At 41.3% G+C, this 139,706-nt stretch overlaps 2 protein-coding genes and 1 long non-coding RNA gene across 9 annotated transcripts; all 3 read left to right on the top strand.

The window, feature by feature from the left end:
- The first annotated feature begins 10,896 nt into the window (after positions 1 to 10,896).
- Positions 10,897 to 12,751, top strand: LOC134222262 (solute carrier family 25 member 45). 2 transcript variants are annotated; one of them, XM_062701430.1, is made up of 6 exons: positions 10,897 to 11,084; positions 11,201 to 11,313; positions 11,665 to 11,771; positions 11,842 to 11,975; positions 12,030 to 12,403; positions 12,482 to 12,751. In XM_062701430.1, the coding sequence occupies exons 1-6, from the start codon at positions 11,042 to 11,044 to the stop codon at positions 12,632 to 12,634; spliced, it is 924 nt and encodes a 307-aa protein (XP_062557414.1). In that variant the 5' UTR covers positions 10,897 to 11,041; the 3' UTR covers positions 12,635 to 12,751. The 2 variants fall into 2 exon arrangements, with proteins under 2 accessions (XP_062557414.1, XP_062557464.1); XM_062701480.1 differs by having other exon boundaries at positions 10,944 to 11,102.
- A 3,692-nt stretch (positions 12,752 to 16,443) lies between these two features.
- Positions 16,444 to 21,862, top strand: LOC134222203 (uncharacterized). Of its 2 annotated transcripts, none has more exons than XR_009982408.1 (3): positions 16,444 to 16,757; positions 16,910 to 17,259; positions 21,157 to 21,862. It is a non-coding gene; the product is annotated as an uncharacterized LOC134222203 (long non-coding RNA). The 2 variants fall into 2 exon arrangements; XR_009982407.1 differs by lacking the exon at positions 21,157 to 21,862 and adding an exon at positions 17,331 to 18,081.
- A 7,520-nt stretch (positions 21,863 to 29,382) lies between these two features.
- On the top strand, positions 29,383 to 116,571 carry LOC134202185 (kinesin-like protein Klp98A). Of its 5 annotated transcripts, none has more exons than XM_062677242.1 (10): positions 29,384 to 29,568; positions 29,648 to 30,663; positions 79,187 to 79,440; positions 97,964 to 99,756; positions 102,856 to 102,978; positions 103,116 to 103,238; positions 103,299 to 103,477; positions 103,543 to 104,645; positions 104,708 to 104,880; positions 114,951 to 116,571. In XM_062677242.1, the coding sequence occupies exons 2-10, from the start codon at positions 30,617 to 30,619 to the stop codon at positions 115,194 to 115,196; spliced, it is 4,041 nt and encodes a 1,346-aa protein (XP_062533226.1). In that variant the 5' UTR covers positions 29,384 to 29,568; positions 29,648 to 30,616; the 3' UTR covers positions 115,197 to 116,571. The 5 variants fall into 5 exon arrangements, with proteins under 5 accessions (XP_062533246.1, XP_062533226.1, XP_062533232.1 ...); XM_062677248.1 differs by having other exon boundaries at positions 29,384 to 29,659; positions 29,777 to 30,663; XM_062677255.1 differs by having other exon boundaries at positions 29,406 to 29,427.
- Positions 116,572 to 139,706: the final 23,135 nt, after the last annotated feature.

Genomic DNA, 139,706 nt, shown 5'->3' with positions numbered 1-139,706 from the left:
TATTCATGAAAGCTATGAAACAGTCACGTAGTCTTTATATGACACGCTAGTGACAGCCGATCGAGTGAATCTGAGTGCCTTCACCGTTGAATCACTTATTTGTTACGTGAAAAGTGCTGTGGAAAAAAACCACGTCCTTTTTCACGTAAATATGATGGGAAGATTATTTTGGGTGTAGTCTTTATATGACACGCTAGTGACAGCCGATCGAGTGAATCTGAGTGCCTTCACCGTTGAATCACTTATTTGTTACGTGAAAAGTGCTGTGGAAAAAAAACCACGTCCTTTTTCACGTAAATATGATGGGAAGATTATTTTGGGTGTATGTAGCATTAAAGAACTGAAGAGCTGATCCAAGGAGCTGACTCTTTTCAATGAGCTGAACGGATCAGATCCGCTCACTGCAATGAGCTGTTTTGCCCATCTCTAGTAGCAACTACGAAATGCATAATGCACGGTCATCATGCTCATAATCAACCAAATCAAATGTGAATCTGGTAGCAATATATTAAATTTGGAAAATATGCACCCAAGAAGTTCCAAGTGTGTTGTGAAAATCGTGAAGTTATTTTCGATTCATGTCAACTATGTTTTTTCCCGAATTGAATTTGTTAAAATGCAAAAGGCGTACCTCAAGTAAAGTGTACATAATTTAGGAGTAATGTGAACTAGAAATACTAGAATAAGAGATCGGCGAAGACGCCATCTTGTTTCCAATCGAACCGTCAAAAGCGGTTCCATTTCGACTTGTTTACTTTTTGCATCCGTAAGAACCAAGCAAAAAGTTCAAGTGCTGCCAGTATAATTTTCACGATTTCATGCATATTCATACGTTGCCAATTCGACAGTTTTTCACTTCGCCGGTCTCTGGTTATAGGGTTGCTAATGTGAACCACGTCTGCTAGTGAGCGTTAATACCCTCCGGTGACAAAGATAGTGAACAGCATTAGTTTCATCACATAACAATGATGTTTGATGTTTCTCAACGTCAGGGAGAATAATGACCGATCAGAGCGTCGATAACATCCGAATATCATCCTCAATATCCAACTCCGTGGTACTTATGAGAGTGTCGCAGTCCCTGGCCTCTTTCTTCCATCCTCTCCCTCCTTACGAAAAAGATGAGCGTGACCAGTAAAGATTAGAAATACTAGAATAAGAGATCGGCAAAGACGCCATCTTGTTTCCAATCGAACCGTCAAAAGCGGTTCCATTTCGACTTGTTTACTTTTTGCATCCATAAGAAGCAAGCAAAAAGTTCAAGTGCTGCCAGTATCATTTTCGTGATTTCATGCATTTTCATACGTTGCCATTTCGACAGTTTTTCACTCCGCCGGTCTCTGGTTATAGGGTTGCTAGTAAAGATTTCTAAAATAAAACACTATTTTGCAATGCTAATGCAACTTTTCTATTTATAAAAATCAGTTTAAAATTTCATACAAAAGTCACTATTTGATCACTTTTTCTGCAATTGAAAGTCACTATTTGGTCACTTTTTCGTCATCGTTGGTCACTAAAGTCACTATTTTGAAAGGCATTCATTGCTATCAGCCCTGCAATATGGCATATTGCGAATCTTAAAGTCTTGGGAAAATCGTGGGCGTTTCAGGTGTACGACATAGGACGATACATGTTTCGACAATAACCTATTAGAAGGGAGTGCCACAGGGTTCTGTCCTATCCCTGACGTTGTTTTTTGCTGCGATGCGATACAATGGATCTTCCTTGTGCTGCCAGACGAAGTTAAACTTCCTTCTTCTGTACGAAGACTGAGAGGAGGATTCTCAGTACAAAGGTCAAAACGGGAAGGTGTGTGTGTGTCAATGAAACAACACTTACTCTCTACTTTATAAACCAAATATTCAATTGCTTCAAAACCATTGAAGTCCGCCTAATACGAAACAAATCAAAGGAATCGGGAAATTTATCGTCAGTCACTCGTAGTGAACCATCATCGACATAAGGTGTCTCAAGAGGCTCCCGCTTGCCTACAGTCAGAATAAACTCCACAAAAGGTTTACACCGTAAACTGCAAGCCGCCAAGCCAAGACAGGTGGATAAGTGGGCAAAGACTGTAGTATTCGCCATATCAGTAACGAACTCACAGACCTTCTATTGTACTCCAAATGCACATCGAGAGCCAAAACAGAAGATCGCCATAGCTCGATCCCCGTCAGATCAATTGCTAGGTATCATTCAGGACCAAACTCTTACGTCCAAACTGCACTGTGAGGTGAGATGGTCAAAAAAGTCTGTGATTTGCGAGTACGGATCCTGCAGATGATCGGAGCGGAACTTCTGCGTGGCAATCGTGCGACTCTTCTGAAGTTGGGGAAGTTGAAGTTCCTTCCTTTTCAATACTGAGGTACGAAGTTCCAGCCTGGGGAGCTGCTCTCAAGAGGAAACTTAATCGTAGGAAGTTGAACAGCGTATTTCGTTTGATGACCGAGTCGCTAATGCGTACAGGAGCATTTCGTCGGAGGCAGTTTGCGTTATCACCGGGATGATTCCAATCTGCATAACCGTAGCAGAGGATATCGAGTGCTACCAACGGAGAGGAACCAGCAATCCCAACTAACATTTAATGTCAATGTAAATGTTATTTCAACTCATCTATACGGCTTCAAGCTGAATATGTGTGCTATACATATGATCAAGAACTTCTATTCAATGCTTTTACCAGCAAATCTGGCGAATCTATTCAGCTGTTTTTGTCGTGTCTGCACAACTACTTTACAGCATGTTACACATTTTTTTCTCAATCTTTAATAAACCATTTAGTAATATAATTCGCTTCAATAGCGCTTATTCAGATTTTTTGAATCTGTTAAATAAGTTTTATACAGCCACTGAATTCAATTTGATTAAATATTATTGGAGAGGAGAGTAAGTTTTAGAGTTTATTCAATGTGTTTTTTGTGGAAACTCAAATATCAATTTTGTTGCTACCTAGATTCGAACTCCTGATCTCCTGATTCAATGGCCGCTGCTCTGTCATCACCGTCACTTAGACATATGTAAATAACAAAGAAAATTATGAATGTGCTTCTTCGCATACCCTATAAGTTGTTTTACTAACGCTATTTTCAGATTCATGCTGTTGCTGTATAAACGTTAGAAAGAGGCCTACATGCTGCTTTCAGCACATAAGCTTAAAAATTATGCTTTCAGCATTATTTCAACCATTATTCAAACATCTATCAGCATGTTCTGTTGGCTAACTTTTATGCATCATGAATCGCTGAAATTGTTTTTAGGCAACCTTTTCCCACCTGTATAGATGCTACTCTGCTGCTAATCGTTTAACAGTAGCCGTCAACAGAAATATCGCTTCTAAATGGCTTGTTTTCTTACGCTATCTGCTAGCATTAATGACAGCGCTTTGTCAGTTGCTATAAGAGTAGGTAAATACCTTTGTAGCTGCATTACAGACACCAATAGCTCATACACAGCTCCGGCAACAAAAATCAAATGTAAACATTGCGGTTTTGACATTCCAAACTGATAAGCTATTAAAAGAAGCAGTATAAGGTTTACTTAAACGTTGTGTAGTCTTCAAAGATACAGAAGTAGCCTGAAAGCTTCGTTAGTTCATTTATAGCGCCATTACGCTATATTGTTAGTGCTATAACAACAGCGAAAACGTTTTCATTGTTAATGCTACCCACCGTAATATAGAATAAACGACAAGCAGAAGAAAGGAGACTGCATCTACACTACGAAAACACAACCAAAACATCAGACCCCCGCTAACAAGCAACTCAGTTACATACATGAGCTCTTAACCGATAAGCTTTGTTGCTAATTCAGACAGAGCTGTTTTATAACTATATGAAAGCTGCATAAACGATAAAAGATTAAATATATTCAGCACACTGACTAGCTGATAGATATTTGGATAATAGTCGAGTTGAAGTTTAAGGGATTATTTGCGGAGGCTTTTCTTTTATTCAGCATTGGCTGCTTTTATTCAAATATTATACAGCCAAAGGCTAGAAGTTGAAGCTTTTAGCACCAAAATTGTTAGTTGGGATGTGAGGAATACGATGAGACTTGACTCTATGATCAAGTGGCAGCAGGAGTGGGACAATCCGGAGAATGGGGTCGATGCGGGTAAACAAGAAGCATGGAGAGGCGAACTTTTATCTCGTTTCTGCTCGGACACTACTGTTTTCGCCAATATCTGCATCGCTGCTGTGACCATGTGTCGTCACTCTTCTTTCCGGCGTGTGTGATCGTAGAGGAGACTCCAGAGCACGTGGTTATTGCTATTCCTGCAGCAAAGTTACTTCTTACTTGATGAGCTACAGCTTCTCGATAAACCTACGCCAAATGAATCATCCTCCACTGAACTCGACCCTGGGCCAATCGCTTCCAGTCGCCCTGAACGTTTAGCGCCCTCAGGTTCTCTTCTACTGCAAAAAGCCATCGTGTACGCGGCCTTACACGAAGCCTACAGTCTCTTTCGGGTTTCGGGCTGAAGTTTGATACCAATATTGCCAAAGTTTGTGATTTTGAAATTGGCCGTTTTTGGTGCCTGAGGCTTCCACAAGAGCCTTGGAATTGGGCCCAGGGTGGCCAATATCATATCTGGATGTTATAATTCCATTCGTCTTCCAAAATACTGAAGTTTGATACCCATTTTGCAGACTATGACAAGGATGTTAACAATCATTCAGTAATTTGCGTTCGATCAATTAGTAGTTCCAGAAGCTGAATTTCAAATCATGTTGTATGGTGGACTTCTAGTGCGAAGGTTTTCCTACAACTTTGCCTAATGGTTCGTTATTAGAATTCAACTAATAACGGAGTTAGAGTTAGTTGCAGTAACTTAAACTAAATGATTGGCATTTTGTTATTATTTAGTCTAAGTTACTGAAACTATAGCTATAACTCCGTTACTAGTGGAATTCAAACGAAGGTAGCCAATATCATATTTGGGTGTCATAATCTCACTCGTCTTGCAAAATGCTGAAGTTTGATACCAATATTGCCAAAGTTTGTGATGCAGGTCGGACTCGATTATCCGGAGTATCGATTTTTTTTTCACTCCGGATAATCGAATCACTAGAAAAAAATCAAATCTTCAATTAAATGACGAAACAATTATGTTTTATTGTATTTGCAGTGGTGTAGTCAGAAATTATTTTGAAAAAACCCTGATTAATCCGCCTAACGGTATCGGTGATTTTCTGGTATACAATGGAAAATAGTATTTTTGCCATAGCCTTTGAGTCTATAGTACGATCCAGCCAATTTTCAATATGAAATGATGAGACAGGATTCCCATTTGAATCGAACTTGATGGTTGAGAATAGGTGCCAAAAAAATAACTAGACTATTTACGCACTTTTTGTACAAAAAATAGTATTTTGGTCATTATTTCTGAACCCAAAGTTTGATCTAGTCAATTTTCAACAAAAAGCTATCAAACTTTTGAGTCAATTGTCCGATCTATCCATTTTTCAATAGGAAACAATATAAAGGCTCCCCCAGACCTGAGTGATTTCATCGCCTCAACGGCAAAAACTAGTCGCCGCGATTTTATCGTTGGGTCGCTGTAAGCAATGTTCCAGTTACTCTTCCACTCCAACGGCGACAGAATCGCATTCGCCAAGCGTTAGAATCGCGTCGCAATTTTTCGGTCAAGTCACGTGTGTTAGGGGGAACTTAATAAGATTTCCCGTTAAATGCAGCCAGTCGCAAGCAAATTGGTTAAGGATAATCTTGTAATCTTGTAATCTTGTAATATCAACGCACCCTCTGACCATAGCCTATCTGCGTTGTATTTAAATACCGCTGAGCGATACGTCTACTGGGCAACACGTCCGGTGTGCACTGCACTAAGATCTCCTTAGATGCAACCGGACCGAGATCTTACTTAAGGCTCCCAAGGGTCCGTTTCGCTGTGATATGTTGCCATAAAATAGAAATATATGCACTTGCTTTTCTAATCTACGGGAATATTTAAATTTACTAATGATATTGATTAGTGACAAGTAAATTCATTCATCGATCAGATTAGAACGAGCTCAGTGCAATTAAAATATAAACGCAATACTTATCTGCAATTCACAGAAGATGTTGGGATTGTCCTTGAAGTAATCACGTTGTGAACACAGACTTCCTGTATTGACGGTGGTTGTTATGAATATGAATACCACTGATGATACCGGAACAATAAGATTTTCTTCATCACTGGTCGTCTGGAAAGAGGTAGATAAAAGAATTGGGCCGCTTTCACTCGCCGGCCCGCAAAACATTAGTAAGTAATTAATTATACTACAAAGACAAAAATACAGTTCTAATAATTCTGTCTTATTAATGGATATCACACATGCCCATCTGATACTCAACTTAACCAAAAACATATCCTCAATACTTAATAAATTGATAACTGTATATAGTTTCTATTATTGTCCATATATACCTACTATTCAATCTAGGATTCCAAATCGGATAAATTAATTCAGTTGCTAACTAAAAGCTTATCCTCAACGCTTTGGCTGTCAATAGTCTCCACAATATGAACCTTAAAGGTTATAACTTTGTTCAATCCTACATCTGTTTATATTAAAACTCAATCCTAACTGCCCCGTTACCGCTTTCAACACATAACTGCCCCGAGCACAGCCACTACATGCGACCCACAGGACCCCAATCGAGGACGGCCTATACTATACCGTTGTGAGCTTACACCCTCTCCTGGGCTGTGCGACGCTGAAAACATGCTCCTAACGTTTGATGCCTAAAAATAAAAATAATTAAACTAATTACACTAAATCTTACACTTTTGATCGAACCCGGCTGACATTCGCGTTAAACAATGTGTTCCATGAGTGCTGATCACTCATGATAACGCCCCGAATCGGCGAATAAAATTCAGTTTAACGCAGAGTTTAAACCCTCTCTTGCGCTAAGTAATGCTGATAAACCTAACTTCTAGGAATTTGATTCGTAGAAACAAATTATACTGAAATTGGTGCGTGGCAAAATAAGTTATACTATTAGCTAATTTAGTTAAACCCTGACTACCCCACATTATACTGGCCCGTTTGGAGTCATCCAGTGGCACTTGGTCTTTGCATTCGTTTTCTTTTTAAATTCTATAACAATTGACCACGCTTACCCCCATATTAGTAATATGTAGAACGAATGCTTGACTATTACTATACTAAGTATAGTAAAAGACCGGAAGTAATAATTGGGCCAGCCACCACCAAGCAAATTGGTTAAGGATAAGTGCCAAAAATGGGCCCCAATTCGCCGACCATAGATGATCGGTATATAATACTATGAAGCTCCGAGACATCTAAAATATGTTTGTTTTTGGAGAAAACAAATAGTCTTTCGGTATACTTTGTGTCCGAGGGAGACAAAAAGGGGTCTTTTGAATCAAATATTAGGCAATGATCCGCGCATCAAATAACCATTTACAGGTCCTTGCAATCTCTTCTTGGTAACGTGTTTCCGTTTGTTGCTGAAGATTTTCTCCTGGAAATTCGCGATTTTTGCGTTACGTAATTAATGGATTATTCCTTAAAGGGTGATATTCTGCAAGATAAATTCCTGGCTCGTCTCCGACCACGGAAAAGTTCCTGAAGCGAGAAGTTTGTGGACATGTTCTGAAGAAAATAATTGATTCATCCAAATAAAATAAATATGTAGAATAACCCTATTTCAGTCCCTCCCATACAAGCTACGTTCATATTTCTTCATATAATCCTATTTTGTATGAATATAATGAATTGAAAAAAATTGAGGAAAAAAAATACTCCGGATAATCGAGTCTAAAATTCCGGATAATCGAGCCCCGGATAATCGAGTCCCCGGATAATCGAGTCCGACCTGTACTTTGAAATTGGCCGATTTTGGTGCCCCCGGAGGCTTCCCCAAGAGCCTTGGAATTGGGCCCAGGGTGGCCAATATCAAATCTTGATGTTATAATTCCACTCGTATTCCAAAATGCTGAAGTTTGATACCCATATTGCTAGTATGGAGCAAAAATATTGAACTGTCCATTTTGGGCCGATTCCCGAAGCGTCAGTTCGAAAAAAAACCCGTTGTTGGCCATTTCTGGAACAGGTGTCACCGTGATGGCACGGCAAATGCTGGGTAAAGCGTACCATTGGTACTTCGCGTACCCGAAGGAATAAAATAGATCCCATCTTGCGGTCCTTAGCCTCTTACCCAGCAACTCCTATCCCTACCTCCCGTGATGCTGGCCGGGATACGAGCAACCTTAGGGAAGATCGGGTCACCAACCCCGGTGGGAACTATGGTCGTATGCTGACAGGGAAGAGGGGTTTGCTCATCTTCGGAGGTGCAAATCTTACTGAGCGTCTTTTCTCCATGTCAGGATCGGCTCACAATAGCGTCTGTTCTCCATGTTAGGGGCGGCTGATCATCGTCCAAGTGCCAGCGAGGGACTCTAAGTGAATATGTGCACCATGATCCACCGAGAATAAGGAGGAATGGCCCTCCGGAAATTTAGGGTGTTTGATGTCAGGCCCTGCATGCCAGACTTTAAAAAACATACGCAACGAACAATCAACAAAAGAGTACGGACCGGAACCACCGGCAAAGACCACTGCGACGAAAAGGGACTAGCGATTGGAAACTCGGTTCGTTGAACTGCAAATCTCTCAACTTCATCGGGAGCACACGCATACTCACTGATGTGCTCAAGGACCGTGAATTCGGCATCGTAGTGGCTAACATCGACTCTGACCACTATCTGGTGATGATTAAACTGCGCCCAAAACTATCCGTCATCAACAATGTTCGGTACCGACGACCGCCGCGGTACGACCTAGAGCGACTGAAGCAACCTGATGTCGCCACTGCATACGCGCAGAATCTCGAGGCAGCGTTGCCGGAAGAGGGTGAGCACGATGGGACCCCTCTTGAAGACTGCTGGAATACAGTCAAAGCATTAACGACGCAACGGAGAACAACGTCGGGTATATGGGACGAAGTCGACTAAAGCTAAAGACCAATAAAGCAGCTGGTAAGGATGGTATCGGAGCTGAGCTAAGTTCGTTTGAATCGCGCCGGGGGCTAAGACAAGGTGATGGACTTTCGTGCCTGTTGTTCAACATTGTGCAGATTCAGTTCAACAGATCCAGTCAATTTATTTGTTTCGCGGATGACATGCACATTGTCAGCCGAACTTTTGCAAAGGTGGCAGAACTGTACACCCGCCTGAAACGTGAAGCAACAAAAGTTGTACTGGTGGTGAATGCGTCAAAGACAAAGTACATGCTTGTGGGCGGAATCGAGCGCGACAGGGCCCGCCTGGGAAGCAGAGTTACGATAGACGGGGATACCTTCGAGGTGGTCGAGGAATTCGTCTTGTTTCCTTGTTTCCTTGCTAACGGCTGATAACAATGTTAGTCGTGAAATACGAAGGCGCATCATCTGTGGAAGTCGGGCCTACTACGGGCTTCAGAAGAAACTGCGGTCAAAAAAAAATCGCCCCCGCACCAAATGTGTCATGTACAAAACGCTAATAAGACCGGTTGTCCTCACGGACATGAAACATTGACAATGCTCGAGGAGGACTTGCAAGCATTCGGAGTATTCGAGAGACGGCTGCTTAGGACCATCTTTGGCGGTGTGCAAGAAGACGGTGTGTGGCGGTGAAAAATGAACCACTCAGTTCGATAGGAGAAGAATATATTTTCAATGTTAAAATTAGAAGGAATATCTAAAGACTTCAGCTTTCTTCTATTTTTCCGCACTTTGGAATGACGGTCTTGAAACTTTGTTTCTTAGAAGGAAGTGGAGAATTCGGCGACTCCCCCTTCCTCTTTTTTATTAATGCTCATTGCTGAGCGTGGAGACGTGACCTTCTAAGAGGGGTTTTTTTTCCTAGAACGGTGTCCCTGCAGGATTACCACCGTTTGCTGGAATTTCACTTCCCCAAACGGGTCCAACGTAAAACGAAGGCACAGCTCCAAGCAAAGATTGTGACGGGATCAGTAGGTACAAATCCTACTGAGAAGCATTGTGGAAATTAAAATAACTTCGGGTAGTATTAAAAACTTCCTTCAGCAAAGAGAAAAGACAATCGTACAGCACTAGAGTACAATGCGGTCTGAGAACGGACCGATCAATTGGTTGGATCATTCAACGCTAATTACCTACCTTGCGCTTAGGCTTCTAGTAAACAAACAAATCACATGCTAAAATTGCACCGCGTGGACCACGTGATAACTATCCAAGCCAAGTGCTGCACGCTTTCTTTCGTGCTCCTTCAGCACCTTCGTCCGTCGCCGTAGGAGAATTCTTTACCTTATAGATCTGGAATCAGATGTGAACCAATGTACATTTTCCTCCAGTTCTTTGAGCGATAACTGAAGTTGGGGATTTCCACTCCCACATTTACTAACGACTACCGACCGTTCGCTTCAATTTCGAAAGTTTTACTAACCGAAATAATTTGAACTGCGTCGAGCAGCTTTGTAGGTAGGTACTGTGTGAGAAGAAAACGCGATTGCAGGATTCACCCGAATGGATGCAAATATGTGTAGATGAGCCTTCCTTAGCCGTGCGGTAAGATAAGGGGCTACAAAGCAAAACCATGCTGAAGGTGGCTGGGTTCGATTTCCGGTTCGGTCTAGAAATTTTTTGGATTGGAAATTGTCTCGACTTCCCTGGACATAAAAGTATCGTCGTTTTTTCCTCATGATATACAAATGCACAAATGGTCACTTGGCTTAGATACCTCGCAGTTAACAAATGCGGAAGTGCTTGATGAATACTAAGTTGCGAGGCGGCAATGTCCCAGTGGTGGATATAATGCCCACAAGAGGAAAATGTGTAGAGATGTTTTCACGGCCCTTGCCCTTGGCGACGAAACAAACGGCGACATCACGAGCGGAGATCGCATTTGTTTTGATTTTGATAGCATTACAGCCTAGTAGTATTACAGCTAAGTGTTTAGTGTTTTTGCATTCGTTCAAGTGAGTGGATCTAACCGCGAGAGGAATACACCGCAGTTGTGGCATATTTTCATCAGCAGTCTGCTGCTTCCGCAATGCAGCTCATCACCTACGATTTCATTTCCGGCTGTTTCGGCGGTAACGTGTTGCGTTTGTGTGCGTGTTTTGAATTGTTCTTTCGTTGACCGTTTCGGATATTCCTGTGTGCAGCCAAAGAATTACATTTCAATCGGAGTATGGTCTTCTTTTCGCAGGAGCATGCGGGGTTCTGGTGGGACATCCGCTGGACACGATCAAAACCTGGCAGCAGTTTTCCAATCATAAAATTCGGGCATCGGTCTACAATATAATCGTGCGTCATAATGGAGTAAGTAAGCCCATGTGTAGCTGCGCGTCACCTGATCTACGGCGTAACACAGTCCCTGTTGGCGCCCAGGTGGGGCTATCGAGACAGCGCATGTTGTTGCGGCTGAATTAAAGCACTGGCTATTTTTAGATTGTTTGGGGATGCATCTGCCAAGCAGGAACTATAGCCGCATACAATTGAAAGTGAATTAGGTCACAGGCTTCCACCTGTTGTCGCCGTTGCGGATTAGTTTTTATAGCCACAGTTGCGCGGCGTAAAAAACATGTCGCTCGCACGCAAGAGTGCAGCGACATGTTTGGAACATTTCAACGATTGGTTAACATAGAAATCATTTGCTTGGTTTCGTTTCAGCTTGCGGGATTCTACAAAGGAATGTTCTTCCCATTGATGACGAGTGGAGCGTTGAACTCGGTTGTGTTTGCAGTGTATGGAGAGTACATGCGACAGCTTCAATCCCAGTAAGTTATTTCCATAGAGTGATGAATGCCGTATCGTATTCCGTTAATTGAGATGGTTGTTTCTTTTCAGGTGCCTAACAAATCGCGAACGGCAGCAGAATTGGCCAAAACACGTCCTTCTGGCGGGATCGGTGGCCGGCGTTACTCAAGTTTTCCTGGGCTGCCCCATTGAGGTCGTCAAAGTTCGACTCCAAACATTGCGATGTAAGTTACGTATGAATTTTCGCCAGGTCTCCATAACTTCCAATTGTTTTACAGATATCGGTCGGCCGTGGCGTTGCCTGAGGGACATTCACCGCATAGAAGGTCTGTCGGGCATCTACCGTGGCATTACGCCGATGATGTTCCGCGACGTGCTACCGTACGGAATCTACATGCTGGTGTACGAGTACATGCTGGGCATCGAGGAACGGATGCACCGGATGAAGCGCGATCGACTGTCCAGTGGTTCGGGCGGTGTGGTGATCGGCAGTCCGTACGACGCTTCGTTGATCGCAATGGCGGGTGCCGCGGCTGGGATCATTTCGTGGATGTTTATCGTGCCGTTCGATGTGATCAAAACGGTGATGCAATCGGAGACGGATCCAACGGTGCACAAAAATATGCTGCACTGCTGCCAGACGTTGATGGAGGTTAGTATCGTCGTTGGATAAATTTTGCATGGTCACGATTCAAGTTTAATGCGTTTTTATGTTGCCTAAAAACTGTAGAGGCATGGTTGGAGGTCGCTGTTCAGAGGAAGCTTTATGGTGATTGCCAGGGCAGCTCCAGTCAACTCTATTACATTTCTGGGCTACGAATGGTGCTTAGGACAGTGTCACAAGTATTTCGGAAATGGAGATAAGAGAAGCTTCTGGTCATAATATGATCAGTTATTTTAAAGTTATTTTAGGAAGTAAGATAAATCTCTGTAAAGGTATAAAGTCTAATTGAAATTTTATTTTTATTATTTTAAAAATATTTTTAATGAGTTTTATTACCGTGCACGCACCCAACTTTGCGCAGCTCCTAACTTTGCGCATTTTGCGGTTATTTTTGTAATAGAATGCGTTTAAATTGAATTTCGAAATATAATTATAACTTGTCAGCACAACATACATGTTATCATAACAGTACCTGCATTTTTTCGCTGTTAAATGACACATTTTTCATTTTAATAGTCGAAACTTGTACTGAAAACAGTGAAAATGACCAGAATGGCGTGTTCTTAGCATAAATGACAAGTGACGGTCCACCCGAAAAACTGTATTTTTTGTAATTTTTTACATTCGCTGACAACTGATTACACATGGACCCAATCATTATAATATTGTTGAGGCCATCTCATGGGAATTTGGTTTGTTATTTACATTTTTCGTTAAAATATATTATGCGCAATGTTAGGAACAATTTTTCAATACAGTGTACCTAATTTTGCGCACAACTCGTATTTCTTCGATATTTTCAACATTTATGATATACCTCGTCGGAATAGGGTTTACGCAAAAAAGAACTTTTATTAGCTGTGGCTAATGTACATGAATGAGGCTGTACATACACCAAAAGACGTGAAAACATACTAAGTATGTCAAATCATAAGAAAATAATGCTGGGCATCCTCATATTCTCAAATATGCTCAAATATGCCTACAAATGAAATGAACATGAATTGTAATAGTAGTATTAGCAGAAAAAATGAAATTTGGATGAAAAATTGTATGATAGACGCTTGCTTCGTGTTAGAAATTTTCCAAGTTATGTGCGCAAAGTTAGGCATATAATAAGGGGTCTGCTTTGAAGTTCAATTTACTACTTATTTCAAATTTTTGTACCAAATTTAGTTCTCAATAATAATTTCTCAATAATAATATGATAATAATACTACAGCACTGAAAAAATTTCAGGCAGATAGCTACTTGCTGTAAGTTGTGCGAGTTGATTCAATTTTGCATTTCCTTAACTGCGCAAAGTATGGTGCGTACACGGTACGAAAAAATATTTTTCAAATTATTTTCTGTTTGAAATTTTAGAGAACTCCCTTTTTGACATTAAACTATCTATCAATTTATCTATGGGATGGGATTTGGATTGGATATGGATTGAATTTCGATGGGATTGGGATGGGATTGGATTTAAATTGGATTTTAATGGGATTTGGATTGGATTTTGATAGAATTTGGATGGGATTTTGATAGGATTTGGATGGGATTTGAATTGGATTTGGGTAAGATTCGGATGTGACTTGGATTGGATTTGGGTAAGATTCGGATGTGACTTGGATTGGATTTGGATTTGATATGGATAGGATTTGGGTAGAATTTGTATTGGATTTGGATGGGATTTGAGTTGGATGAGATTTGGTTGGAATTTGGATGGTCTTCGGATTGCATATGGATGGGATTTGGATGGAATTTGGATTGGATGAGATTTTGATGGGCTTTGGATGGAATTCGGATGTGATTTGGATTATATTTGGATGAGATTTGTATGTGACTTGGATTGAATTTGGATTCGATATGGATGTGATTTGTATTGGATATGGATGACATTTGGATATAATTTGTATTGGATTTGGATGGGATTTGCTTGTGATTAGGATTGGATTTGGATTGGATTTGGGTTGAATATGGATTGAATTTCGATGTGATTTGGATGGGATTTGGATTGGATTTTGATGGGATTTGGATTGGATTCGGATGGAGTGTCGATTGGATTAGGATTTGTATTGGATTTGGATTGGATTTGGATGGAATTTAAATTGGATTTGGACGGGATTTAATTTGGATTTGGATGGGAATTGGATGGAATTTGGTTGGGATTCGGATTGGATTTGAATTTGGATTGGATTTGGGATGGAATTTGGTTGGGATTCGAATTGGATTTGAATTTGGATTGGATTTGGGTTGGATATGGATTGGATTTCGATGGGATTTGGATAGGATTTGGATGGGGTTTGGATTGGATTAGGATTTGGATTGGATTTGGATGGAATAATTATTGGATTTGGATTGAACATGGATGAGATCCGAATTGGATATGGATTGGATTTTGATAGAATTTGTATTGGATTTGGATGGAATTTAATTTGGATTTGGATGAGATGAACAATTGAACAAATTAAAGAAATGCTAATACTGTTGTGTGGAAGTTGCATAGGTCACATCCCTTTCCATGGTGAATCCCGATCTATGTTACTGATTACCCCACCCAACTAACTCAACTTTCTTCCCATAGTAATTGTGGAGATGCAGAGGTATTCTCGGGGTCTAGTAGCAACAATAACTACACACCAACATTCCCTATTTGGATTTGGATTTGATTTGGGTGCGATTTTAATTGGATTCGGATTGGATTTAAATGGAATTTGGATGTGATTTGAATGTGACTTGGATTGGTATTGGATGGGATTTGGATTGGATTTGGATGTGATTCGGATTGGATTTCTATGGGATTTGGATTGAATTTGAAGGGGATTTGAATTGGATTAGGATGGGATTTGGATTAGGTTTGGATGGGTTTTGAATTGGATTTATTTTGTATTGGATTTAGATTGGATTTGGATGGGATTTTGATTTGATTTGGACAAGATTTGGATGGAATTTGGATTGGATTTGGGTGAGATTTGGATAGGAATTTATTTTAATGGGATTTAAATTTTATTTGGATTGGATTTAAATTGGATTTGGATTGGATTTTGATATGATGTGGATGGGACTTGAATTGGATTTGGGTTGGTTTTGAGTAAGATTTTTATATGATTAGGATGCGATTAGGATTGGATTTAGATCGGATTGATCGGACTGCATTTGGTTTGGATTTGGATGGGATTTGGATAATATTTGAATGGGATTTGAATTTTATTTGGATATGGGTTGGATTGTGATGGGATTTGGATTTGAATTAGATTTGGTTTTGAATTGGATTTGGATTTGAATTAGAAATTGATTCAAATAGGAATTGGATTCGAATTGGAATTGGATTTGAGTTGGAATTGAATTTGAATTGGAATTGGATTTGAATTGGATTAAGATTTGAACTAGATTTGGATTTGAATTAGAAATAGATTCAAATTGGATTTGGATTGAAATTGGATTTGAGTTGGCATTGGATTTGAGTTGGAATTGGATTTGAGTTGGAATTGGATTTGAGTTGGAATTGGATTTGAGTTGGAATTGGATTTGAGTTGGAATTGGATTTGAGTTGGAATTGGATTTGAGTTGGAATTGGATTTGAGTTGGAATTGGATTTGAGTTGGAATTGGATTTGAGTTGGAATTGGATTTAAGTTGGAATTGAGTTGGAATTTTCTTGGTTTAAACCGTGTATTTCCCTTCGAACTGCCTCAAACCTGGAGCATTCAAAGATCACGTGCTCCGCCGTCTCCTTGATGTTCTCACACTCCGGGCAAAATGGCGAAGCAGCATGCCCAAACCGATGTAAATACTTCCTGGAGCAGCCGTGGCCTGACAGCAACTGTGTCAGGTGAAAGTTTACTTCGCCATGCTTCCTGTTCATCCACGTTGACAGGTTTGGAATGAGTCGGTGGGTCCACCTCCCATTATCTGTACTGTCCCATTCATGCTGCCACCTCTCCATTGAACGGATTCTCTGCATCTTTCTCACATTTCTCGTGTCTTTCCGATGATAGTGTCATATACTCAAGAAAGAATAAATAATGTTTAGCGTGTTCAGATTCCAATCCCTAGTTCAGATAATTGACAGATAAGAACTGTCATAGTCCTGATAAATAAATCTAGGTATATAAGAAACACTTGTACATAAACATGAGAAGTTTGCTGTTGGGTAAAATAAATATAGATGCTCTCTTCTGTAGCAACTGTTGACCAGACCAGTGCGTTTTCCTTGAACTTTACAGTGGCGACGAGATAAAAAAATTAGTAATTCGCGTGTGAAAGTAGTAAAAAATAGTAGAATAAGTGGCCGTTTCGGATTAGCTTGTGTCGGACGGAGCTAAGGTTGGCTGGTTGAGGAATTAATCGGATGAAAGGTAATTAGTGGACATTGTGCTTTGGGATGTTGTAGGTTGTGATTTGAATTGAAAAGCTATTGAAAGAAGTCAATTGTTTGGGTGGTTGTTTTGTTAACAAAAGAAAGTGAGCTAAGTGTAAAAGATATTATTCTTTTTCTTCTCGTTCATAGCCGGTCAAAAGTGACGCTAGTTCCTTGGCTTAGGGTGGACCCTATTATCCACAGGTCGAGTTAATTTCCTGGTGGCGTCTGAAATTGAAGTTTACCGAAGAGCTTTTGAGCAGGAAAGCTAGGCCAGTTGACCGATAATCCGGATAAGGCTGTACGAAAAAGGATGATTACCGGTGTTGTTGCTGAGTGAATACGTGATATCGTTGCAAAAACTTAATCGTTTGAAAGGCGGAATTATCGACGCACACACGAACTTTTCGGGATTGGGACAATTGGCGTTCAGCAGTACAATAACCACTAGTTTCGGAGGAGACGGGAACTGGAATTCAGCGAGTGAGAACGGTACAAAGGTATGTGAATATATTGTTCCTTTATTTTTGAAGAATATAAGTGATTGCTAGATTTCATTTTGAATTTCAAGTTGTGAACTAATTAGACACAATGGGGCTAATCGGTTCAATTGATCCATATGTTCAAGGTACCTCGTTCTCTCATTATGTCGAACAAATGGAATACATCTTCTCTAGTAACGACATTGTAGAGGGTAAGAAAAAAGATATTTTCCTTAGCTTGTGCGGGATAACGGTGTTCCAGGAATTGAAACGTCTTTATCCTGCGACGGACTTACGAACCGTATCCTACGCGGATATTATAAAAAAATTAAAGGAGAGATATGATAAGGTAGAATCAGACATAGTGATGCGGTATAAGTTTAGATGCAGGGTACAAGGACCAGGTGAAACGAACGAAAATTTTCTTCTAGATGTGAAACTATTGGCTGAAACGTGTGACTTTGGTGAATTTAGAGACTCGGCCATTAGGGATCAATTGGTTTACGGTGTGCATGATAAGGATTTGCAACAGAAGCTTTTAGGTGAGGAGAATTTGACGTTGAAAGTGGCGGAGCGGATTTTAAAAACAAAAGAAGTTACAGCAAATAGCTCGCAGGCAATCAATAGGAGCAGCGGAGTGAATTCGGTAAAGCATAGGTTAGGATGGAAGGAAATCAAGGATGAAAGAAAGAATTATGGCGAAAGAGATTTTGAAAGAAGGAGCAGAGAAAAGTATCGAAATGATGATAGAAGATCCCAATACCAAAATGGCGGATATCGTTCTCGATCTAGGTCACAGACAAAGGGACGGTATGCTAACTTTATTTGTCATTTTTGTAAAGCCAGAGGACATATACAAAAAAATTGTTATAAATTCATCAACCAGCAAAACATCCAGTTAAATTTGTAGGAGACACTGCAAGTGTGGAGGATCCGCATGAGTATTTCAAAAGATTAAGAATGGACTACGATAGCGACGTGGACTCAGGTGATTACTACCCTTGCATGATGATAAAATCAATTAGTAGAGTTAGTGAACCTTGTCTGGTGGAAGTTAACGTTGAGGGTAGACATTTGAAAATGGAGGTTGACAGTGGTTCCTCAGTTTCAGTATTGAGCAAAGCTGATTATTTTCGAAATTTTGACAATATTTATGTAAGAAGCAACCAAAAACGGTTGGTGGTTGTGAATGGGTCAACTTTAAAGGTGCATGGATCGATGATGGTTAATGTGGTGTTAAATTCGAAAAGAGCTAAACTGGAACTAATTGTGATTGATACTGAACATAGTTTTATACCTTTGATTGGGCGGGATTGGTTGGACGTATTTTGTAGTGATTGGAGAAAGATGTTTGCTCGGACTTTATTAGTAAATAATGTTACATTTGTAAATAATTTTGACAAAATTGTGGATGGCTTGAGAACAAAATATGACGTTGTTTTTAACAAAGATTTTACTATGCCGATTAAAGGGTATGAAGCAGACTTGGTACTTCGGGAACAAAATCCTATTTTTAAAAAAGCATATAATGTACCGTACAGACTGCGCGATAAAGTGTTGGGTCTATTGCAAGAATTAGAAAAGGATGGAATTATAACCCCTATCAAAACAAGTTTATGGGCTTCCCCTGTTGTGATTGTACCTAAAAAAGACAACGAAATTAGGTTTGTTATAGACTGTAAAGTATCATTGAACAAGGTACTGATACCAAACACATACCCCCTTCCTACAGCGCAAGATGTGTTTGCATCGTTAGCCGGATGCAGTGTATTTTGTGCGTTGGATTTGACTACAGCATACACACAATTAAAGCTTTCAAAAAAATCGAGAAAAATTGTCGTTATTAATACTATTAGGGGTTTGTTCACTTATAACAGACTTCCCCAAGGGGCATCATCGAGCGCCGCAATTTTCCAACAGATCATGGAAGACATTTTAAAGGGAATTGATTTTGTATTTATTTATCTAGATGACGTGTTGATTGCAGGAAGAACTCCAGAGGAATGCTTGAGTAAACTAGAAGAAGTTTTAAAACGGCTTTCAGAGGCCAACATCAAAGTCAATTATAAAAAATGCAAGTTTTTTGTAAAGGAATTACCATTCTTGGGACACATAATTTCAAACAAAGGCCTTCTACCAAATCCTGAAAAAGTTTCCACAATAAAAGCTGCAAAACAACCTGAAAATGTAAATGAACTTAAAGCTTATTTGGGGCTTCTAAATTATTATAACAAATTTCTTCCAAACCTTTCTAGGACGTTGTACCCCCTGTATGGACTATTGAAAAAAAATGTTAGGTATGAATGGGGTTCCAAATGTGAAACATCATTCCAGGAATCTAAAGATAAATTACTGGCTGCAAATATACTCACTTACTATGACCCTAAGAAACCTATAGTCGTTAGCACGGATGCTTCCTCTTATGGGTTGGGGGGAGTTATTTCGCATATTATCGATGGAAAAGAGCAGCCGATTTGGTTTACTTCGTTCTCATTGAACAGTGCCCAAAAAGTTTATCCCATATTACACTTGGAAGCTTTGGCAGTGGTGTCAACGGTCAAGAAGTTTCATAAATTTTTGTATGGCCAGAGATTCACAATTTATACGGATCACAAGCCGCTTTTAGATATATTGGGGAAATCGAGAAAAAAAAATCAATTTATGTAACGCGGCTCCAGAGATGTCATGGATTTGGCTATTTATGATTACGTCATTGAATATAGGCCAGCGGAGAAACAAGGAAATGCTGACTTCTGTTCAAGGTTTCCATTGAAAAATGAGGTTTCGTGTGATCCAGAGTGCAACTATGTAAAATCATTGAATTTGACTGACGGGTGTCCAGTAGATTATGTGCTAGTAGCGAAAGAAACCAAAACTGACTCATTTTTGCAACAGATTCTCTCTTACATAAAAAATGGTTGGCCGAAAAGACTCCAGATTTGCTACCGGAACGTTTATGCACAAAAGCAGGATTTAGATGAAGTAGAGGGATGTTTATTATTTCAAGATCGAGTTGTGGTACCCGCTAATCTTCAGAGGAAAGTTTTAGAACTTCTACATGTCAACCATAACGGCATTATTAAAATGAAGCAGATGGCCAGAAAGACTGTTTATTGGTTTGGGATCAATAAAGATGTAGAAGACTTCGTAAATCACTGTGAGACGTGTTTGAAGATGACTAATGTTCCAGGAGCTAAAGAAACACACAAGTGGATTCCTACCTTAAAGCCATTTAGCAGAATTCACGCTGATTTTTTCTTCTTCAAGGGACATACTTTGTTGTTGATAGTTGACAGTTGTTCCAAATGGTTGGAAATTGAAATAATGGATTCAGGTACAAGCGCAGATAGAGTTCTGAGGAAAATGGCTGGAATATTTGCCAGGTATGGGTTACCTGACATGGTGGTGACCGATAATGGGCCGCCTTTCAATTCCAACGCTTTTAATTCATATATGGAGAAACAAGGTATAAGAGTTCTTAAAAGCCCGCCCTATCACCCTCAAAGTAATGGGCAGGCGGAAAGGCTGGTGGGAGTTACAAAAGAAGTTTTGAAAAAGTTTTTGATCGATCCTAAAATGCTGTCATTGAATCTACAGGACAAAATTGATTATTTTCTTATCAATTATAGGAATACTTGCCTAGAGTCTGGGGTGACACCTTCTGACAAAGTATTAGGTTATAAACCAAAACTATTGTTAGATTTGTTAAACCCCAATAAATCATTTAAAAAACAATTGGAATATCCGCCATTTGAAAATACTGTAATGGGGAAAAATATTAATGGTACTCAGAAAGATCCTTTTGGAAAATTAGTACCAGGCGACAAGGTTTACTATAGGAATCCGAATATTTCTGAAACTCAAAGATGGGTGGAAGCTAAATTTACTAAAAGAGTTTCCACGAATGTTTTACAGATTGCCATCGGAGCCCATCTCCTAACGGCCCACAGGGGGCAGATAAAGCTTGTCAAAACGAATGAACGGAGGCGAAATGTTTCGCTTCAAGCTGGAGGAGAAGAAGCGCCCGTACGGACACATAAGAGGAAGTTTGTCGATTCCGATGAAGATGAGCCGTTTCACGGTTTCGATGCTGAGGCTCCACCACCCGCCAGAAATGAATTACATCCGGGAGCGTTACAAGAAAGTGTTGATGTTTTTCCATCAGGAAGTTCGAAGCCTTCAGTTACATTAAGGCGTTCGAATAGAAAGAAACAGAAGTCAAATGATCATGAATTTGTGTACTATTAAGTAGTTAGGTGTTACTAAAGAAAGTATTAAGTATCAAATTTAGTTAACAAGTGCCATCATGAATTACAGTTATAAAACTCACGATCTAAATATAAAGTTACATATATGGACACCGTCGAATTTTGCGAAAATATTGTTCAGAGAAAGAGTGGTATAATAATTAACTAAATAAGGGAGGAGTTGTCATATACTCAAGAAAGAATAAATAATGTTTAGCGTGTTCAGATTCCAATCCCTAGTTCAGATAATTGACAGATAAGAACTGTCATAGTCCTGATAAATAAATCTAGGTATATAAGAAACACTTGTACATAAACATGAGAAGTTTGCTGTTGGGTAAAATAAATATAGATGCTCTCTTCTGTAGCAACTGTTGACCAGACCAGTGCGTTTTCCTTGAACTTTACAGATAGCACTCAATATCTTCCGCTAGGCTGATGCAGATAGGGACCATCCCGGCAAAAACGCATACTGCCTCCGACGAGATCGTTCTGTAGGCGCTCGCGACTCGTATGGCCATCAGCTGGAACGCACTTTGTAGCCTTCTACGGTTCCGCTTGGTTTCCAGCGCATTACCCCAAGCGGGGACTCCATACCGCAGTATCGATGACGAGACACTAGCTAGTAGACGCCTGATGCTACTTCTTGGACCGCCAAAGTTTGGCATGATCCTTGCTATTGCGCTCATAGCCTTCGCCGACTTTTCGCAGACGTAATCGACGTGGCTATTGAAGTTTAGCCGGTCATCGATCATCACTCCCAGATGTTTCAGTGATCGCTTCGATGCAATCGTATGATCACCAACGACGATCTCCATCCGCTGAATCGCCTTACAGTTGCTGACTAGTAGCACCTCCGTCTTATGGTGAGCTATTTGCAGCTTCACTCCGTTCATCCAGCTCTCGATCATTGCTATCGCCTCCGTCGCCAACACCTCTACTTCTTCAAGTGTCTCGCCCATCACCGTTAGTGACACGTCGTCCGCAAAACCCACGATTTTAACTTTTCTAGGCAACCGCAGACTCAGGACTCCATCGTACATCCCATTCCAAAGAGTTGGACCGAGAATGGAGCCTTGAAGAACGCCCGCTGTAACCCGCATCGACTTACGCCCTTCGTTAGTGTCGTACACCAACACTCTGCACTGAAAGTAGCTCTTCAGGATATGGCACAGGTAACCAGGGACCCGCATTCTATGCAGCGCTGATGCGATGGCTTCGAAGCTGGCACTATTGAACGCATTTTTACGTGTATTGTTACCACTGCACAATATCGATCTCCTCTTCGCTTCTGTTTGGACGCCTTCTCAGCGTTCTCGAGTACTGTCCGAATAGCATCCACCGTCGATACTCCTTTGTGGAACCCAAACTGCATCTTCGACAGTCCGCGCTCGCCCTCCGTACATTTCGCAAGCCTATTCAGGATAATCCTCTCCAGGAGCTTCCCGAGTGTGTCCAACAGACATATAGGTCTGTACGAAGTCGGAATACCCGGAGGCTTTCCTGGCTTCGGCAGCAACACCAGCTTCTGAATCTTCCACATTTCTGGGAAGTTGCCTTCGTCCAGGCACTTTTGCAGCACTGTTCTGAACATATCCGGACATGCCACGAGCGCAGCTTTCAGCGCCACGTTCGGTATTCCATCCGGACCGGGGGCTTTCTTCGCCTGCAGGCGCTTCGCCGCTTCTGCAAGCTCCTCATTGGACTGGACACTTGTTGGTACTCAGCGTTTGTTTCTTGTTCTTCACCGTACGGTATTGGTGGCCACGTGGTCGGGTCGTGTTGCGGGAAAAGACCCTCTACGATCTCCTTCAACTTGATCGGACACTTTTCGGCCGGCGTCGACGGACCCTTCATCTTCGCCATCACGACTCTATAAGCATCCCCCCATGGGTTGGCGTCTGCTTCTCGACACAACTCCTTGTAGCAGTCTGACTTGTTAACTTTGATGGCCTTTTTTAAAGCGGTCCTAGCAACCCGGAACGCCGCCTTGCGCTCCTCTTTCTCTGGTTCCGTCCTCGCTCTCTGTGCCCGCCTCCTGGCTCTGAGATAGCACATAGCATAGCACGAAGCGTACTGAGTCCATCGTTCCACCAGTAAGATGGACGCCGATTGCTCCTCGGCTCCAGTTTACGTGGCATTGCTGCATCACAAGCCGTTACCATTCTCCTTGTTAGCTCGACTGCATTTACGATCTCGGTACCACTGTCCGATCGAAGTGCCTCGACGAAGAGGTCTTTATTGAAGGCTTTCGTCTTCCACTTCCTCTCGCTGGTCATCCTTCCTCGCGTTTCACCATTGTTTCGTTGGCCGATACGGTAACGTATCGCCTGATGGTCGCTATGGGTGTAGTCTTCACTTACTTTCCAGTCCATGTTTGTCGTCAGTGAACGGCTACAGAACGTGATGTCAATTATAGACTCCCTCCCGTCTCTCCGAAATGTGCTCATGTGAACTATTTGTCAACCAGTTACCGTTATCAGGAGGAATACGGCTCTGCAATTATCGCGACATCGCACCTCTGTTCCGTTGTTGACTGCCACAACAGTTGCTGTGCGGTTTTGCAGTGATTCAGATTATTTTGAATTATCTCCACTACTGTTGACCTGCGATCGCCCTCTTGTAGGCAGGGCATTTGTAGCCACCCGTCTGATGGTCATATCCATCCTCTGGAGTGCAAAGCATGCACGCTGGTCTATCTATCTATCTATCTATCTATCTATCTATCTATCTATCTATCTATCTATCTATCTATCTATCTATCTATCTATCTATCTATCTTTTTTTTTTTTTCTTTTTTTTTTATAAGGGTTAAAGGCCATCAAAAATTTGCGCGACAGACACCTCGAGCATCCACACTATGCTCGAAGGCGAACAGGGATGGGCTCCTCCCGACCTGCTAAAAATGTGCCTCCCGGATAAACCGGGTCCCTTATCCTCCTTGCCTCGATCCCCCCGGGACCACGGGATGCTGCGACTACTTCGGGGGGGCTGTGCTCTTGCACTTCTTCTAAAATTCCGGCCCCTAGCTTAGGCTAGTTCGCCGACTGGCTTGCTGAGATCCACTGCTACGTTGTCTCGATCCCTCGGCGGTCGTACCGCAAACTTCCTCACTCGAATCCTCCTGACTTCCCCGGCGTCGAGGGTGGTCCACCAGTTCCGGTGAAGGAAACTTCCGCACTGATGGTGCCCCGACTACCGGCGGCTATCGCAGGGGACGCTTTCGCGCATTGCGCCGTCTTCGTCTTCGGGTTGCAGAGGTGGTCCGACAGTTCCGGTGGTGGATGACGTCCGCACCGGCGGTGCCCTACATACCCGAAGCACTTCCTTCTTCTTTCTTCTTTCTTCAGCAGGTTGGCAATTCAAGTGCCGAGGTCGGTCCAACGATTCCGGTTGGCAGAAGACTTCCGGTTCACTGGCGCCCCGACGACTCGAGACCAAACACTGCTCACTGTGCTGGATTTTGCTCCAAACCGGCGCTTACTTGCTGGTCCCTTCTCCATCGGCGCTGCAGCTCTGACATTATTTGTGTCACGACTCTGGTTACCGCATGCCACGTACCTTCATCGCGACACATTCGCTCTGCGATGTTGTCCGCCCTTATGGCAGGCATTCTCCTACGTGCCTCCGCAAACCTCGGGCAGTCGAATATCACGTGCTCTGAAGTCTCCTCTACGTTGATACACGCCGGGCAGAATGGCGATGACGCATGGCCACACCGGTGCAAATATTGGCGGAAACAACCGTGTCCGGACAGGAACTGCGTGAGGTAAAAGTTCACCTCACCATGCTCCCTGTTCACCCACGTCGACACATTGGGGATGAGCCGATGGGTCCACCTGCCATTATTCGCATTGTCCCACTCCTGCTGCCACTTCACCATAGAGTCCAGTCTCATCGTCTCCCTCACATTTCTGGTACCTCTCCGTTGATAGCACTCGATATCCTCTGCTAAGGTTATGCAGATTGGAATCATCCCTGCGATAACGCAAACTGCCTCTGACGAAATGGTTCGGTACGCACTCGCCACTCGAATGGCCATTAGACGAAACACGCTATTCAACTTCCTGCGATTACGTTTCGTCTTGAGCGCAGCTCCCCAGGCTGGAACGCCATACCTAAGTATTGAGGATGATACTGACGCCAGAAGACGCCTACAGCTGCCTCTCGGTCCGCCAACGTTCGGCATGATCCTAGCAAGCGCACTGACTATCTTAGCCGCCTTCTCGCAGGAATAGTCCACATGGGTGTTGAAATTCAAACGGTCGTCGATCATCACTCCTAGGTGTCTCAAAGCCCGCACGGACGGTATGTCGTGCTCTCCGACGATAATCTGCATTCGCTGTATGATTCGGCAGTTGCTGACCAGCATCACTTCTGTTTTGTGGTGAGCAAGCTGCAGCTTGACCCCATTCATTAAGTTTTCAACTGCGTCGGTCGTCTCCGCCATCAGCATATCTACCTCTTCCAGCGACTCTCCGGTTATCGTTAGAACGACATCATCCGCGAATCCGAAGATCTGCACGCCTTTGGGCAACTTCAGCTTTAGCACTCCGTTGTACATAACGTTCCACAGCATTGGGCCAAGTATGGAGCCTTGCGGAACACCCGCCGTAACCCTAATCGACTTCTGCCCCGAGTTCGTATCGTAGACCAGAATCCGGTTTTCGAAGTAGCTCTTAAGGATTCTACACAAATAGCCAGGAACCCGCATTCCATGCAGCGCTACGGCGATGGCCCCCAGCTGGCACTGTTGAACGCGTTTTTGACGTCAATTGTTACTACGGCGCAGAACCGATTGCCGCACCTCTTTTTCTTGGATGCTTTCTCTGCAACTTCAACGACCGCCTTAATTGCATCCACCGTCGATCTGCCTTTTCGGAATCCAAACTGCTTCTCCGACAAGCCGATCTCGCCCTCCGTGAACTGCGTCAGCCTGTTAAGGATAATCCTTTCCAGAAGCTTCCCCAGTGTATCCAGCAGGCATATGGGCCTATACGAAGCTGGACTCCCCAACGGTTTTCCTGGTTTCGGCAGTAACACCAGTTTCTGAATCTTCCACTTATTCGGAAAGTAACCATCTGCTAGGCATTTCTGCAGCACCATCCTGAACAAATCTGGAAACGCCAGTATCGCAGTTTTTAAAGCCACGTTTGGAATTCCATCCGGACCCGGAGCTTTCTTCTTCTTCAGACCATTCGCCACTGATGACAGCTCGTCGTTGGAGACTTGCATACCTGCAATGGTGACACGGTCTTCATCTTCGTACGGTGCAGGCGGCCACATCGTAGAATCATGCTGCGGGAAAAGACCGTCCACGATGATCTTCAGCTTGTCCGGACACATCTCCGCTGGCGTCGCTGGACCCTTGATTTTCGTTATTTCCACCCGATAAGCATTGCCCCAAGGATCAGCGTCAGCTTCTTGACACAACTGCTTGAAGCAGTTGGACTTGCTGACTTTAATCTCCCGTTTGAAAGCCGCTCTAGCTTCCCGGAAAACTATCTTACGTTCTTCTCTTACCGTTTCAGACCTTGCCCTCTGAAAACGTCTCCTGGCCCTGAGACAGGCAGCACGAAGATTGGCAAGAGATTCGTTCCACCAGTAATTTGGGCGTCGGCTGTCCAATAGCTCCAGTTTCCGTCAGTTCATCTGCTTCCAGATTTGTTGCGCCGCTGTCAACTCGAAGTGCTTCGATGAAAAGCTCCTTGTCAAAGTCCTTCGTTTTCCATCTTCGCCCGGTAGTCCTTATCCCTCTCCGCGTCGTCGGTAGCCGTGTTCCAACACTATACCGGATAGCTTGGTGATCACTATGAGTGTAGTCCTCACAAACTCTCCAGTTCATGTTTCTCACCAGCGACGGGCTGCAAAACGTCACGTCAATGATGGACTCCCTGCTGTCTCTGCGAAATGTACTAACGGTACCTTCGTTGCACAGTCTGACTTCCAGCTTTGCAAGCGCCTCCAGCAAACTGTAACCTCTGGCGTTGGTCAGCCTGCTCCCCCAATCCACTGCCCAAGCATTGAAGTCGCCTCCGATGATTGCGGGTTTAAGGCCGATCAGCTTCTCCGTGAGTGCATCCAGCATCCGGTTATACTGCTCTAAAGTCCACCGTAGCAGCTACACACGAAGATCCCGTTGATTTTGGCGACAACAAAACCTTCGTTAGAGCTGTCTACCACCTCTTGGATAGGGAATCTGCCCATCACTTGGATAGCCGCAATCCCCGTAGCATCCGCCACCCAGTTGCCGTTGTCAGAAGGGATCCGGTACGGCTCAGCAATAATTGCCACGTCGCACATTGCTTCTGTTGTCGACTGCCACAACAGTTGCTGTGCGGTGTCGCAATGATTGAGATTCAACTGGATGATCTCCATTAATCCCGGCCCGCCATCGCCTTCTTGTATGCAGGGCATTGGAAGCCACCCGTCGTATGGTCGTTTCCATCCTCCGGTTTGCAGAGCAGGCATCGCGGTTGCTTTGTACAGTCCCTAGCAACGTGTCCTTCTTCGCCACATTTTCTACATAGACCGGATCTATCCGGACCTTTGCAGTTTCGCGCCTGGTGTCCAAACGCCATGCATTTGAAGCATCTCTCCATCTCTTTGGTGACCCGCGGAGTGAGTCTCAACGGGCACACCGACCATCCGACTTTCACCTTGCCCACCTCCACCATTTTGTTGGCAGCAACTGCTGGTAATCGTATCGCTGCTACTTGTGTGCCACCGTACGCTTTCCTCAGCCGAATCGTCATCTGCACCTCACTCAGCATACATTGTGAGACAAGAGCCTCCCTCAGTTCGTCTTCCGACGTAATCTCGTCCAGGTCTCTGCACTCCACTACTGCCTCCTGTGTAAGAGCTCTTACGTTTGCTTCACTACCCAAGGAATTGGCAACGAGCTCCCGGAAGGCCGAGCTTTTGATTGTTGGATCTTTCTTCAGCTCGAACAGCAACTCCCCCATTCTGGGTACGCCTAGTCCTCACTACTTTCTCTCCTAAGTCCTTGAGATCCGGGTTTTCTCTCACTTTCCTTAGGATTGCTGCATACGTCGTCCTGTCACTCGCTTCGATGATCAGGGCGTCGCCCTTGACCCTCTCCTGAGGAGATCGGCGTTTTTCTTTCTTCTTCTGTTCCTTCTTCTTTTCCACAGACACCTTCTGCTTCTTCCTCTTCTCTCGCTGGCTTTCTACGGTTTGCCATTCACCGTTCTTGGCGCCATCCTTCAGTACGCTAGCACAATCGTGCACGTTCCGCTGCTTCTTCGGGACTTCCTGCTCCCCTGGCGAGTCCCTGCTTCGCTTCTCCGTGCGAGTATTTTGGATGCTCATTGGTGTCTGCTGTGTGTCTGCTGTATGCTCCGCTCCCTCTCTCAGCGTTTTTTCAGCTGCCTCAGCTCTTTTTTTGAGCGCGTTCTGTTCGTGCTCGGCAGCTTTAACGGCGGATTTGATGCTCGTCACTAGAACCTTTATCTTAGTGTGGACATTGTGTTTGTCCTTCACGAAGTCATAAAGCTCATCTATCTATCTATCTATCTATCTATCTATCTATCTATCTATCTATCTATCTATCTATCTATCTATCTATCTATCGATCTGTAAACTTTTTTAGTTTTTAGTATGATTCAGCCGTATCTACCCACAGTGGCAAGAAAGTAGTCACATGAAAAGCAATCCCCTACAGTCAGGAAATATTTCAGCGAAAATCTACCTTTCCTTTTCCCGCCGCCGGCTTCATCCATCCTCGGCGAGCGAGATGCAACGAATACAGTGTACTGACAGCAAGCCATAATGCTGTCACTTCTTTCCGCTTGTGACTGTCAAAAGTGTTCTTTGTGTTCGCTTTCAACCTTCATTCGGACGGTTCGGAGGTGGGCGGCCAGCCGATTTCTCATACTCACTTTACGGAGAGAATTCGGTTCGATCGGTCGCGTTGGTGGTGCGCTTCTTTTATTAGATGAATAGTGCGAATAATTGGCTTTTTCGTTTCAATTGTCCATCGTACATTTTCCAAGTGCTTTATATCTTCATATTGGCTGCATGAATTGTTTGTGGCTTCGTGCTGGGCGTGAAATACGATGTAAAATTTGACGGGGATTGGTGAAATATCAACGCAAATATGGTGTTCTATGTTTGTTATTGTTTTTGTTCTCACACAGGAAGCTATTTTGGTATGAGGGGTTGAATAACCAAATTGTTCGATTCAGAGTTGTGTTTTTGGGTGGTGCAAATTCCGATGGCTGCTAAGATGAGTTTTGGGATTGGTTCTTTGCCTACTACAATTGTAGGTACGTTTCGTTTGCCCGTGCATATGGTTCTCTAGAAAATGCGATGCATGAATGAAGAATAGGTAGGAGAAGTGCCCTAGAAATTTTTTCCCTCCGACCATAACGTTTGCGTGGAAAATTTATGGAGTGAAAATAGATGATTGTCGTGCTATGGCTTAGTTTAACAGTGCCGACCCAAAATATAAGGAAAGTGGATATTTATCAAGCCCTGTGTATGTGGCTGGAGCAAATAGTGGAGCAGAATGACACGAAGCGTTGATCCCACTACCCTCACGAAGCAAGAATAATTGTGTTGTGCAAAGTTTCGTGAAGAAAAACGTCTTCTACCTTAACTGTCTGCCTGAAAAATTATGGTGCGGGTAAAAAAATAAATAAAAGTGAAGAAGAGGCTCGAGTGAAAATAAAATGCTAATTGGTGTTACTTGTGCAGCTGGAGAAGAAGCAAAAATAATAATATACGTATGTGCGAAATCGACAACTACGCAGACCAAATCAACGAAGGTGCAATAGCAGAAATCTACACGAAGTTGATCGATTAAGTCTTTGGTATAGAGAAATGGAATGGTATAGTTGGAGCAGTGTGCCAATTAGCAGATGATAGCCGGCCTAGATCACTATCCTCCAGTTTCAACTAATGACAACTGTCGCTGTCAACTCATTTATTCGGCTGGAGATCGAGGTACTGTTCGGTTTCGATTTCGACTGCTACATCTGATGCGGAATTAAGGAAGCGTGACCATCTGTTGCAATTATTGATGAGTAATAGTGTGCTGCTGCGCGAACGCCGTTTCAGCTGAGAAGACATCCATCAAGGACGATAGGCACGAACGCTTCATCAGGATGGCATCGTTGAAAGTGGCGGTACGAGTGCGACCCTTCAATCAAAGGTGAGTTATGATGGCACGAAGTGGGGCATTCGTGGATTGTGCTGCGGTAAACTGTTGAATCTGACGGACTTATTTGTTTGTGAGCAATAGATTTTTTGTAGCAGTTTATGAAAAATGTAAAAAGAATTTATTTTGGTATTTTGGACTTTTTTCTAGGCAATGTTTATTTGGTATGTACTGCCGTCATACGCATATTTGTCCCATGTTTGCTGGGATTCCCTATATACATGGGACAGTTATGCGTATAACGGCAGTGTAGTAGCACGTGCAGTCTATAATTAGGACAGTTTTGGTTTATTGAAGCCCAAATTTGGAGAGATCATTCCAATAATATTATTTAATATTAGTATTTGGATAAACCACCGCAAGTCGGACATTTCTATGCATGATTTCCAATTCAGAAAAGGCTGACTGTCGAAACGCTACCTTCTGAATAGATTTTTTATAATCAAGATCCTTGATTGGTGGAAAATTGAACTCTGAATCTGCACTTGGCTTACCACAAGGGCTAACTGTAGACCTTGCCAGAATATGTTTTCTACATGCTTCAAGTGCTTAACATAAGCCTCAACTGTCGGAATGGTTTGCAAGTGTACCAACATACCTAGAAACGTGCGATACATACCTTCTTCTCGTACTTCACCACATTTTTTGCGATGACTCTACCTTAGCCCCGTGCTCATCATAACAAACAGCGACTACACATCGGATGTTGTTGCTGCATGTAAGCCGGCCACATAAGCCAAAGAGTAGCAGACATAGTTTCCATCGTTTGGATGTTTTCAAATATATTTGCCAAGCCAACGCAATCGGCTTTCTTTCAATCAGTGCAGCAGTGCTCGCTTCTACGCCCCACTGGCCAAGTAGATGGCGGGCGCGGTAGCCGTTTAAATACTAACTTCGTTTTGCCTGTCGCCTTCGAGGGGGTTATTTAGAATATATGATAAGACAGGTGGCGGTTTTAGTTTGCCTAGTCAGCAACATCCTTGAAATATCAATCTGAAGGCAGTGCGTTTGATTTAGTTCGGCCCGGTAACCGTTGCGTTGCTAAACTCAATATCTGCTGTAGGTGGACTCATGATGTTGAAACTACGGGAAATCAATTGAGCTCAAGCTCATCTAACCTGTGTTCAGGAACAAATCCAAATTCTCTCAATTCTGAGAACCGAAAACAGCTCGAACGCAAATAAAATACCATGACAAATTGGTGCTCTACTGGTGGGTAAATAACGTCCTGATTATTTTGGCTGCATGTATTTCCTCCAAATACAATCACTTGTGTTCAATAAATAGAAACCAGACGAGCAAAACGCAAGACCGCACGTACCTACCCCGCAAGCGAAGTCAATAAAGCGGAAAAACCACACAAACGGAAAATGCTCTACATTGACCGCAAACATTGCATCAAATCGCAACAGCTATCAAAGCCAGCCTCTGTACTACGGTGCTGAGAATGAGATATGCCGCCGTACACAAGGTGGGTGGCCAAGGCGATGCCGCGCTCAAACGAGTGTGACGGATACAAAGATCTGGCGACGAGGGAGGCCGAATAGATTTCCCGCTGCTGACCAATGCAATGGCGAACACTGTGGCTCGTATGTCTTGCTTAGTACGACCCACGGTCGCTTTTGGTATCGATATTTTTATGACCTAGAAACATTGAATTGACTATTGCTGGTTATGATTGGAATTGATTTGAAGCGGTTTCATACACTGGTGTGATTTGAAGTTAGTAGCTAAAATAATTAACAACGGTGTACGGATGTCGTAAAATGTCGTACCTATTGAAATAGTGGTCGGAATACGCTTACAGCTCTGAAATGGAAATGTCTTTAAAATACGAGAAAGACAAAAAGGCATTTTAATAATTGGACCTATCGTTTGTGACCATTGATGTCTACTTCTGACTTAATTCAGATACATGAATATAGAAAATGAAAATCGCAATAAAATGAAAATTTTGTCTCGTCAAATTCTATCGGTTACACCAAAGCGAAAATTAAATATGTTTTTGACATCAAATGTAATTGGGTGGTCCCCAATTAAAAAGCAGTCAAATGCATACTCCCAACTGCAGAACACCCAATTAGCCAACGCTCGCTGTATTGCCAGATCTACTATCATTACTTTATGAAATGAAATCCTTCCCGGATTGCAGCAGACAATGGCATATGGCATACAATTGTGAAAAAGTTTCCTATTTACCGCAGTCTCCATCTCCGTATCCGTTCCGAATGTTCATTATCGTCTGTGAGAGTACATGGCGGAAGCACCCAGCGGAAATAGTTCGGGGTTGGCATTATGGAACTACGTTCCCACTGGATGATTGCCCGATGCTTAAATTTGTATTTATAGGAGCTCTTCGGAATATTAGGTATAGCTTATAGCTCATTTAAGGTTTCAGAAGTATATGAGAGTACGTTGATTCACTGTTATGCAGAAGTAAGTTGGTCGAGAATCGAACCCGTTGTACTCGAATTGGCAATCTTAAGCCTACACTCGTTCTGCTAGTTTGAAATAGGGCTGGGTTTTCATTCCCTTCACACAAAGTGTTTCATATACTCTCAAATGTATCCAAATGATTGTCTGTCCCGCAGTAATTGGGAAAATGACTTCCCCTTAGTTCATGATAGGAACGAGCAATGCGATGAAGTATTAAATTTGCATACAAACTTAACTTAAACAACATGTAATCTCATCCTTTCACTTATGTTCATCTCACTCTATAACAGGGCTGCCCAACGTACGGCCCGCGGGCCGGATGTGGCCCTTGGCTCCTTTTTTTGTGGCCCGAGGCGTGTAAGAAAAAATACCTCATAAACGGCCCGAAAGCTTTCCCATCTGGCTCGAGAAGCTCCTGTTCATTATTTATCAACAGATACTAGGTTATTAGTATTTAATAGAATTCAGTATGGGGAAGCACGGAGTCGAATAATGTAGCACGGGTCAATTTTGCTGTTGATGAGATTTTGGCAACATTCTCTTCTGCCGGTCAAATTCATAGCTTATCTATTATTTTTTGCTGTTTTTGCTTCTTTGAGGCTTATCATTTTCTTTTGCCTCATATATTAATGGCTTACCTTTCTTTTTTTGCCATTTTTTTTTCGCCTATCCATCTAGTCAGTTGGTGATTTTTCTTACCTATAAGGGAGCAACGACTGCGCCATTGTCGCAGCCTTACAAATCCTCGCTCTTCAATCAGCGGAAAATTTGTCTTCAACTCCGAAAATTGGAAAGCGTGCTTACGCTCCAAGAAAGGAACACTGAATGATCATCGTTTATTTATCCATCAATGTAACCAAAAATACGAATGCTTTTTTCCGACTAACTTTATTCCCCACATGGATGAAACCTTTCCAGGGCGGAGAATTTGTTAGGGAATACATATCGGCTGCTGTTAACATGGTGTGCTCTAAAGAAAAGCCTCCTTCAGTAGTATTAGTTTACGTCGTAAAGCACGGTGAAGAATTAGAGTTCTCACAGTAGACTTGGAAACTACATTGTGCGAAAAGCCCCCTGCTTCTGAATCGGGACGGGGAATAACACGGGCGTTGTGTCACTTAAAAATTAAAGCAATCAACAATCAGCCACAAAAGTCAATTTGTGATATTTCTCAGTAAAAGTGTAAGTTTTTACCAAAAAAAGATCTATGTGCGAAAACGGTCAATATTCGTGATGTAGCGAAGCTCGCTAATAAAAAAAATCAACTTTACCTACGCGAGGAAACTTAACCACCACTAATTTCAAATTATGTTGGTAGAAATGGAAGCAGAATACGGAGATTTTCTGAGTTAATGCGACGTTCGTAGCCTAACCCGTGGTTCCTTGCTTGAGAGATTTTATTCTCTTCGAAAGGATGCTTGATCATGAATGAATGAGCCTTCACAGAAGATGTCATCAAACATCTCAATGCCTTAAATATAAGCCTTCAAATCAGGGATCAAGACGTCGAACTTTTATTATCCAAAATGCAAACTATTGAAACATAATTGAAACAATTTGGCACAATTGCTTGTCGGAAACTGATACATTTCTCAAATTCTGGTAGAAAACAGTCGAAGCCTTTCAACAGATATTTTCAAGCTCTTTCGGTAATTTTTGAGAACACAGTTCCTCAACACCGTTTACTGATGTAAATAATGTACTTGGAATGTTTCAAATGGAGACCTTGACCAAATGGAGACCTTGACCTCCAATGCAGCAACGTGCTCGAATCCAAATTTCAGAAAGACACATCTTTCGTAAGACATTTTCTCTCTCCAGAAGTACACAACTGTTTATCAAGAATGAAAGCAGTAAAAAGTAATTGTTTGCTCGCAAAATTCGATCACTAATTGTGAAATCAATATGCGCCGAGTATTGGGAAGAAGCCAACAATTCCATGTCCTGTTACGTAAAAACAAAACAAAATAAGCACATGAGAAGGTCGTTCAAACGCAATTAAATCGTGTTTAGTTTTTTAATTTTAGCCATTCTGTAAAACTTAATGCCATTTCGAAAAAAAATGTATTTTACTTTAATTATTTAAAAAGACAGGGCCACCGTCTTCGACCAGAGGTCGCACAGACTGAACCCTTAAACATCTAGCATGAGACAACGGACAAGACATTTACACAAACACCCAGTGGAACAGTGTAGAACATTTTCGCTTTACGAAAAGTTTTCTCCTTACCGGGGCGGGAATCGAACCCCCGCTCCATAGCACATGCGGCTAGACGATTGACGTCGCTAACCTCACGGCCACGATGCCCACAGGTTATTTTGAAAATGTATAAAAAATATGTACCGAATATTTTCTGGCCCGCCAGCAAGTGACCATTCTGAAAATCGGCCCGTGGCTTGAAAAGGTTGGGCAGGCCTGCTCTATAATCAATATGGTGTGTTAACATAGCAATGTTTAAAAGAATTTTGTTCGTGTAAGATGCAAAACGATTGGGAAATAATGGTTTTAAATAGCGTATACAATGATGCTATTCTTTTATTTCTATAATTGCATTCCCCCATATGCCCTACGATGCATCACGATGGTGGTTCACTGAGTAATGAAAAAAAAAAAAACACAACAACGGTCACTTATCTGACCAACAAACGACAATAAATGAGTCATATCGAAAAGAAGTACACATACCTAAACGGGAATAATCTTTGAATGTTTTCTTTCCTCAATGAAGCTGACTCTGTGGACCGTGTAAGTATCCATTGGGCATTGGCAGTGGAAGACCGAAAGTGAAAACAAGCACACATAAGCACTATCGCCGTAGTTGGTCGTGACGTGATGACAAAAATAATCACGCGAAGCAGGGAACTATTTATGGAGATGAAGTTCATAAAACGATTGAATTCAAATGGGGCAGAACTTAATCTTTCCGGATTGGTTTGTGTGATCTAGATGTAGGTACATAGGCCTAGACTAGCCATGAATAATCATTTATGAATGAGTGAGAATTGATAATGGTTTCCTTAATGAGCATTAATTCAGAATTTCTTTATGACCCCTCAACTAGTAACGCACGGTGGACGTATTAAGCTTCCTAATGCATTAGAAAAAAGTTACACATTGTGCATTGGGGTCCATTTGGACCCAAGATTTCATCACGATCACAAAAACTCAAATTTCAACCGATTTTCGATCTTTAGTCATCAAACGAAAGCTGTGGGTTTCTAGAATAAGACCATGTGGTGATTCATCCAAATTGACATCTTTAGTCCCCACCTTTACTAAAGTGGTACTGTTTGAGATTAGATTAGGCACCTAATTTTCGAGTTTCGTGTTATGATACATTAAATTGCTTGCAAATATGTGCTCTAATGATGAATTGTATTTGCTATGTTGTATACACAATTTCTTGGCTTTTGTATCCCTCGAGCGGTCATCGGAAAACTCTCTGGAAGATCCGGAACAACCGTAAAAGTGGGCAGTTCTAAAAGCTCATCCCAGAGCTTCTCATTTTTTTCGTAACCATTCATTCTGGCGAATTGTGAGTGCAATCAATAGTGAAACTTTTCCGTGACCCCAAAAGGCTCCCGAAACGGTCCTCCGAAAGATCTCCCACAGTTTCGCGATTTCTTCATAACCTATCATACCGATGAAATGTCTGTGCGATCAATTGTGAATGTCATTTGCGATCCGCAAATGCTCCTAAAACGGTCCTCTGGAAGATTCGGAACATCCATAAAATTTATTCCAGAGCTTCGCTATTATATTCGTAACCATCCATACGGGCGAATTGTGTGCGCAATAAATTTTGTAAATCATCCGAAACATCCGTTAAAGTGGCCAATTCCAAAAGTTGTTTATGCAATCAATAGTGAAAGTATTTTGTGACCCGAAATGACCACAATACGGTCCTCAGAGAATCCGGAATATCCGTAAAATAGGTTAATCCTAAAAGTTCATCCCAAATCTGCGCATTTTTGCTAGCATGCATAACGGTGAATTATGAGTGTAATCAATATTGAAAGTCCTCAGTGATCTATCAAAAGTTAATCACAATCAATTTTTTTTTGGAAAACATTGTTAACGGCATGCTACATTTATAGTCGACAACACTAAAGTCCTCTTTTATCGAGAATGATTAAAAACGGTTCTCCGGGAAATTTGCACATCCGTAACATGATTAATTCCAGAAGTTTATCCCAGAGCTCCTCATTTTATTTCGAAACCATCCATAGCGGGGCAGTAATTGTACAATCAATAGTGGGAATTTTCTGTCTGAATGTCCACTAATCGGTCCTCCGGGAGATCAGGAATATCAGTTAAAATGGTCAGTTCCAAAAGTTTATCCCACAGCTTCGCTAATTTTTGCTTTCATTCATATGGGTGAATCCGGGAATTCCTCCAAAAGTTCCTCCGGGAATTCCATCGGAAGTCATCCGTTCCGGATCTTCTGCAGTACCATTTCGGGTGTATTAATGGGTCACGGAAGACTTGCATTTTTGATTGCATGCTAAATTTGACAGAACGGGTGGTTACGAAAAAGTTGCGATGCTCTGAGATAAACTGTTGGAATTAGCCACTTTTAAGGATGTTCCGTATCTTCCGAAGGACCGTTTCTGGGTTATTTGGAGGTCACAGTAGACTTTCACTACAGTCAAACCTCCATAAAATGATATTAAAGAGATCATCGACTCATGGATATATCGAGATGTGGAAGAGAATCTCTTTGGAAAGCTGTTTCAAGGGACCATCACAGTAACCCAAAAAATATTATAATATGGCATAAGGTACACCGGGGCAAGTTGAAATGCGGGGTAAGTTGAAACGGAAGCTGTAATTTGGATCGGAAATGACCCAATGCCCTGATTATTTTTTACAACAAACTACTCCCCTGAACGCACCTTCTGACTGCCATTCCCAGAAGATTGCAGCTACAAAAACGCAATTCCTGCCTATGTTTTTTTTTTCGCCCTTCGCAAAATTTTAACCAACTTTTTGACGTGCCAATAAAACCGGTCTCAAAATGATGGTTGGAAGAGTGTTTTCATCAAATTTTTACGGTAGGTAATCATTCAATGTTGAACAAGCATAATGATTATGAAAAATCGATGGGAGATCCGTTTTGATTTTTGTATTTCGGTCGTTTGAAATTGCTTCGCAATTTAAACCCATCGGGGCAAATAGAAATGTGTGGTGCGGGGCAAGTTGAAACAACGATTCAAAACGTCTCCCACGCAATTTTTTTTTTTCTAAAATTCAGATACTTGATAGAAAGCTTTTAGGGCACTGAAATGGAAAGTAGGCTTTGAAATTAAAACAACAAAAATCAAAACCAAGTCGCCACCCACCAAACGCGAAGTTTCTGCCGCCATTGTTCTACGGATAGAGCATAATAGCACCAGAAGTAACTGTGTTTTTATTGCTAATTGCGAATAATTACATAAGATAAGCGGACTACAAATCGAAGAGATCGCTTTTCAAAGTGCGTATTGAACTATTTTCAATGTTAGTTTGTTAAGGTGAATCGCGTTGGAGTCCAATTAAAATTCTACATAGCGCTTTGAAGGGCACATAACTCGAAAAGTAAACGACAGACATAAACGGAAAGTAGTTTTTCACCTTTGCTCACTTGCAGCATACACGAAAAAATGGTTTCCAGATGTGCTAACCGCCTAAATATTCACATTTGTGCGAGCAAAAACGCGAGGTGAGGGATAGCACGGCCATTGTGGCTGCCATTTTTGGACGCCGCCGTAACTCACCTTAAATCAGTCTGCTTCAATTTAAATATTTAGTTTGAAAATAGTTGTACGGATTATCATCATTTGATTCAAAATTAGTGTGCGGTGGACGGATTTCGATTCAGGAGTAGTTGATTTAATTCATAATTTTCTCATGTTTTTCGTAGTTTTTATGTGTAAATGTGAAACACATCAAAAGTAGAAGCCTTCATGTTCCCTTGTCAATGACAAGCGTTTCATTTGCATTCGATTTCTATAGCCTAGTCTAGAGTACGGATTTCGATGTCCCACGGTATGTATTGATATGAGACAATTGAATGGACCATATTTAAGTTTATTTTTTGAATAAAAGAATATCAATATCTGGAATGTTACTTTTATGCGAGTAAATATCAAGATGAGGCAACACAATTTGGGATTTGGTTTTAAAATTTTTAGAACAAAGCCTACTATGTTATCAGGTTTTCTTAAACAGGAGACAATTTTAAGCTAGTTTCTAGAAAGAAAATCAAAATCATCAAAAAATTACATGGGACTCTTATGCGAATTTAGTTACCTTTACAACCACGTGCGTCTTGAGTCTCACTGAGTACATATATTGTGATTTTAATACGGAAAAATAGCTTATCTCTGTATGTAGCGCAGTGTTTCAACTTGCCCCGATACGCGGGGCAAGTTGAAACGATGCACATAAAAAAGTAATTTCAATATACACAATATTTATAAAAAAGTTCGTTGAGGTTGCTTATTTTTTATGTATAACCTTTGGCCCGAACTAGCAAACACCGCAAACGGATTAAAAATTCATTAAAAAGCGATTTTTTTATAGCACTTTAAAGTTCAACTTTGAAAAAACCGTTTCAACTTGCCCCGGTGTACCTTAATTTGCTTCCATGAGTCGATATCGAGTAATAGAACATCGACTCATGAAGCCTCCTTTCAAGAGGTCCGGAAGCCTCATTTCAAGACGCCTGGAAGCCTCCTTCCAAGAGGCTCGGAAGCCTCCTTCCAAGAGGCTCGGAAGCCTCCTTCCAAGAGGCTCGGAAGCCTCTTTCCAAGAGGCTCGGAAGCCTCCTTCCAAGAGGCTCGGAAGCCTCCTTCCAAGAGGCTCGGAAGCCTCCTTCCAAGAGGCTCGGAAGCCTCCTTCCAAGAGGCTCGGAAGCCTCCTTCCAAGAGGCTCGGAAGCCTCCTTCCAAGAGGCTCGGAAGCCTCTTTCAAGAGGCTCAGGCCCTCCTTCCAAGAGGCTCAGGAAGCCTCCTTCCAAGAGGCCTCGGAAGCCTGCTTCCCAGAGGGTCGGAAGCCTGCTTCCAAGAGGCTCGGAAGCCTCCTTCCAAGAGGCTCGGAAGCCTCCTTCCAAGAGGCTCGGAAGCCTCCTTCCAAGAGGCTCGGAAGCCTCCTTCCAAGAGGCTCGGAAGCCTCCTTCCAAGAGGCTCAGGAAGCCTCCTTCCAAGAGGCTCAGCCTCCTTCCAAGAGGCTCAGAAGCCTCCTTCCAAGAGGCCTGGAAGCCTCCTTCCAAGAGGCTCAGAGCCTCCTTCCAAGAGGCTGGAAGCCTCCTTCCAAGAGGCCCGGAAGCCTCCTTCAAGAGGCTCAGAGCCTCCTTTCAAGAGGCTCAGAAGCCTCCTTTCAAGAGGCCTGGAAGCCTCCTTTCAAGAGGCTCAGGAAGCCTTCTTTCAAGAGGCTCGGAAGCCTCCTTTCAAGAGGCTCGGAAGCCTCCTTTCAAGAGGCTGGGAAGCCTCCTTTCAAGAGGCTAGGAAGTCACCTTTCACGAGGCTGGAAGCCTCCTTTCAAGAGGCTCAGAAGCCTCCTTTCAAGAGGCCCGGAAGCCTCCTTTCAAGAGGCTCAAAGCCTCCTTTCAAGAGGCTGGAAGCCTCCTTTCAAGGCTCAGCCTCCTTTCAAGAGGCTCGGAAGCCTCCTTTCAAGAGGCTCGGAAGCCTCCTTTCAAGAGGCTCAAGCCTCCTTTCAAGAGGCTCAGAGCCTCCTTTCAAGAAGCTCGGAAGCCTCCTTACAAGAGGCTCGGAAGCCCTCCTTTCAAGAGGCTAGGAAGCCCTCCTTTCGAGAGGCTAGGAAGCCCTCCTTTCAAGAGGCTCGGAAGCCCCCCTTTCAAGAGGCTCGGAAGCCTCCTTTCAAGAGGCTCGGAAGCCTCCTTTCAAGAGGCTCGGAAGCCTCCTTTCAAGAGGCTCGGAAGCCTCCTTTCAAGAGGCTCGGAAGCCTCCTTTCAAGAGGCTCGGAAGCCTCCTTTCAAGAGGCTCGCCCAAGTAACATTTTAAGTTTTATAACGCTCTTGTAGACCATAATTTACTCTTCAAGAGAATTATGAAACCAGCATAAAACCAAAATGTTACTAGGGCGGAAGCCTCCTTTCAAGAGGCTCGGAAGCCTCCTTTCAAGAGGCTCGGAGGCCTCCTTTCAAGAGGCTCGGAAGCCTCCTTTCAAGAGGCTCGGAAGCCTCCTTTCAAGAGGCTCGGAAGCCTCCTTTCAAGAGGCTCGGAAGCCTCCTTTCAAGAGGCTCGGAAGCCTCCTTTCAAGAGGCTCGGAAGCCTCCTTTCAAGAGGCTCGGAAGCCTCCTTTCAAGAGGTTAGGAAGCCTCCTTTCAAGAGGCTCGGAAGCCTATTTTCAAGAGGCTCAGAAGCCTCCTTTCAAGAGGCTCGGAGGCCTCCTTTCAAGAGGCTCGGAGGCCTCCTTTCAAGAGGCTCGGAGGCCTCCTTTCAAGAGGCTCGGAGGCCTCCTTTCAAGAGGCTCGGAGGCCTCCTTTCAAGAGGCTAGGAGGCCTCCTTTCAAGAGGCTCGGAGGCCTCCTTTCAAGAGGCTCGGAAGCCTCCTCTCAAGAGGCTCAGCGCACAAGGTCAGAAACCCGAACAACACCTCAAAATTTGTTTCGTTCGTTTCGCAAAGCTCATCCAAATCCATTCCAAATTCCATCCAACTCCAATCCATATCCAATCCAAGTCACATCCAAATCTCATTCAAATTCAATCCAAATCCCATCAAAATCCATTTTAAATCCAATCCGAATCCCATCCAAATTCACTCCAAATCCCATTCAAATCCAATCCAAATCCCATCTAAATCCAATCCAAATCCCATGAAAATCTAACCTAAATCCGATCCAAATCCAATCCGAATTCCGTTCAAATCCAATCCAAATCCCATCGAATACTAATCCAAGTCACATCCAAATCTCATCCAAATCCAATTCAAAACCCATTCAAATCTAATCCAAATCCCATCTTAATTCAATCTAAATCCCATCAAAATCTAACCCAAAAACTATTCAAATGTCACCCAAATTTCATCTAAATCCTATCCAAATTCAACCCAAATTCCATCTAAATCCCATCCAAATCCAATACAAATACTATTCAAGTCCCATCCAAATCCAATCCGGATCCCATCCAGACTCAATCCAAATCCAATCCAAATACAATCGAAATCCAATCTCAATGCTATCCAAATTCAATCCAAATCTAATCCAAATCCCATCCAAATCTCATACAAATTCAATCCAAATCCCACTCAAATTCAATCCAAATCCAAATCCAATTCAAAATCAATCTAAATTCAATACAAATCCTATTCAAATCCAATCCAAATCCCATCTAAATCTTATCCAAATCCAATCCAAATCCGATCCAAGTCTCTTCCGAATCTCATCCAAATCTCATTCAAATCCTATCCAAATCCCATCAAAATCCAATCCGAATCCCATCCAAATCTCATTCAAATTCAATACAAATCATATTCAAGTCCCATCCAAATCCAATCCAAATCCCATCCAAATCCAATCCAAATCCCATTCAAATCCCATCCAAATCATCCAAATTCAATCCAAATCCAATACAAATCCTATCCGAATCCAATCCAAATCTCATCCAAATTCAATTCAAGTCTTATCCAAGTCCCATCCAAATCCAATCCAAATCCCTTTCAAATCCAATCCAAATCCCATTCAAATCCAATCCAAATCCCATCCAAATCTCATCCAAATTCAATCCAAATCCAATACAAATCCTATCCAAATCCCATTTAAATCCAATCTTAATCCCATCCAAATCTCATCCAAATTTAATTCAAATCCAATACAAATCTTATCCAAGTCCCATCCAAATCCAATCCAAATCCCATCCAAATACAATCCAAATGCCATTCAAATCCAATCCAAATCCCATCCTAATCTCATCCAATCCAATCTCATCCGATCCAAGTCTTTTCCGAATCTTATCCAAATCTCATTCAAATCCTATCCAAATCCCATCCAAATCCAATCCAAATCTCATTCATATCCAATCCAAATCTTATTCAGATTCAATCCAATTCCAATACAAATCCTGTCCAAATCCCATCAAAATCCAATCCGAATCCCATCCCAATCTTATCCAAATTCAATTCAAATTCAATACAAATCATATTCAAGTCACATCCAAATTAAATCCAAATCCCATCCAAATCCAATCTAAATCCCACTCAATTCCAATCCAAATCCCATCCAAATTCAATCCAAATCCAATCTAAATCCCATTCAAATCCCATCTAAATCTCATCCAAATTCGTCCTATCAAGATGCTCAGAAGCCTCCTTTTAAGTGACTCGAAAGCCGCTATTCAAGGGGATCGGAAGCCTTAATCTAAGAGGCTCGGAAGCCTTGTTTGAAGATATGTGGAAGGATCCAATAGTCATGAAAGTCCTGTAGGAAGCTCGAGTCATCAACTTACGTAGCAATAAAAATTTTAGCCAAAATTATGGAGAGCGATACATCACGTTAATTTTCAGTTCCAGGGGTACCTCTCAAGAAAAAGGTTGAGAACCACTAATTTACGATGCAGAACTATGATACTCGTTCAGTTTCGTGCATCATAAATCGTGCCATCTAGCTCCAAACTACTGTTTTTAGATGTTTTCCAATACATTTTTCGATACAAACTTCCACTGAGTGTGGAGTGTGGACCGCCCAAACATTGACCGATTTGGCTGAGATTTTTTCAAGGTCATCAAAAGGAATGAAATCAGCGGGCGGCTCATCAAGAATTTTCAAATAAGGTTTGTTTCATACTAATTTGTTCGAGTTCGTAGTTCCACATTCAAGAATAAGCAGGAGATCGCCGAGTCATTTCGGTAGGGTCAGTCAGATGTCCATCTGTGTCCAGAAGGTTCGTTATTTGTAGCCACGTCGTCATATTTTGTCAAACAGACTGAAACCCTTGATGAAGTTGATTGTCTTCCTCTCGTCAACCGGGTTGTTGCAGAGGACGGTTGAGGCTTTTGAGATATTCCAATGAGCGAGTTGAAGTCGCTCGAATCTATTCACATCCCGCTCACGAGTAGAGAGGAACGAGTGACTTCATCCTGCTCGAAAATGGAAATTGAAAAGGTGGTTTACGAAAATTTTAAATGCTGTACAATTAAATTCTAAAATGAATTTACTAAAATTATTTGACCGTTTGAGGATCGATCATGATACGATACTTCCATTTCATTTTTGTTATAAGCTGACTAATTTTTAGAAATATTTTTTTGATCATGTGTTGAAACGTGACATGTTGACGTGAGCGATGACCATATTTCGATTGGTCGAATCACATTGCAGCTGAAGAGACACATCGAAAAAAGTGCATCGAAACACGATTGAAAGTATATAATTTATTGTTGCCACAATATTAGAGGCCATATTTAGGTACATAACGAACTGTTTACCATACTATACTTACGCTGTCCGAGTTTCATCGAAATGCACTGCTCCCGGACCATCAGCAGCGTCTGCTGGCGGCATTCGGTTTGGTGTTTGGCGGACTGACTGAGTTTGCTCATTCATCATCATATCCAACCGATAATCGCAAAATCGCCAACGGCTGCTACACAACAGCAGCAGCAACAACAACAACACGTGCGGCTTACCTCTATAATTGCATAATTTCCTCTTCAGGAGTGCAGTTATGTACTCAGCAGCAATGGTGCTTCGCTCGTAGTCAGTAGCTCTGTATCCAGCGCGCACCATTTTGCTCCTTTGTTTGAAGCTTCAAAATAATAGGAACAGTAGGCCACTAGAATAGTTATGTGTGTAGCCAGCTGCAAAAATAAGTTTTTTTTTTCATGACTAGTTTAGTAGTTTTTGCAATGAATCGCCTGCTTTGAGCGTGCTTACAGCGGCACACTAGGAGTTAACTTTCTGAAATCAGTATGGCGAAAGGCATCTAAGGCTCGATTTCTCAAAAATAAGCACTTTCATCAAAAAAATATTTGGTAGGCATGGTAGCGGACACCTTCCTGCATAATCGGTACCAAATAGTTTTTCATGAAAAGTTTCTTATTTTGAGAAAACCCGCGTTAGATGACTTTCGCCATACAAATTTCTGGCGGTTAACTCTTGCTGGCTGTTTTGCGCATATACTATAGCGCCTGGATGTGACGGTGGCGAGTAGAAAATCAGCCACTGCCAATAATTCATTGCAAACAAAAAATGAGTTATTAGATGATTATTCACGTCTGTAACATTTGAACATAATTTACTTAATATTGAGCACCTTTTAGAGCCTTCTTTAGCTTAGCGTTAAGATCAGTTACCCGGGTTTCAGCAACCCGTTGTCAAGTCTTCGACAATTTACAAATCTGACTGTGTTCGGCAATTGCATTATGGCTAACCTCAATGGGCGATTTTTGCTTCAGTAGCGTAACGATTAAGCAGTCGCAAGCTGCCATCATCGCCCAGGTTGCATCCAGCGAACCATGAAACGCACTTCTTTGGATTGGATTTTTTTATAACCGTCACAACTATCGCCTCCATAATCACCATCATCATCATCATCATCGTTCAACAAAGCACACTGGTGCTTATTATATGGAAAGTTGCTCGATTATTTTGCAACTGCAGTCAACCATCCCAGCCAGCTTTCCGAACGACCGACTTGAAGGTTAAAGAATTCATTTTAAGGTAAATGTACCGTAGTAAGTAGTAGTCATGGCATGACTGCGTTCTCCACATTTTGTTATAAACAAAGCTGAAATCCATATGGAAAATTACAAACAATTACCCTTCACATTGGAAATTTTATGAATGATTCTATCAAACAGACCCGAATCCTAGCGTTCTTGGAATCAATTAGTAAATTTTTTTTTCTGCAAAACAGCTTTACAATGTATTTTCACTCGCCAAGTTTTGCTGAATCCAATTCAAATCACGTATAGAGGCATTTGGCTGAAGCTAGTCGAAACTTGAGCTCCAACACGTGGGGGTTCAAGTTGACGCACGGAAATTAGCATCTGGTCGCAGGCATGGCATACTGCGGTACAGGCTTCTATAGCCAGCGTACGGTACGCCCTTGCATATGAAACGACGCGATTTCGCGTGATAGTCAAGCGCGATGGTTTCCAGCAGAATCGCACAAGAGAGTGCTCGCGCATGAGGGCTGCATGATTTAGATTTTAGTATGATTTTACCAACACTGTCAGTGATTTTAGATTGAGCAATATAAAAAATTACCATTGCCTTTAGGTGGATAGTCTGTTCTTCTTTTTTGTTGACCGAGAAAAAGTTCGAACCCGAACATTTCCTGGTCTTGTTTATAGCCGCACGTCTCCGGATGACTCTCCTTAGGTGGATTGATGTGGCTTTTAAGTTAGACAATAACAATTTACCGCTGCTTAAGACCCACTGTTTTGATTTGAATAAAGTAAAAACGAAATCGTTTGACATGTTGAACCACAATGTTCGGTAGACGATGTTCCGTTCGTTATGAAGAAGTATTGAGAGATCGTTCATCTTGCTTCAGTATGACGTACACAACACATTGCACTCCATTGCGGCGCACTCACGACCGAAAGCGATGTGGGTGCTGTAGTTTTGAGTCATAGGTATTTTTGATGTATTTTATTCATGTGTTTTTTGAGATCTTTGAACCAAGGAAATGAAGGTTTTGGAAGGTTGATTTCAAACACATTTTGTTCTTAAATTTGGCTTGATAGGTCTTTTGTGCATATTTATTGTAGCTGATTTTCAGAAAATCTAACTAACAAAATTACCTACTAACGATATTGTTCTTTAAAAATTCAGCAAAACTTGCCAAATTCGCCTATCGCCCTATGTACTAACTTGGCTACCGGTAAAGCGTAATTGAAAATCACGACAACGCCGATGATGGCAGAGTATGACTCGCTCTTGTGCCACTTAGCAGACAACTCGTCCAACTGACGTAATTGGTTTCATGGATGTTGTTCCCCGACATTCACCTACGAACTCGTGACGGCAAATTGTGGCAGTTCAAACTCAATTACTAGAATAAATGCATTTTCATATTCCTTTGTTCGGAAGTATCAAACTGAAACATACGTGTATAAATGAATCCTTTATATCCATGCGGGATTCTACTGCTCATTTTTCTTGCAATTTTGTTCCCTGCATCTTCTTTTTTTTGTTTCAGTCTTTGAAAACTATTAGGAATCCAAGCAATCTCCACCTTGTTTAATATACATTGTGCAGTAGTGAGTGGGTGAAAAGGCATTATATTAACAGGCAACCCTAATCTACGACGCAGACTAGCCGACATCAGTGTAACATTTTTCAGTAATCTTTGTTGTACTTTTGCCGAGTAAAGAGTGCTTCATTAGAAGTTCATTGCTATTTTCAGAATCACGATTTCCCAATGGGCCATGTGTGTGATTTACAACTAAGTTATATCTAAAGCCAGATGTTCTAGAATCTACAAACTGTTCTGGAGCTCAGATAAATTGATCTATCAGGTCAACTACCCTTGATACAAAGGTGACAGCAACCAATCACATCCATATTACGCAGAACCTATGTGAATGATATTTCACTCTACTTTGTCAAAATCTAGCATCTCCAAACTGTTCTGGAGTTCAAATGGTTTCTTGAGCTGAGTATCATTTTGGCGTACTTTCTAGAGCTAGATTTTTTTTTTCGGATTTTCAACGGGAAATACTCTGAAGTTTCTACGGGAAATTGTTTGGAATTTCTAAATGAATTTGCACAGGATGTTTTTTTTAATCCCTATAGGCGGAATTTCTACGGAGAATTTTAAGTTTCATGGAAAACTGTTTTGGAAAGAAATTTCTACGAAACATTCTTTGTATTGTCTATAATTCTTTGACAATTGTTCGAATTCTACGGGAAATTGTTCGAAAAGAGGAATGGTCGATCGACAGGAAGTCTTTCAGCGGAAAGCCATTTGCCCGAATGTTACTTGACCGAATTACACGTTAAGCTGGTAATTAAATATATGACCTAATGGGTCATGTGACCGAAAACGCCGTATGGTCGAAATGGCCGTTCAGCAGAAAACCCCATTTGGGAAAATGGGTCATTTGGCCAAAAATGTAATTTGTTGAATAAATAATACGGCCAAAAATTACGACCCGTTCGGCCGAACGACATTTTCGTCCAAATGGCTCTTTCTGCTAAACGACCAATACGGCCAAATGACCTATCTAAAGGACCAGTTCGGCCGTATGACAATTTTAGCCAAATGGTCCATTCCGTCAAACGACCAATTTTGCCAAACAGCATATAGACCAAATAACTTATTCGGCCAAATGACCAACTGTGTTCAAGCCAAATGGTTATTGAAGACTTTCGGCAAAACGGCCTTTCCCGTCGAATGCCACGGTGAAAAGCCATTTGATCGAATGTCAGTTGGCCGAATGACACGTTAAGCAATCTAGCCAAATTCCATTTGACCAAACCGGTAATTAGGTCAAACATGATTAAGCCGAAACCGTTGAAAGGCGCAATCGGCCCAACTGGTAGGTTGCCCTAACAAATCAATTGGCCTAAAATGCCATTTGGTCAAAATTGTCGTGAACGAGAAAATCTTCGTTTCAACTTCCGGGTCCAACGTCGGAGCCGGTTGAGTTTGTAATATCTTTTCCACAGAAGTGCTCAATCTTTCTGTTTACTGCAAATCTTTATTTCCTTTTTTATGTCTGCCTAGAAAACATCGCGAGCGAAGAACTCGGTTTAATTGCACTTATGCACCATTCAACTTTATTTCCGGGCAACGACAACAGATCTTTTTGCTGTGAACGGAACTAAGGGCATCATGGACTATGTCCAAGGGCTTGACGACCCCTCCCCAGACCATCTGCGAGTTGTGGCGCATGCCTAGGATGCGTAGGGGTTTGACAGTGGGCCCTGTTAAACCTCTATAAAAAGCTGCATGTATCCGCAAGTAGGCTCCACCAAAGCGACCGTGTGCCGTTCAAAGCGCACAAGCCCAAGTCCTGGTGTTAGGTGGGACGCTAAACAGCCCTGACACGACGGTCCTGCGACGAGACAGGAGGTTTGCGCAGGCCCAATAAGCCGCCTTTAAAAACAACTATTACGAACAACATAGACGATAATACGACTCGATACAATCGGCAACGACCTAGGCGACGAATAAAGGATCACGATTGGAAGCTTGGAACATGGAACTGCAAGTCGCTAGGCTTCGCAGGTTGCGACAGGATAATCTACGATGAATTACATCCCCGCAACTTCGATGTCGTAGCGCTTCAGGAAATCTGCTGGACAGGACAGAAATTGTGGAAAAGCGGCATTGAGCGGCTACCTTCTACCTAAGCTGTGGCACCACCAACGAGCTGGGAACCGGCTTCATAGTGCTGGGAAAGATGCGCCAACGCGTGATTGGATGGCAGCCAATCAACGCAAGGATGTGCATGCTGAGGATAAAAGGCCGTTTCTTCAACTATAGCATCATCAACGTGCACTGCCTACACGAAGGGAGATCCGACGACGAGAAAGAAGCGTTCTATGCGCAGCTGGAGCAGACATACGATGGATGCCCACTGCGGGACGTCAAAATCGTCATCGGTGACATGAACGCTCAGGTAGGAAGGAAGGAAATGTATAGACCGGCCATCGGACCGGATAGGCTGCATACCGTATCGAACGACAACGGCCAACGATGCATAAACTTTGCAGCCTCCCGCGGAATGGTAGTCCGAAGCACTTTCTTCCCCCGCAAGAATATCCACAAGGCCACATGGAAATCACCTAATCAAGTAACGGAAAGCCAAATCGACCACGTTCTAATCGACGGCAAATTCTTCTCCGACATCACGAACGTACGCACTTACCGCAGTGCGAATATTGAATCCGACCACTACCTAGTTGCAGTATGTCTGCGCTCACAACTCTCGACGGTGATCAACACGCGTCGGAGTCGTCCGCCGCGGCTAAACATTGGGTGGCTACAAGACGGTAGACTAGCCCAAGACTACGCGCAGCAGCTGGAAGTGGCACTCCCAACGGAAGAGCAGCTAGGCGCAGCATATCTTGAAGATGGCTGGAGAGATATTCGATCCACCATTGGAAGCACCGAAACCGCTGCACTAGGCACGGTGGCTCCGGATCAGAGAATCGACTGGTATGACGGCGAATGTGAGCAGTTAGTTGAGGAGAAGAATGCAGCATGGGCGAGATTGCTGCAACACCGCACGAGGGCGAACGAGGCACGATACAAACGGGCGCGGAACAGACAAAACTCGAGTCGGAGGAAAAAGTGTTTGCAGGAAGATCGAGACAGTGAAGAGACGGAGCAACTCTACCGCGCTAATAACGCACGAAAGTTCTATGAGTAGTTAAACCATTCACGTAAGGACCACGTGCTACAGCCCGATATATGTAAGCACATAAACGGGAACCTTCTTACAAACGAGCGTGAGGTGATCCAAAGGAAGCGGCAGCACTACGAAGAGCACCTGAATGGCGATATGGCAGACAACGGTGACGGTTTGGCAATGAGCCTAGGAGCACGCGCGCAGGACATGCGACTTCCAGCTCCGAATCTCCAGGAAATCCAGGAGGAGATCGGCCGGCTGAAAACAACAAAGCCCCTGGAGTTGTCCAACTACCAGGAGAGCTGTTTAAACACGGTGGTGAGGCAATGGCTAGAGCGCTGCACTGGTTAATTACCAAGGTTTGGGAGGATGTGGTTCTGGCGCAGGAGTGGATGGAAGGTGTCGTGTGTCCCATCTACAAAAAAGGCCATAAGCTGGATTGTAGCAACTACCACGCAATCACATTGCTGAACGCCGCCTACAAGGTACTCTCCCAAATTTTATGCCGCCGACTAACACCAATTGTAAGAGAGTTCGTGGGGCAGCACCAGGCGCTATTTATGGGTGAACGCTCAACCACAGACCAGATGTTCGCCGTAGGTCAGGTATTGCAGAAATGCGGCGCATACAACGTGCCCACACATCATCTATTTATCAGATTCAAAGCCGCATATGATACAATTGATCGGGACCAGCTATGGCAGATAATGCACGAAAACGGATTTCCGGATAAACTGATACGGTTGATCATGGCGATCAGGGCTGGGATTGACACGAGTGGTACGATTTTCACGAAGTCCGTCCAGTTATTTGGATTCGCCGACGACATTGATATCATGGCACGTAACTTTGAGAGGATGGAGGAAGCCTACATCAGACTGAAATACGAAGCTAAACGGATCGGACTAATCATCAACACGTCGAAGACGAAGTACATGTAGGAAGAGGCTCAAGAGAGGGCAATGTACGCCACCCACCACGAGTTTTTATCTGTGGTGACGAAATCGAGGTGGTTGAAGAATTCGTGTATTTGGGCTCACTGGTGACCGCCGATAACGATACCAGTAATCCGGTGAAAATAGTTCTCGACAACGATATGACGTGAACAAGAAGGCGAGGTGTACAGCGCGCAAGGTGGATCGATCAGGTGGACGATTTGCGGACCCTCCGTAGACTGCGTGGTTGGCGAAGTGCAGCCATGGACCGAGCTGAATGGAGAAGACTTTTAGGTATTGCACAGGCGACTCCGGTCTTAGTCTGGTAATAAATAAAAATAAATATAATCAGAACTCACTAGCCAAAATGAGCCTTTTCTCTTCATTCTTGATTCAGTGTATGGTTGTTTACAGCTGGCTCTGCTTTATGCGGCTTATTTGACTGCGGGTGATTCAACTGATACTACTACTAAGACTACTAAGCAGATCAACCGAAAAATTCCTTGGGCGAAAAGGTTATTTGGCCGAAAATGCCGTTTGAATGATATGGTCGTTTGGCCGAACTGATCATGCTCTTTCTGCCAAACAACCCTTCCGGTCAAACAAATTTATCGAGAACATTACCGTCGGCCAACCAACACTCTCGGCCGTATGTCAATTTCGGTCAAATTACATTTCCAGACATATGGCTCTTGTTGCCAAACGGCATTTTCAACCAATTCCGCCAAACCACTTTTCTAACGAAATACCTATTCGGTCAGACGACTTTTTCGATCGTATTTCCATTTCAGCCAAATGACTCTCGGCCCGATTGGTTGTGGCCTTTGGCCCGCATACATTTCGGACAAACAGTCTTTCCCCGTTCAAAAGTTTGATTTCAACGAGAAATTCTTTGGATTTCAACGGGAAATCCTGGGTTATTTCCACGGAGAATCGTTTGGAAATTTCACATGAAATTGTTTAGATTATTCATAAGAAGTTAGAAATTTTCATGGATAAAATTCTTCGAAATAGGGTAAAATGCCCAATAGTGGACCCCCCAGTAGCGAAATTTTGCTCTTTTTTTCATAAGGAGTAGAAATTTTCAACATATTAATTCTGCTTGATATCTAATATCAAGTTCTGCATCTCCTCTTCATGATACATACCTAAAACACTAAAATTCACGACGTTATTTGTTGAAATTAACATTTTAAAGTCTGACTGAATTCGCCCTATTGTAGACCCCCTGGGGGTCCATAATAGGAATTTGCTTCCCTATAGCCGACACTTCATTTGATTTTTATGTTCCGTTTCGGGACGTTCTTCTTCCCTATTATGGACCCCCCAAAATATTCCTATAATGGACACTCTCGTGTTTATTTTTTATAGAATTGTAAAAAATCATCTAATTTTACTTTCCATAGCATTTGTAATGCATGTAGTCAAATCATAGGAGTGTAAGGTAGGTTCTCCCGATGGAATTTCATAGCAAAATGTTTACATTGTGCTGTAATAATGCAAAAATGGCTGGAGGGTCCACTATTGGTTGGGGGTCCACTATTGGGCACTTTACCCTACACTCGCGAAATTTTCCGAGAAGTGCACTATTTTTTTCAGGATTTACCCGGAAAATGTTCTCAATTTTAAACAGCAATTTAGCGTGCGGGACCGAAATCCGTACAGCACCGAAATCCGTCCACTTCATGAGATATCAATAAATTAAATCGGATTATAGGTAATTAATGTAGAAATAATTTATCCTGTCCTGTTCAGATACTTGGCAGTAAGCTTTTAGGGCATTGAAATGGAAAGAAGGCTTTGAAATTAAAACAACAAAAATCAAAAAGAAATCGCCACCCACCAAACGAGGAGTTTTTGCCGCCATTTTGTTTTCGGGTAGAGCATTATTTGACCAAAAGTAACTGTGTTTCTTTGCTAATTGCGAATCATTACATAAGATAAGCGGAATACAAATCGAAGGGATCGCTTCTCAAGGTGCGTATCGAACTATTTACAGTGGTAGTTTAGTCAATCATACTGTTTCAATTTAAATATTTAGTTAAAAAATAGCTGTACGGATTTTGATCCTTTGATTCGAAATCCGTCCACGGTGGACGGATTTTGAATCAGGAGTAGTTGATTTTATTCATTATTTTATTATGTTTTCGTAGTTTTTAATGAGTAAATGTGAAACACTTCAAAAGTGGAAGCCTTCATGCTTCTATGTCAATGAAAAAAGTTTTATTTACATTCGATTCTTATTTTCTAATGACTTTTTCATATATCAAGGTGCTTAAGTGTACGGATTTCAACGGGAGTATTTTCGGAATTTCGAAGTAAATTCCTTGCATTTTAACGGAAAATTCTTTGAACATTCCACTGAAAGTTCTTCTTAGTTTTAAAGAATGCTTTTCGAAATTTCAACTGGAAATTGTGTAGAATTTTCAAGAAATAAGTAGCTCTTGCACACGGAATTTCCGTGACGAATGCGTTGACTTCGTCACACAAGAGGGGTTGGAGAAAAATGTTTGTGAAATGAAACTACTAACTCCGAAAAAAGATTCTCCTTCGACCCGACCCTTTGGTACCGCTCTTATCCGATTTCAACTAGGGCAGATGTCACTTGTCATAAGACGAGCTTGTACTATCCAGGGTTCGTGCTTTTCGTTTCGATGAGACGAAATCAAGCGATTTTCGGGTCGAAGGAGAATCTTTTTTCGGAGTTAGTAGTGAAAAACATTTTTCTCCAACCCCTCTTGTGTGACGAAGTTATTAAGTATTTAATAATTATGAATCTAGTGACACAAAAAAGTTGTCATGCTGATATCCGTGTGAAAATAAAATGTTCTGGATTTTTATTACATTATTGTTCTAATTACCGTGCGCAAAAACTTACACTTTCATACATCTAGTGTTTCATTCCTGACGCGCCGCTCAAACGTGATATCCGATTCCATCCAACGAGATATGCAGCACAGCAGTCAGTGCATCGGTAATTCAAACATTCGAGTTATTTCTCATCGCATTCCAGGCAAAAGTGAATTAGGCATTTCGTTAACTCTTGGAAAACTCACCAGCGGAGTGGAGTGTCCAGTTCAGTGTGTCTAAGATTTCGCTTTCGGTTTTCATTTCGCTTCGTGGTTTGTTGGCAATCAAATGGCTACTAACAGACAGGAGGCGTGCTTTATCGGTCAATTGGTCTCTGAAACAGTGTTCATCAGCAAATAAAAACGGCCTGCAACTGTGTTTCACAAACAGATGTAACATCGGTTGTTCATCCCTCTTCACCGTTGTGATATCGAAAGCAAACGGCAATGTTTGTTTTTGTTTTTGCTACGGACGGTCGCTATCAGATCTACGAAAGAGAAAATGTGCGCGGCGCGGCACTGATTTCAATTTCGATCCACGTGTGTCTGTGGGGGGCGGAATGCTGAAAGCGCTTGCTGGTGCTTATTTTCGGAAAAAGTGGTGGTTTACTGTTTGTTGGAGGATCATCGATGTTAAGCGTAGGGATTATAATTTCATTGGCCAGACGAGTGACTTCTCACGATTCAGAAGATGATGAGGCATACACCATCTTCTCTGGTCATTATTTTGTTTAAGTCTAGTCATTATTATAGCATATTGAAGATAGCCTTATAGATTAGGGTATATAATATAGATAGGTATACAACGCTACAGTAACATTCTGTCCTAATACTTGTTATCGCGGGATTTAACAGATAGATAGACGTAGGCATCAGTTGCCTTTGTTCATGAAAAGAGACCGGTTGAGCCTCAAAATCCAGTTTTAATGAATGATTTTGATGCCTAGTTATATTTTTAAACAATTACCTATGTCCAATTCTGTTACTAATTTTATTTCAATGAGTGAAAAAGTCATTCTTTAATATTTTGTCAGTGTATTTGGTTGTTTCATGGTGCTGCTGGAAACAGGCCTTCCTTTCAACTTTCGATTAGACTGTATTAATCGTATTTTATAAGTTTTTTTTTATAAGTATTCTTTTAGGTTCATAGCAGTATATTTACAGTTAAAATAAAGAACACTCTGTATTTTCCAAATAAGGTTTAACGAAAATCATGATGATATCATGGCAGCCATTCAAATATGGGAATGTTTGGTTGGTTATCAGTAACACAATTTGTATATCATTCATGGGTATGGCTCGGCGAATGCCACCGATAAATGATAGATGTAATAGGCTTTTTAATTTTATCATTTTATTGGTAGAGGAAGTGGCGCGGTTGTGAACACGTTTGCTTTCGACCCATAACTATGGCGCTAATTGAAATTATGCTGACTTATGTATATAAAAAGTAGTCTAGAAGAACAAGAAATATGTTTTGTCTTTACTCGTCATAAGACGAGTTCGTACAATTCCATTTAATTTCACCACTTGATTGTACCTTGTATTTATTATTATTATTTATTCAGACTACGGCCGAAGTGGCCTGTGCGGTATATAAGAGTCTTCTCCATTCGGCTCGGTCCATGGCTACACGTCGCCAACCACGCAGTCTACGGAGAGTCCGCAAGTCATTTTCCACCTGATCGAGCCACCTTGCCCGCTGCGCACCTCGCCTTCTTGTGCCCGCCGGATCGTTGTCGAGAACCATTTAAACTGGATTACTGTCCGACATTCTGACTACGTGCTCGGCCCACCGCAGTCGTCCGATTTTCGCGATGTAAACGATGGATGGTTCTCCCAGCAGCTCATGCAACTCGTGGTTCATTTGCCTCCTCCACGTACCGTGCGCCATCTGCACCCACCATAGATGGTACGCAGTACTTTCCTTTCGAAAACTCCAAGTGCGCGTTGGTCCTTCATGAGCATCGTCCAGGTCTCGTGTCCGTAGAGGACTACCGGTCTAATGAGCGTTTTGTAGATTGTCAGTTTGGTACGGCGGCGAACTCTATTCGATCGGAACATCTTGCGGAGTCCAAAGTACGTACGATTTCCAGCCACTATGCGTCTCCGAATTTTTCCGCTGGTATCATTTTCGGCATTCACCAGTGAGCCAAGCAGTCACCAAGTACACACATTTTTCTACCACCTCGATTTCGTCACCACTGATGCAAACTCGCGGCGGGTAGCTCACATCTGTCTTCCCTTGAACCTCTTCCTATCATGTACTTCGTCTTCGAAGTGTTGATGACTAGTCCGATACGCTTAGCTTTCCTATTTTGTCTGATGTAGGCTTCTCAAAGTTACGTGCCATAATATGTATGTCGTCGGCGAAGCCAAATAGCTGGACGGACTTATTGAAAATTGTACCACTCGTGTTAATCCCTGCTCTTCGTATTATCCCTTCCAAAGCGATGTTGAATAGCAGACACGAAAGACCTTGTCGTAACCCTCTGCGTGTTTCGAAGGGACTCAAGAACGCTCGTTCGTAAGAAGGTTCCCATTTATGTCCTTACACATATCAGGCTGTGGCACGTGGCCCTTACGTGAACGGTTCAACTTCTCATAGAACTTTCGTGTGTTATTAGCGCGGTACAGTTGCTCCGTCTCTCCGGAAAATCGAGTTTTGTCTGTTCCGCGCCCGTTTATATCGTGCCTCGTTCGCCCTCGTGCGGTGTTGCAGCAGTCTCGCCCTTGCTGCATTATTTTCTTCCACTAACTGCTCACATTCGCCGTCATACCAGTAGTTTCTAAGATCCGGGGGCACCGTGCCAAGTGCAGCGGTTGCGGTGCTACCAATGGCGGATCGAATATTTCTCCAGCCATCTTCAAGAGACACTGCGCCTAGCTGCTCTTCCGTTGGGAGTGCCACTTCCAGCTGCTGCGCGTAGTCTTGGGCTAGTCTACCGTCTTGTAGCCGCCCAATGTTAAACCGCGGCATCCGACTTCGACGCGTGTTGCACACCGTCGAGAGTTTTGAGCGCAGGCATACTGCAACGAGGTAGTGGTCGGATTCAATATTCGCACTGCGGTAAGTGCGGACGTTCGTGATGTCGGAGAAGAATTTACCGTCGATTAGAACATGGTCGATTTGGTTTTCCGTTTCTTGGTTAGGTGATCTGCATGTGACCTTGTGAATATTTTTGCGGGGAAAGATGGTGCTTCGGACTACCATTTCGCGGGAGGCTGCGAGGTTTATGCATCGTTGGCCGTTATCATTCGATACGGTGTGCAGACTATCCGGTCCGATGACCGGTCTATACATTTCCTCCCTTCCTACCTGTGCCGATGACGATTTTGACGTCCCGCAGTGGGCATCCATCTTATGTCTGTGCGTAGAACGCATCTTTCTCGTCGTCGGGTCTTCCTTCGTGTGGGCAATGCACGTTGATGATGCTATAGTTGAAAAAACGGCCTTCTATTCTCAGCTTGCACATCCTAGCATTGATTGGCTGCCACCCAATCAGTGATTTGCATTTATCAGTTTACTTTATTTTCACGTGACAAAATATGTTTTCAGAAATGGAATTTAGTTGATTACACAATTAATCCAGTGGTGACTTTCGAATTCACCACTTTTTTTCTATTCCCAAAAGCCCAAATCTGACGTAATAATTTTCGTACAATCCTGTAAATTGTTCAGCATAAGTAAGCAAACGATTTTACCAATGTTTCACCCGTATACGCGTTGCGGTTCTCTCAGCTCGTGCTCTTGATAAAAATCTGTAAAAAGCACGTGGTTTCTAAGGTGGCCGATTTGTGGTTTTGTTGTATAATCACCTTAAGGCAGGCCTGCCCAACCTTTATAAGCCACGGGCTAATTTTCAAAATGGTTATTTGCTGGTGGGCCAGAGAATATTCGGTACATATTTTTTTATACATTTTGAAAATAACCAAAGTAAAATACTTTTTTCAGAATGATTTTTGAGTTTTTTAGTTTTTCAATTTAGTTTTACAGAATGAATTAAATGGTTTTGAAAAAAACTAAGCACGACTTAATTGCTTTTTAACAATCTTTTTTGTGTGCTTATTTTCGTTTTCTTTATACGTAACAGGACATGGAGTTGTTGGCTTCCTTCCAATACTCGACGCATATTGATTTCGCGATCGAATTTCGCAAGAAGATAATGAAGATCAAGAATTACATTTTTCTGCTTTCAATATTGATGAGAGTTGTTCACAAGGATATGTACTTCTGGTAAGAGAAAATATCTTACGAAAGATGTGTCTTTCTGAAATTTTAATTTGAGCACGCATTGGAGGTCAATTATCTCCATTTCAAATATATTATTCACATCAATAAACAATGTTGACGAAATGTGTTCTCACAAATTAGCGAATAGCGAATATTTCTATTGAATGGCTTCGACTGTTTTTTACAGGATTAAAAAAATGTATCAGTTTACAATCAATTGTGGGGAATTGTTTCAATTTTGTTTCAATAGTTTGCATGTTGGGTCATAAAAGTTCGCCGTATCCGACCCGCGGGCCGTACGTTGGGCAGCCCTGCCTTAAGGACATAATTGGAGGAGTACCACGATGGCAGTCAATATGGCACCGGACCTTCCACGGGTCAACCCCACACCTCCCGCACTCTTCTCCCACCAACATTCGAATGCATCGAACAGCATCGAACAAAAGTATAATATTCAAATTACTAACCTGTTCACAGCATATTTATTCACTTCCCGTGATAATGAACATGTTTCTTCAAAGAGTCCTATGAATTACGGCTCGAATTTTATCGTAAATCAGCAGTTTCGTGCCAATTTAATAGCCGTTCGCGATTCGGTGGGCTTATCACTGCACTTCACTTCTTCTCAAAAGGCATAGAAAAATCAAGTTTTTACTCACTTCTCCGCACATGAGCAGCCCGAAATGTTGATAGAATGCAAATTAAACATCACTTTTTGAAATCAGTCACTCGTTTGAACCGAAAACCTAATATAAACTGCTATTTTTGCTCGAAAAAACGACTAAAAACTGACCGCGGAGCGAATGTAAACACCGGCAGCGGCAGCAGCAAACTGATACATAGGGTGGTTCAAAAAATGATTTTGCTCCGCCGCGCTCAGTCGATTATGATTCATAATTTGGGTGTCATCCGATGGTTTGGTTGGTTTGAATAGAGGCTTACCGTGCACAGGTCGTTTCAGGTTTGTATGACAGTTGATATGGCGAGGTTGAATTTTACTTTATTTTGATTGTGGCACCATATGACTGGATGAAATATTCAAGAGCTTTAATTCCATAGACAATGGACATTGAATGGTGGTTTCAATGGTTGGGAGTCGATTTTAATCGAGGTTACGAATCTTTAACATGATAATTAGGCTTATTTTTTGCGATACATAATCAATGGATCTTTACTGCGGTGCGGTTTTTGTTCAGTGAAGTCTCCGGAATGTTGCTTTAAGCTATGTGGATTCTCTTTTCGCACGCGTTTGGAGGGAAGGCGCTGTAGCCAGTGTAATGAAAAGTTTAGTTTCTCATACTAGTTTTCATACAAACTTGAACCGGCTAGTGTTCAACCAGTTTTTGTTCAAATCGGTTTTTGAAGAACACTCGGAGGATGGGACGGAATCGAGTGAGCGTGGTGGAGCTGGGTCGTTTTTTGAACCACCCTACTAATATTCTTTGTTTTTTTATAAATACGACACCAATACTACTACAGTATATGACAGTTTTTATTGTACCAATACTATCAAAGCTTTGTTTTGGTACTCAACCCACCTTCACTTTAAGGAAATAAGATAAGCTTATTTTTAGATTATTCGCAAATATCATAAATACGACAGTGTAAATATATAAATAACTAATTAAAACATATATTTTTTGGAGAATCTTATTCTTCATTATCTTCAATGGCGCTACATTCCAGCTGGAACTTATCAGGCTTTTCAACTTAGTATTGTATTACTATTCCCTCAGTTATTATTTAAAAGCTTTTCTATGCCCGTCGTTGTGTGGCAAGAACAATGGATTTTCTGGAGAATACTTATTCCAATTTTGATTGATATCAACCAGGATGTTTGAAATTTATACAGGAATATTGTTTTCACGTTCCACTGAGCTTTTTAAAACGATTCAATAGATATATTGCAGCAATCACATCCGTCTCAATTAATGTGCTCCACTGTACGCTACCATTGTCATAATCTGATTTTGATCGTAAGTTCCCACGTACTTGTCTATCTCCTTTTTATTATTATTTAATGGCTCTACATTCCAAATGGAACTTGGCCTGCTTTTCAACTTTGTATTCTATTAGCATTTCCTCTTTTTTGCCCGTCATTGCATGAGCATGTATCTTCTTGGGGCACTATGTCAAGGGTGTCGAGAATGTTTCCTAACCGAAAACATCCTAGACCGGAAAGAGAATCGAACTCGCCATCTCCGGATTGATAATCCTATGCTTTAGCCCGTAAGGCTACTGGAAAGCCCTAGACTGGAGACTTGTCTATCGACTGAGTATAAATAAGTCTGCAGCTGCTCCATCTATACGTAATAAGAACTGGTTGTTGGTATTCCAGATGATAAAAATAATTTGGTTGATTGCTTTCATCAGAAACCGTAGCATTCGACGATTGTTGCAATGGAGATAACAAGCGTCAGATGAAGATGGTTGTTGGGGTTCCTTTTATTCTTATTCGCAAGCCTGCTGAGTAGTAAAATACTTTGAAAAATACCTCGTAGCATAATAGCAAGCAATATCTAAATGTTTCTCCGGCGGGGCGACAGCAGCGATCACTGGCATTAGGGACACGGCAGGTATTTTCGTCTGTTCGTCATAGTCTCGAAAACCAATAAAAGAGACGTTTTTTTGTAAAACTCATACGTACCCAATCGTAAAATCCGGAGAAACGTTCTGCCATAGTGGAGTTCAAGCAAATGTACGTTGCTTTCGTTGGTTTTAGCCCCTACGACGATGGACGGAAATACCTGCCGTAACCCTACCTGCCTTTTTCTTTCCAAAACATACAAAAATAGAAAATAATATTTTCAAAATATCACTACGTCCGGACAATTTTAAACCAATGAATATGTTATTATTATTATACTTAATCCACTGAATATTCACGTAAAGTTTTCACGTGAAGTAAAGTTTACGTACCAAGGGTACAATTTAAGTTGTCGATGATGTATTATCAGATAGGTAAATGTAATTCGGATAACATTTAGCTGTTATCCAATTTGATGACTATTGGAAAGTAATTTAGTATTATTTGTACATCGAGCTGAAGAAGCCAGTGACAGTAACACATTCAAAGAAAACCTATAGTAAATCATGAAGAATGATGGTGTTCTAAATACTGCTTTAATTTGTTCACACTAGGGTTGGTCTATGTATTCTAAAGGATCAGCAAAAACTCGATATCTGAACATGAAAAAAATAGAATAGTATACCTATGTAGTTTTAGAAATATCCAGATACGCGTCAAAAGCAACATGTGATGATTAATAAGGGGCTGTACACTAGAGTGATTCAAATTTTGACTTTTTCGCTCCCCTGTGCTTAAACGATTGTTTTTGTTAGTTTAATAGTCCTCCCAAATTTTTAGCTGATTTGGATGTAATTTGGTTGTGCACGTGCCATTTGAAGGTTATATGAAAATTACTATGAGAATTGCCACTTATGTAAAGGATCGTTTCGTGAAGCAGCCCAGAATCTATTTGAATATATTTAACGCATCGCCATCATAGAATAGATCCTAAGCCGAAAGCTAGTTGTTGTTGCGAAGCAATCTGACTTTTGTGAGCAAAATTATAAAGAAAACAGAAAGGCTCATTATTGATATTGATGTTATTCTTTTACGTGTTAAATTGAATTTCCCACAATTTAGTATTTCCCTAATAACTTTTATTGCCAGCATCAAATCGTTTAGCAACAACGACGATATTTTCCCTTGTTAAATTTCCTATATTGCTAACGTATTCATACATTTTTAAAGTTTAATGGGCAATGATGGGGAACGGTTTTTCACAAAAGTTATTGTTTTCATAGTAATTTTCATACAAGTTTCAAACTGCTTGTGCTCAGTCAAATTACATCCAAATTAGCTAAAAAATTAGGACGATTATTAAAATGGCAAATGCCATCGTTTAAGCATAGGGGAGCAAAAAAGTCAAAATTTGAATCACTCTACTGTACACTAATTACGTAAAATCTCTGCCACGCTAAAACCTTTCAAAAACCTCTTTATATTGAACCTTCAGTTAATTACTCAGCGGGAGTAAGCCTACTGGTTCTCACAACTCGTGCGATGGAAGTGATGATGTACGCGTGCGATGGAAATCATCATTTAGTGCATCCGTGCTTTCCACGATGAATAAATTATTTATTTATTTCGGAGAAACGAAAACTGATTTCCTCGAATGCTTCGTTGGTTGTTGTGGCGGTACATTATGCTGGTCGGCAAAGTGAACACAGTCATGGCATAGATGGATAACAATTGCTATGTAAACAAGTCCCAGGACCGACGACGACGTGCTGGGGCTTACGAAATCAGCAACATACCGGCTGGTGTGAACATCACTTCCGATTTCTCTTTTTGATGATCGGTTAATTACTGATATGCATGTAGCTATTAGTTAGTCGGATGTACAAAAAATGCGTTTATTGCTTTTGATGAAGTGCTAGGTTAGTGAGATTATTAGGTAATCAAAACTTAATCATCATGCTTGATTTAGACGCGACCACGCAACTAAACTTGGCCATCTGTGAAAACTTGAACCTCATTCATTTATTTAGCTTACATCTAAACGGATAATACTGAATCAGCGAATTGAGCACCTTCTGAGAGTTCGCAGTAGAGTTGGGCGGGCTCGTGCTTCATCATTTGCCATTACACACCGTTCTCTTGCACACCGCCAAAGATGGTCCTTAGAACGCGTCTCTCGAATACCTCGAGTATTCGAAATTATGGTTTCATTTACATGTTCGTAGAGGAGCACCGCACATTGGAACAACTCAGAAAAAAGACGGTCAGAACCTCATTGTGGCGTTTAATACAGATTTAGATCCATGATTTGTTCATAGAATGTGTTCAAAAAGCTATCCGACAAAATCTAGAGCGTGAAATCCACTATTATGTTTTAATGCGATACCCGAGAAAAACTTTTTTTTTCCTACAATATTTTTTTTTTGTTCGGGTTTTTGACAATGTTTTAGAATATTGTGTTTTGAGAAATTTTGCTGAATTTACTGTATGCTTTTCTTCTAATTTAAAGAGTTGAATCGTTGTTTTTCGATATTGCAGTCTTAAACTAATATAAAAATCGATTTTAAATATTTCGAAAATAATATACAACGTTTTGACCCGTTTTGTATCACAAAACATTGAATAGCACTGGCATACGCTAATCTGAATATAATTTGGCCTTTTTTTATTGACATTTCTATCAAATGGAACACATTTATCGAATAAATAGGTAAATTTCATGAAAAAATATCACCCTTATTGGCACATTTTGGCAGCTAGATTTACGTTATTCAGGAAGATAATTTTATATAGAAGAAGCCAGTGGCTAAAGCTCAGTTGGGTCTGATGAGGCTCATTGATTTTTGTTCCAATTTTTTAAAGTGTTATTTTCGAAAACAAATAGGTTGTGTTTCACCTGTATCCAGTTTGTACTAAAAATGCTATAGCTCCCGCTCACAAAGAGCATTCTCGTTCCCTCAAGATATGGAAGATAGAAATATGCGCTCAAACATGATAAGTAAGTAAAATATAAGTATACTGATTTTATTGTTTCAATTTAATTTGCCTTTAATTGATTATTAAGCAGTTATTTCCGCATTATCGATTAACAGTAAGGTGCAAGTATCATAACCAATAAGGTATTATACGGGTACAGTACCGATTTTTGGCCATCGATATTCGAGCATTTATTAAAAATATTTTAGAAGTTTTGGCGATGTTTTAGCTCTCATAAAGATACACTTATTATTTAGCCAAATTTACTTCTAAAACCAATCGATTTTGTTTGAAGTGTTTCAAAAGTTGGCTAAATTAGGCACTGAATTATAAGTAAAGGGTAAGCTCACCATACTTATAGAAATAGTAAATAGATTCACAATAAGGCCGATGAAATGAGTATATGATGAGAAAGAGAAATATTTATCGAAAACTACACTATAAAAAATTGGAACAAAAATCAGTAAGCCTCATCAGACCCAAGTGAGCTCTAGCCACTGGCTTCTTTTATACAAAATCAGCTTTTAGAATAACGGAAATCTAGCTGCCAAAATATGCCTATAAGGCTGATATTTAATCAAGAAATTTGCATATTTTTTCAATAAAACCGTTCTATTTGACTGAAATTCCAATCAGAAAGACCATATTATCTGTAAACGATCGTATATTAAAGCCATTTTCAATTTTGTGATATAAAACGTGTTGATATGTTGTATATTTATTTTAAAAATACTGAAAATCAAATTTTATATGAGTTTTGGACAGCAGTATCACAGACAAACAGACATAACACATTGAACATTCACTCATCAAATTCATCGTCGTTCAAACACTAACGACATCTGTTGATTTCAGTTAGTTGGGCAAATCACGAACCAGATGGCGGTAGTGAGCTAACATCAAACTAGAGCAAATCCGATACACGCACCACGAGTCATCGATTGATTTTTTTATTTGCGTTTATTTAAAGGCTCAATCGCCAGCAGGTATAACGGAGCTGTTATACTTTTGATTTTTGTTTACAATCAATAATGTGCGTCTTAGGTTTTACCGTTAGTTTTGGGGAGCCGAAAAACTCGCGGCTTAGTCGACGTTAGGGTGTACAAAAAACGAAAAAAAGGGGTGGGATAGGGCCAAGGGTTGTTTCATTGTCCTGAGCAGCGATGTAAAGGTGCTTTCTTTGTTTGACGTAGATTATTCAGGACATAACTGTAATGATACAAGCAAACTGTTTTCCGAGCGAAGGGGGGTGGGATGCTTAGACAGGAGGATATGAACTTACAACAGACAGAGGATTAAACGCAAATATTGGACCTTTTCAAGAATTTGTATATAAGGACCATGTAGTCTAGGTCAAGCTTACCCAGCACATCTCGAATGTCTTCCTTTTCTGATTTTCCTCGGGCCCGGAGGGATACACATAAATCGGACCTGGCAACACCGTATTCGGGACAGTCCCACACAGTGTGATTAATGTCCTGATAACCTGCACCGCAGCCGCATCGATTGCTGTCTGCTTGCTCTATTCTGAAGGAATGCGCGTTTAATGAGTAGTGATTGGACATTAGCCGACACATTACTTTAATAAAGTCTCTGCTAATATCCAATCCCTTGAATCAAGGCTGCTTCGATACCTGTGGGAGAATGGAATGTAACCATCTACCCAAATCTCCTTCATCCCATTTTCGTTGCCAGCTGACCATGGCATGTTGACGAGCAATTGAGAAAAATTCGTTAAAGGCGATTGTGCGCTCATAAATATCGCCTTCCATAGCACCCACCTTGGCAAGTGAGTCCGCTCTTTCATTACCCGGAATCGAGCAATGTGAAGGGACCCATACCAAGGTGATAGTGTAAAAGCGATTCGATAGAGCACTCAATATGGTGCGTATTTCCCTCAGGAAATACGGTGAGTGTTGTACCGGCCTCATTGAACGAATAGCCTTAAGGGAGCTGAGACTATCCATGAAAATGAAGTATTGGTCAGAGGGAAGAGAGGCAATTCGCTCTAATGCATAGTGTATAGCCGCTAACTCTGCAACATATACGGAGCAAGGATTTTGAAGCTTATGAGCGGCGCTATGAAATCACCTAAAGACACCAAATCCAGTTCATCCATTTGTTTTTGACCCGTCGGTGAAAAAACTTTTGTCGCAACTGACATGGCTGTACTTGCTTTCAATAATTGGTGGTATGCACTCTGATCGGTGCGAATCTGGTACTCCACGGATCTCTTGTTTGGATTAATCCAGATTAAAAACTACAGTTGAACTGGAGGAGTTTATAAAGCAAGCACGATTAGAAACATTCGAAGAAGGGCCAACCTCCAGGCTCATGTACCAGTAGTACAGTGTCATAAACTTTGATTGGAAGTTTCGTTCGATTAGCTTATCAAAGTTTTCAATAACCAATGAGTTTAGAACCTCGCACCGGATGAGGAACCTGGACGATAATTCCGCGAGGCGATCTGATAAAGGGAGTACTTCCGCAAGTACCTCCAAGCTCATTGTATGAGTCGAGTTCATAGAGCCTAACGCGATACGGAGACAACGATATTGTATACGCTGGAGTTTTAATATGTGCGTTTGCGCGGCGGATTGGAAACAAAAATTTGGTACCAATGGCCACCGTAGTGCCACCTAGAGTGACTGAAGCAACCTGATGTCGCCACTATCGAGGCAGCGTTGCCGGAAGATGGTGAGGTCGATGGAACCCTTCTTGAGTGTGTGGCCTTGAATGGCCGGAACGAAATTATGACAGCGACTCTCCGTGAATAAGTGTGCACGCAATCCAAATCCAATCCAAATCCAATCCAAATCCAATCCAAATCCAATCCAAATCCAATCTAAATCCAATCCAAATCCAATCCAAATCCAATCCAAATCCAATCCAAATCCAATCCAAATCCAAATCCAATCCAATCCAAATCCAATCCAAATCCAAATCCAATCCAATCCAATCCAAATCCAAACCAATCAAATCCAATCCAAACCAATCCAAACCAATCCAAACCAATCCAAACCAATCCAAACCAATCCAAACCAATCCAACCAATCCAAACCAATCCAAACCAACCAAACCAATCCAAATCCAATCCAAACCAATCCCAAACCAATCCAAACCAATCCAATCCAAACCAATCCAAACCAATCCAAATCCAATCCAAACCAATCCAAACCAATCCAAATCCAATCAAACCAATCCAAACCAATCCAAACCAATCCAAATCCAATCCAAACCAATCCAAACCAATCCAAATCCAATCCAATCCAATCCAAATCCAATCCAAACCAATCCAAACCAATCCAAACCAAATCCAATCCAAATCCAATCCCAAACCAATCCAACCAATCCAAACCAATCCAAACCAATCCAAATCCAATCAAATCCAATCAAATCCAATCCAAACCAATCCAAACCAATCCAAACCAATCCAAACCAATCAAATCCAACCAAACCAATCCAAACCAATCCATCCAAACCAATCCAACCAACCAATCCAATCCAAACCAATCCAAACCAATCCAAACCAATCCAAACCAATCCAAACCAACAAACCAATCCAAACCAATCCAAACCAATCCAAACCAACCAAACCAATCCAAACCAATCCAAATCCAATCCAAACCAATCCAAACCAATCCAACCAGTCCAGATCCAGTCAAACCAATCCAAACCAATCCAAATCCAAATCCAATCCAATCCAACCAATCCAACCAATCCAAACCAATCCAAATCCAATCCAAACCAACCCAAATCCAACCAAATCCAATCCAAACCAATCCAAACCAATCCAACAATCCAAACCAATCCAAACCAATCCAACCAATCCAAACCAATCCAATCCAAACCAACCCAAATCCAAATCAGTCAATCCAAACCAATCCAAACCAATCCAAACCAATCCAAACCAATCCAAACCAATCCAAACCAATCCAAACCAATCCAAATCCAATCCAAATCAATCCAAACCAATCCAAATCAGTCCAATCCAAATCCAATCCAAACCAATCCAAATCCAATCCAAATCCAACCAATCCAACCAGTCCAACCAATCCAATCCAAACCAACCAAACCAATCCAACCAATCCAAACCAATCCAAATCCAATCCAACCAATCCAAAATCCAGTCAAACCAACCAAACCAATCCAAACCAATCCAAACCAATCCAAACCAATCCAACCAATCCAAACCAAACCAATCCAATCCAATCCAAACCAAACCAATCCAACCAAGTCCAACCAAACCAATCCAAATCCAAATCCAACCCAACCAACCAAACCAATCCCAACCAACCAAACCAACCAAACCAATCCAAACCAATCCAAATCAACCAAAATCCAACCAAATCCAAACCAACCAAATCCAAACCAACCCAAACCAATCCCAAACCAAACCAATCCAACCAATCCCAAACCAATCCCAAACCAAACCAACCAACCAAAAACCAATCCAAATCCAGTCCAAATCCAATCCAACCAACCAACCAATCCAAACCAATCCAAACCAATCCAAACCAATCCAAACCAACCAAACCAATCCAAACCAACCAAACCAACCCAAACCAACCAAAACCAATCCAAACCAACCAAACCAAACCAATCCAAACCAATCCAAACCAACCAAACCAATCCAAACCAATCCAAACCAATCCAAACCAATCCAAAACCAATCCAAACCAACCAAACCAATCCAAACCAATCCAAACCAATCCAAACCAATCCAACCAATCCAAACCAATCCAACCAATCCAAACCAACCAAACCAACCCAAACCAATCCAAACCAATCCAACCAACCAAACCAATCCAAACCAATCCAAACCAAATCCAATCCAAACCAATCCAAAATCCAATCCAAACCAACCCAAACCAATCCAAACCAATCCCAAACCAATCCAAACCAACCAATCCCAAACCAAATCCAAATCCAATCCCAAACCAATCCAAACCAATCCAAACCAATCCAAACCAAACCAACCAAACCAACCAAACCAATCCAAACCAATCCAAACCAATCCAAACCAATCCAAACCAAACCAAACCAATCCAAACCAACCAAACCAATCCAAACCAATCCAAACCAATCCAACCAATCCAACCAATCCAAACCAATCCAAACCAATCCAAACCAACCAAACCAATCCAAACCAATCCAACCAATCCAACCAATCCAACCAACCAAATCCAACCAAACCAACCAAACCAATCCAAACCAACCAAACCAATCCAAACCAATCCAACCAATCCAACCCAAATCCAATCCAAACCAATCCAACCAATCCAAACCAACCAAACCAATCCAAACCAATCCCAACCAATCCAAACCAACCAAACCAATCCAACCAATCCAACCAAACCAATCCAACCAACCAATCCAAACCAATCCAAACCAATCCAAACCAACCAAACCAATCCAACCAATCCAAACCAACCAAATCCAACCAAACCAATCCAAACCAATCCAAACCAACCGCAAACCAATCCAAACCAACCCAAACCAATCCAACCAACCAAACCAACCAAACCAATCCAACCAATCCAACCAATCCAACCAAATTCAACCAAACCAATCCAACCAAACCCAATCTAACCAAACCCAACCAAATCCAAACTCAATCCAAACCAACCAAACCAAACCAACCAACCAATCCAAATCCAATCCAAACCAATCCAAACCAATCCAAACCAATCCAAACCAATCCAAACCAATCCAAACCAATCCAAACCAAACCAACCAAACCAATCCACCAAACCAATCCCAAACCAATCCAAACCAATCCAAACCAATCCCAAACCAATCCAAACCAATCCAACCAATCCAAACCAACCAAACCAACCAAACCAACCAAACCAACCAAACCAATCCAACCAACCAAACCAACCCAAACCAATCCAACCAACCAAACCAACCAAACCAACCAAACCAATCCAAACCAACCAAACCAATCCAAACCAATCCAAACCAACCAAACCAATCCCAAAATCCAATCCAAACCAATCCAACCAAACCAAACCAATCCAACCAATCCAAACCAATCCAATCCAAACCAACCAAACCAATCCCAAACCAACCAAATCCAATCCAATCCAAATCCAAACCAATCCAAACCAATCCAAACCAATCCAAATCCAATCCAAATCCAAATCCAAACCAATCCAAATCCAATCCAAAACCAATCCAAACCAATCCAAACCAATCCAAACCAATCCAAACCAACCAAACCAATCCAAACCAACCAAACCAATCCCAAACCAATCCAACCAATCCAAACCAATCCAAACCAAACCAAACCAATCCAAACCAACCAAACCAATCCAAACCAACCAAACCAACCAAACCAACCAAACCAACCAAACCAACCAACCAACCAACCAACCAAACCAACCAAACCAATCCAAACCAATCCAAACCAATCCAAACCAACCAAACCAATCCAAACCAATCCAACCAACCAACCAATCCAAACCAATCCAAACCAATCCAAACCAATCCAACCAATCCAACCAACCAAACCAATCCAAACCAACCAACCAATCCAAACCAACCAAACCAATCCAAACCAATCCAAACCAATCCCAAACCAATCCAAACCAACCAAACCAATCCCAAACCAATCCCAAACCAATCCAAACCAATCCAAACCAACCAAACCAATCCAACCAATCCAAACCAACCCAACCACCAACCAAACCCAAACCAATCCAAACCAATCCAAACCAATCCAAAACCAAATCCAAATCCAATCCAAACCAACCAACCAAACCAAACAACAACCAAATCCAAACCAACCAAAACCAATCCAAACCAATCCAAACCAATCCAAACCAATCCAACCAACCAACCAATCCAAACCAATCCAAACCAATCCAACCAATCCAAACCAACCAACCAATCCAAACCAACCAAACCAACCAAACCAATCCAACCAATCCAAACCAATCCAAACCAATCCAAACCAATCCAAACCAATCCAACCAATCCAAACCAATCCAAATCCAATCCAAACCAATCCAAATCCAATCCAAACCAATCCAAAACCAATCCAAACCAATCCCAAACCAATCCAAACCAATCCAAACCAATCCAAACCAATCCCAAACCAATCCAAACCAATCCAAACCAATCCCAAACCAATCCAAACCAAACCAATCCAAACCAATCCAACCAACCAAACCAATCCAAACCAACCAAACCAATCCAAACCAATCCAAACCAATCCAAACCAATCCAAACCAATCCAAACCAACCAAACCAACCAAACCAAACCAAACCAATCCAAACCAATCCAACCAATCCAAACCAACCAAACCAACCCAACCAATCCAAACCAATCCAACCAACCAAACCAAACCAATCCAAACCAATCCAAACCAATCCAACCAATCCAAACCAATCCAAATCCAATCCAAACCAACCAAACCCAACCAAATCCAATCCCAAACCAATCCAAACCAATCCAAACCAAATCCAAACCAATCCAAACCAATCCAAACCAATCCAAACCAATCCAAACCAATCCAAACCAATCCAAACCAATCCAAACCAATCCAAACCAATCCAAACCAACCAAACCAATCCAAACCAACCCAACCAATCCAAACCAATCCAAACCAAACCAAACCAATCCAAACCAATCCAAACCAACCAAACCAATCCAAACCAACCAAACCAACCAACCAATCCAAACCAATCCAAACCAATCCAAACCAATCCAAACCAATCCCAAACCAATCCAAACCAATCCAAACCAATCCAACCAATCCAAACCAACCAACCAACCAAACCAATCCAAACCAACCAAACCAATCCAAACCAACCAAACCAATCCAACCAATCCAAATCCAATCCAAACCAATCCAAACCAAATCCAACCAACCAAACCAATCCAAAATCCAACCAATCCAAACCAATCCAAACCAATCCAAACCAATCCAAATCCAATCCAAACCAATCCAAACCAATCCAAACCAATCCAACCAATCCAAACCAATCCAGTCCAGATCCAATCCAATCCAGTCCAATCCAAATCCAACCCAGTCCAATCCAGTCCAGATCCAGTCCAACCAATCCAATCCCAGATCCAGTCCAAACCAATCAGGTCAGTCCAGTCCAAACCAATCCAAATCCAGTCTAATCAAACCAACCAAACCAATCCAAACCAGTCCAAACCAATCCAAACCAATCCAAACCAATCCAACCAATCCAGTCAGTCCAGATCCAATCCAACCAAATCAGTCCAGATCCAATCCAAACCAACCAAACCAGTCCAGGTCCAATCCAAATCCAATCCAATCCAGATCCAACCAGTCGGTCAACCAGTCCAAATCCGTCCAAACCAGTCCAGATCCAGTCCAGGTCCAACCAATCCAAACCAATCCAAATCCAAATCCAATCCAAACCAATCCAAACCAATCCAAACAATCCAAACCAATCCAAACCAACCAAATCCAATCCAAACCAATCCAGGTCAGTCCAAACCAATCCAAACCAATCCAAACCAACCAAATCCAGGTCCAAACCAATCCAAACCAATCCAAATCCAATCAGTCAATCCAAACCAATCCAAATCCAACCAAACCAGTCCAGTCCAACCAGATCCAGTCCAGATCCAGTCCAGATCCAGTCCAATCCAATCCAAACAGTCCAGATCCAGTCCAACCAGTCCAAATCCAATCCAATCCAATCCAGTCGATCCAGTCCAAACCAATCCAAACCAATCCAAACCAATCCAGTCAATCCAAATCCAGTCCAAACCAACCAAACCAGTCCAATCCAGTCCAGGTCCAATCCAAATCCAGTCCAAACCGGTCCAGTCCAGGTCCAGTCCAATCAGTCCAATCCAAACCAATCCAAATCCAGTCCAAATCCAGTCCAAATCCAGTCCAAACCAATCCAAACAATCCAAACCAATCCAAACCAATCCAACCAATCCAAACCAATCCAGACCAATCCAAACCAATCCAAACCAATCAGTCAAATCCAATCAATCCAATCCAAACCAACCAAACCAACCAAACCAATCCAAACCAATCCAGTCGATCCAGTCCAAACCAGTCAGGTCCAAACCAATCCAAACCAGTCCAAACCAATCCAAACCAATCCAAACCAATCCAACCAGTCCAAACCAATCCGTCCAACCAAGATCCAGTCCAGATCCAGTCCAGGTCAATCCAAACCAATCCAAACCAACCAAACCAATCCAAATCCAATCCAAATCCAAATCCAATCCAAATCCAATCCAAATCCAATCCAAATCCAATCCAAATCCAAATCCAATCCAAATCCAATCCAAATCCAATCCAAATCCAATCCAAATTCAATCCAAATCCAAATCCAATCCAAATCCAATCCAAATCCAATCCAAATCCAATCCAAATCCAATCCAAATCCAATCCAAATCCAATCCAAATCCAATCCAAATCCAAACCGAATAACCGAAATCCAATGTCAGTCGCGCCACAACAAACCATTTTTTAACGGTTTTCGAGACGCGTTTTGTGATTTTGCAAACCACAGACCAGTTTCCGAACGTTTTCATGACGCGTCTTGTGGTTTTGCAAACCACAGACCAGTTTCCAAACATTTTCAAAACAAGTCTTGTGATTTTGCAAACCACATAGGGGAAAATACCTATTCTTGGCAGTCTAAGACATTCGCCAAATTGAATGATAAAAATAATGAATAATTACACTAAAACACAGGTACAGTTTAACTGGTATACATTTGTATGCTCTTTCTTTTATGATTGGTATTCACCAAATTTAGCAGCTTTTACCACAAACTCAGTAAATTTAATATAAAGTAACAGGTCAACGTTTCTTCTATTGGCATAGCAATTTCTATTATCAGCAATGAGTTTGCTCCCTTTAGCAACTAGACATGGAAGTAGAAAATTGGTAATGTATTGGTGCCAAATGCTGGTTGTTTATATCCACCAGTGGTAAAATTCATTCATAATAATCGGCCGCACGCTCATCTCGCTTCACTCAATTTTGGAACAAACTTTATTGTTTACGGCTTAAAACAAAACATGAATTTTTAGCCTTGGCATCAATTTTTTGTCATGTAGACACATAGGCAAAAGCATTTAAACATATTGCAAAACAAATTTAACCCTTATGCGGCCAACAAAAACAGATGTGAATGGTAGGTAGGGTACCCATGTATCCAGATATAGACATTTTCATATCTTTTACAATTTTCACCCTATTTGAATTATTCTGGCCATTTTGGAGAAGGGAACTTATATACTTTTTGTCCGCTGCCAAGATTTACATCTTTTGTCTTTTGTAATGCCTTAGAGTCTACACGCGTAAGCAAAAGTCTATCAACCAGTTTCAAATATACAACTTGTTCTTTGCGGTCCTTACATGATATGTTTGTTTCATAAAAAAAAGACACGACCGCTCGACGTAAACTACGTAAAACCAAATCTATATACATAAGAATTAATTTTTGTCTGTCTGCCCTTATAGATTAGGAAACGGCATGAACATTTGTATGTAGAGGTTTTTGGGAACGATAAAGATTCTTATGATGGTATTAGACCCCTCCTTTTCTGGAGGGGGGACTCCCATACAAATAAAGTACAAATTTCTGCTTTAATCGAAAATTAATCTAAAAAATAAAATCTAAATTTGCAAATTTCGAATACTTCTTTTAAATAATGTAAAAAATATATAATTAATCAACTTAGGTGAAACGAAGCTCGTCGGTTCTGGTAGTATAGTATATTAACAATATATTCCACCTCGTAAGTTTTCATATGTTGAATAATGGGCAGCACTATCTTATCCAGCCGCTGGAGCCACCCCGTTCTTACACTACGTTTTACAGTTGAATAATAGATAATACCCTAAATGTAGGCAATTATTTATGGTTGAAATGCGCTATGTAGGAACGGGAATGGTTATGATTTTTTTGATGAGCTTGGAAAGTATCGAAGTTCCAAAAGGAAAACGGTCCTGTCAGCCACATAAGGGTTAAAATACTACGGTGTTACTATCACTTTTGATATAATGCATGGTCTGCGTAAAAAATATGAAGCATTTGTATTTTAACACTTTTTTTTAAAAATAAATGCCACCGCCGGATATTTTGTTCGTATTTTTGCTAAAATCAACTCACATAGAATTGTGCGTGGTATCTCCTTAGCGTGTATTTGATATGCTCACAAACACATTCTTTCGCTCTATTCCGAAGTGTGCTGCTGTCAAAGAAAACGAACAGTCCCGATCTTATTTAGTGAAATATAGAGCAAATATTGCTTAAATTTGCTATTTATGGTGATAATCAATTGGTGATAAAGTGTAAAAAGTAGTTTACGTACTTAATTTGTCGTGTCGTACGCAATTAAAAGGAGAAACAGGCGATCCAAAAAAGTAAGTAACAGATTACTTTTCGTGCGCTGCTTTCTTTGGCAATGCAATAATGGCAAGGATTTCGTAGGTTCAAATTTGTTTCGGTGATTAACACATCAAATCTTGCTACTTTTACACAAACAACTTATTCATATGAAAGCTTAGACTTGAAATTGTGTGATTGAATCAAAATTATGTTCATAAATAGTGTATGTTTGCTGGAAAACGCAAATATTTTTGAGGGTGCCAACAACTGTCGCACCCTGCCAATGCCGTATTCTACCCTACCATTTTCCGACGGTCTTTGACACGCGTCTTGTGATCAGTGTCGGGAAAAACTTAAATTCTCAGATCTCATCCCGCGTAGACGAAAATAGCTCAATAATATCAAATGTTGATGAGATAGCAAAATGAGATATGGACATGATTGATATAAGAGATAAAAGATCAGACGACAATATCAATATTTTGCACTAAAAAAATCATAAGGATATCAAGTTATGCTATTTTTAATAAGTGATCAATATCATGTGCCATTAATTTGTTCTTATCCATAGCATATCTTGACATTTAAATGATATTTCGGTGCAAATTTTTGATATTGTTGCCTGTTCTTTTATCTCTTATATCAATCAAGTCCATATCTTGTTTTGTTATTCTGTTCATAGCTTCTGCCCGGGATCCATGACTCAAATCAAGCGTGAGTCAAACCCCACCCGACTCATGGCTCAAGGAATCGATTTTACAACCCTGCTTGCGATTTCGCAAACAACACACCAGTTTCTGAGGGTCTTCAACGCGCCTTGTGATTTCGCAAACCTCAAACCATTTTCCGATGATCTTCGAGACGCGCTTTGTGATTTTGCAAACTAAAATATATCACTCTTCACAATTTAACCACCTGAATTCAACTCACGTCATGAAATCAGCGACAGGATCCAAACAGTAAACTGGCAGGATCGCCAAAATGTGTGGCCCTGAATGGCCGGAATAAAATCATGACAGCGACCAATATTTTATCGGTTTTTGATGTCCTAGTTTTAAGTATTCTGACCTATTTAATTTTAATCTGTTATCACATATCAATAAACTTTGCTTCTGGAAGGTCCCTAGGTCCCTATGACCCAAGGGTAGCTCCGTTTCAAACCCCCACCTTTTCTCCAACCGCCCATCTGGCCTTGGCTTCACTAGACAAGTGATGAACTGATCTCTGTATCAAAATTTACAAAAATAGTGAAAAAAAGGTCTGCGGCCCGAAATTCTGTCGAATTAACGAGGCAAGCGTTGAATAGCTAGTTTTTGTTCGACGGGACCAGCGGGCGTTGCTGGACAATGTTGGGCAGTCGAAGTCGTATGCCGTTTTGAAATTGATGATTAAATGATGTGTGGGAACATTGTACCTAGTCGCTACCATTCTATCGTCCTGCCCTTTCTAGATCAGACATAAAGGCTGGTTAATCCTGTGACACGCTTTCCGAACTGTAGACCAGCTTCAACAGACCGCTTTTCACAATCGATGGGGCGAATATGTGGTGTTCCCCAAGAAAAATGTTAACCCCATCAAAACACAAGTATAGGGTTCCACATGCTGAAAGTTTAGTTTCTATCCCATCCGGGTCATACCTGAAAAGAAACAAACAATGCCGTTTCACAGGGGGCTTGAATAGCGGAGCATTATTTGACTGTTTTATTACAAATTTTAGGTGGGTCGTGTATCACACATAGTTTCCATACGGTTTTTTAAACGTCGATTGCACTACTTCGTCACTACTCACTTTCTGATGTTGTATCGACTTACAAATATTTTATTGTACTATTGCCAAGATACTCATTCGTAACAACACACCGCCTCCAGACTATCATATGACCCACAGTTCAACATTCGCCTGAGAAAACTAAATATGTTCCTTTATTGTACCTAGTGCTCGCAGTCGGTAATGACCGATTCGATATTGCTGCAACCCGTATCTCAGTTCCATATGGCACCATGTCGCATCTGATGCTATTGAATTCCGTCGTGTGTCTGAGAGTGTGGGATTTCACTTTAACGGTACATAGATACGGTAATTGCAACAACGCAGCCGCATAATGCCAACAAGCAATATTTATCTACTACAGTGTCGCGTAGCCATAGGCTCACACTTCGTGGTGACGGAAGGGAATGGACGTGTCACAATGCAATAAATATTAGAGCAGAACCCGGCACAACGGAGGAAAGGAGTCAAAAAGGTTACTGATATAAACCTTACTGAAAAATTGATTATTCCAAAAGGAAAGACCTGACTCGATGGTATAGAACCTATTTTGGGAAAAAAATCGATATGACTGTGATGACATGAAATGAGGGGGAAAATGATTTGCGTATTTTTCATACACTGCATGGCGGAAAACCTGAGGAAAATAAAAAAAAAATCTTCCTCGTTACCAGTATGAGTTGTTTTTCTCCCATTGTGCAACGGTTGCCCCGACAATAAGGCTGCTAAAAATATGTTCCTCACCCACTCTTCTGTGCATAGGACGTACTGTCTTTGGGATCTAATATGCCTCTCATTCGTCTCTAGAATTCTACGCATACCCAGAATCATAGACAGGTTCACCGTTCCATGGGAACAACATCTTCGCCTAATTTAAATTTTTTAATACATGCTAGAATACATGTACCTATATAAAATCAGATTTACAATTTTGAATAATCTTGCTATATAATTCACTCTTAATATATGATAGAAAACCCAGATCAATCCACCTAGCGTTGGTGGTGCCTTTCTCGCGCATTAAAAAAAAGAAAAACACATAAGAGAGGTCGAAATAGCACTTTATTGAGATAGATGTTACTTTTTCCATCAATTCATATGCATTTGCGGTCATTTGAATAATGCAATTTTTTTCTTTTTAAATTTTAACTGAAAATCATATCTCTTCTTTAGGGATGGAATTGTGGACTAGACTGACCAATTAGATCCCACTTAGAAAATATTTCGTGGTAAAGATTACTACGCTCTGTTTTAAAACTACCATGGAATTTCAGTAAAAAAATTATCATGGACCATTCCACAAGGGCCACAGTTGATTTTAACTACGCGCACATGGTAAAATCAAACGGGTTTGTTTTCTGCTGAAAATTGTCTTCGCATATTCTTAAATTACCCCTCGATATAGTAATTTCAACCAATTTTCAAGTGCAGATATTCGACAAAATCATGGGCTAATGAGTCGTTCAGGCTTTGCCCTTGTTGCATGTTATTTGACTCAACTTTCTCGCCGAATAACTGCAGTTAGAAAATATGCTTCTGTGGACCAGTCTGGTGCACAACGATCATAGTCGAGGAGACATGCTGCACATATTATTAATATCGTTTTATGTACAGTAAAATGCAACAAGTGAGTCACGCACGACGGAACACATTTTCATTGAAGGCAGTTTTCGAAATTGTGTCATCGGTCCTTGTGCCAAACCATGGCTTTGAGATTGCTAGTAATTGTGTTAAATATTTTCTTTTTGTATTTCATTTCTCACATAGCATTTGTTTTTTTCTCACATCGACTTGAGGCTCCGCTTGACGATGACCCAATATTTGTTTCGATTGAGTGAAGCTCTGGAGTATTTGAAGTGTGCATGTCCTTGGGCACCACCTGGACGTTTTTTGTGGTATATCACTTTATGACCTTTTTTCATGTGATGGCAAGGTGCCAAATGCGGCCAAAGCAAGGTTTAGAAGCAGTAAGTGATATTTGGTCGAATTCTAGTTGAACATAGAAAAATCGAAAGTCGTAGTTTTAGGTTCATTGTTTCTTAAAAACTTGATTTTTATTATCTAAATCAGAACATTAATTTCATCTCATTTGATCAATAACTGATTTCGTTTCCCAATTTGTTTTTTTCCATTCTTACAGAGAAAATGAACTCGGCTCCAAGCTCATCGTCCAGATGGACGGCAAGCGGACCCGGCTGCTCAAACCGAAACTCACCGGGCCGGGAGCGGTTCGCGGTGAGCTGCTGGCTGCCCGGGGCGGTGGTCCGGAACCGTTCAACGATTTTACCTTTGACCACTCGTACTGGTCGGTGGACGAAGGCGACCCGCACTTCACCCCGCAGGAAAGCGTTTTCGAGGATCTGGGCACGGAGATCGTGGACTGCGCGTTTCAAGGTAAATGGAGCCATAATTTCGTTACTATTTTATGTACATTGAATAAGTTTGGTGATATTGAAAAGGGTGGTTGAAGCGGAGATGACTTGACAAAATGAGATCATCTGCCGCGAGCGGTCTTTTGTGGTACACATGTGTCGACATATGCAATTATAGAAGGGTAAATTGAGTTTCGTGGCTTTACATCAGCGGCAATATACTCCGAGCCTCGGTGTTCATTGTGCCAACGTGAAATCATCCGCGAAATTGTGATGTTCAAGCTCGCAGTCTCAGTTTAGACATCAGTTTAGTCATCCGGTGGCTGTTCAGGGCCAATGCGGCACTTTGGATCAGCTGATTGAAGACATCAAACCATTGAACGAACACGTTTTTCGTTTTAGTGTGCGAACAACAAAGCGAACAACGTTTAAATGATACTGTTTGGGTGATTAATTAGCACCTTCATCCCGTATTCACCGCAAGCATTGGGTGATTCCGTTACAATCGTAAATGTCGATAACCTGAGTAGTTTATTTGCGAAGCCAAAGCTTTGTTAATCCTTCCGAGAGTGGTGCCGTAACTTTTTTTTTGTAAATTTTTGAAACCAATAATCAATACGATTTTCATTGAATGAAAGCTTTTCACTTATGTGGAGTGGATACTATTTTCGCCAGCATCTAATGGGGAAGCGCTGTAATCAATATAATGAAAAAAGTATGGAGTACATATTCTCGAATGTATCAGAATATGTCAAAAAAACTGGTGGTCACTAAAAAACGGGAATTTTTTTGAAAGTGTTCAAGGTGTTTTTGCTTAGGCCCTTGTCAAAAGTTAGGCTAGAGTCAAAATGACAAACCAATGTTGCAAATTATGTTTTTTGGCCATAAAAATGTATGTGCAAAATTTCAGGGAAATCAAAAAATACAAAAACGAAATCTCAAAAAAAAAAAATCATGATTTCACAAAGAATAATTCTCAATTGCCAATAAAGAAATCAAGCTATGAGCAATAGATAACTAGGGGAACGGTTCGGCACTTCATCTCATAGCTCCCATTTCCATCCCATCCAAAATAAAGCACTAAAAACGAATTTGATTTGTTTTTTATTTTTGTGATTTTTTCCAGCAGTGAGCACGCATGTTAGCAAAAAGAAGCGACAAGATTGGTGCTGTATCTCTTTGTTTTGCGATGAGATGAATATATGTTCATTGAGATGGGAAATGGAACAGTTCCCCTATAAAATTTCCACAAATAATGTTATGTACAGATTTCGAAACTTATGCATAATATGTTCAATTATTTATAATTACTATCGTTCTAACATTATGAGAAAGATGCTTTGAATTGTTTTGTTTTGAATAAAGATTGTATCATTGCTCCAAGGGAGAGGTGTGCGCCGACCCAAAATTCGGTGGCGGCAGCGTTTGTCAAAATTTTGGTCGGCGTTGGCGGCGGCGTTTTCAGCGTCACGCCGAAAGCCATTTTAGCCGCCGGTGGCGGCGTGAATCAGCGTGGCCTTTTTTTTATTACATTTCTTTAAGATTTACTTTTACTTTTTTTTTCGGAATATTTATAGACATTAAGGGAAGAATCTTTTGAATTTGATAAGCTTCTCTAAAAAAAATTAAAGTTTTCCAAAATATTCAATTATTTTCAGATTTTCCACAAGAACTATTCTTTGATGTTTCAAGAATTCCTTGGAATTGACCTTTCTTGTCAGAAATTGTATCTCGTTTTATTGTCTCAGTCGATTCTTTGACTTCTTTAAGGTCGAAGAACCCATATTTTTTGAAACCTCTTACCTTTTTTAAAATTGAAAACAAAAATCGAAATAATGCTGTTTTTTTTAGATTGGCCCGATTTTGAACGTACATCGGGTGATTTTTTCAGGCCGTTTCGCACCTGCAGCTTTTTTTCGGTTTTTGTTTTCGATTTTAAAAATAGTTATAGGCGTCAAAAAATATTGGTTCTTTGGGAAAGTTGACCTTAAATAAGCCAATGAATCGATTGAGTGAATAAAAAATTTTGACGGGAAAGGTCAATTTAGTTACCTCTTCACTTTTAAAGTCGATACTGGCCTTTAAGCCAAAAGTCCTCTAAACAAATCCTATTGTGCCGAATTGAACGCACAACCGATCAGGTCAAAAATGTTTTTTTCCGAAAACTTGGTTTGGCCAAAAGTGACATATAGCCGAAAGGGGCATTCGGCCAAACTGGTAATTTGGCCGTTAAAAATCGTTCGACCGAATAGATTATTTGACCGGAAATGCCGTTTGGTAGGAATGGAAATTTGATAGAAAGAACCATTTGGCCCGAAAATATCCTTTCTGCAAAACAACCCTTCCGGCCAAATGATCAATGCAATTTGGCAGAAATTGTTGCTTTTTAAAAAGGACATTTTTGGGCCAAATGGCTCTTTCTGCCAAATTACCATTCTTACCAAATTGCATTTTTGGTCAAATCAATGCAAAGTTATCAAAACGACCTGTTTTGTAAACAAAGATTCAAACATCGATTTGTCGAATCTGAAAGCATCAACATATAGGCGAAGGCTTAGGCTACTTGTTGATTGTGTTGGTTTCCGTGGGGGTACTCTCAGATTCGACAAATCGAAGTTTGAATCTTTGTTTACAAAAGCAAAAAAAAAGTCGTTTTGAAAATTTGGTATTGAAATGATTTATCTGGTCGAACGACTTTTTTGACCGAACGGCATTTTCAATCAAATGACCTGTTAGGGTAAAAACATTTTTCGGTCAAATTACCAGTTCAATCGAATGTTCATTTTGGATGTATGTTGCTTTTGGCCAAGCTACATTTTCGGCCAAACCATTGTCGACCTGATAACAGTTTCAGGTAAATGTTCAGTTCAGCTCGGCTAAATGGAATTGGGCTAGATGACTTTTGGCTTAAAGGCCAGTATCGACGGTCAGACGACCTGTTACGGCAAACGGCAAATTACCGGTCCGGACGTTTGTCGCTTTTGGCAAATGGAATTTCCCAAGAATTTCTTATGGACAATACAATGAATTGTAAAATTCTAAAGAAATTCCTAGAAAATTTCGAGCATTTTTCCGTTAAAAACCAAAGATTTTTGTTGTTGAAATCTACATTTTGAACAATCTTCCGCTGAAACTTTGAAGAATTTTTCGTCGTGAAAATTTCAGAGAGTATCTCGCGGATTTTCCGAAGAATTTTCTGTTTTAACGTTGTCTTAATTAAGGTACACTGGGGGAAGTGGAAAAAGGGGGTAGGGGAAACCGCCAAATGTTGAACGGCTAATTTTGTCGCCTATTGTTGAACTCCCATAAGAAATGCACGTGCATTCAACAATAGGCGAAGAAATTAGCCGTTCAACATTTGGCGATTTACCCTAAGTGTAAAATTGGAATTGTACATACTTTACAGTTTTTACCACATCATAACATTATGCAAGAATATATTTTGATGCTCACACTAATACTATGTTGAAATTTGTATAATACATGCACTAATACGGTTAACGCTTGAACTGTAATTTAAGGTTTCGCGAAAAGTTGATTTTTGCATTCATAAAATCAATTCTTATTTGCACCAATTGTCCCTTTTTCAAGTGAATTTATATCACAGGTTACTATTACAATACAATTAAACTAATCCCATTCAATTTGTAGTGGTTTGTACCATGAAAGCAAATAATTCAAAGATTTTACACTTACCCCTGGTATCAAACACTGCGGGGGAAGTGGATAATGCTCTAATTACGCAATTTTTTTTTTCTTCCCTCCAGGGTTTATTTCGATAGCTGTGAATCTCAATATGATCTTTCTTTGTTATCATTGTGATTCCAGTGGTGATTGGACTAATATAAATGAGAAAATGCCTGATTAATCCACCTATCGGTATTGATGCCTTTCACATGTTTTACACATGAAAAAAAATCTATAAACAAGTTAAGAATAACACTGATAGGTAAATATATTCTATAGTTCACATTAATTTTTATTCATAACAAGTATCGCCGTTGAATGCCATTTTTTGCGAACAAATTGGTTAAGGACAAGTGCTTAAGAATAGCTGATAATTTTGCACGTGCTTTGCACACGCACATACATACAAATACGCACATACAGACATCATCTCAATTCGTTAAACTAAGTTGATTAGTTTATAACCTTGTAAGTCCCATTTTGCCGTTAAAAAGTTCATCTTTGGGGCGAACATATAGATTTTACGTACACTTAGTGTTCGAGAAGTCAAAACCAGCCCTCCCCTAGCTATTACGAGAATTCCTTGAGGACCTATTCCGCTAAGCCAATGAAATTATTCAACAATAGATACTCAGGGCAATTATCCTTTGGATTTTAGTTATATGTAACTACTAATCACAATTGAAGGTCAAGGTAGCATGGGTTTTCCACTTACCCCATCCCACTGGGTTAAGTGGAAAAACAACTCCTTATTTTTAAATATCAAAATGGTATGAATCACCACACAGTTGGTGCAAAATTGACTGTTTTTGATAGCCCATTTTGATTGAACCCATTTAGATCATTTAAACTGGTTTTACACTAATTCAAACATGCACTGTCGATTTTTCCTTTTCCACTTCCCCCAGTGTACCTTAATTGTTATGTACATATTTCGGAACTTATGCATAATATGTTCAATTATTTATAATTATTATCGCTCGAACATTATAAGAGAGATGCTTTGAATTGTTTTGTTTTGAATTAAAGATTGTATCAAATCACTGCTCGAAGGAACATTGGTAGACTCCATGAATTTTTTATTGTCTGCCTTTTCCACATAACATCCTTTTACCTCTGGATCAAGGGGCCATCCAGAAACCACGTGGTCATATTTTTGAAGATTTTCAACCCCCCCTCCCCCCATGTGGTCTATCGTGGTCATTTGGCAGACCCTCCCCCCCCTTTGACCACGTGGTTTTTTTTTTCAAGCACAAAAATTAAAAAAAAAACCTATGTAACTAAAACATATGGTTAATCCGATCAATTTTGAAGATGGACAATTTCAACTGATTCAAAATCAAACTAAAACCCAGCATGGAAATTATAAATTTTCATTATTTCGAAGATTCTATTTTTTCTCTAATAAATAATCTAGAGCTGGCTCATCTCTCAAAATTTCTAATTCTTCATTGAAATTTTATTTTGATATTGACTCGTGGAATCCAATGATGCCATACTAAACATATTTTCTCGTTCACTCTGATGTCTTTCGAATAATTTCCCAAGGAACTTCTATTCCATATCTCGAATATGCTTCAGTCAATGGTGGACTCATAGAAGAATGAATGTATTATAGATCAATTATCATTTTGGAGTTCGGATCATTCGATTTATCCAATTAACCAAATTATGAATGATGTATGATATAATATCCCATTAGGTCCATTGGGTTGATATGGCAATTGTTATTTGTACAAGCTACTACAAAAAATTATGTTGAGCTTTTTAATGGAATGTCTTTACTTGTCATAAGACGAGTTTGTACCTTCCCATTTAATTCCACCACTTGATTGTACCTTGACAGATACGTATTTCGACCCCAACAGTAAGGTCGTCTTCAGTGTTTCGTACTTGACTCGACTTAGGTTATACAAAACTTTTAGGTTTTAAAAACGTCCTGAAAGTCGTAATGTTTGAACTACTTAATCATTCAAGTCCGTGAACCCAGTGCTTCTAAGGCCCTACAAAAAGGCATAGTCATTGTGCAGCTTGATGTTGACTCAAGATAATTTTGGGTACCTTGTCTCTTAGATCTCATGTTAATGGAAATTAGGATCATATGCTTATTTCATCGGATTGGGTACATACCGATGATGAGGACATTACAAATGTCATGATTGATCACCCGAGAAGTCGTGGGCTGAACTTGAGAGCAATCACTGGCTTAACGTTCAGGATGACCCATCTTATCTGAGTGTTCAGAATGATTCAAACATTTCAACTTCATTTGCATGCTCTTAGAATCGAAATCTTCCCAAAGTTTCGGATAACTGAGTTTTCAGGGTCAGTCAAATTTGAGCTCCCAGTGTTTTTTCTGTAAAACCAATATCTAGAGGAACAATTTTACTGAAGAAAATGGTGGTCTAGCTCTCTTTGTGATTTAATAGCCAATCTAAAACGCTGGGCATATATGACCCATCCGTCCTGAAAGGGTTGAGATTTGTTTTGGAATTCAATTTCAATCGTTATTATAACACTATTTATTACCCTAGATTGTTTTAGGAATTGGAGTGTTTTTTTCTGGAACACTGCCACTTTTTTTCATATCGCCGGACTCTTCTTAGTTCTAAGACCCTTTTATGAATTTAAAAGCATTTTATTTAGAATTTCATGTTGATTTTTTAAATGCAAACTTCTCTATGTCATAACCTTTTTCATACGCACTACTAGAATTTTGTGCATTATTGATCGAAAAATTTAAAAATGCACCTAAATGTTTCTTAATCCTAAATAATTGCCTACATGTATTGCTTGGATGAATTTTAAATTCCAAGATCTTCCTAATTTTCAAGAATAATTATTCTGGAGTTGCAAGGGAAACCCTTCAGAATAGTTAGAAGAAATTCTTCGGAGTCTCCACGGAAAAATCTTCAGTATTTCAACGATTTTTTTTTCGAAATTCTGTGGAAAAGTTCCTAAAAAAGGTTCGGTAGAAATTTTGAAGAACTAGAAGAATCCGTAGAAGGATCCTAAATGCATGAAAATTCCAATAAACATCAAATTCGAAGAACTTCCGGCATAAATTAGAAAAAAATCCAGCTTACTTTTTTACAGAATCTCTAAAGATTTTTCAAAATCCTGGGCAAATTTAATGAATCTTCAAAGGAAATTCTTCTAAATTTCCAATGGAAATTTTTCGTTTTTCAAAAAAATCTTAGAAATTTTCAGCAGTTTTTTAATTTCCAAAAGAAATTATTTGGAGTATACCAAAATATTTCCGATGGAAATTCCTAAGATTTTCCAGTAGAAAATCGAAAAAAGTTCATCTAAAACACCAATAATGAATTTCCTGAGGATATTTCGATGTTTTTACAAGTGGAAATAACGAAAAAATTGCACTTTTGTAGTACTTGTGAAGGTTGTACTTTAGAAGCAATTCCAATAGGAATTCCTTAGAAAATTAAATCAAAATTTTAAAGATTTTCTGATGTGAAAATTCCTTAAAATTTTTAAATCATTCTTGTGCTTCTTTGCATGGTAAGGATTTAAAGCAATGTTTAGCTGAACCGACAAAGAAATCAAAATGACTTTCCGAAGAAGAATGAATTTCCCATGAAATTTTGGAAGAATTTATGGTGCAAATTAAAAAACACGAACCTTGAGAATTCTAAAGATTTATTCTTTGAAAATCCAAAGTATTTTTGAAGATAATCCATAGACTCTTCCGTGGAAATTCTAAATAATGCCTCGAATAAAAAATATTTGGAAAATTTAAAAATGTGATAGAACTCACAAAGAGCGTAAAAATTTCATTTCAAAATTCCAAATTTGAAAACAAAATCAAAAACAAAAGAATCAATGGTAATATCAAAGTGTTTCATGTGGCATTGGCTATTTAATTTCTCATGAAAATTCAGAAGATTTTTTCTTGAAAAATTTAGAAGTCTTCTTCTTCTTCTATGGCTCCATATTCCAACTGGAAGTTGGTCTGCTTTTCAACTTAGTTTATTCTATTAGCATTTCCTCAGTTATAAATTGAAAGTTTTAAATGCCAGCAATTGTACGATTATATATCTTGTGTAGCAAGTACGAAGGATACATTATACCTAGGGTGTCGACAATGTTTGACATCCGAAAACATCCTAGACAGGAACGAGAATCGAACTCGTCATCTCCGGATTGGCAATCCTATGCCTTTGCTCGTAAGGCTAACTGGAGACTAAACATTTTGAAGTGCACTCCCTAAAATGCTCGAAAAACTTATTTTGGAAATGAAATAGAATTTCTGGTGAAGATTCGGAAGAACTTGTCGAAGAAATTCATTAGAATGTAAAAAAAATATGAAAATATGAACATTTTTTTCCACCAAAAATTATATGTATTTCCCACGAGAATGTTTTGAATTTTCAGACAGAATTCACAATTCACATGGAATTTTTTTCAGCATTTAAACTGGCGATATTTTGTTTTTTTTTTCATGACCAATTTGTAGCAAAATTTTCCAGAGAGAATTGTTCAAAAAACATTCTGAATGCTAGCACTTTATCAGGATTGTATGAAGTAAGGTCAAAGTTTTAACAGGAAATTTTTTTACTGGATTTTTCCTGAATATCCACAAGACATTCTTTTGAAGATTTTTCTTGAATTATTGTAAAAACATGAACAGTTTTCAAAATTGTAGCTGTAGTCCGCTGATACAAAAGTGTCGGCGGCGTGATGCCAAAAACCATCTGCGGCGGAATTTTTAGAAAATATTTTTTCATTTTTCTTTCCCAATTTTTTTTTGTGAAAATTGAGACTGAAACGCAACCTGCTTTTTCGTTTATTTTTTTTTTTATGGAAATAGGATCTAAAGCTAAGTTGGCCAAATAACTCAGATATGCATCGGCGTTGCGACCGACTCTGCGTTACCGGGTTTTCTCGATGCTTAATGCTAAATTCATTTTAACACTGAGTTGAAAAGACGCTACGTGGGCATCGGCCCTAAGATGCGCTTTGCGTTTAATGATTAAATCATTAAATTTTGATGATTTGTATTTTTTACACCGCTATTGTTATTTACCAAAAATTTTCGTGTTAAAAAAAACCACGTGGTTCGAGAGCAACACCCCCCCTCCCCCCATGTGGCTTATCGTGGTCATTTTCCAAACCCCCCCACTCCCCCCCTATATGACCACGTGGTTTCTGGACGGCCCCCAAGTCTAAGTCTAAAAAGTATATGCTTCCTTCTTCAAAGGATGAATTTTCCCGGAAAAAGGCAAGAAAGGATATGATTTATTTGTTTAATTAAGGAAATTGCTCGGTTTAAGGCAAGCGAAGCTATGAACCCTTCTTTCAAAGAATGCATTTGACCAATAAAAGGCAAAGACGATATGATTCCTGCTTTCAACTCAGGCATTTGCCCTTGTTTCAAAGGATGCATTTTTCCGGCAAATGGCAAAAAAACGATATGGTTCCTTCTTCTAATTCAGGAATTTGGTCTGTTTAAGACGAGGGAAGATATGATCCCTTCTTTCAAAGGATGGCAAAAGGTCCAGCAAAAAGTAAAAGATGATATAGTTCCCTCCTTTAGTTCAAGCATCTACTTAGCTCAATGCTAGGGAAAATAGGGATCATATGATCCCTTCTTTCTAAGAAAGCATCTTCCCAGCAAACGGCAAGAGAAGATATGGTTCCCTCACTCGAAGAATGCATTTGCCCGGCAGAAGTCAAGAGAGAATATTGGTCCTTCTTCTAATTCAGGCATTTGCTTAGTTTAAGGCAAGGGAAGATGTGATATGATCCCTTCTTTCAAACGATGCATTTGCCCGGCAGTGTGTTATAGGTGTGTTAACATTTGAAATGTTACCATTTTGATTTACTGGAAGCTTCTTCATTCTTAACTAGCTGACTCCTCGAGCTTCGTCTCGCCTAAAACTAATTAGTTAGCACAAAAATCTGTTTTGTATTCACAATTTAAGTTTTAGTATTTGCTCAGCGATTCGATTTCGTTTGGCAAAGTAAACGTCAAACCTTCACATGCCAAATTTGGTTTCATTTGCTTGTTTAGTTATCGAGTTTTGCAAAAAATACGTGTCCCATTTGTAAGGGAGCCCCCACTCCTAGAGCAGGAGCACCGGCCCCAAAAACATCCGCAAACAAATTTCCACGCCGATCGGTATAGTAGTTTGCGAGTCTATAAGGTGCAGATAAACGGAAATTCATTTTACGTATATAGATTTGCCACGTCGTACAATCCTGCTTCCAATTATTATGTATTATCCATATGGTAGAAACAACGTAGCTGAATGGTTACCGAACTTGAATCTTACTTAATTCTTTTTGGAAAAGATGTTCAATTTGCCATTTTAAGGTGTTTTTATGAGATAATTGCGGAAAAAGATTCGGCTGCCGGTGGGACTTGAACCCACACTATTCCATTAAGTACAAGGACGTAGGGTCGTGATTTTAGTCTCTCTAAGAGATGTTGATTGGGGGCCCTCCTTAGCCGTGCGGTAAGACGCGCAGCTACAAAGCAAGACCATGCTGAGGGTGGCTGGGTTCGATTCCCGGTGCCGGTCTGGGCAATTTTCGGATTGGAAATTGTCTCGACTTCCCTGGGCATAAAAGTATCATCGTGCTAGCATCATGATATACGAATGCAAAAATGGTAACCTGGCTTAGAAACCTCGCAGTTAATAACTGTGGAAGTGCTTAATGAGCACTAAGCTGCGAGGCGGCTCTGTCCCAGTGTGGGGATGCAATGCCCACAAGAAGAAGAAGAAGAAGAAGAAGAAGAAGAAGAAGAAGAAGAGATGTTGATTCATTTTCGCAAATGTGGTATCAATATGTACATTTCATGAACATGTGCTGTACATATGCGCTTAGCTGCGTATATCCAAATAATTACAATTGGTGATAATTTAGATTCCAATGCATGTTCTTGCCTTTTACGTGTTATCTTCTTCTTCTTCTACTTCAATGGCTCTACATTCCAACTGGAACTGGGCCGACTTTTCAACTTAGTATTCTAATAGCATTACCTCAGTTTTTAATTGAAACCTTTTTTCTATGCCCGCCATGAGTATGCATCTTGTGAGGCAAGTACAATGGATACACTATGCCCAGGGTGTCGAGAATGTTTCCAACCCGAAAACATCCTAGACCGGAGCGAGAATCGAACTCGCCATCTCCGGATTGGTAATGTGCTATATTATCATAAATAATATCATTTTTAGCCAATTTGGTGAAAAATAACACCTTTAATTATTGAGTTCTTCTCATTACGTGAGGCATGACATACCAACATGCATTCCTGGTTGGCTACAGCTTCGATAAAGACAAAATTATGAACACGCGAACTTTATTGAACGTTATTGAAAAGAAAACGTGGTGTCTTTGCACTAAACTATTTTGAAAAATGTAATAGGGAAACTGTTCCGTTTTCCATCTCACTGAACATATGTAAATTTATCTCATCGCAAAACAAAGAAATACAGCACCAATCTCGTCTCTTCTTTTTTCTAACAAGCGTGCTCACTGGTGAAAAAATCATAAATTTTTTTTTGATGAGTTGGAAATAGGAGCTATGGGATGAAGTGCCGAACTGTTTCCCTACATGTTCTAAGTTTGAAGTAGTCATAAACCCACACCCGAGTAATTGTGGTTGATGATACATTACTCAAGAATATGAGGACGGATAGAAGATCCATCGCACGCAGCAGTTCAATGCAACCCTCAACCTATCAAAAGCTCTTGCGGAAAAGCAAAAATGCCTTAAAACACGTATAGTTTATTATTCGTAGACTTTCGCCTTTGGCAAAAACATAACGCCATAGAGTTCTAGAACTGGTTCATTTAGAGGCATCGCAATGAAGTTTTCTCTAGGATTAGGTAATGCATAGATGATGTTGGTACGATTAACAAACAAAATAGTTAAGAATGTTCTAAATTTTCACCCGAGACTCCAATCTATCGACCCTCTGACACATAGTTAATATGCTGGAGCGAGGGCATCAATCATCATCGAAATCTTGTGGCGCAAAGTACGCAGAGAAGCGCAAGTTCTAAATCAATTTAGGAGCCGAAAACTATATAAAAGTTCATTTAATCATCATTAAGTCGAGACAAGTACGAGACAGAGACACTGAAGACGGCCTTACTGTTGAGGTCGAAATACGTATCTGTCAAGGTATAATTAAGTGGTGGAATTGATGAAGACATTCCACTAAAAAGCTCAAAATAATTTTCTTAACAAAATAAGTCACATTATTTACTGAGATAAAAGAACCAGATACATTTTTTGACGGGTGTGGTGACTGGTATCTCGTTTAATATACGCACAATATCATGTTGATATATTCTACGTAGCATCTATGAATAACCCCCTTCACGCTACACTCTCTAAGTATTAGTGCAACAGCAATTGCATGTTGTACAACGCAATTGAACAGAAGTCAGTCTTGTATACACCTGAGTGCTTGACACACGCGGATACCACAACGGGAAAGATCGATTCCCGGAGGAATCCTTGGAGGAACACTCATGCAATGGCGGGCTTAGAAAGGCTTTCAATTAATAACTGAGGAAATGCTAATAGAATGCTTGTTGGAAATCAGGCCAAGTACCAGTTGGGATGTAGAACCGAAGAAGAAAAAGAAGAAGAAAAAGAAAAGGGAGAAAAAGAAGAAGAAAAAGAAAAGGGAGAAAAAGAAGAAGAAAATGAAAAGGGAGAAAAAGAAGAAGAAAAAGAAGTAGAAAAAAAAGAAGAAAAATAAGAAGAAGAATAGGAAGAAAAAGAAGAAGAAGAAGAAGAAGAAGAAGAAAGAAGAAAGATAATTCGTAGAAGGCATCAACTTTATAAATCTCATGGATTCCAAAATATCTAGTAGGGGAAATGACGGCTTTGGCAGGTTTTGTTCTATTATTGTCAGGGCAGGGGGGTTTTCTATAACTAATTATGCTGAAATTTGGCCTAACCATTTTTTGCATATCAAAGAATATTGTGGCCAAATTTCATAAAATTTGGTCAACAAAAATCCCCCTGACAAGTGACAATAATAGAACAAAACCTGCCAAAGCCTTCATTTCCCCTACAACGAGTATTCCCATATACACAAAAGCCACCAAGCGGATAATATGATCTGCGAAAGTTTCTTTTTGACCTGTTGATTCCCATAATATCTAACCTAACGAGTATTCTGGTATACACTAGCGCTACTAAGTGGATGAGTTTCGGAATACAGTTAACGGAATTTGAGCATGGCAAAATCTGATTTCGTTTCGTTTTGGAAAATTACAAAAATTTCGCTAAAAAAACTAGCTTCTGTCGAAATTTATCGGAATTCCGCGGATTTTCGAAACAAATTTAAATTTAAGCCATATTTTATATTAAAAATTTTGGCTGCGTCGCTGAACAAAATCATGAACCTTTTTTAAATCTTTAGAGGATTGAAAATACTCCAGACGTCAATATTCGGCGAATCATCGAAATATACATATAGCCCTCAAGATTAAAATTTACATTTTGTGATATTATATGACTATTTGCACAATATGAGTGCGATATCGATCATGTTGCTAAGCGAACTTCGTTTACAATACATATTTAGTCGCTTACCAAGGTGACTTCACATGAATTACCTTTTTAACTAACCAACGATTTCTTTCCCGTAGCGTTCACGAAAATGCAGAGCACTCATCGGCCTCGTATGACAATGAGTGTCAAACAAATTTTCCTTTCCCAATGCCAAATTGACTGTAAGGACGTGACCGGCGTCGTTATTAGTTAGTTAGAATTAGAAACTCCGAATCAAGTCCAATGAGAATAATTTCTTTTTATCCCAAGAAAATTATTCAATTGGTAAGCTGTGTACATTTGCTGTAAGTTGATCAAGCTAAGCTATTCTTTGATTATTTGCACAATATGTAAGGAACATTGCAAATACGTGGGAATATTTAGATCTTCGCATGGAATTTGCAAAAAAAAATATCCAGAACGGGTTGAAGGATCATTAAAATTGCTGAAGGTTCTTTACTCATGATTATTTTCAGCTCATACTCTGCCGCTAACCACAAGTCGAGCACATCTATATATGGAGTCCAATATACAGATGTGCTCGACTTGCGGTTAGCGGCAGTACTGACCATAACAGTTGTTTCTTGCACTTGAAGTCGGCTGATGATGAAAATTTGGCATCAATTTTTGCATGTCTCATATGCATAAACACATATACAAGGACAAGGCATCGTTTCACTAATTCTCAACTCTCTCTTCACACACCTCGCTTCTAACCTCCTTTTTCCGCTACTCACTTCTCACTTCTAACTATTAGTTTCTCATCTCTCATTTCTCTACCTACTTCTCACTTCTCTCTTCGCACATTTCGCTTCTAACTTCCTTCTTCCACTACTCACTTCTCACTTTGCACTTCTCATTTCTAACTATTAATTTCTGATCTCTTATTTCTCACCTCACTTCTCATTTTTTTCTCACTAATCGCATTTCACTTCTAACTTTTCACATCTCACTTCTCCCTTCATACTTTTCACTTTTCATTACTCACTTCGCACTACGATTTTCTCACTTTGTATTTTTCACTTGCCACTACTTATTTCTCACTTTTTACTTCGCACTTCTCACTTCTCATTTCTCACTTCTAATTTTTCCCTTCTGACTTCTCATATCTCACTTTTCAAATCTCACTTTTCATTTCTCACTTCTAGCTTCTTATTTCTCTTGTGGGCTTCGTGGCCGTGCGGATTCGATGTCAATCGTCTAAACGCATGGGCTATGTAGTGTGGGTTCGATTCCCGCCCCGGTAAGAAGGATACTTTTCGTGATTGAAAAATTCTCCACCAGTCCACTGGGTGTTATGTGTCCTGTACGTTGTCTAGGTGTTAAGTGTTCAGTCTGTACGACCTCTGGTCGAAGACGGTGTTCCTGTTTTTTTTTATATACATGCGTGTAGTGTTTCTGACAACATCGATTAAGAGGTGAATCGAGGTGAAAATGCATTGGAAAATCACTTCGACTTAGAGAATATCGTGTAAGGGAGATATCGACTTACGGATGGAGCGCAGTATGCTAGATTCAATTGACTTTGAATTTCAACGAGCAAGGGAAAATATTGAGTTACAGAATATCGAGTTAGAGAGAGTTCACTCTAATATGATCTGCAACAGTTTTGTTTTGATCTCTTGGACAAATTTGTAGAAATCGGCAACTTTCTAAATCTTTCGGATTCCACAATATCTAATTCAATGAGTATTCCATAAACACTAGCGCCGCCAAACGGATGAGTTAAAAAAAATGACCTGCGTCAGTTTCGTTTTGACCTCCTGAATAAATTTGTGGAAGACTGCAACTTTCTAAATCTTGCGGTTTTCAAAATATGTTAATTATATCAGCATGAACATCGTGCTGGTGAGCATCAATCACGTAATTTGTATGAAAATCACAACTTGCTCCGACGTTTTGAGGTGCCGAAAGGTCCGATCGGAGGTCTTAGGCTTTGGTCCGATTCGTGAATTAAAATCAAATTAAACCTAAAAGTGACAGTTCGGAAATTATGAAATCCCCAGCTCATAAGAATGGCTGGTGCTACCCAGCAAGACCAACAAACCATCAATCAAAAATGATTCAATATCTGTCAAAAGTAATCTTGCTCTGCGAGCAGGGTTATTTGCAAATTTTTTAACTGTCATTTTTAAGTTTAATTTGATTTTGATTCTCGAATCGGACCAAAGCCTTAACGTCTCAGACAAATCTTGTGTGGGAAAATTGAATACCAAAATTGTTGAAATCGGTTCACAAACAGTTGAGATATAGCGCTTTGAAAATAGCGCTCCGAATTTTTTCGAGGCATGGTCGTTCGTGTAAGTAAAACCGTAGGAGTGTTAAGAAGTTTTACTCTAATCAATTAGAGGATTTTTCCTCTCCCGATATTACATATAGTAAGACAGCAAGACCATGCTGAGGGTGGCTGGGTTCGATTCCCGGTGCCGGTGTAGGCAATTTTCGAATTGGAAATTGTCTCGACTTCCCTGGGCATAAAAGTATCATCGTGTTAGCCTCAGGATGAATGAATGCAAAAATGGTATTGTCTATCCGGAACAAAGTTAGAACACTTTTTATACCGAAGTTGAATTTTTCTCCAGATACAGGCAAATTTCCCAACTTCGGAAGTAGTGCGCTGGATTCGCCTAAAAATGCGCTAAACAACGCATCAATTAGTTTGACAGATAAAACTTCGGAAGAAACTTCGGTTCGGAAGTCCCGACTTCCGAATTCTAAGTTGGTGCTACGCCGACAATAACTTGGCTTAGAAACCTCGCAGTTAATAACTGTGGAAGTGCTTAAGTGAACACTAAGCTGCGAGGCGGCTCTGTCCCAGTGTGGGGATGAAACGCCAATGAAGAAGAAGACTTTTTTCATTAACATTTATTTTTATTTGTTTGGAACACAAAGTGACAAACTTCTCATTAGCCTTCACGTTATTAGTGCATGGCCCCGTAAGTACCGTGCGCGTACCTTATTCTGCGCGGCTCCTAATTCTGCGCACTTTGACACTAAAACATTTTTTTAAATTTTCTTTAAGGTTATCATTAAATTTACTTACATGTCATCAAAAAGTTGGCAATTTATTGTTGTCATGTGCAGATAATAAAGCAATAATTTAGCGTTGATAACGGAAATATGAAGAAAAACAAAATCAGTAAAATCGAAAAATGTCGAAAAATGGCCTCCATTAGCAGCAGCGCTAAAACGCACTTAAACATTTTTTCTCGAATTTGAGCACAAAATAAAGATTTGGACTCATTTTTTCAAAGCGGAGTTCCAAATCAGATTATTTGTTGCTTCAATATGATGAAAATCGGCTTCCAGAGTGTAATATCTATCTTATAGAAAGCATTTTATGTTGCGCAGAATATGGCACAAAATTTACTTTCTGTTCCTAATTGTGCGCGTGGAATGGATAGGTACAAAAAGCCTGGCTTATCAACCCAAATTGAATGTAGCAAATGTTTTGGCAAGGAAACATATTTTAAAATGCTGGAATAAAACAAGAAGAGCAAAAAAATGCGAAGATAGATTATCCGGCAAGAGACAAGGGATATCTGCTACTTGGCCTTGCGCACCACAGCTCCACTGAGCGTATTTTTAAACTTCGAGTTTTCTAATCTAAATGTGTATATCACGTTACTAGCACGAATAATTTTCCCTGAAAAATCTACATCGAAGATTTCCTAAGTTGGCATTCTGACATTTGAGAAAATAGCACTTTGGGCAACATCCGCATTTATGTAGGACTGGTCTTATTATTCGCGATGGATTACATTTACACTGGATTCTGTTTTTACACGATTTACATTTTCTCAATTTTCCACTCATCCTAAATGTTTAACGCATATCAATTATCATGGGATTTTTCTTTGATTTATGCTGAATTTTTTGAAACATGTTGCGAAGATTTTGGAGGTAAATTGAAGTCACACGATCAAAAATACCAGCGAAAAAAAATCGTGTAAAAACAAAATCCTGTGTATTTCAATTCCATATAAATATCGGATTTGATCGGAATAAAAAATTGCCTTTTCGTCAATGTCGAACTTTAATAAACAAGGCAAAACAGTGACTTGACCATTGACATGAACACAATAACCGATCTGGAAAGTTGTCCAGCGGAAAATCATCGAAAGCAACTTGTGGTGATGGCGAGCAATCGGATAATGGACTTGAAAAATAGATAAGATCTTTGGGCACATACATCGTACACACATACACGCACACACAGGCATTATCTCAATTCATCACAGCTGGGTCGATTGGGTTTGGGCCCAATTCGCCAGGTCTTATATTTCGTTATAAGTTCGTTTTGGACGGACGTTTCTTCGTCTACTTGCGTACGAGAACGGTAAAACGTTGTAGTCAGATAGACTAGGAAATATACATGGTACTAAAAACGTGCAAAAGTAATGAAATATTTGTATAAATGTTCAAAACCATTTCATGAGACAAAAAATTACTCAAACTGACTGGTTATTATTATGCGCAGAATTAGGAACATTGTGCGCAGAATATGGAACATTTCAAAATACGTGCGCAGAATTAGGAACCATATGGCAATTCACAAATCGATTAATAATATATGTTCTTAGTCAATTTAATCAAAATTTTAAAGATTCATAGTCTTCCGTGAATTATAGCTGCACAACTACTACATAAAGGTATTAATAAATCATTATGGTTTCTCGATAACAACGATTTTGTTTCAAAATTTTCTTAAATGCGCAGAATATGGTACCTCCACGGTAGTTGTTATTTACACCGGTCATGCAATATACAAACATTTCATTACCTTAAAAGCCACACAATTATAAATGATTGATTGTCCATAGATCAGAAAATTACAGCTGCAGAGGTACAGAGATATGCATTGTGAAGCGCAGATTCAAGGCAATTAAGAATTAAAATAACATAATGTTGCCAACGCCCATTTCTATTTAAATGCAAAAAATACTGTTTTGCATTTATCGACATGATGGTATATCTGCTTGGTTGTTAGTTGTATTCCGGGTAAAACCTAATGCAATTAATTTATTTTTTTGCTTCAAAGCCAAGGCTAATGCTAGTCGGAGTGTCTAATTTTTCACATGCCATTGAATTGCATCTAGCTCGTTTTCGCATAACCAGAAAACAAAATTTGTTTAATGCTCCATTCCATTACACGATAGAATAGACGCCGAAATAACAATCCCCGTCGGTCTCACGTGCTTGCCAACCGCAAACAAAGCCTTGGAAGCTTTCAGATTTCCCCCATTTATGCATAACTTGACCCATTGGCATTGAATTTCTCACCAACGTTGTCTCCCTTCTCTTTACCTTCCCATTGCAGGTTATAATGCGTGCGTGTTCGCATACGGCCAAACCGGAAGCGGCAAAACGTTCACCATGATGGGCACAGCAGAAGCTCAAGGTCTTATTCCGCGAATTTGTCGGTCACTGTTCGGTCGGATGAAACTGGGCCAGGAGGAGGGCGTCGGCTACAAAACGCAATGTTCGTACCTGGAGATCTACAACGAAAGAGTCAAAGATCTGCTTGGACCCAGTGGAGCCGGGCATGGGCTGAGGGTGCGTGAGCATCGCACTTTGGGTCCGTACGTGGAGAATCTGTCACAGCATCCGGTGTCGGATTATGGTGAGATCCAGAACTGCATGGTGCAGGGAAATATCCAGCGAACCACGGCGAGCACCAATATGAATGACACGAGCAGTCGGAGTCATGCGATTTTCACAATTACCTTCGTCCAGGCCCGGTACCTGAATGACATGCCAAGTGAAACGGTCTCAAAGATACATCTTGTGGATTTGGCTGGAAGCGAACGAGCGAATGCAACCGGTGCCACCGGGCAGCGTTTGAAGGAAGGAGCACATATCAACAAATCTCTGGTAACACTTGGCAGTGTTATTTCGGCGCTAGCTGAACAGACCAACCCCACACACAACAAAAGAATTCTTTATATTCCGTATCGGGACTCGATTTTGACGTGGTTACTGAAAGACAGCCTTGGCGGAAATAGCAAAACCATTATGATAGCAGCTATTTCACCGGCAGATGTAAATTATAGTGAAACGTTGAGCACATTGAGATACGCTAATCGAGCGAAGAACATCATCAATAAGCCGACGGTCAACGAGGATCCGAACGTAAAACTGATCCGAGAGTTGCGCGAGGAGATCTTCAAGCTCAAAATGATGCTCTCGACGGACGGATCCGCATTAGAACCGTCGCTCAAAGTTTTGGAAGACTTGCACAAGAAAGAAGCCCAGGAGAAGGTTCTGACCGAGGAATGGACCGAAAAGTGGCGAGAAGCTCAATCTATTTTGCGGGAGCAAAAATCTCTCGGCTTGAGGAAATCCGGTGTCGGTGTTGTTCTGGATTCGGAGATGCCTCACCTTATTGGAATCCACGACGATATCAGCACCGGGGTCACTCTGTACAGCTTAAAGGAAGGCGAAACCACAATCGGAACAGCTGAAGCCCCCTACCCGCAAGACATCGTCCTCAACGGTATAGGCATCCATCCGGAGCACTGTCGAATTGTTCTCGACAACGGAAACGCAACAATATGCCCGAATCCATCTGCCACTTGTCTTCTTAACGCTAACATCATCGAGAACCCCACGGGTATCAGCCAAGGGGACATCCTCCTGCTCGGTCGAACCAACATGTTCCGGTTCAACAACCCAGCTGAGGCGGCCAAAATGCGTCAGGACAACAACCACGTGCAACGTTCCTCCCGTCTGGACCTGTCACGGCTTTCCCTGATAGCAGCATCTCGCGAGAATCTCTGCAGCAGTTTTCTGAGTGACGATGACAACGCCGCACTTACCTCGCCTCAAAATCCGCTTCGCTTCCGACAGTACACCCCTAGCCGGGAGGACACGGAACTCCAGGAAGAACATCGAAAAATATTGCAAACCATCGAAAACGCTCTCAAGCAGCTGAACTTGGAGCGGACGCGAATGCACGAACAGTTCAAAAGTAAGATCAAGCTCTGCCGGGAGGAGCTGGAGCGGTTGGAAAGTGCCAAGCGGGATAAGCTGATGATTCTGGACTGTCGGATAGATGAGCTGATGGCGCGCCGGGAGATGATACTGTGGGAAAAGAACAACGAGAAGACTCAGGTAGGTGGGTTGGGCTTTGGTAGGTTGGGTTCGGTAAGGATGGGATCATGCGTGCAGAAGATAGGAAGGTTTTCAATGTTTTTAAGTGACAAGGGTCTGATACTAACCAATGAAGGGGTTTTCGTTGCTAGTTGGTTAGTTGGATGTGGTTGTTAGGGAGAAGTATCTATGATTCTGAGAGAAGGACTCGTAGCTCCTGTGACAAGCTTTCCAAGCTTCCAGGAGAAGCTTTCTAAGCTTCAAGGAGACGCCTTCCAAGCTTCCGGGAGAAGTTTTCCAAGCTTCCGGAACAAGCTTTCAAAGCTTCCGGAAGCAAACTTTGCAAGCTTCCGGGAGAACCTTTCCAAGATTCAAGGAGAAGCTTTCCAAGCTTCCGGCAGAAGTTCTCCAAGCTTTCCAATCTTCCGAGAGAAACTTTCCAACGGGAGTAGTTTTCTAAGCTTCCGGAAGAAGCTTTCCTATTTTCCGGGATAAGCTTTCCTAGCTTCCGCGAGAAGCTTTCCAAGTTTCCGGGAGAAGCTTTTCAAGCTTCCGGGAGAAGCTTTCCAAGCTTCCAGGAAAAGCTTTCCAAGCTTCTGGGAGAAGCTTCCAGGAGAAGCTTTCCAGCTTCCAGGAGAAGCTTTCCAGCTTCCAGGAGAAGCTTTCCAGCTTCCAGGAGAAGCTTTCCAGCTTCCAGGAGAAGCTTTCCAGCTTCCAGGAGAAGCTTTCCAGCTTCCAGGAGAAGCTTTCCAGCTTCCAGGAGAAGCTTTCCAGCTTCCAGGAGAAGCTTTCCAACTTCCAGGAGAAGCTTTCCAGCTTCCAGGAGAAGCGTTCCAGCTTCCAGGAGAAGCTGCCCTGCTTCCAGGAGAAGCTTCCCAGCTTCCAGGAGAAGCCTCAAGCTTCCAGGAGAAGCTTTCCAGCTTCCAGGAGAAGCTTTCCAGCTTCCAGGAGAAGCTTTCCAGCTTCCAGGAGAAGCTTTCCAGCTTCCAGGAGAAGCTTTCCAGCTTCCAGGAGAAGCTTTCCAGCTTCCAGGAGAAGCTTTCCAAGCTTCTAGGAGAAGCTTTCCAAGCTTCTAGGAGAAGCTTTCCAAGCATCAAGGAGAATATTTCCAAGCTGCTAGGAGAAGCTTTCCAAGCTCCTAGGAGAAGCTTTCCAAGCTTCCAGGAGAAGCACCAAGCTTCCAGGAGAAGCTTTCAAACTTCCAGGAGAAGCTTCAAGCTTCCAGGAGAAGCTCAAGCTGGAGAAGCTTTCCAAGCTTCCAGAAGAAGCTTCCAAGCTTCCAGAAGAAGCTTCCAAGCTTCCAGGAGAAGCTTCCAAGCTTCCAGAAGAAGCTCAAGCTTCCAGAAGAAGCACCAAGCTTCCAGGAGAAGCTTTCAAGCTTCCAGGAGAAGCCTCAAGCTTCCAGGAGAAGCCCAAGCTTCCAGGAGAAGCTCCAAGCTTCCAGGAGAAGCCAAGCTTCCAGGAGAAGCAAGCTTCCAGGAGAAGCTCAGCTCCAGGAGAAGCTGAGCTTCCAGGAGAAGCTTCCAAGCTTCAGGAGAAGCTCAAGCTTCAAGGAGAAGCTCAAGCTTCAAGGAGAAGCTTTCCAAGCATCCAGGAGAAGATTTCCAAACTTCCAGGAGAAGCCTAAGCTTCCAGGAGAAGCTTTCAAGCTTCCAGGAGAAGCTCAAGCTTCCAGGAGAAGCTTCCAAGCTCCAGGAGAAGCTCAAGCTTCCAGGAGAAGCAAGCTTCCAGGAGAAGCTTTCCAGCTTCCAGGAGAAGCTTTCCAGCTTCCAGGAGAAGCTTTCCAGCTTCCAGGAGAAGCTTTCCAACTTCCAGGAGAAGCTTTCCAGCTTCCAGGAGAAGCTTTCCAGCTTCCAGGAGAAGCTTTCCAAGCTTCCAGGAGAAGCTTTCTAAGCTTCCAGGAGAAGCTTTCTAAGCTTTCAGGAGAAGCTTTCCAAGCTTCCAGGAGAAGCTTTCCAAGCTTCAAGGAGAAGCTTTCCAAGCTTCCAGGAGAAGCTTTCCAAGCTTCCAGGAGAAGCTTTCAAAGCTTCCAGGAGAAGCTTTCAAAGCTTCCAGGAGAAGCTTTCAAAGCTTCCAGGAGAAGCTTTCCAAGCTTCCAGGAGAAGCTTTCCAAGCTTCCAGGAGAAGCTTTCCAAGCTTCCAGGAGGAGATTTTCAAGCTTCCAGAAGAAGCTTTCCAAGTTCCCGGGAAAAGTTTTCCAAGCTGCCAGGAAAAGCTCTCCAAGCTTCCGGGAAAAAAATTCCAAGCTTACGGGAGAAGTTTTCGAATCTTCCAGGTAAAGGTTTCCAATTTTACAGGAGAAGCTTTTTAAACTTCCCGAAGAAGATTTCCAAGCTTCCGGGAAAAGCTTACCAAGCTTCCGAAAAAAGCTTACCAAACTTCCGGGAGAAGCTTTTGAGGGGAGCTTTCCAAGCTTTTCAAGTTTCAAGTTTGGGAATCTTTTCAGTTAAACTTCCAAGAGAACTGTCCAAGCTTCAAGAAGTAGTTGCACAAGCTTCTTAGAAAGCTTTAAAAAACCTAGAAGAAGTTTCAATTCTGCAAGCTTGATAGATTTAAAAAAATAGTTTGTCATATCTATGGGACCAACTTTTCAAAGTTTTGGAGTTGGTTTTTCCTCGAGTCTATTAGCTAATTGATCTCTTTCAAATAAACTGAAATAAGCCATTTGTGCTTCTGTGAAGTGAGTAAATTGTGAGTTCGCTCAGTGTAAACTTGTTACGTGTTGAAAATATTAGTTTGCACAATTTAAATTTATTTCGTTATTTTGATTTTTGATTCGTCGAGATAAAAATTTAGATTGGCTGCGATTTTCCTTATGAGCTTTGAAGCATACCATTTCAATGTATAAAGCTACTCCATCTTTTTCATTCTTAACCATAATGCTCGGTAGCTAGCAGTTAAGGCTCGACCTAATTGGATTACAATTAGCTTTCCCATGTTTACGTTCCTGACCGAGACAAGCAGTGAGCTTGTCCGTATCGATTCATTTATTTAATTGTGTTCTCTTCACTAAGTTCATTATCATTGTGTATTCGTATGCTCATTTCTATTCGTTTCTTTCGTTTCTTTTCCGTTATGATTTCAATTATCTGTGACTACCCTGGCGCGCCGTAAATGCAGGTGGACATTTTAGTTAGACAGCTATCGGCCCTACAAACGCAGCTAGACACCAAGAAGCGTGATTTCTACGAGTACGTCGCCAAAGAGCTCCAGGAGCTGCAAGATTGTGGCAAGCTGGACGAGGTAGTGCTTGATTTTAAGTTAGTCTTTAGTTTGACATTATTTGTAGATCTATTAGCTATAAGTTTCGATTTGAATTGGTAGAGTATTTAAACGCATTAGAGACGCTATATCATGTATTTTCTCGCTCCCGTAAACAGGCTAGTATAGAACTAATTCAGAAGGCACCTCAGACGGAAGACTACTCGGAAATTCTGTTACTGATTTCCAAGTCATTGGACAACTATTCCGCACAATACATCCGAGAATACATTCGGAGGAATGTAAGTTTGTTCAGGTCAAGGCATTTCGTTACTGATTTATCATCCAATGTTCCATTTCAGCGGGAAGAGCTGGACAAGTACGAACGGGAGCTGGGTGAGAAAGAATCTCAGTTGGAACAGAGTACGCGGAAGATCGCCGATCTGGACCAGAAGATAGATGAACTGGAACGGCAAAATCAGGAACTTTTGCAGCAGCGAACCCAGTTGGAGATGGAGGAAATGCAGAAAAAGAAACAGTCGTAAGTATATTTTATTATTGGATTAAATGCACCTACTTGATTTTGTTTCCCGTATTATTTTTTAGTATGACCCTGGATTTAACGCGATCTACAGATGCCAATACACGAACGGATTCCAACGCCAGTGACGGATCGGATGAACTGGCCCATCGAATGGTTGCAAGCACCGCAACAACTCACACTCTGGAAACTTGTGATACATTCCATACGGCCAATTCGGACTGCTCCTTCGTTTCGGCTCTGAACACTCCCGCGATGGAGGCGCTGAACCAATTGGTTCCAACGCCCAGTTCAACGGAGGAAACGGAATCCGGAGCGGACCACGAGTCGGACTACTACGAGGAAGCGGGGCACGTACAAGGCATGAGCGATAGTGGCGTTAGTTTCGAAACGAACAAAATCGGGGAAGGGGGTCAGCTGACCACAGGCGGGAAACTACTGTTCCAATCGGACGATCATTGTCTGCTGTTGACGACTTCGACGCCAAACTCGAAGTTCATCAACAAGACGCTGATTGTGAATGGAGGGGGCAGCATCGAGATCAGCGGTGCGGAAGTGGTGCGCGCAACCACGAGTGACGAATCGGATGAGAATTCTGATCATGGGAAGGGTGGAAATCGAAGCCGAAGCAATAAAAACAGTGTGCGGACGGAGATTTTTGACGTCCGGCATGGTGTTCATCCGCTGCGCGTCAGCAGTCGGAGTGGAGAGGAAGAGGAGGGTGATGACGAGGAAGATGAGAGGCATTCACATGCAAGCTCGCTGGATAACAGTTCGATAACATCGTCGACGGCAAACTTGATCCTTTGTGAGATGAATCTGCTCAGGGAGAGTATAGCTACAAAGAAGGCGGAGATTATGAAAATTTTGGAGACAAATGGCGACAAGTCACATTTGGACGGAAAGATCAACGAGCTGCAGGATCTTCAGAAGAGGATAGTGCAACTGGAGATCAAGGTTCAGGATGTAGAGAAGGGCTGCCAGTCGGACGAGGGCGGACTGGATTCGGTTCGCGAGCTTCCGGGAAGCTTTACCGATAGTGACGACAGCCGCATAAACTCGTGTATTTATCCGGACTATCTGAGGCATCGGGCTCAGAACGGTATTTACACGCCAAGTGTGACGCGATCGCTGCCATCGTTTGAAAGCGCGTCAGTCGATAGGATGCGTAAGTGCGAATGATATAACGGTTGAGATTGAAATGTAATTGTCTCTTGCTTTTGCATACAGGTTCTGAGCATTTAATCAATATTCCAACGTACATCATTCGAGGAGCTGGTAAGCAAACCCACTACGAGTATGAAGTTAAGTTGAATCTGCCAGACGACCGGTGGACGCTACTCAGGAGGTACAGCAGGTTTCGAGAATTACATCTCAAGATGAAGAAAGTGTACGGTGAGAAGGTAAGTCGTAACATATAATGCAATATATTTATGGATGTTACGGTAAGAATTAATTTTGAATTTTGTTACTAAAATACTATCAGATGATGTTATGAATAACAATCAGACAATCCAAATGATAAATATTAGTCGCTAAAACTGAAAATGTTTAGCGGAATAACAGATATACTTTTCGTTATTACTGTTTTGGCCAAAGTGAATAACTAAATAATGACTTCGGATTTTCTACATCACTCTCAGGGACTAGCTCCATGAGCTTAAGAAATAGATATACCTTGATATAGTCATCGTACTTGGTTATTACCCGAGCAAAGTCGGTTAACAAAATGAGAGCAAATTGATATTAGGCTCTGCTGTTGTTTTCCCCAAAAGTCGTTGTTCTACAAAATTCTTGAGTTTATGACAAATGATTGTTAATTTACTTTATTATTATTCCCCTTTTTTCCCTGGAAACTTAAGTAATATAATCGCTCATGTGCAATTTACCGTCAAATTCTTAAAAATCAGAAGCTGAACATTTCTCGCTTAACTTTTCAAAAGGACCTAAGTAACATTTTTTTCATGAATTAATTTGAGTACTGCAATCGAAAGCTTTCATGTTTTTCTGTTAATTGCGCTATTCAAATTAATTCATGAAAAAAATGTTACTTAGGTCCTTTTGAAAAGTTAAGCGAGATTTGTCATAAATTTGCACGTTGAGATTTCTTCAAGCAAGTTGTTCGAACAAAACATAAATTAAATCATATGATATTTGATGCTTACAACAAACGACTTCCAAATTTTGTTAAATTCATCATAGGGTTAGGCGGGGCAAGATGGGTCACGGGGTAAGATGGGTCAGGGCCGTTTTTGAGCATCGTGTACATTTTAATGCGAAGATTATGACTTTGTAGGAGAAATAATTTGGTTCTACTTTATTATCACTCGATTTGATGATAAAATTTTATTTTTGTAGAGTATGGCAAGGTAAAATATTTTTCAGCATTGTTTCTTATGCGAAACACACTTTCTATAAAACGTGTAATCTCGTCGAGCAATGTAAAATTTAAACATTTTTAGTAACATAGTGAACGTATTATAAGTAATGTAGGTGATGTTATACTAACTGCGTTGAAATAAATAAATTTGATCGAAAATTAGACATTCTAACATGAACTTACAAATGGGGCAAGATGGGTCAGCACATACTGAAGGGCATAGTTCGTATTCAAAACATATTTTCCATTGCTGATTTAATCATTTTAAGGTTACTTTTGACATAATAATGTTAATTTGTTTATTGAAAATGTCAATTTTTTGTCTTTAAGAAAGCAATACTTAGACGGCTTGTTTTCATAAGAATTTGCAGACATTTTTAAATGTAGAGCCATTTCTTCATCCAAGGCTTAAAAATATTTTTTTATTCAATATAATCATTGGCAATAAAGCTATCTATCTGTGTGTAATTCAATATTGGGAATAAAAACAATATTAATTGCAGTATTTAAAGGTGACCCATCTTGCCCCGCTGTTTGACCCATCTTACCCCGCCATTTTTTGATTGACAGAAAAATAGACTTCTACTTTAATGACTCGAAATGGAATAAAAAGTGGAGTTTTTGTTATTTCATACCCCTGGCTTACAGATTATGAGCTATTTTTATAGATCCATGTTGAAAAGTTGAATTAAAATGTTTCTGTTTTGAGATATTTAGGGTTCGCCTTAGGCGACCCATCTTGCCCCATCATACCCTATATCTGCATGCTTTCAACACTGAGTGCATTGTAGTAACAAGTGAAATCGAAGCTTCTTTGTTTGAACAACTTGTTTGAAGAAATCGCAGCGTGCAAATTTATGACAAATGTTCAGCTTCTGATTTTTAAGAATTTAACGGTAAATCGCACATTGGCAATTATATTACTTTTTTTTGAATTTGTCGATTTATGATTATAAAACTATTTACAAATAGGTAATTGTTTAAACTCCGACATCAAGAATGAAATTCAGTTCATCACTTTCGTTTCAGTAGTCGATAAGCGTCGATTACTCTTGGACAAGCAAAGAATTTGTGTTGTATTGTTTCTATGTTCCCCACACAGTTCGTACACTGTTCTCCGTCCGTTCGTTGCATCCTGAAGAGCAGTCGACGATGTGGCAGTTTCTGATTTTTGAGGTGAACCGGTCAAGGGCCGAAAACCTCATTAATAAAGACAATAAAAAAAAAGTTTCTGATTTACCCACATGTTGAGAATACTTCTATGGGAAGGCAGAAGATCAGGGATTGAAATGTTTTTCCAAATTCGGAACCAGTTGTAGTTTGGATTATCAGTTTCTACTTTTGGCGTCCCGAGCAAAGCTTGAGAGCAAATCGATAACTAATTTTGCTGTTGTGAAATCGCCTAATTTTGATAACTCAGGTTGATCGTTTTAACGGTTAAAAGATCAAAATCTACAGCAGAAAAATCTTACTGTGAGATCAAATCGAAAACTATTCCTGCTATCGATGAGAGCAAATCGAAAACTAATTTTGATATTATATCATATTTGAAAACAAATTATGATTTCGATTTGATATCAATATCAAAATATGTTTTCTATATGCTCTCATTATGTTTTCAGACTTTGCTCGGGGTGTCTGTCATACGCTCGATGAAAAAACGATGCAGATGGCTGGCGCAGGGGTTTTGACGGATTTGGAAGGGTATAATAGGGTAATTATTTATGAGAGCTTTTAGGCAAGGAAGATCAGAGAGAGAATTTGGGTTGAGTGGATTTGCGGCATTTACACAGGATTTATAATAAGGCATGATATCCAGTTCACGCATGTGCCTGTTAAGCAGCAAGGAGGTGCTTTTAATCTTTGGAAGCTGCAATCCGACACCGCCGTTTTCCTTGCTGCGTGCAAGTTGATGCATTGGTACCTTTGCAGGTACTCCGCGGAAGAGGTATCGTCTCATAGTAGCCGTCACTTTCGCCACATGTGCTGCAGTTGGAGCCAATTGGGCGGAAATGTACCACATCCTGGATCATATGAAGGTGTTCAGAAGCGTAACTTTCTGATGAAGCGACAGATTTCGCTGAGAATGGAGCCATACTTGCCGAGTGAAGTTTGTGACAAGCGTATCCCAGTTTAGTTTCACCATTTCAACGACTGAGTTGGTAAAAACAACACCAAGAATTTTGATTTTATTCTCTGTTCTTAGGCACGTAACGGTCGGGGGATTATTTATCAAGCCTACGTTGATTGCTGTCGTTTTTAATTCATTGAGGCGTGCTTCTGCTATTTTTCCAAAACGCCTGAATAAATCTCTCATTGAGTTTAACTGCACCACACTGCTTACTATTGCACTGATATCGTCGGCGTATGCGACAATTAAATCGCCATCACACACACGTTCCAGCTGTTTTAGAAGGGGATGCAGGTATAAAACAAACAGGTGCATCGAGAGCGGATCCCCTTGACGGACCGATCGCTGTATCGGAAAAGGAGCAGATAAAAATCCATTTATAAGCAGACGAGATGAGGACGAGTTTGCTATACGAGATAGTAGGTTTACCATCCCTGCATCGAAACCAAGAGCACGCATTGTGTTAAACAGAAAGTTATGGTCTACCCGATCGAAAGCATGATCTAGATCAAAGCCGATCAGCTTGGCTGTTCTACCGTTTGCTTTCAGCTGAGCAATTATATCTTTTAAAGTGAGAGTCGCTTGAAAAATGTTATTCCCGGCATTAGAGCACTTCTGTGAGCCGGTTAGAATGTTGTGGGTACGAAATACATTTTCAAGCCGTCTCTTCAGTATTCTTGATAGAATTTTATAATCAAAATTTACCAAGCTGATCGGCCTGTATGATCGAGCTGTATCTCCTGCATCGCGTTTTTTGACCAACACGATTACTCCGTCGACGAATTGTGTTGGGAAGTTAGAATTGAGAGCCTCATTCATAATTAAGTTCTTCTTCTTCTTATTGGCATTACATCCCCTCACTGGGACAGAGCCGCCTCGCAGCTTAGTGTTCATTAAGCACTTCCACAGTTATTAACTGCGAGGTTTCTTAGCCAGGTTACCATTTCTGCATTCGTATATCATGAGGCTAACACGATGATACTTTTATGCCCAAGGAAGTCGATACAATTTCCAATCCGAAAATTGCCTAGACCGGCACCGGGAATCGAACCCAGCCACCCTCAGCATGGTCTTGCTTTGTAGCCGCGCGTCTTACCGCACGGCTAAGGAGGGCCCCAATAATTAAGTTTAGCTCCCGGTGAATCACATCGAACGATCGTAGATAAAATTCTTTTGGCAGTCCGTCGGGTCCAGGCGATTTTTTGGAAGAGCTCGTTCGGATTGCTAATAGAATATCGGTTGTTGAGATTTCGCTCATGCAGGCTGCGTTTGTATCATCCTCGGCGGGAATTATTCTCTCGCATCGAAAAGTATTTTCTTCTTCTTCTGCTTCTGCTAAATCCTCTCGTGCGTAGAGATCGGAGAAATACTGCACCATATGATTTCGGATAGCACCAGGATCATTGATTTCCTCGTCTTGTTCGTTCGTTCGTAGCTGCTCGATTATGGTCTTTCTTCTTGTGCGTTCTCCTAGCTGGTACGTGGAAAGTGGCTCACCAGCAATCAGAGTTTCATTGATCCGGACAAACATCTCGGAGAATCGACGCTGATGAGAAAGCATTTCTGCTTTCACACGGTTTATGGTGGCAAGCATGGCACGGTTGTGATGATAGCCATCATACGCGAGACGTAGTTGTACGTAGAGACGTTGTTGCTCATGGTGGAAAGCATCGAAAGCAAGTTTCGATTTCCACCGAAAAAAAGATTTGATCTTATGCTTGGCGAATGATATCCACCAATCCATCCATGAACGATAATCGCGTCTCTGTCGGGTCCAATATTGCCAATTTATTTGAAGCTCTTCGATGTTTTCGGGGGTCAAGAGATGTGGACGTAGGGACCAAAAGCCACGGCCTGGTGCTCTGTCGGGAATGGGAAGACATACTCTAACAGTTACAGCTTTGTGGTCCGTGAAGCAGCAGACATGAACAGCTGTTTCTCTCAGATGTTCCCGAAGGCTAGTGCTGACGTACATTCGATCAAGCCTGGATGAAGAGTTATGAGTTATATATGTGTAACCCGTCTCGCGCGATCGGAGGCATTGCCACACATCGGTTAGCCGAAGCTGTTGAACAGTGGATTAAAGTGCTGGACTGGAATTCGCACCCGTCGCATCGCACTGCCGAATAACACAATTAAAATCGCCTCCGAGGATGACGTTGTCGGTACGATGCCGTAGATAGTAGGCAACGGTGCTGTTATAGAATCGCTCTCTTTCAGCTCGGAGAGCAGATCCCGATGGGGCATACACATTACACAGGGTTGAGTTTTGTACTCCCAAGGCAAGAAGTCTTCCATCCAGGCTTTTTTCGACGTGTGTGAACTTTATATGTTCCTTGAGAGCGATTGCCGTCCCTCTTCTTGCATGATCGATATTACACACCACGTTATAACCGGGGAGGGAAAGCTGATTGTTTTCTACCTCTTGCAAGAATATTATGTCTAATTCAGTCGTTCGTATGAAGTTTCGTAGAGCGTTGATCTTGGTAGTGTTGGTTATTGTGTTGATGTAGATAGTTCCGATGTTTACGCTGATGTGCTCTATTGTTGTTGTACGTCGTCCCCGGCAGCTCGTGCGTGTTCGGAAATGGCTTCGTCGCTGTGTCGCATTTTCTTCCCAGGTGGTGATCGTCTGCTACGTAAACGCCGGCTGCTAGAGTCAATTGATGCTTGCGAGTTGACCGTTTCGTTGCCGTCTATCTTTTTAGATGGCTGCGCTTCTGTTGGCCGGCTGCGGTGGATAATAGGTGCAGCAGGGGGAGCCATTGGTTTTGCAGGCTGGATTACTGCGGAATGAGATTCGTTCGGCTTGACATGTGGTGACCGAAACGAGTTGGGCTGTGTTTGTGTCTCCTGTACTTGCGGTAAAGAGTTTGTTTTGGCCGGTTTCTTTGGCAGCGCCGGCTGTTTAGCGACGTTAGCGTATGATTGGTCTGCTACGAGCTTCTGCACCAACAGTTTTTTGTTTTGAACACACGGAATGCCGACGTGTACGTATTCTTTACAATGTAAACACGTCTGCCGGTGCCCCTTGAAGCCGACCGATGTGTCTTCCCACGAATCGTTACGAGAGAGGGGATATTCTTTTTCACGATCATCCGAGCGATACGAACCCCGGTTTTGATTCCGCTGAATCGGGAACGTTCATCCCACAGCAGGTCGCGAATGTTGAGAACCTCGCCGTACTCGGAGAGGAATTCAGCTATCTGTTCTTTCGAGACATCATTGGAAAGGTCGAACGCTCACTTCCACTGCTCCATCCTCCATCAGTATACGTAGCTTGTAAGCCTTTCGGTCGTAGATGTATTCGTGTTTGTTGTCATGCTGTTGCACGATTGCCTCTGCAAGTTCGAGGCTAGTGACCTCTACGAAGGTACAGCCAAGCCGCCTGCTTGGCTGTAGGAGAAGAACATTCTCGCGCGTGAGCCCCAATTCTTCCCCGATGAATTTATGAATTTCATCATGGGAGAGTAATTTTGGGAATTGCGAATAGTCGACGTGAAACATCGCGCGGACAATGCGACGCGGCGAATGCGACACTTGCAGCGACGGTGAATTAAACCAACAAAAAACGTACTGAATAGTCTGTGAACGACTCCCGAGATTCGCTTGTTCGAAAACATCGACCGCTTGGCTCGGTAGTTGAGCGCTAACTGATATTACTCAAATTTCCAGGGAAAAAAGGGAAACTATAATATAATAAATTAACAATCATTTGTCATACACTCAAGAATTTTGTAGAACAACGACTTTTGGGGGATACAGTATTTTTATGCACTTACAAGCTTGAAAATCACTTTAACATGGACAAAACGTGAACGGAACGAATCGCAATGTTCACAAGACTTGTAGAGCACACCAAAAGCTTCCGTATAGAGGTTGTTGCGATAGTTTTCGACGTTTATATCTCTTGTAAGATTTTTTCCAAAATTGAAAATAGCCCAAAAACACTAAATCGACTTAAGCCACCTCGAAATTTTATCCGTATTAGCTGAAAATTTGACAGGAGACTTATTTTAGTATAAGAATTGTGATGCTGGGTTGACCGGTTGAATTTTTGATACTTTTTGAAAACATGAAGAGGTCTAATATAGAAGACAAAGGATTGTTCAAAAGATTGTTCTAATACATTTTCTTGCAGCTTTTTTCGTTGAAATTACTTTTTTTTTAAGTTGATGATTATAAGAATTTCTTATCAAGCGTTTAATATAGTTGTTTTTTAATTTAATTGAATGCCATAAGTTGAAGTTCATCCATGTACAGACATTTTCTTTATTTCTAACAGTTTTTGTGACATTTTAGAGTATTTATCATATAGATATTTAAAGAGTGGACGTTGTTTGGACTAAGCAAGTATTTGCATCCTGAACAGTTGCATAAGAAGGCAAAAACCTATTCAATTCAAAGTTTAAACTTTCGTGATCAACATTTTTTGTAGCGAGTTTATCGTTTTGTATCCGTTCTGCACGGTCTCTGATTTTGCACTTCGTAGATAACCGGGCTGAAATGGTCTAAAGAGATCAATGAAGTACAGCAAAATAGATGTTTATGAAGTTGGGTAGTTGGACCCAATCGAGATGAGTACTTTAGAATCAAAGACTGAGCAGAATGGTGGTAAGGACCGACGTGTTGGATGTGATCATTTTTTCCTGGATAATCGCTAACTACAGCAAAGACCTGAAACTTGCTGTGCAGGCTATTTGCGCTCTGGTAGTGGTGGACCCTGCTAGAAGCCAGTAAGGAGGCGGAGCGCGAAATTCGCATACTTGCTCAGGAAAGGAAGCTGGCGGTAAGACAGGCGGAGAAAGCCAAAGAGGAGGCCGAATCGAGGATTTGTCTCTTTTTTTCGAAGAAAAACGGCTGGCGGAGAGCCAGACCGCGGAACTTCGTAGACGCATGGCCGTGTCAGGAGCGACCCCAAAGCTCAGTAAGGTCACGCAGGAGGTGGACCTGAAGGTAGCAAACGAGAAGTCAGTAGCCCCGAAGAAATGGGAGAGGGTCGAGCGGAATGCTGGAACGAAGAAGGATAGACCAGTGCCTCCACCAATGAGGACCCTTGAAGCTCGCCGGGGGGAAGACTTGGGTCGTGAGCCCCAAAAAAGGCGAGAAGCAGTCGGCAGCAGGCAGCAAGGAGCCTTTGCTAAGAAGGGTACAGCCCAGGGGGTGCGCTTCCAACGACAGTGGCAAGCACAAAGACAGAGGTGAGCCGATTATCGTCAAGACTGACGATAAAAGCTATGCCGACATCTTGGAGGCCATGAGAGGCAATGAAAAGCTCTCTGGCCTAGGAGGGGATGTCACCTGCATCCGAACGACGCGGAAAGGCGATGATTCTCGTCTTGAAGTGGAATGCTGAGTACAAAAAGTTGACGGAGGAGGTCCTGGGTGATGGGGTTCAAGTAAGAGCCCTACGTAGTAGTACGAAGTAACCGAGGCCGCAGACCTGGCAGACGCACTAAGAGATCAGTGCAATGTCGAGATCCAAGAATCCGCGGTTCGGCTACGCAAAAGCTATGCGAGAATCCAGGTTGCCTCATTCCAAGTACCTCTGGCCGAGGCCAAACTGGCAAAACTGAAAGTGGGTTGGTCGGTATGCTCGCGGAGCATAAGCCAACCACTTCAGGTCTGCTTCAGGTCTCTTGGCAACGGTCATAAATCTTATCATTGTAAAGGCCCTGATCGCAGCAAGCTATGCCGTAGGTGTGGAGCTGAAGGCCACTAAGCTCGCCCCTGTCAAGCCGCACCAAGGTATCTGATCTGTCCCCCGGGTAGGCACCTTACCGGTGTTCAGGCCTGTCCGGCTTCTAGAAGGGTCCAAACATGCAGGTAACACAGCTAATCTTAAACCACTGCGAGGCAGTTCAACTGCTGCTACAACAGTCGGTTACTGTTGTAGCCTTGCTGTCCGACCCATACCTCATCCGTGCTGGAAACGGCAGCTGTACTGCGAACAAGTCCAAGATGATGGCCATCTGGACTTGCGGGCGATACCCCATCCAGGAGATAATATCATCTGACGATGAGGGTTTCGTCATAGCAAAGGTAAAAGATTTTTACTTTTGTAGCTGCTACTGTCTTCCCCGGTGGAGTATAGTGCAGTTTACTAAGGTAGTCGATATTCTCGCAGTAAAACTAACTGGTTTAAAACCATTAGTTGGAGCAGGTGACTTCAATGCGTGGGCAGGGATCATATCCTAGAGGTCATATCCTGCTTGAGTCTCTAGCGGTATTGAACGTAGTCCTGCTGAACGAAGGTCAAGTGCCAACGTTTAGAGGACCGACCGGTGATTCATGTATCGATGTGACATTCTGCAGCGCGGGATGGACGGTGGCGCCGGAATGGAAGGTTCATGTGGGGCATACATCCAGTGACCATCAGGAAATTCGTTTCATGGTCCGGTATACCCCCGTCACAACCACAAGGCGGGTCGATACAGCTGCTCTAGGATGGCGTACCTCTCAGTTCAACCCGGAACTCTTGAAGGAAACACAACGGGATTGAGTGGCGACGAGTTAATCGATGAAGTAACTCGTGCATGCGATGTGACAATTCTCCCGGAAATCGGCAACCAGCGTCAGATACGATCGTAAAACCTGTCCTAGAGAAGCTGGGTGTTCCTGACAGCGAGTAGAGCTCTGAACTACGAGATTAAATGTAGTAAGAGGGCCTGCTTCGAACAGCTGTGCAGAATGGCGAACGACAATCTATGGGGAGACGCATACAGGATGATGATTTCTAGGACCAACAGCACGCCTCCTGAGAAATCCCCGGAGATGTTAGCCAGAGTTAGCGTGAGTTATGTCCTCATATCCTGTATCCAAAATTTACCATTCGGACACAACTGTTGTCGACTATAAAAGTGTCACGTTTTCTTAGTAGTTCGTTTTTATACATTACTTATTATTGATATTGATGCTTCGATGCTTGTATAACGTGTGGATCCGATTTCTTTCCTCCATAGGTAACCAACATACCATTTCCCAGGCGGGAGCTGTTCGCGTCGAACACGGAATCGGTGGCAAAAGCCCGTCGGCGCCAGTTGGAGACCTATTTGCGGCGGTTGTTGGTCGTATGCTCGAAGATCCCACATAGCCCCATCTACGAAGGTGAGGGACGACCCGGCCTAACCAAGGCCACGCTGATCGAGCTGCATGCGGGCTTCTTCAAAAAAGGCCTATTCGAGACGGGCAAACATGGAACCGGTTAGAACTGGCGGTTGTTGGTTCGAGAAGGGCGTTTGACTTCCCATTATTGTTTGCTTAGACTTTATTTTCTTTTGAGAATTGATTATGGGAAGCAAACAAAGAATTGTAAGGCTGATTTTTGTAGATAGACGAGTGATTCGTCAAGATATAGGTTTATAAGAAGCTGTTACTCTCCCAAGAAGTTTGTTTCCAGATTTTATTTATTATGAATGACAAAAGCAGTTTTGTTGGGTTTTAGAAGTAGTTTAAGAATAAGACAGAGTAATGGTAAAGGACACTGAACTAGAAGCAACAGCAGAAATACCGACAATAAACCTTACGATTTGAGGAAAAGGCAGGATCCTTGTGCACTACAACAATGGAAATTGAATTCCCAAAGTACAATCTCTTGTTCAATTCTCAATTGGATTTTGTATTGACAGAGATTGCCATCCCGTTGAATTCAGTGAAATTATGGACTCTTTTGTAACGAAATTTGAAAAAATGGCTTAATCCAGTTTTGATCAGAATTCAAAACCGTGAATCCAAGTCTAAGCGATCAATTAGAAAAAGAAATATATATTTATGACCCGTAATTAAATTTTTTCATATACCTTCTACATACGTTTGAGTATTGACTAGTTGTTAGTTATCATCGTCATGATGCTTTGCTCTTATCACAATTGCCTTGACCCCTATCAATTAGACAGACATATTTGAATGATTTTGCCTGATTCATCGATATATCCATACTTAGAACTTAGCTGTGATTTTCCATTTGACTTCTGTGTCTTGTGATGGTCCTAAAATCTTGTTTAAGTAAAATGAATGACAACCGCAGAAGAGCAGATTGCCAGAGATTGAAAAGCTCATGAAAAAGACCTGAAATTGTAGTAAAATATAATAGTTTCGGATTAAGTTTTTGAAAATGAATTGTAACACATAACGTATTAAAAAAATATTTTCAAACATCATTTTTAATCGAGAAAAAAATAAATAAAAATGATAACCAGAGCTTGTTCGCAGTTAAGCTTAGTCATCAAAAAATGTAAGATCTAGGTCGTACGTACATGTTAATAAGCGTTGATATTTGCATGTGACATCATCAAATACCTGCAATCTGGATACTTATTTAACGAAATTGACAGGAAATCAACCATTATAATAAGGAGAAACAAATTGTCGTCTTGTATAGCATCCCTTCAGAAGTTAGTTAGAAAACATGAAAACAAAGTAGTAGGAAATACATACGTGGCAATATAGAAAATTTGATGTTGAAATCAAATAATAGAAGTGGGTAATAAACAGATATGAAAAAACTGAGCGTTTCCGATGTCGATTCTTGGTTTACACATTCATTATATAAATTTGGTTTTTCAAATACAAATAAAAAATGAACATGTTTCGTTTGGCTTCTGACATGAAATGACTGTCCCTATTTTATTATTAGTTTGCGCACTCATCCTAGTTGGTTTCATACGTACCTACCTAAATTGATTTTTTTTGTTGACTTTACTAAGGAGACTTTCAGCCCGAGGCTGGCTCGTCTCCGCCTAAATTGATTATTTTTCTCCTACACATTCCAGTTCGTAACAGCAGTGTTTTTTCTCGTTCTTTCGCCGTTAACGTTTTCGCTTCGTCGCGTTGGCGTTATGTTGGCGTTGGCGTTGGTGTGCATGTTCCGGCTTTACAGCGAGCGAGTCAAGGTGATGCCTGCTAATTAAGATTACCACAAATCTATCGTGGAGTTCCTAGAGGTCCACAAGTATGAGTTTTACACTCATGACATCCCCGGCACGAAGCCACTCAAGGCTTTGCTGCGAGGGCTCTATGACATGAAGAAGGAAGAGTTTATCGAGTTCATCGAGCTAAAAAGCAGTAGACTCAAAGCCAGAAAGTACCGAGATCAGCTTTACCTGATCCATCTGGAGCATGGCTCCATCTCCGTTAAAGCCCTGAAGCTGATCGGAGTAATAAATTACACCGGCTGGGGGCGATACCGGCCCGTGCACCGTGACGCGATGCAGTGCATTAAATGCTTCAACCTCGGGCACGGCACCCGAAATTGCCACATGGCCGCGCGCTGGAACAAGTGTGGCGAACTACACCAGACGGATGAGTGCAACAAGATGGAGGCGAAAAACATCGGGCCACTACGAAAGGCTGTCCGAAATGCGCGGAGTTCCTGGAAATCCGAAGGAAACCATCAACCAAGGCCCATCCGAAGAGGAACCGTGTTCCAATGATCGACGAGGTGAACCTTCTTTCCATCCCGGAACTCCGTCGAGCGGTACCGTCGAGCGGTGCAGCCGCATAAGCGACTGGCCACAGCAGTTCCATTGATTCTTCGTCCTCCAGCGAAAGACCCCCGCTCCCTCCTCCTGGATTCCATCGGCAGCCGGAGCAGCTGATGCCAATCTTCTCACAGCTCGCCACTCGGCTGCGCGCTTGCAAAACCCGATTCGATCAGGTCTTCACTCTTGGCATGTTCATCACTGAAAATGACTGCTAGGGTGGGCCATGTCAACTGGAACCCTTGCTCGCTTTAGAGCAAAACATTTGAGCTGAAGGATTTCCTTCGCGCCTAAAACCGGAAGTGAACATCAATATCCCGGACTTTCGCATCATGCAACTCGACCGGCCGACCAGGGGAGGTGGTCCATTGCACTTCGCTACAACATCAACTGTCGTCTGCTTCCAAGCTGTGTCATCGAGGCCATCGGTGTCGAAATCACCACTTTTGTCGGCACAATCGCGCTCATCGCGGCGTACTGCCCAACCCAAGCCAAAGTCGGCGATTGGCTCATCGGCCGCCCCTCGGAGGGACTTCGTCAAGCTAACGCGGAGATAATTAAGGTCAGTATATCATTGCAGGAGACCTGAATTCCAAACTTCAAGCCTGGGGCAACAGTCGAGGCAATCGTAACGGCACTATCTGGAACGACGATATGGAGGAAGGCCGCTACATGATTCTGAGCCCGCATTCCCCCACTCGGCTGAGTCAGTCCAAATTACGGTAGATCTGTACATAATCAACATGAACGACCACATCTCCCAGCCGGTCATGTACCACCAGCTTAGCTTGGATTACTATCCCGTGGTGGCGGAAGCGGGTTCCTCGGATAATCGGCATCAGCTGTCTCGGCGAAACTATCATCGAGTCGACTGGGGCCGGTTCCAAAGGTGCGTGGACGACGGCATGCGCGTCCGGGACGCCGGAAAGTATCGACCGCCAGCTGTGCGCCATCAAAGATGCAATCTTGGTGGCCAGAGAGCAGCATCTTCCAACGGCTCAGTACCAGCGTACTGGGCTGCCTGTCATTAAGACATGTTGCAATCGTTTGACAAAAATCATCCAGGCCAGAATGGTGGGTCTCAGAAATAGTGATTTCTCCAATAAGATCAGCGCTCTCCCAGACTGTGTTAAGCCGTTCTGGAATTCGACCAAAATTCTAAAATTTAATCCTCGGCCCATTCTAACTTTGATCCTATTAGACAAGAATGGCTCCAAGGATCGTTTGATAACTCCTACATAGAAGGTCGCCGAAATAGGTCGTCACTTCGTCAGCTTGCACGATCTTGGACATCGTCAGTTCACACGAAGCAGCTGTTTACCAGCATGCTAGCAACATCCATCTTATTCCCAACGACTTCTCTAAGGAATCGGAGATATCAGCTGGCGAATTGGTGGCCTATATCAAAACATCGAAAGACATGAAGGCCCCAGTCTTCGACAACATCCTGAATCTCAAACTCAAAAATATATGTGGTCCATTTTTCGAGCACCTTTCTCTGATCTTCAATCAGTGTCTCCATCTCAGCTACTTCCCATCGTCCTGGAAGTCAGCCATAGTCATCCCCATCCCGAAGCCTGGGAAGGATCCTTCCTCTCCGAAAAGTTATCGCCCCATCAGCCTTCTCTCAGGGTTATCGAAGCTGTTTGAAAAGGCGATTCACAGCCGGTTACTTGAGTCTGCCGAACACCACAACATCTTGCTCGAGGAACAGTTTGGTTTCCGACGCGGTCGATCAACCGTACACCAACTGACCCGAGTTACCAACGTCCTCAGACGGAACAAGTTTGTCCTAAAAACGAACAGTGGGTAATGTCTGTGACATAACCGCTGAGTGGACGTAGGACTTGACTTGACCATGCCTTTAAGATACATAATATGTCCAAATTTCTCACATCAACTATTTTGAATAAATAATCGGCGTTGCATACCATTCCTTGGCAAAATCTTCTCATCAAACCGACACAGAAATCAAATCTACCTCGAACAAGAATCATCAAAAAAAATCAGGAAGTATCTGTCCGGTCACGAAATATTAGCCTCGACAGTGGCAACCTTCCCACTGAATGACTGCCTGAAATAAACCACAAGTTGGCTCAGCAGGGGTTGTAGACTGTATCTCAGCCCTTCCACTGAAGAGCCTTCCAATCCGTGCGAGAGCGACTGAAGGAGAACATTATTTTTAACTCTTAGAGCCTTGAAAAAGGCTATTTGCTTCGGCTAAGTGCAAAAAGTAAGAAAACGATCTTTTCAAATAACCGCGAATTTCTACACAGAAAAAAATTCCATTGTAACAATAACTATTTTGTAGACTACGCCATGTTTTTAAAACAACCACAAATTTTCAGTTAAGGTGGTTATACAACAAAGCCACAAATCGGCCATCTTGGAAACCACGTGTTTTTTCTAGTGATTTTTCAAGAGCACGAATTGAGAGAACCATAACGCCCATGGGGATGAAACATCCGAAGATTGTTTGCTTACTCATGCTGAACAAACGACTTTAATTTCAGCATTGTACGACAATTATTACGCTAGATTTGAACTTTTGATAATAGGAGTAGAAAACCGTGTGGTGAATTTGAAATTCACCACATGGCTTGATTGTATAATCACCTTAAATTAACCACGCATTCGGACAAATTCACCACTGATTCAGTTCATGCAACAACATTCCACCACGACCACAGTTGATTTTTACTGCGCGCATGGTAAAATCAAACGGGTTTGTTGTCTGCTGAAAATCGTCGATGCGTATTCTTAAATTAACCCTCGGAATGGTAGTTTCGACCGCAACATTTTTTTTGCGTGTAGTGATGGTATAAAAAAGACTGAAAGCTCTGCGAGCGAATGTACTTTTCTTTTATATGTACCTTATTTTGAATCTTCTCTGCTTCCCAATTGGTGGGCCAATCAGCTAGTGTCTTGTATCCCGCTTCTTTGTCAGCCAAAGCGTCATCATCATCAACGCATTCGAGAAGGGCTTCTTCTTTTTTACGCTTGTTGCTCGCTGCTGGCGTCTATTTCCTAACGGGACTTTTCGCTAGATACAGGCCAAAAAGCCGGACAAGCGAGCTTAGAATTGCAGTTCAGGTGGGAAGTACGTGTTCTTTTCTGAGACAACATTGTTAGTAGTAGAAGGAAGGAAACACCCGGACATGGGATTTCGGGTGATAAGATTTAGAATTGGTAACATGGAACGATCATTCAGTCACGTTCGCTTTGTGTGCGGTCAGTATCAAACAATGTTTATCTACATATTTTTTTTATCAATGCCAAAAAATCCAACATTTGATGAAAAATCGATTGATAGTTTATTAATGTTTGAGCTGTTATCGGTGTTTTTTTATCCAAATAAGATTATGTGAGAGATTTGAACATCTTATGAATCTTTAAAGGCATGGTCAAGTGAAGTCCTTCGTCCACTTCGCGGTTAAATCAGAAAAATTATCCACTGTTAGTTTTGACGCTATTTATGAAAATCACGCATGAAATTTTATCTCTAGAATATTAGATTTGGCACCCAAGTACAATTTCTATCCCGAAGGGTATTGAAAGCATTGATATTGATCTCTATTATTGGCTCGGCTTTGTTTTTTGGACATACATGCTGCATCATGTGGCTTTTCTTCTGTCTCGGCTCAGCACCGATGCCGGCCGGTCTCGGCTCGACTCTGCTGCTGCTGCCGGTATCGGCTCAGCATTGCTGCTTTGTCGGGTCTGTAGGGTGGACTGCTGATGTACTGGCGAGGTTTCGGCTGATGATGGTCGCTTCGATGGTGTCGAGCCGAAAAAGCGGTCGGTGCAGACTTCATTCCCTGCTAAAAGGTGTGAGTGCTGTTCAATCGATGATGCGGTTGCTTTGCTTGTCCCGGTCAGAATGAAAGGAAAAAATCGCGTTGCGCTATTTTATGGCTTCTCGGCAGACCCAGCGGCTGCTCATTCGCCGGTGTCTGCACCAATCAGAACGTGGTAATGGAATGATGCAAGAATTATGCGGTACCCATATTTATAGGTTCCCTTGAGCTCAATGTTTTTCATTGAAAACAGTTTCATGCCTATTGAAACAAGTTTTTCGGGTCTTATCAAGCATGGACATGAAAGACATACTTGAAATCTGTCGATTGAGGGGCTTACCGCAGAAATTCGTCCACTGAGACGAACGCTATTAACGTTTAAAATCTTTCAACACAGCGTAACGCGGTCAATTTGAATATTTTGAAATGACACCCGGTATAGTAAAGAGAGACGTAAGTCCTACGTCAAAACATCCGCCATGGCCTTACTCGAGAAGGCGTTCGACAATGTATGGCACGATGGTCTGGTGCACAAACTACAACACTACAATCTTCCCAGCGACCTGATGAAAATCATCAACAATTACCTGTCGGGAAGGACCTTCCTGGTCTCAATCAGCGGAGCGAGATCCGTTGCGCACAACGTCGTCGCAGGCGTCCCCCAGACCAGTATCCTCGGGCCCCTACTTTTCAATCTGTTCACCTCTGACATGCCAGAACCTCCAGAAGGCGGCATGCTGTCTCTGTTTGCAGATGACACCTACATCGTCTACAATGGTAGAGTGATCAGAGCGCTAGTGGCAAAACTCCAACGATGCCTGGATACCCTAACAGAGTACCTCACCAGCTGGAAGATCTGTATTAACGCGGCGAAGACCCAGGTCATCATTGTACCCCACTCTAAATCCCCTAAACATGTTCCGCCTGGGGACTGTAAAATCATCCTCAATGGCACGGCTGTGGAATGGGCCAATGAGGCCGACTACCTTGGTTTGACCCTCGACAGCAAGCTTATTTTCAGGCAACAGGTTGACAAGACGGTGACGAAGTGTAACGTTTTGTTGAAACTACTATCCAGTATTTTGCGCTCGATAATGGCGGCCAAGTGAGTGCCTTTTTGACATTCAAGAGGTAGAAAATATTTACTATTTTTAATCAATGTAGGCCTTGATGTTTTGGGAAACATTGGCACTCATCTGGTATCAACAAACAAACGATTGTCAAATCTAGACCAACATTTGAAAAGGGCGTAACAGCCAACATTTATTCCTTCTGATTCTTCGTCTACATATAAATTTATATATGTGGACGAAGAATCAGAAGAAATAAATTTTGGCTGTTACGCCCTTTTCAAATGTTGGTCTAGAAATGTTCTCCATTGTGTACCTTCAAGGATTTGGTAATTTTCTTATGCATTTTTTTTTGGGAAATAATTTTATTATATTTTTAGGATAACTGCAAGCAATCTTCTGCCTTATAAGAGATACCTTTGGCCCAAGAATTACAAAGCTCCATTTCAGACTGAGCCCGGCAGTAAACCCTAGACTGTTGATTTAGAGCCTACGGCAGTATGTTGTGTGGGTCCTCAACACCTCTTCTGGGATTCCTAGCGACTGACCCATGCGCATGTATAAAACGATCATTAGAGTTACCAAGAGTCAAGCAAGATGAATAATTGCAAAGAATATAGTTTTTATAGTTTATATAGTCGCTAGGCGCACCAGGTGCGATTAAATTATTGGTTTTGGGGGAAGACGTTGCTGGACGCTTGGTAAGCCGTTCAAAGAATCACAAAAGGAGAATAAGCTTTTTTGGCCCAAGAAAAGCACATTTTGGTGACGGTTGAGTTAAGCTGTGAAGAGTTTTTTTTTCAAAGTTCCAACCGGAAAACTTTTGAGCTATTGTGGCCAACCTAGCCTCGAAGGGGTCATTCAGAATAAAGTTCGCGTGCAGCGGAAGTGCAGGTGATCAGTGGTAGTAACCCGCGTATCCGGAAGTTGTAATTTGCTAGATATGTTCCCATGATCCGACAGTTCACTTGCGTCCGAACGTCCTAATACCCGGAATCCCAGAAGAGGTGTTGATGACCCACCCCACAAACTGCCGTTGGCTCTAAATCAACAGTCTAGGGTTTACTGCCGGGCTCGCTCTGAAATGGAGCTTTGTATAATTCTTGGGCCAGAAGTATCTCTTATAAAGCAGAAGATTGCTTGTAGACTTTCAGTTATCCTCAAAATATAATGAAATTATTACAAAAAAATGCATAAGAAAATTACCAAATCCTTGAATGTACACGATGGAGAACATTTGACAATCGTTTGTTCGTTGATACCAGATGAGTGTCAATGTTTTCCAAAGAATCAAGGCCTACATTGATTAAAAAAAAAGTAAATATTTTCTACCTCTTGAATGTCAAAAAGGCACTCACTCGGCCGCCATTATTGAGCGTAAAATACTGGATACCCTTTGATCAACCGCCGGTCATCATTGTCCCTGAAAAATAAGTTTGCTGTCTACAACCAAATCTTCCTTCCTGTGATCGAATGCCGGTTTGGGAAAGCTGCGCTTCAACTCATTATCTGAAACTCAAACGAATGCAAAACAAGTTCCTGAGTTCCTCAATACTCCCAGGACAGGAAATTCCATGGTCCACCGTCTGTCCGGGATTAAAACTCTTGAAGAACGCTTTGGAGAGAGTAAGGAAAGGCTTAGGGTCCGTTGCTTGCACTCCGACCAACCTCGAAGCTCATCCCCAACTAGGTTATCATTTTTTTCATTGTAATTATTTAGTGTAAATCACCTTTTCTGACCTGAATCCGGTTAATTTTCCGTTTGATCCTACTTGCTACTACTACTATCTATCTAAATTATGGATTAAACAATCTAGGCTATGCTTTATTTCAATGCGGATATCCAATAATCTTGCACATGTGTAATAATTGGGTAAGTATGGCCTGAGCTATGCTGAGACTCCCTGAACTAATGGCCTCAGGGTCGGCACGCTCACCTCAAGTAACTCGCGGGCAGGGAACTCTTTCAATCAAAATGTTGGGAAAACCTCAGAGCTTCATAATGCAACACTTTATTTTCTCCTGTCCTTCCTCGTCCTCTGCCTAGTTCTCCTTCCGTCCTTCCTTGTCTTCAACCTTCAATGTAAGGGCATTCACGCCGGCGACGGCGGCTTTCTTCCTCCTCGGTACGGAATCTTTACTTCCTTCGCCCTTCAACGGCCTACGTAGCGTCGGTGGCTGACACTTTCCTCCTTCTGTTTCCGACGACTTGGCTCGCTGCGGTTAACCGGTGGTCTCCCTCGCTCCTTGCTACGCTGCCACTAAGATGGCCGATCGACTATCGACGGAACAATGCCGAATCAGGCCGACACTGGAACCTGGGTACGATGGCGGTTCTCGATGGGGTTTTTAACCATCGAAACGGCGGGGTTCTGACGTCCTCTACGCCTGGTCTTCTTCCACAAACTCTCTCACTTCAACTTTTTCAAACTCGGCAACTTTCGCTAGCTTTCAATCTTTCATCCATTCCATACGCCACCTCTTCATGGCTGCTCGACGATGGTGCTTCTGGCCCTTTGGTGTTGGGTTGGAGGACTATGGTGAGTGGTTGGCTGCCGTCTTCTAGGATGGTGGAGGCTAATCACGCCCTGCTCTACTGCAGTCGCTACTGTACATGGAAAACCTACACATAAAGACGAATTTTACCTGCCATTCACAAACAATTCACGCATAGCACTAAAATTCCAAAAAAAATTTTCGGCAACACTCATCACATAACATAACCAACACTTACAACCTAATGGTTTTAAACCAGTTAGTTTCACTGCAAGAATATCGACTACCTTAGTAAACTGCACTATACTCCACCTGGGAGGACAGTAGCAGCTATAAAAGTAAACACCGTTTACCTTTGCTATGACGAAACCCTTATCATCAGGTAATGATAATATCTCCTGGATGGGGTATCGCCCGCAAGTAGCCATTATCTGAGACTTATCCACAATCCAGCAAGGCTACATCAGCTTTACACTCGGTAACCGACTGTTGTAGCAGCAGTGGTTTAGGTTTAGCTGTGTTACCTGCGTATTTGGTAATAGGCCTGGACACTGGTAAGGTGTTTGATGTCTGTACCCGGGGGACAGATCAGACACCTTGGTGCAGCCTGACAGGTGCTAGCTTGGTGGCCTTCAGCTCCACACCTACGGCATAGCTTACTGCGATCAGGTCCTTTACAGTCATATGACTTATGACCGTTGCCAAGACACCTGAAGCAGGTCTAAAGCGGTTGGCTTATACTTAGCGGACATACCGACCAACCCACTTTCAGTAACCAAACCGCAGATTCCTGGATCTCGACATTGCATTGATCTCTCAGAGCGTCGACCAAGTATCTGGCTTCGGTTACTTCATCCAGGCCCCTGCACTGGATATTCGAAACTGGGCATAAGGCTTTTACTAGAACCCCATCACCCAGGACCCTCTCCGTCAACTTTTTGTACTCAGAACTCTTCTGAGCAGCATCCCGCTTCAAGACGAGAATCATCTCGCCTTTCCGCGTCCTGCGGATGCAGTTGACATCCCCTCCTAGGGCAGAGAGTTTATTATTAACTCTCATGGCCTTCAAGATGTCAGCGTAGCTGTTATCGTCAGTCTTGAAGATAATCGCCTCGCCTCTGTCTTCACGCTTACAACTGCCATTGGAAGGCGCACCCGTCTTCTCCTGGGCTCTACCCTTCTTAGCAGTAGTGCGCACCGTTCTGCGGCCTGCTGACGTTTGCTCTTCGCCTTCTTAGGGTTCACGACCTCCATCCAGGGTAGATCTTCCTCCCGACCAGCTTCAGTGGTCCTCCTTGGTAGAGGCACTGGTTTCTCCGGCTTGGGAAGGCCGGCCTTCCGCTCAACCTTCTCCCGTCTTTCCCGCTTAGGAGCTGCAGACTTCTCGTTAGCTACTTTCAGGTTCACCTCCTGCGTAACCTTACTGAACTTAGGAGTCGCCCCTGTCACGGCCATCCTTCTGCGCTGTTCCTCGGTCTGGCTCTCCGCCAACCGTTTCCTTTCAGCGAATCTTCGATTTAGCCTCCTCTTTTTCCTTCTCCGCCTGGTGTTCCGCCAGTTTCCGCTCCTTCACGAGTTTGCGAATTTCTTGCTCCGTCCATCTTCACTCCATCCGGTACCTTCTCAGACCCTCCACGGGTTTCTCCATCGCCGTCCCCCGGCGAACTTTGGGGAGACCTCTCAAGGCCACTGCGTCTGGCGAAAGGTTTCTCCTTGCCGCCAGTCGCCACTCCTCCTTCGTTCGTCGTTTTGGTATTTTTTGCAGACTTCGTGATTGTTGGGTCCCCCTTGCGGCTGCTGTCGAATGCTGCTGGTTAGAGGTGTGCGCCGGTTCGATATTCGTCGGCGGCGGCGTTTGTCAGAATTTAGGTCGGCGGCGGCGGCGTTTCCGGCGTCACGCCGAAAGCCATTTTAGCCGGCGGGGGCGGCGTGAATCGGCGTGGCGTTTTTTTTTATTACTTTTCTTAATTATTTTTTTTGCATTTTTTTTTTTGGGATATTTTCAAGACATTAAAGGAAGAATATTTTGAATTTCGCATGAAAAATCTAATGAACTTCTCCAGAAAATTCTACAAGTTTTTCCAAAATTTGGAAATTATTTTCGGATTTTCCTACTTGAAGTTTCGAGAAATATTTGGAATTTCCAAATAAAATTGTTTGGAATTTCACCAGAAAATGGGAAACTTCAGAATTTTCACGGAAAATTGTTCTTAACTTCTACAGGAAAATCTTCGGAAATTCACGGAAAGTGTCTGTTGAGTATTCTTCGAAATTTGCACAAAAATCTTCATAGATGCAGAAGAGTGTGACTGGTAGAATGGTTGTTTTCAGGTTGACTTTCTCAGTCTAGAATAATTAGGACAGCTAGCTTGGCCAACGATAAAACAGTAAATTCTTAAGAATTTCCGGGAGGCTCTAAGGAGTTTTCAAGGAAAATTTTGTGGAATTTTCACAAGAAATTCTTCGTAAGTTTATCGTAAACTTCTTAAGAATTTCCACGGAAGATTGTTCAAAATGTAGTTTTCAATAAAAAAAATCTTTGGATTTCAACGGAAAATTGTTCGAAATTATTGGATTTCTACTGAAAATTTTTTGTAAGGTAGACGTTTGATAACCGAAAGTCATTTAACTGCATTTCAATAGGTACATCAGTTTGCAGTTATCGGACAGCTGAACTTCAAAACGATGTCAAAGTCCATGGGCGTAGCCAGGATTTCGATTAGGGGGGGGCCAAATTTTTTAGGTCTTCTGATTCGTTGTTTTATAGTAGTTTTATAAAAACACATGAATATTAGTGCTTGATATTTTTTCCTTCTAAGCTCCAAACACTTTGAAACCAAATCCACAACCAACAGTAAAGGCTGAATCTCAACAGCGCGTTGCGCGTCAGCGTTGAAGTCAGCGTTTTGTACTAAAACGTAATGCCAATAAACGTGACGCATTCACGCCCGGATTCTTCAGGATTGCCTCCAGCAATTTCTTCGGCAATGTCTTCAGGAATTCCACCATCAATTTCGCCGGGAATTAACCGAAAATTCCACCATTATTGACTCCAAGAAATCCTTCACGAATTCTTTTATAAGTTCTGCAGAGAATTCTTCAGATAATTCTTTCGAGCTGTTTCTCATAAAAAAAAATTTGAAAAATTGCACCGTGGAATTCCTAAGAATATTCCGTGAAAATTCCGCAGAATTGCCAATAAACATTCCTGAGAATTCCGCGAAAAATCTTCGAACTTCCTGTGTAAATTCCATATTTTTTTCCGTGAAAGTTTCGAATAATTTCTTGTGAAAATTTCAAAGAATTTCTCCAGGAATTCCACCGAAAATTTATACAGAAATTATACCGAAAATAAAATCAACAATGGAATTTTTGGAGGAGTTCCTAGATTAATTCCCAAAGATATCCAGAAAGAATTCCGGTGGAAGCTTCAAGATTTCCACTGGACATCCTGCAGGAGTTTCTTCGAAAATTCCTCCGGGAATTCTCCCAGGAGTTCAACTTGCAGATCCTCCAAGAATTCCTCCAGGATTTCCTCCGAGAATTATTCCGGTAGTTCTATCGGCAGTTCCTACGGGGGATCTCTGAAAATTCTTCCGGGAATTTCTCCAGAATTTCCTCCGGGAATTATACAGAAATCCCTCCAGAAGCTCCTCCGAGAATTTCTATGGGAGCTCTTCAAGGAATTCTCCGGGAGGTCCTCTGATGATGATGATGGTCCTGCTACATACCCCTACAAAGGTTTCAGCTAGATGAGATTTGTCTATAAGATGAATTCTCCAAGATTTTTTCGGAGAAGTCTTCTGGTAGATTCACTGGCAGTTCCTCCGGAGGTTCTTTTAAAAAATCTCCCGGGAGTTTCTTTAGAAATTCCTCCGGGTATTCCACCAGCAGCTCTTCCAGGAGATCGTTCAGGCTTTTTTTTTAGGAAATCATTTAGGCTTTCTTCAGAAAATTAGCTGGAAATTCCTCCCGAAGTTCTTCCGATAGTTTTTCTGGGAGTTCCTCCGGGAGGTCATCTAGGGGTTTCTCCTGAAATTCCTCCGGGAGTTCTTACGGGAGCTCCTCCAGCAGTTCCTACGTGATTCCTCCGGGAGATCCACCAGCAGTTTTTAAGAGCATTTCCCCGGGAGTTTCACCGGCAGTTCATTTGAGAAGGAACTCCCGGAGTAATTTACGGAGGAACTCCCAGGAATGTGAATTCTGTAGGAATTCCCGAAGAAAGTATCAGAGGAATTTTCGGAAGAACTGCCAGAAGAACTTCTAGATGAATTTATTGAAGAACTACAGGAAGAATTTCCGGAGGAAATCCTGGAGGAACTCTCGTAAGAACTTCTGGATGAATTCCAGGACAAACTCCTGCAAGAATTCTTAAAGGACCTCCCGGAGGAGCTCCCAGAGAAATTTTCCGAGGAACTTCTGAAGGAATTTGTAGATAAATTCCCAAAGAAAGCCTTAATGAACTCCTGAAAGAAAGTCTGAATGAATTTCCGGAGGAACTACTAGTGGAACTCCCGGAGAAATTTTCAGAGGATCAGCCGATGAAATACCCGGATTTGAATTTCTAGAGGAACTTCCGAAATCCCATTTCCCTTGAAATTCCTGCCAAATATCCTCAAAGAATCCCCTGTAAAGTTCTTGGAGAGATTACTAGAGGAACTTTTGGAAAAACTCCTGGGGGAGCTCCCGGAGGAACTCCCACAAGCACTTCCAGAGGCATTCTCACAAGGTAGTACTGACATAATTATTGGAGAAGTTCATGAAGGAATTCCTGGAGAAATATCAGAAGGAATTCCCGAAAAAATACCAGGAGGAATTAATGCAGAAATTACCAGATGAAATCCAGAAAGTATTTCCAGATGAATTGCTGTTCTTTGTTTGTTCTGAAGAAATTCCTGGAAGAACTCTTGGAAGATATCTTGGAGGAACTCTAACATTAATTTCCGAATGAAATTCTGGAGTAAATTCCGAGTGAAGTCCGGAAAGAATTCTAGAACAATTCCGCGGAAAAAAATCTGGAGATATTCCTGAAGGTGAGAAAAATTTCCGGGGAAATACATGGACGAATTCTTGGAGAAATTTCTAGAGGAATTCTTGAAGGATATTCTGAAATAATTGCGGAAAGAATTCCAAAATGTAATTCTGGAGGATTTCGCTATTGAATTTATAGAGGTATTCCCGGAAAAAAGTCCTGGAAGTTAAGGCTACCTCACACCTCGGGAAAATTTTCCGCCGGATTTTGGTCCCCGTGTATTTTAAATGGGGCCGGGATTTTGATTTTCCGTGCCCAAATCTCGAAAACATCGCATATGCAAAAATACATGGGCAAAAAATCCGCGGATCAAATTCCCGAGGTGTGAGGCTACCTTTATCCCGGAGGAATTTAAGGAAGAGTTCCTGGAGGAATGCCCGAAGCAGTTTCTTATAGATTAGCAGAAATTATGGAGCGAAATCGGAGGATTTCCGTCATAAATTACTGAAGAAACTTCTAGTGGAATTTTGGGAGGAAATTCCGTATGTATTCTTGGAGGAACTCTAGAATTCATTCCTGAAGGAAATGTCGCAAATTTTCCTGGAAGAATAGCCGAAGAAATGTCTAGAAGTAAAACTTGAAGGGAAGGAAAGAAATCTTCAAGAAACTTCCACATGAATTTCCTAAGACAAAACTAGTTGGGGGTTTCTAGATAAGGAGAAATTACAATTACAGAAGAAGGAATTTCAAACGATTTTCGGAGGAATTTGTGGATAATTTTCCGGAATTTGGAAGTTACCAGGGGAGCTTCTAGAAGGATTTCTAGGAGAATTCTTGAGCTCGAAATGTTTCGAGTTGTTTTGAAATTTCATATAGTATGGATCCTGGATACGCTTATAAGTTTTTTGGGAATCTTTTGAATTTCAAAAACTTATTTCTGAATATGAATGGATCGTAAAGTGCACATGTTAAAGCGAATTCATTTCAGTACCCGTTCAATCTTTCCACTATTTAGGGGGGGCGACGGCCCCCCCCTGCCCCCCTCTGGCTACGCCCATGTCAAAGTCTATGATCTGCGTTGCGATGCACAATCATTGCATTAGATCAGTTTTAACGATGTGAAGTTGCATTTATTTATCAACTGTCAGACGACTATACTCTAAATCAGCATTACGAATGCAGCGATGCATTACTGATGCTTTATTTCTACATGTCAAAGTAATGAAATATTGATTCGGTCTTATAATTGCCCTTTTCCACTTTAAGTCAACTTTTAGGGCTGTGTTTTTTACAAGCATATATAGCTTCATGGTTACTTGGGTGGTGTATTGTCCAAAAGAAATTAATGAGAAATTCCATTGGCCGAAAGCGACATACGGCCGAACTGGTAAATTGGCCGAAAAAGTTGTTTGCCCTAACAGATCGTTTGGCCAAATATGTCATAAGCCCGAAAATGCCGTTTGGCCGAAATGGCCGTTTGACAGAATGGATCATTTGGCCAAAAATATCGTTTGGGCCTACAGGTTATACGGCCAAATGTCAATACTGAACGGGTAATTTGCAGTTGTTGAACACCCTTCATACTTAACAAAGAACAACTAAACCAAGGATGTTAACGATCATTCAGTAATTTGCGTTCGATCATTTAGTAGTTTGTCAATAAAACATTCCAGAAGCTGAATTTCAAAATATGTTGTATGGTGGACTTCTAGTGCGAAGGTTTTTCTACAACTTTGCCTAATAGTTCGTTATAAGAATTCAACTAATAACAGAGTTAGAGCGCTAGTTGCAGTAACTCAAACTAAATGATTGAAATGTTGTTATCATTTAGTCTAAGTTACTGAAACTATAGCTATAACTCCGTTACTAGTGGAATTCAAGCAACGAACCATTAGGCAGAGTTGTAGAAAAACCTTCGTACTAGAAGTCCACCATACAAGATATTTTGAAATTCAGTTTCTGGAATGTGTTATTGACAAACTACTAAATGATCGAACGCAAATTACTGAATGATCGTTAGCATCCTTGAACTAAACGTTGGACAAAATTTCAAAATTAATTTATTATTTTAGTCATCTAGGGGTTTCTCCTGAAATTCCTCCGGGAGTTCTTACGGGAGCTCCTCCGGCAGTTCCTACGTGAATTCCTCCGGGAGATCCACCAGCAGTTTTTATGAGCATTTCTCCGGGAGTTTCACCGGCAGTTCCTTTGAGAAGGAACTTCCGGAGTAATTTCCGGAGGAACTCCCAGAGGAATTTCTGTAGGAATTCCCGGAGAAAGTATCAGAGGAATTTTCGGAAGAACTGCCAGAGGAACTTCTAGATGAATTTATTGAAGAACTACAGGAAGAATTTCCGGAGGAAATCCTGGAGGAACTCTCGTAAGAACTTCTGGATGAATTCCAGGACAAACTCCTGCAAGAATTCTTAAAGGACCTCCCGGAGGAGCTCCCAGAGAAATTTTCCGAGGAACTTCTGAAGGAATTTGTAGATAAATTCCCAAAGAAAGCCTTAATGAACTCCTGAAAGAAAGTCTGAATGAATTTCCGGAGGAACTACTAGTGGAACTCCCGGAGAAATTTTCAGAGGATCATACCCGGATTTGAATTTCTAGAGGAACTTCCGAAATCCCGTTTCCCTTGAAATTCCTGCCAAATATCCTCAAAGAATCCCCTGTAAAGTTCTTGGAGAGATTACTAGAGTAACTTTTGGAAAAACTCCTGGGGGAGCTCCCGGAGGAACTCCCACAAGCACTTCCAGAGGAATTCTCACAAGGTAGTACTGAAATAATTATTGGAGAAGTTCATGAAGGAATTCCTGGAGAAATATCAGAAGGAATTCCCGAAAAAATACCAGGAGGAATTAATGCAGAAATTACCAGATGAAATCCAGAAAGTATTTCCAGATGAATTGCTGTTCTTTGTTTGTTCTGAAGAAATTCCTGGAAGAACTCTTGGAAGATATCTTGGAGGAACTCTAACATTAATTTCCGAATGAAATTCTGGAGTAAATTCCGAGTGAAGTCCGGAAAGAATTCTAGAACAATTCCGCGGAAAAAAATCTGGAGATATTCCTGAAGGTGAGAAAAATTTCCGGGGAAATACATGGACGAATTCTTGGAGAAATTTCTAGAGGAATTCTTGAAGGATATTCTGAAATAATTGCGGAAAGAATTCCAAAATGCAATTCTAGAGGATTTCGCTATTGTATTTATAGAGGTATTCCCGGAAAAAGTCCTGGAAGTTAAGGCTACCTCACACCTCGGGAAAATTTTCCGCCGGATTTTGGTCCCCGTGTATTTTAAATGGGGCCAGGATTTTGATTTTCCGTGCCCAAATCTCGAAAACATCGCATATGCAAAAATACATGGGCAAAAATCCGCGGATCAAATTCCCGAGGTGTGAGGCTACCATCCCGGAGGAATTTAAGGAAGAGTTCCTGGAGGAATGCCCGAAGCAGTTTCTTATAGATTAGCAGAAATTATGGAGCGAAATCGGAGGATTTCCGTCATAAATTACTGAAGAAACTTCTAGTGGAATTTTGGGAGGAAATTCCGTATGTATTCTTGGAGGAACTCTAGAATTCATTCCTGAAGGAAATGTCGCAAATTTTCCTGGAAGAATAGCCGAAGAAATGTCTAGAAGTAAAACTTGAAGGGAAGGAAAGAAATCTTCAAGAAACTTCCACATGAATTTCCTAAGACAAAACTAGTTGGGGGTTTCTAGATAAGGAGAAATTACAATTACAGAAGAAGGAATTTCAAACGATTTTCGGAGGAATTTGTGGATAATTTTCCGGAATTTGGAAGTTACCAGGGGAGCTTCTAGAAGGATTTCTAGGAGAATTCTTGAGCTCGAAATGTTTCGAGTTGTTTTGAAATTTCATATAGTATGGATCCTGGATACGCTTATAAGTTTTTTGGGAATCTTTTGAATTTCAAAAACTTATTTCTGAATATGAATGGATCGTAAAGTGCACATGTTAAAGCGAATTCATTTCAGTACCCGTTCAATCTTTCCACTATTTAGGGGGGGCGACGGCCCCCCCCTGCCCCCCTCTGGCTACGCCCATGTCAAAGTCTATGATCTGCGTTGCGATGCACAATCATTGCATTAGATCAGTTTTAACGATGTGAAGTTGCATTTATTTATCAACTGTCAGACGACTATACTCTAAATCAGCATTACGAATGCAGCGATGCATTACTGATGCTTTATTTCTACATGTCAAAGTAATGAACCATTAATTCGGTCTTATAATTGCCCTTTTCCACTTTAAGTCAACTTTTAGGGCTGTGTTTTTTACAAGCATATATAGCTTAATGATTACTTGGGTAGTGTATTGTCCAAAAGAAATTCTTGGGAAATTCCATTGGCTGAAAGCGACATACGGCCGAACTGGTAAATTGGCCGAAAAAGTTGTTTGCCCTAACAGATCGTTTGGCCGAATATGTCATAAGCCCGAAAATGCCGTTTGGCCGAAATGGTCGTTTGACAGAATGGGTCATTTGGCCAAAAATATCGTTTGGGCCTCCAGGTTATACGGCCAAATGTCAATACTGAACGGGTAATTTGCAGTTGTTGAACACCCTTCATACTTAACAAAGAACAACTAAACCAAGGATGTTAACGATCATTCAGTAATTTGCGTTCGATCATTTAGTAGTTTGTCAATAAAACATTCCAGAAGCTGAATTTCAAAATATGTTGTATGGTGTACTTCTAGTGCGAAGGTTTTTCTACAACTTTGCCTAATAGTTCGTTATAAGAATTCAACTAATAACAGAGTTAGAGCGCTAGTTGCTATTGCTAACTCAAACTAAATTATTGAAATTTTGTTATCATTTAGTTTAAGTTACTGAAACTATAGCTATAACCCCGTTACTAGTGGAATTCAAGCAACGAACCATTAGGCAGAGTTGTAGAAAGACCTTCATACTAGAAGTCAACCATACAAGATATTTTGAAATTCAGCTTCTGGAATGTGTTATTGACAAACTACTAAATGATCGAACGCAAATTACTGAATGATCGTTAACATCCTTGAACTAAACGTTGGACAAAATTTCAAAATTAATTTATTATTTTAGTCAAAAATATCTATCCGGTTGGCCTAATTACATTTACGATGAAAAGGCCTTTTTATCAAACAACCTTTGAACGAAATTTCGTAACCTCTACTTTTCAAGTCGATACTGGCCTTGAGGTCAAAAGTCGTCTACCCAAATCCCATTAAGCCGAATTGAACGTTTATCCAAAACTGTTATCAGGTCGAAAATGGTTTTTACCAAAAATGTAGTATGCTCGAAAGCGACATACAGCCAAAATGGACATTCAGCCGAAATGTTAATTTGGCCGAAAAAATCGTTTAACCGAATAGATCATTTAACCGAAAATGCTGTTTGGTAGGAATAGTCATTTGGACCGAAAATGTCTTTTCTGCAAAACAACCCTTCCGGCCAAATGGAATTTTCTGTCAAATGACCTATTCGGCTGATCGTCTTTTTGGGAAAATGATCAATTGAGCCGAACGACACTTTTCAAAGAAGGAAGTAAAATTGCAGAAAGGGCATTCTTTGGCCAAACGGCTTTTTCTGCCAAATGATAACTCTGGCACTTTTGGTCAAGTGCTCCATATTCGGTCAAACGACTTTTTCAGTCGATCGTTATTTTCAACTAAATGACCTGTTAGGGTTTAGGTAAGTCCGGCCAAATTTTCTTTTTGCTTTCAGTTAAACTACATTTTCGGTCAAATCGATTCAAAAATAGAGAGGCTGCTGAATTTTGTTGAATGGTCAATTGACAAAAAGCCTATAGAGTAGAGTGGGGCAAGAGTACGCACTTAGTTTTCAATCGATCATGTGGCCCTTATGAAGCAAGTTTCTGCATATCAAATCTGTGTCGATTATTCATATACTCTTCCTTTATGTTACCCAGTGGAAAAAATATTGAAATTATTGATATTCGTTTTAGTAGAACCCTTATTGCAAGACAAGTGAAAAACGCACTCTTACCCCACCGGTGGGGTAAAAGTGCGCATCGGGTGGGGTAAGAGTACGCATTTATCCAATCATGTGCTTTAAGTATATATTTACACAAATAAGAGTTAATAACATTTAATTGATGTTTAATGAGCATATATTAGGGAATGTTTAAAGATTACGTAACTCTTAAAGGGGGAGGGGGTCCTAAAAATGTGCACTTTCATACGAAAAACCATTGTTTTTTATATATTCAAAAAACTAAAAGGGTAAAAATATATATCAGGTTTCGCGTGGCGTATACAAAGGCATTTTCCTTAAAGAAAGTCCACCAATCACGTAACGTAAAATTTGGCTATTTCATCACGCCTCCCCCCTATCTTACACTATTTGTATGAATCCTCTAAATATTATATGGATCGTCAAACATCTTACAACCCCTCCCAACTAAACGTTGCGTAATTTATGAATGTTTCTTTTGATTAAATGAAATTATCATTTAGATGAAATTGTGTTTTTGTACTATGTTTAGGTGCACAACAAGTCCTAATAACAATATAACAATTTCATTATTTCGCTTCAGTGCTTTGTTCGATAAGTCCTTTCTAACACCGAATTACTTCAACTTATCCTAAAAACTTGTGATAATTTCGAATTCTGTTCCTTTTTTCGTAGTTGTGGATCTTTACGCTTTGGAAGAAGTCCTATTTCGACCGGAGATACGGGTTTGACATCTTAATTTAAAAATTCATATGCGTACTCTTGCCCCACCGGTTCCTGCGTACTTTTACCCCACAGTCCCAAAAATTATTCAAGTAATGGTTTTGACTTCTTGGAAAACCAACCGGATTGGTGTTCTGTACCATAAAGTAATCTATACAATAGGTTATCGAAATGGTATAATGTTCACCTGATTGAACGTATATATGGTAATGAAATACTAGTTGCGGAAATCCAATTATTTTTAGCAGAACGACCAAAAAGTTATCTAACTCCATATCTCCCTTGTTGTTTATTCAAATCGTTTACAATTACACATGATAATAGTTGGCTAGAATACCTGTGAAACTGATGCAGTGCTGCTAGTTTTTTTATTACTTCAAAAAATCGAAAACGTACCTTACCCGTATACCACGTATCTTACCCCACGCGCACTCTTGCCCCACTCTACTCTATAACCAATCTTGTGACAATTTTTGATCATATTACCTGTTCAGTCCGAGGTTCAGTGTCATTGATATTTGGCCGTATGACCCGTTGGACCGAATTACCATTTCAGCTAAACGGCATTTTTGGGCAACGATCGTTTCGCCAGATGACTACCAGAAAACGGCTTTTTCGGCCAAGTTACCGGTTCGGCCGTCTGTCGCTTTCGGTTAATGGAATTTCCCAAAAATTTCTTAGCGAAAATAGAAAGAATTTACTGAAGATATAAAAAAAATCCTCAAAATTTCCGAGCATTTTTCAGTTGTTTTAAAGTTGGCTATGCCAAACTAGCCGTCTAGTGATGAACTTCTTCCACTCTTATTGAGGATAAAAAAAACCTAGTCGTCTTAAATAATCTAGATTAACAAAGTCAACGTTAAAGCGTCCCTTTCACCAGTCACAATTTTCTGTGTAAATTTCAATGAATACTCAACAGAAACTCAATAAGAACTTTCCGTGGATATTCCGAATATTCTATTGAAGAAATTTGGAACAACTTCCCGTAAAAACTCTGAAGAGATTCTCATGTAAATTCCAAACAGTTTTCCTTGGTAACATCAATAAGAGCTCCTCTTGGTAATTCTAAAGACTACTACCATGAAGTTTTGCTTAGTTTTTACGGAGAGCTTTTCAAAATTTGAACAAGAAATTGTTTAGAATTTTCATGGAAATCATTGGTATCTTCACGAAACATTCTCAGTTTCAACGTGATGTTGTAAAAATCTATCAGGAAATTATACGGAGTCTTCGGAATTTCCACTGAAAATTTTGTGGACTTCTTCAAATTTGAATCTTCTTCATTGGCATTACATCCCCACACTGGGACATTGCCGCCTCGCAGCTTAGTGTTCATTAAACACTTTCACAGTTATTAACTGCGAGGTTTCTAAGCCAAGTTACCATTTCTGCATTCGTATATTATGAGGCTAACACGTTGACACTTTTATGGAAGTCGAGACAATATCCAATCCAAAAATTGTCTAGACCGGCACTGGGAATCGAGAATCGAACCCAGCCACCTTCAGCATGGTCTTGCTTTGCAGCCGCGCATCTTACCGCAAGGCCAAGGAGGGCCCCCTTCAAATTTGAATCGGCGTGAACATTATAATTATAGATCAGCGGCGTGACAAATTTTAAACGGCGGCGCGCCGATGCAAAAATGTCGGCGGCAGCGGCGTGTCAAAAACTGTCGGCGGCGGCGGCGGCGTGGTGCGGCGGCGCACACCTCTACTGTTGGTATAGTCGCCTTCTCGATCCCATGGTTAGGTATCTATACATACCTTGCGGCATGCAGGGAGGCCATGTGAGGGTTGACACTTTCCTGTTCAGAGCTGTGGGGTTTGAGTAAAATGACTCCAGCGTGTGTTAATAGATTCACATCTTGGAATGTACTGACTTAGCATCCATATCGGGATTACCTGTAGGACCAGATATCTTGGAATTTGAAAAATTAATAAGTTTGCCAGATTTTACAAAGCTATTCGGAAGTTCGAATTGATTATGCGTAAGATTAGTTTGGAGTTATTGGCTAGCAGTACTAGTTGATGGCAAATGGTTAATGGTGTATGTATTGTACTATACTCGAAACTAAAAGTTGGAATAAATGTACGGATTTGGATTGGATTTGGAATGGATTTGAATTGGATTTGTATTGGCTTTGTATTGTATTTAGATTTCGATTGGATTGGATTTGCTTTAGATTTGGATTGGATTTAGATTTGGATTGAGTTTGGATTGGATCTGGATTGGATTTGAATTAGATTTGAATTAAATTTGCATTGAATTTGATTTGGATTGAATATGGATTAGCATGGATTTTCTTATCTTTATTAGGTTGATCTTAAGTCTTATTAGTAATGAAGTTCAACACGGCTTAGTTTTAGATTGCATTTGGGTAAGATTTGGAATGTTTTTTTGGAAGAAATTGGAACTTCATTGTATTTGACAAACAAAAGAAGGCTTCGTAAATTTGTCATCCAACGAAAGTATGAATCACGTTTTATCTTTCGTGACACACAGTTTGGGAACCCATGCTCTCAAATGCAACCGATGTTCACCTTCATTTCATTTAAATAACCCAGGAAAAAAACAAGCATTGCATCTTAAGAAGATGCATAGAAGATTTTTTTTTGCGTTTTTAATGAGAGAAGGGAAATGGGGGGTTTGAGTAAAATGCCTTCAGCGTGTCAATCGGCGAGCAGCAAGCCATGACTCTGCCTCTCCTAGTCAGATCTCCGCGGCGTGCACACGCATCCACGGAGAATCACTGTCATAACTTCGTTCCGGATATTTAGGGCCACGCAGCCACCTATCTAAATTATGGATTAAACCATCTAGGCTTTGCGGATATCCAATAATCTTGCACATACACATTCTCAGGCTTTGGTGCGAATTCGCGGCGAAAAAAAACTAAATTATGAAATCCCCCGCTCATAAGAATGGCTGATGCTACCCAGCAAGACCAACAGAATATCTATCAAAAAAGATTCAATGTTTGTCAAAAGTAATCTTGCTCTGTGGGTAGGGTTATTTGGAAATTATCGAACTGTCATTTTAACATTTATTATGATTTCAATTCGCGAATTGGACCAAAGCCTAAGCTGTTAGAAAATTAGAGAGGTAGTTATATCGAAACGTTTGCTATAGTTTATCTACACAAACAGTGCTTCCAAAAAATATCAGAAGACAGTTGATATAGGTATAATATCTGCGTTATTAT

Source organism: Armigeres subalbatus, chromosome 1 (genome assembly GCF_024139115.2).
Source record: "Armigeres subalbatus isolate Guangzhou_Male chromosome 1, GZ_Asu_2, whole genome shotgun sequence".
Lineage (NCBI taxonomy): Eukaryota > Metazoa > Arthropoda > Insecta > Diptera > Culicidae > Armigeres > Armigeres subalbatus.
The sequence above is the reverse complement of the archived record's forward strand: the minus strand, read 5'-3'. Positions and strand labels throughout refer to the sequence as shown.

What these genes read in the sequence shown, in the direction of transcription:
- LOC134222262 (XM_062701430.1), top strand. Translation starts at nt 11,042, where the DNA reads ATGCAGCTCATCACCTACGATTTCATTTCCGGCTGTTTCGGCG. An exon ending in ATGCGACAGCTTCAATCCCA is followed by an intron (nt 11,772 to 11,841) that starts GTAAGTTATTTC and finishes GTTTCTTTTCAG; the next exon opens with GTGCCTAACAAATCGCGAAC. An exon ending in GCTGCCAGACGTTGATGGAG is followed by an intron (nt 12,404 to 12,481) that starts GTTAGTATCGTC and finishes TAAAAACTGTAG; the next exon opens with AGGCATGGTTGGAGGTCGCT.
- LOC134202185 (XM_062677242.1), top strand. Translation starts at nt 30,617, where the DNA reads ATGGCATCGTTGAAAGTGGCGGTACGAGTGCGACCCTTCAATCAAAG. An exon ending in CGCGTCAGTCGATAGGATGC is followed by an intron (nt 104,646 to 104,707) that starts GTAAGTGCGAAT and finishes TTTTGCATACAG; the next exon opens with GTTCTGAGCATTTAATCAAT. An exon ending in AGAAAGTGTACGGTGAGAAG is followed by an intron (nt 104,881 to 114,950) that starts GTAAGTCGTAAC and finishes TTTCCTCCATAG; the next exon opens with GTAACCAACATACCATTTCC.